Raw genomic sequence first — 119,434 nt, 5'->3', positions numbered from 1 at the left:
CAGAGGAGACCTTAGTAGTATGTCTGATCCATGCTGAAGTCTTGGACAGTTCATTCTCAGTTTTTTCTCAGAAATTCTCTCTAACTTTCAGACAGTTCCCAGAGTTCAATTCCTTATCTGATCCCCTTTTTAACTAAAAGTAGCCAGTATTACCAACTTGGAGCATTCAAATATCATGAGGCAGGCACAAAAGACATGAGATTGGATTAAAAATAATACATCTTGAGTTTTCACTGTTTACCTTCTGGCTTTTGAACCTTTTGGGGTGCACTTGGGGTGAAAAGTTGTCAAGCTTTTCTCTGCAACCATGAGAGCTAGAAACTTACTCTCTGCTTTTAGTTTAAAGTAGATTCTCATGTATTCACATGACTCCTGGAGCTAGAGCTTTAAGACATACATCAAACATGATGAAACTCATGATGAAATCATAAGAGTTGGCAATGCTGTATAGTTCTTAACTCCAGCATTTTCTCCTTTTGCCAACACATTCCCCACCAAGCAGCTCAGGCTCAGATCCCCAAAGGTCACTGCAATGATCAGCGTTGCCTTTTAGGTGCCTAGAAAATCACAGGAACAACATGGTGATCCACAACGCCTAAATTAGGTGCCTAGGCTCCCTAAATGAATGGGGAGATACAGGTTCCCTCTCATGCGATCCACAAAAAGTCAGTGTAAGCTAGCCAAGGGGAGATGCTGATGAGAGGAGTGTGCCCTACGCCCTGTCCCCTCAGAAACAGGCACGTAACTCCGGGCTGTAGGGACACAGGGCTCACGACCAGGAACTCATTTCCTGAGGTCAGGCAGCTTAGGCACCTAACTCATTTATTATGAGAATAAGTAAGGAGCCTGCCTCACGCCACAAAAAATGGTCATCAGAAGAGGTCAGAGCACTCAGCTGGGATTCAGGAGAGTCATTGGAACAGGAGACCTGGACCCTGGGTCTTCTAACCACCAGGTTACAGAGTCATTCTCTTTCTGGCACAATGATTCTTTAAGTATTTATACACAGCAGAAGAGCTTCAACAGGGGAGATTAAGGGAGCCCCACATCACAATATTCCATACCTCTGGTTAAAGCACTCTCCTGAGAGAGCGATCAAATCCTTCCTTCCACTCAGGCAGAGGGAGGAAGCGAACCTGGGCCTCCCAGATCGAGTTGTACCCACTAGGCTAAACGTTAAAAGATGGATGACCACCACCTATCTCCTCTATCCACATTTTGAATTGGGGCTGATCTGATAGGCAGCCCCTGAGCACACCCACTGGATCAGGCCCCCTAGGGCAAAAGAGTTGAATGAATAGCTATCTTCCCACTTCATTAATTGCTCTGGAGTTTAGGCAGAAGATAAACATCTGGATGCCTACAGTGAAGCAGTATTGCAAATACCCAGAGGCACATAGGGAAGTTTTATTCTGAAAATTTAGTCAGTGAGGGTATGTCTACACTGCAATTGAAACCCATGGCTGGCCTGTGCTAGCCTACTCAGGCTAAGGACTGTTTAACTGTGGGGTAGATGTTCAGGCTCTGTGTAGAATGCTCCCTTTTTATCTTAGTGGTAGGACACTGATCACGGGACTTCTGCACCACATTTGTTTGAAGTGCTGCACTTTGGTCATTGCTAACCAAGACCAGCAATTGCACATCTACAGTACATAGCTAAGATCAGTGCCTTGTTGACTTTGTAACTCTTGCTACAGGATGGCATTAGGGTGTGCCATAATGTTGACACTGCATAGCGCACTCATCCTTGTTTAGCTCAGCAGGAAATTGTAATCTGTTAACACAGCTTCCTGTCTTATTAAACATAAATGAAGGTATAATACTTTGCCTGCTCTCTTTCAACAACAGATTCAGCCCTTCAGAAAGCAAGCAAAAGTTCCATGACTTAATCAGAGTTGCACCTCCTGTCCCCCATGGCACATGCTTACATTGGGAAAGATGTACATGTAGAACTTGTCAATATTGCAATTTACTTTGAAAAATGAACACATCTGGATTATTAGCTAGCTACAATAGTGTACTTTTTCAAACCTGAGTCATTTTTCCTAGTGTGTAGAAAGAAGGGTGCATACCACTTTGATTTATCAATAGCAAGAGTTTTTAAAAAAGCATTATGTATGAAGCAAAAATTGTTATCTGTGTACATTTTTCAAGGAATCATACAACACATTTTCTGTTGTGAAAAACAACAGCTTTGGCCAGGGAGTTGTGGTCAAATCAATAGTGGTGGTGAAGGTACTGATATATTTTCAGCAATGCATCAGACTAAAAGGTGGCCTGCTGTATAGTGCATTTGACTGGGAGTCAGACCTAGGTTTTGTTCCCAGTTTTGCTAGTGGCCTTCTGTGTAGACACTTCATCTCTCTGTAACTTGGTGACTTGCCTTCCTTTGTAAATAGTTTGAGATGGAAAGTGTTGTGGAAGTAGTATTACTCAGCACTTCTATTATACTGTACAGAACTGCAATTGAAAGTACAATACTGGTTTAGAAATTCTATTTGTAGCATGTCTGCAGAAGGTGAATATAACCTCTGAGTCAAAACCACACTAGCATCACACAGAATAACAGAGATACAAACATGATAGTAACATGGGTCTTTTGTCTATATTTTCATGTTAGTGGTGTTTTAATATATTTATTAATATGATTGTAAATTCTCTAGACACTAAACAAACGTTTTTTCAATGATACAGGCATATACTGCTAATCATGTGTAACTCAAAGCCTAGGCTAGGGTCTACACTAGAATTTACAGATGTTGTTAGGATAGGTTAATGTGTTAAAACACAACAAAAAAAGACAAGCATAGACAAGCACAAGTTTTCAAAGTCATTATTCCCTATATATGACTCATTACTGAATACAAACTCTGCATCCATACAACTAGGTACTGTGTCCGTAACACAAACTTTAATTTCAGGTTCTCCAAAATTCAAAGTCAGGGCCTACCTGAGGCTGGTCAAATTGATGTGAATGGCAAAACTCCCACAATTTTCTACCAGACCAACATCAGACCATCAATCTTTGCACCCCTACCTCCATCTAGTGGCGTTCTCTATGTACTACAATAGATACCAACTGATTCTCAAATTTAGGGGGGGGGGGGAAATCTGCTAAACAAAAGGCAAAGCTCTGTGCTTTATTTTTATGAATAGAATACATTTCAAGATGCTTAATCTTATGCAGTTTGCAAACTTCATTATTATGAAAATCAGAAATTCTTCTTACACTATAAATCTACAACAGCCAACCAATTAAGCAGAATTTTTTTGTTTCCTGTGATTTTTTCTGTAGGTCCTCTCCTTTAAATAGCTATGCTTCTAACTCTGGCAACATGTAGAGATGGGGCAAAGAAAAGGTTAATTCATGCAGTGTGCATACTCTATGTCCAATATACTGACTTGCACAAACAAGTCCGATACAACAGTTAAAAATCCACACCAACTTTTAACTATATTTTATGCTTTGAGCCATGAAGTGGCCGCAGCCGGCTTATAAGGCAGCAAAGAATTATTAGTGTGCCATAAGCCACAGACACTGGATGTTCCTAGCCGTGAGCTAGCACCAAAAGAGAAGTGGTTTCTAGCAATAGGACAGATAACACCGTAGATAAAATGCAGTTTACCCAACTGCCCTTAGTGTGCTTCTCACCCTGCCGAGCACCTGGCTTTTAAAACGGGTGGAAGACCCCGAAAGTGGGACAGCAAAGGAGCACGGTGTGAGTGTATTTGATGAATTTCTTTTACCCAAAACTGTGACTTCTTTAGATTGTGATGGTGCCTCAAGCGGGACTTTCCGAAGGCAGAGGCAGACACCGGCCCTGCCCTGAGGAGTGCACAGGCGAAGGGGGAGGATGGAGCCGCAGTTTTCTATAGCTTCTGCTTCCTCCGGCACCAGTTCAGGTGCCGCGGGGTGGGTCGAGCAGGGACTGAGGAGCCCGGAGACGTGTCACATTGCTGGGCTAGGGGTCCCCACTGGGTGCCAGGGCCTCCCCGCTGCTCTCCCACCTCGGGCAGGGCCCGGGGCGGGGAGGCTCCTCGGACTTGCAGCGGGGCTTTGAGAGCCTGCGGGGCTGAGACGTGCGAGCTCAGTCAGGAGCAAAGGCCGCAGCCTTCGCCCCCGTCCCGCGGCCTGTCTCCTGAGGCCCCAGCTCCTGCCCCGGGCTGCTCGCCCGGCCTCCCCGCGCCTCGGCCCAGGGGCCCAGCGGGGCCCGAGCCCCCGCCGCCGCCAGGCCCTACCGCGCTGCTGCCCCCAGGGCCCGGGGCTGCCGCTCCTCCCTCCCCCGCCCCTGAGCTCCTATGGCAACCGGCCGGCGCGTCCCGCAGCCGGGCTCGGGGCGGCCGAGAGAGCCGGGCCAGAGGCGGCGGCGGCGGCGGCATGAGGGAGGCGGCCGGGGAGCAGCAGGAGCCGGCGGCCGGGGAAGTGGGGAAGAGCGTCTGTGCCGAGCCCCCGGCGGGGGCGGGGAGCGGCCCCTGCGGCCAGCCCTGTGAGTGATGGAGCAGGCCCGCCACCGCCTGCCCTGGGGTCCCCTGGGCCCGCCACCGCCTGCCCTGGGCTCCCGGCTCCCTCCCATCCCATCCCATCCCCCGGCGGGGGGCGCTGCCCTGCCCTGCCCCGGGGTCCCGGCTCCCTCCCATCCCCCGGTGGGGGGTGGGCTGCCCTGCCCTGGGGTCCTGTGGGCCCGCCACCGCCTGCCTTGGGGTCCGGCTCCCATCCATCCCCCAGCACGGCCACTTTTGCCTTGCCCTGCCTGGCCCCTATGGTCACATGTTCCATTCATTCCCCTGCAGGGGGCACAGCCTTGCCCTGGGGTCCCAGGCTGGCTTCCATCCATTCCCCTAAGAGGGCACCGTCCTGCCCTGGGATCCCATCTCCCCATCCATTCCCCAGTAGCGGGCACAGCCCTGGCCCTGGTAGTGTCACCTTAACTCTCCTTCCCCAACCATCCCTTACGAGGTTCTCACCCCATCTTCTCTGGCCCTCACTGTAGGTAGGGGGCACTGCCTCCCCAGAGGTCCCAAACACCTCATTACCCCCTAGGAATCACTATTATTTCCCTAGTGGTCTCACCCCTTCCCAACCCATCCATCCCTGCAGTGCTTTCCCTCCAGGGTGTCTCCCAAGATCTCCTTGTAAAAGGCTTTACACTGTTCCTTGGTAGTCTCTCCTGCCCCTTCACCCTTCCTCCTATCTTATCCTACCGCATCCCCACCCTGTAGTGAGTACTAGCCTCCACCAGGGAGTCTCAGACATCCCCGCCCTGCAGAGGACGCTATCTTTTCCTTGGTCAGGAGTGTGACCTGCCCCCTCACCCTATGATTAACCACACACCCCCGCCCCCATTGCCATTCCCCTGGGCTCTCCATGAGCTGGAACAGTTTTATGGGATCATATAGGCTGCCAATAGCAGCCTATGGCAACAAGTCTCAGAGCCCAGGTCTACAGACTCTGGCTCCTTGAGCTCACATACAGCACTAAAAATAGCTGTTTACACAGCAGCTCAGGTTGGAGGGCCTGGAAGAGTGGAGTGGGAGTGGGGCTTCAGAACCTGAGCTCCAGCTGTTTTTAGTGCTGTAGTGTGAGCTCCAGCTAAGTCTGTGGACCCAGGCTCCAAGTCTCACTGCTGCGGGCTGCTGTTTGCAGTGTAGATGTACCATTGTCTCAAAGTTTTAGTGCCATGTCATGATGGTTCAGTAAATCAAGCACAGTCTTGCACGTTCTGAACTCTTGACTTATGAGGAGAGGCTGAGGGAACTAGGCTTGTTTAGTCTGCAGAAGAGAAGAGTGAGGGGGAATTGACAGCAGCCTTCAACTACCTGAAGTGGAGTTCCAGGGAGGATGGAGCTAGGTTGTTTTTGGTGGTGGCAGATGACAGAACAAGGAGCAATGGTCTCAAGTTGCAGTGGGGGAGGTCTAGGCTGTATATTAGGACAAACATTTTCACTGGGAGCGTGGTGAAGCATTGGAATGAGTTACCTGGGGAGGTGGTGGAATCTCCATCCTTAGAGGCCCAGCTTGACAAAGCCCTGGCTAGGATAATTTAGTTGGGGTTGGTCCTGCTTTGAGCAGTGAGTTGGACTAGATGACCTCCTGAGGTCCTTCCCAACCCTAATCTGCTATGATTCTATGATTAACCCTGCAAAGGTTTACTAACAGTTCCCCTGTGTCATAGTATTGAGAGCCACTCACGCTTGGAATATCTGGGCCTGATTGCATATCATGGGATATCTGTAAATGATGATAAATAGGCAGGTGTATTAAAAACACCAATAGAGTAGGATAAAACAGGATGTATATTAACATTTTGGGGCTTTAAAATAACCAATCTTTTGCAATATGTTTTGCAAACAGGGAAGAAATTTGTATATGTTGAGCCACCTAAAAGAGTTAAGGAAGTACTTGAAGAAGAGCTTTATTTTCAGAGAGATGGATGCCAAATTAAACATCCAGCTGCAGGTAATCTCTATAGTCAGCAAATAAGAAGTGTTTGTCTGGTAAATGAAAACTAAAATGCTGATGAGAGAATATTCTGAAAACCACGTCAGTTAATTAAGGCAAAACCATGATGTTGATTATCATCATTATGGGAATATACAAAACTTGGAGAAATCCCTATGGTCCATTATTTGTTCCATCATTCTAAAACTGGGGGAATATACAGAACACAGAGAAGTCCATACAGTTCATCAGCTTGACATTTTAGCAATTTAGAACGTGGAAAAGACCATGTGGTCCAGGAATCTGATATTGATCAAATTTACTTATGACAAATATACTATGTTACCTTGTTGACACCATTGGACAGAGAAAGCAGCTCTTTCCCTTTATTTCTTAAATACTGGGTTCAGGCATCCAGTGGCATATTTCTAATTCCATATTTTATTAAATTAAATTGCAACTACTCAGACAATGGACTTAGGAACATGTCTGATTTGCTTGTGGCACTGCAGGAGGTTTACTCTAGTCTCGAATTCCCATTTGAAGTGTAATTGCAAGGGGCAAAAGTGTGTTTTTAAAATATAACACCTAGACTACGGGAGGAAAAGAGATCTCTGCTTCCTAGTCAGCTCTGCAACTTGCCACTTGGGATATGAATGTTATTTTTAATGTATTGGTTTCCAGGACATTTCAGTCTTTCCATTGAGTAAGTCAGACTGCTACAGAACCAGGATCTGCAGCAACATTTTAGAGCTTGCACAGCTCCAAGGGTACTTTCTGGATATGACCAACTGTATTTAAATAAATCCTATATTAGGTCCCAAAACATACCTTGAGTATCATTTTCTTCAATTAATTTGCTCCGGTCCATACCCACTTGAAATAATTTTAAGAACATATGATCTGTCTATGTTTAAATCACATATTTAAAAACATATCCTTGTGGCTCTTTTATTTTTTAAGATCTCTCCAGCCTGTTTGAATCTATTAACAGAATTTCCCAAATTCCATCATTTGAGACTAAAATTGTCCTGCACAAACAAGGATATGGTTTCCTCTTTAGTGTCCTATCTCAGCGCTGCTAATGATTGTATGTCACATATAGAGAGGGTGCTTCTGTAATTATCATTTTCCAGATAGGTTTCACTTATGCTATTGTTATACTGTACCTTTCCTTTCAATATATGACTAGGCTTTGAAGAATTAGATTTTTATCCATAAATATAGGTAAATGGTGATTCCACTGTACACACAGAAACCGATGAAAAAATATTTCCATTAATAATAATAAAAATTTACACATAGGCAAAGTAAGGTAAGTGCTGCTTGAGAACTTATTAGAGTTTGATTTAAGACTATTCACTTTGAATATTTTGATATGTGATGTTGACAATTTGTTTTAACAGCTATAAAGCTCTAGCTTTTTGAATCTATGTTTACTGTCATTAAATAATTATTTGACCCCAGCCACAGAATTTCCCGCAACTGTTGAAAATTCGTATAAATAAAAATGAAAAAATGCTTTAAAACATTGATATTCTCCGTCAAAATTATTTTTAAAAAATCAAATTCTGCCAAGCCTGTATACGACCAAAAGTTAAATTCAGAGGTAAATCTAAAATGTATTCTCGATCTTCTAATCCCCTTAATATGTTAATTACACCTCTCTAGATTCATTATAACTCAGTTTTATTCTTCACGGCAAAACAGTTGTGTTTTTTACATTGAGAAAGCTATCTTGATGTAAAATCCTAATGGAGTCAAGACATATTTACCCCAATATAGCTACTCAAGGTCAGTACTCCACCTTGGGAGCTAGCTATATTGAGTTAAAAACTACAGTGCCTTGTCTACACTGGGATTTTACACTCAGATGGCTTTCCTGGTGTAAAAAAACAACTTTTTTCAGTGAAGACATAGGGCCAAATTCACATGGGAGGCTGTGTGAATTTCCTAGCACACTGTTTGCTTGCTAAACGTTAATCTTCTGTGTTCTCAATATACCCTAAATTCCCTTTCTGTGAAGAACAAACATACCTCTTCCACCCTGAATGGAGACTTTGGGGCAAGAATTCCTGACTCCTACCAAATCCTTATTATGCAACATTGCAATGGTCTGTGAGCAGAGAGGGTGAGACCTCTAACTTGCAAACTGAAGACCCAATCTTGCATTACTTGCATACATACTCAACATTCCTATTGAAGTCAGTGTGAGTTTTGGGTGTGCTGGGAGGGCAAGATTTTGCCATCAAGCCATGGGACTTGATCACATTGCTGCTTAAGGAGATCCATAGTCATATACCAGATTGGGAATAAGGAAGGAGGATGTTTGGAAGATCTCTCTGAAACATTCTTTGAACATTTTGTTAGCCCATGTCACTGAGTGGTTTTTTCATTATTAAATTGCTTTTGAAATCTCCATTAAATTACACTGAAAGGCATCGTTTTTGTTTGCTTGTTTAATTATTGTTTAGCCTTTAAACAGTTGTTTGATGACTGTGTTTTCCTACAGCTAAGCCCAGCAGATCTGACTGGTAGCTGATGTGAAGAACTATTGGTAAATTAAGTTTAAACAGTGCCTTTTTGCTATCTGCTCTCTCAGGCTGTTTTTTTCTTGCCCAATAGGCAATTGCAGATTTGGCCAAACTCCCCACCTCATTTAACCTGCCTTTTATAGATCAGTAAGATTTTGAATGTTTTAAATTCAGCTGTGAGCACATACTGTCATCTAGCAGCATTGCTGCATAACTGTGAAATGTTGGGAAGCATAAAATCATTGACGTTAGAGATGGAAAAGGCTACGTCGGTCATTTACCCCAATTCCCGGCAGGTGCAAGATTGCCCTAACAGTACATTTTAATCAAACATTTGCACAATGATTAAAATAAATGTGTTATTTTTGGAGTGAACATTAGTTTTAATATTATTTACTGAATCTACCATACCTACTTAGTTCATCCAGGGAAATGTGTTTTTACAACATATCACCCAGGTCATCCATCCGTTTTGTAATAGAGTCCATATATAAAAGGTACGTGGCACATTTCCTTCCTTAGTGTAAATGGTCATTTGAAATGAACATATTAATGAGAAATCTGTCTGATTCTCCAACAGGCAGGGCCAAGTAAAATGCATTTAAATTCACACAAGACCATTAGAGGATCTGATCTAGAAAAGTACTGAGTACTCTCAACTACTATTGACTTCATCATGGGTTGAGGATGCACAGTATAACATGGGACTGGGTCCTTAGCTTTTAATAGGCTTATACAGTATAATTGTAATAGTGTCCAATTCCTTGTACATAGTATCACAAAAGATTTTTTTCTTTAATCATTACGATATGCTGTTTAATATCATCATGGTACTAGGTTAAAATCAGTTTGAATTCTTGTTAATAAAACACTTTCTACATGAGTTATTCACTTTTCAAGAATCTCTCCAAGCTTAAGGAGAGTTGAATTTGCTGTTATTTTAAAATATGCTTACACCTGAGTTGTCTGTCTAAAAACCTTATTCTCATCATATTTCTTGCAGAACCTGTTAATTTTTCAGGGGGCTGGATGGGCAGTCGTCTTGGATAAAAAGACTTTAGCCTTAGATGGGAGAAGCTATAGAAAGTCAGTGTTTTTATTATAAGTAGGGTGACCAGATAGCAAGTGTGAAAAATTGGGACAGAGTGTGGGAGGTAATAGGTGCCTATTTAAGACAAAGCCCCAACTATCAGGACTGTCCCTATAAAATTGGGATATCTGATCACCTTAATTGTAATATAAATCACCAGCACACTTAAGAACATAAGAATGACCATTCTGGGTCAGACCAATGGTCCATCTAGCCCAGTATCCTGTCTTCCAACAGTGGCCAATGCCAGGTGCTTCAGAGGGAATGAATAGCACTGGTAATGAGGTCTTCTTCAGGTCTGGGAAAGATGCTCCCAGTGTCAGCAAAATGTAAGATGGACAGAGTGTTTAGCATAAGTAGTTAGACCATTCAAGGTTGACTACATCTTTGTAGTCATAGGACAAAAAGAGAGGTTTAGTGGGTTACAGATTGCTGTAATAAGCTATAAATTCAGTGTCTCTGTTCAGTCCATGATTTTTGGTGTCTAGCAGAGTAATTAATTTAAGTTCCCAGCCTCATCTTTTGAAAGTGTTTTGCAAGTTTTGAGCATGAGGACTGATAGGTCAGATATAGAGTGATCCCACTGTGAAAAGCATTCACCCTCAGGTCATTTTTGTGTTTTAACAAAAGATGTGTTTTTGTCTTTTAACGTTTTCTTTTGTGAGTTCATTCAAGAGCACAGTGATTGTCCGGTTTCACCCACATAGTTACTATTGGGACATTTAGTGCACTAGATGAGGTACCCCACACATAGGTGCTGGAACTAGGGGTGCTGAGGGTACGGCCACACCCTCTGGCTTGAAGTGATTTCCATCGTATACATAGTTTACAGTTCGATTCAATGGCTGTCAGCATCCCCACTATACAAATTGTTCCAGCACTCCTGCTGCCACATGTTGTGGTGGGCATGTGTAGGACCCATGGATCTTGAAAGGTTTGTTGTGGGAAGTGTTGATCATTGTAGCAGTGGATATATGTCTTTAGGTTTTGCATCTGTTGTTCTGGCAGGTCTGGTGCTGCTTTGAGTTGGTGTGTCCTGATCTGTGGAGATCTTGCTTCTGATGAATAGCCTGGAGAGCTTGAGGGATTGTTTGAAGGCCAGAAGGGTGGGTTCAGGAAAGATTTCTTTCAGGATGGGGTCCCCATCGAGTATGGGTTTGTAGTTGTTTGATAATACCTAAGGCTATGAGTTGGTCATGGAGGTCACAGATTCCATGATTTTACAGGACCACCACAACTTCAGCCCCAACGGGGGGTCTTGGGCCGTTGGCCCCAGGTGGGGAGGAACGGGGTCTGAGACTTCTGTGATTTATTGTTTATTGCTCGTGTCTTGTCTGTGAGATTTACTAAAAATACCCATGACAAAATCTTAGCCTTGTGATACCCCATATGGATTCCAGTGTGGGGTGATAGATGACATCGAGGGTTGTTTATCACAGGGGGTTTTATTTCTGTATTGAAGCAGATTCTTTCAGGGTATTTGGGTGGCCCATTCCATGACGTGATCTACTTCTCTGGAGTGTCCTTGGTTGGTGAAGGCAGTTTTGAGTGTTTTAAGGAGTATATCCCGGACTTTCTCCTCAGAGCACATTGATGTGTTTGGGGTGGTTACTGGATCTATGAAGGTAGGTGTGGTGATCCAGGAGTTTCCTGTATATAGTTGTCTATAGGGTTCCATTGTTGAAGCTGATCATGGTGTCTAGGAAGCTGATACTGGTATGGGAGTGTTCTAGAGAGAGTTTAATGGACGGGTGGTGGTTGAAGTTGTGCTGGAAATCTATGAGGGAGTTCAAGGCCTTGTCTACACTACACAGTTTTGTCGACAAAAATCAGCTTTCGTCAACAAAACAGTGGAGGTGTACACACTGAAATGCTCCTCCCACCAATGTAACTCCACTGCTATGCCGACATAATAAAACCATCTCGACAAGAGGTATAAGGCTTTTTGCAATGTAGTTAGACTGAGATAACGTCAGTGCAGACACTGCACTTGGTTATGTCATCTTAATTGGCCTCCAAGAGGTGTCCCACAATGCCCATCTTGACCACTCTGGTCAGCAGTTTGAATTCCGCTGCCCTAAAGGCACACAGGTATGCACCCCTCCCCCATTTAAAGGCCTGAGAATTTTTTTAATTGCTCTTCCTGTTTGCTCAGTGTTCACAGTTCACACATCATCTTCCCAGCTGACCATGCTGGCTTTACACAGCAGACGCACTTCCACATGGGGAACACCAAAGCTGTTAGATCTCCTGGGCAAATGGGGAGAGGAGGCTGTGCAGCCACAGCTTCACTTTAGCTGTAGGAACTTTGATACCTACAGGCTGATTGCTAATGGCATGCAGGAGAAGGGGCATGAAAGGGACATGCTGCAGTGCCATGATAAGATGAAGGAGCTGAGGCAGGTGTACTAGAAGGCAAGGGAGGCCAACTGTTGCTCTAGTATGGTGCTGAAGATATGCTGTTTCTACAATGAGCTGCACGCCATCCTCAGTGGTGACCCCACTTCCACTGCCAAGAGCTCCGTGAATAATTCGGGGGGACTGAAGGCAGCGGCCAACGGACGCAATCCCGAGGATGAAGTGGTGGACAAGGAAGTGGAGCTGAAGGATGATGTGGAGCACACGACACGGTCATCCAATGGCATGGCCACTCTGACTCTGGCGCACAGGATGCAGAAGAGGGGAGTTCTGGTAAGTGCTCATTTTGCTTTGATACTGTACAGTGAGAGGAGATTGAGCTCTCATGTACTTCCTTATATGGTAGAGGAAGGATAAGGGACAGAAATTAACAACAGTGCCTGTGCATCTACGCAGTGGGGCCATGGCAGAAAAGTTCATTAATGTACACCGGGATGTCCCGGGAATCCTCCACCTAGATCTCTAGGAAACTTTCCTATAGGTAGTCTGCAATCCTCTGGCAAAGGTTCCTTGGTGGAGTTGCCTTGTTTCTCTCCCCGCTGTAGGAAACTTTGCTGCACTACCTGGCAATTATTTCTGCAGGGACCAGAGCAGCACACAGGCAAGCAGCATATGGAGCCAGTCTGAAGCCACATGCATGCAGGAAGATGCACCCTTGCATCCGGGTTACCCTTAGGAGTGAGATATTGGGTTCAAATTCCCTAGCCTTTGGAAAAGGGTACCAATATTCAGAATAATCTCCCTAGGTGTTTGTAGTAACCCCCTTTGCAAATCACCCAGATCATTTGTCCTTTGCCAATTCCTCCTTCCCATCTCCCCAGGGAACTCACCATATTTGGGACTCATGCTGAGCTGTGTGTTAGCCAAGGGACAGCGAGAAAGAGCTGTGTGTATCTTTTGTGATTCATGGCTGTGAACGCACTCAATACTGTCTCTGATCATTGTTTCTTTGACTTCTGCAGATGTGCCCATGAGGACCCACTCCTCCACGCCAGTGGAGCACCTCCATCAGATAAGGTGTTGAACCAGGAGGAGTAAGGAGGATATGTTTTGTGAAGTGCTGCAGTCAACAGATACAGCACATAGCGAAACAAGGGTGTGAAGGGAGACAATTAATGAAGGACTTGGGTTGGATAGCCTGGAAAGGAGAGAGAGGCAGGACTGGATGATAAAGCTCCTGGAAGTCCCTCATTATGCTGCAGTCTGAGCATATCCCTTCACAACTGCGGCCAGTACAGAGCTCCATTCCATGCCTTCCCCAAACTCCCCTACCGCATTCCTTGCAAGTTCCTGGTTCCTCACAGTATCCTATGCATGCCATGCCTAGAGACTGGTTTCACAATGAAAGCTTAAGTTACACACAGCTGTGAGAGCCCTAACTGAGAGACTGTTCCTCATTGCCATATCCTGTTATTAAATTTGAGTCTTTGATATGAAATGAGTCTTTATTTGTGTCATACACATGTCAGTCAGTGGGTATAGGCAGGAATATTTGCTCAGTACAATTAACGCTCAGGAAGCAAGCACTACAGGAGTCATTAAAGGCGGCAAGTAAACATTGCCTGGCTGACTGCATCACTAAAGACACATTACTGGGAATCATTGTCAAAATGCTCCTTCAAGGCCTCCCTGATTCAAATAGCCACCTGCTGTGCCCCTTGAATTGCCCTCGTATCTGGCTGCTCAAATTTAGCAGCCAGCCATCCAGTGACCCATCTGTGGAGAAACTTTTCCCCTTCACTTCACAAATATTATCCAAAGTACAGCAGGCCGCAATGACCATGACAATATTTTCCTCATTGAGGTCTAACTAGCAAAAAAGGCAGTGCCAGCTAACTTTTAATCGACCAAAAGCACATTCAATGGTCATTCGGCGCCTGTGGAGCCTGTTGTTGATGCTCCTTGCTGCATCTAGGTTCCCAGTGTAAGGCTTCATGAGCCACTGGAGCAAGTGGTAGTCTGGATCTCCAAGGATCACTATGGGCATTTCCACATCCCTCATTGGAATCTTCTGGTCTGGAAAGGAAGTCCCAGCAAGCAGCTTTCTATAGAGTTCAGTGTTCTAGAAGATGCATACATCATGCACCTTCCCTTACCATCTTGCAGTGATGTCAGTGAAACAGTCCCAGTGATCCACCAGTGCCTGCAAGACCATGGAGAAGTAGCGCTTTCAGTTAATGTACATCAGTCGCAAGATGAGCTGGGGCCAAAACTGGGATATGCATTCTATTTATCACCCCAACACAGTTAGGGGATCCCATTGCCTCAAAGCTATCAATTATTTCCTGCACATTACCGAGAGCCACAGTCCTTAAATGGCCCTGCACCCTTGTATCACGGCAACCCCCACAGTAGACTTTCCAACTCCAAACTGATTTGCAACTGACCGGTAGCAGTCTGGAGTTGCCACCTTCCATACAGCAATCACTGCTCACTTTTCCACAGTGAGGGCAGCTCTCATTCTGGTGTCTTTGCACCGCAGTGCTGGGGTGAATGCCACACAGAGTTCCAGGAAAACGGATTTGTGCATCTGAAAGTTCTGCAGCCACTGCTCGTCATCCCATACATGCATCACGATGCAACCCCACCACTCAGTGCTTGTTTCCTGAGCCCAGTACTGACTGTCCGTCATATGCAGTTGTTCCTTGAATGCCAGCAACAATCTTGAATTATTTGTTTCCTTGGGAGACAGCAGGGCAGGCATCACTGATTCACTGTCTGATTTACAGCTCATGAAATACTGCAGGACTGGTTGCATTGCATTCGTAACACTCATCACCAGACTGGTCAACAGTTCAGGATCCATCCTGTCAGACAGAGATGGCGGGTGCACAGTTTACAAGGGCTGTTAAAAAACAGCACAAAACGAAGTTGGAAGCTCATGAAATGATGGGACAGAAAGAACTGCATCATGGGATGGTGAGCATGCCCCCAAGATGCACTGCAATCCATTCCCAGAGCTCCCAGTGGCAGAGGGTGACAGAGGGTGGCGAGTTGCACAGTGGGATAGCTAGCCATGATGCAGTGCTCTCTGTTGATGCCAGAGCAATGAATGTGGGCGTGCTCCGCCAACACATGGAGCGTTGTGTGGATGTGGACAACTGATGTAATTAAAGCGGCTTACGATCATCGACATAACTTAAGTCGACTTAACTCTGTAGTGTAAACATGACTTCAGTCATCTCTTCAGAGGCTGAAAATATCATCAAGGTGTCTCAGGTATATTATGGGTTTGTGGAGCATTTGTCCAGAAATTTTTCTTCAAGGTGACCCATGAAGAGGTTGGTATAATGGGGAGCCATCCTCATACCCTTGGGTGTTACCATGGTTTGAACAAAGTGTTTATTGTTGAATGTAAAATTGTTAGCGGTGAGGATGAAATGGATGAGTCTAGTGATGTGTTTGGGGTGGATAGCTGAGAGTTGTCCATTGTCTTGTAAATATTTGAGGCAGGCAGCTATGATGTAATTGTGGGGGATGCTGGTGTATAGGGAAGTGACATCCATGGTGGCAAGGATGGTGTTCTGAGGGAGGTTGTTATTGTTGCAGAGTTTGTGGAGGAAGTTGGTTGAGTCCTGGAGGAAGCTGGGCCTTTGTGTAGTGAGTGGTTTGAAGATGGTTTTTATGAGTCCCGATATTCCTTCAGTAAGAGTGCCATGGCCAGATATGATGAGTCTGCCTGGGTTCCCTTGTTTGTGTATCTTGGCAAGCATGTAGAAGATCCCTGGGGTAGATTCTTGGGGGATGAGTTAGTAGATCTACTCTTGGTGTTGTTTGGTTGGAAGGATTTGATGATAACCTTAAATTCATGGGTAAATTGTGGTGTGGGGTCTTCTTTTAGTTCTTTATAGTAGGTGATGTTGGAGAGTTGTTGGTTGGCCTCATTAACAAAAACACCATATCACTTGTGGGTGAACACTTTGCACAAAGTGATCATTCTGTATCTGACTTGTCAGTCCCCATATTCAAAGGAAACCTGCACAACACTTTCAAAAGACAAGTCTGGGACTGGGAGCTTAAATTCATAACTTTACTAGTCACTAAAAATCATGGAGTGAATAGAGAGACTGGATTTATGGTTTATCACAACAATCTGTAACCCACTAACAAGCCACATCCCTCCCCTACACCAACTGCCTTCCCCTCCTCTCCCCATTTCCTCCCTATGACTGGAGGAGTTTTAACAGGCCACTTCACCTTGAATGGTCTCTTGAAATATGTTAATTACATATGCTAAACAATCTGGTCCACCTTGTATTTAACAGTGACATTGTAAGGCAGTGGTTCCCAATCTTTTTGGCTTGAGGGCCACAGATATCATTTTTATAACCCTGAAGAGCAACCAGTCTCTGCCAGCAGGTCCTTCCCCCCTCCACTACAGCCAGACAGAAGGAGTTCACCGAGGAGGCTCCTCGCTCATCTCCCGTCTCCCTGATCGCAGCAGGGAAACGGCACACATTCTGTAGCCCCATGCGCTCCACCTGGGTTCCTAGGCAGTAGCTCCCTTCTGCAGACAGGAAGATCAATGCACCCCCACCACGGCTCCAGCAGGGTCCCCAGCACCTAGGGACCCAGGCAGAGCACTTCGTCATGCTCCCTGCTACAGCCAGAGGGAGGAGAGCGTTGATCTCCCATCTCCTTGGCTGCAGCAAAGATCCCTGCAGAAACGCGTTCTACCTAGGTCCTTAGGCAGCAGCTCCCTTCTATAGCCTGCAGGAAGGGAGCCACGGGCCATTTTGAAAACCGCCACAGACCACTTTTGGCTCCCAGGCCACAGGTTGGGAACCACCGCTCTAAGGCCTTGTCTACACTACAAAGTTAGGTCGACGTAAGGCGGCTTATATTGACCTAACTCTGTAAGTGCCTGCACTACAACATTGCTCCTGCCGATGTAAGTCACCCACTACACTGATCTAATAACTCCACTCTGTGAGACATGTAGCGCTTAGGTCGATGTAGCTAGAGCGACGCAGTGTCTTTGTAGACACTGCGATAAACCTGTTGGCTGTCAGCCCTGCGTGGGGCCCACAGCTGGAGCCCCCATTCCACCCCAGGGCCGACAACCAGAGCTGTCAGGAAGCTCCAGGGCAGGGGAGGGCTTCCTCAGTGTCCCAGCGCACAGCTGACAGTTCAGGCTGTTGGCTCCCTGACGGGACCCCAGCTGTCAGTGCCTCCCAATGCCCCACACAGTTCATTTGGTGGAAGTGCCTGGTGAGGACATGCACCATGACACAGGGGAATAGTGTGGACATGTACCACCACAGCTGTACATTGACCTAATTTAGGCTGATTTAATTTTGTAATCTAGACTTGCCTTAAGACTGGTGCAGTTGAGCTGCTGGTTGGCTTTTTTTTTAAGTGTAAATAAGCCGTCAGTTTTTCTGCTGCTTCCATTTGTATCCAGTAGATAGTGATGATGTATAAAAACTTTCCTTAATCCTTTTCTATTGGAGGCTTTTTAGATTTGATTCATTTCAAGGATTGTATTTCATTATTTGCCCCTACTATCAGTTGGGATTCCCCCTTTTAAACAATTTCTATTAATTTTCCAAGATTATACCTGATTTATATCTTTCAACATGTCTCCTTCTTTGTGCCAGACAGTTCCTATTACTTTAAGAATGCAATAATTATTTATAATGATAACCAACATAATCTTTATAACCTTCTAAATTTGGAGGACGTACTCTGTACATTCATTGATTATACTGAGTATTTCACATTATTTTAGGACTTACAATAGAACAAGAGACATTTTCCACATATACAAGGATATAAAGATCAAACTCACAAGGCAAACAAATGTGCAGATTCTAATTTGGGGTGAAAGGCATATTATTCACAGATTCTTTGATTTACAAGGAAACAATGTATAGTTTATAATTTGGGGTGAAAAAATATGACTTTGATTTCTTGGGGAAACTGTGTGCCCAATTTGACCTTCAATTTTATAGCCACATTTCTAGTTTGTTTAATTTGCCCCTTCGCACCCATCTCTTCTTGAGCCACTCAACATGCACAGGAAAGCAGGGTGTGACTCTTGTTTGGCAACTGGGAATTTTTTAGCTAGCTTGGGAGGGAGAAAGAGATTTATACATTTGCAAATAACGAAAGATTCTTGCCTAGATAATTAGCTTACCCTCATTTAACCATTTTAGTTTCTATGATTAGGAGGGGAACACCTGATCTTGGCTGATCTATTCTGTGAGTTCTTAAATAAAGTGTCTGACCTGGTGTGAACCATTTTCTTATTGTCTTCACAGGTGGATCCTATTTTGGGATAAGCAGAGATGGGATAGCTTTTCTAATTGTTGAGGGCCAGAAGAAATCATTAGTTATTAAGCAGTGAAGGCATATCAGTCCTATATATCCCTTACAATAAGAGCACTCAACTGACTTCCTCCATATGGTTCATTATTTGATTTACTTCTGTCATGTTACTATTATTTATCTCAACCCTAAGTTAAATCTATATAACTCTTTTAATTTTTCCTTATATGGACATCTTTCCATGTCTGTGATCATTTTCATTGCCCTTCTCTGGACCTTTTCCATATATATTCTATAGATATAGAGATGGTGTGACCAAAACAGAGAAGAGTGTTCAAGGTGGGATGTATGAAAGGGAAGAACAACCCCCATATCTCAATAGGATAATTTTGGAAATTATTGGGAAAATTAACATTGATTGATGTGAATTGCATAGCATCTGTCAGGAAATAACTCCTTTCAATAACCGCTGTTCCAAAATGCTAGAAAAATAAAGTATATTAAGTTAGTTGTGTGCTATATCTTTTGTGTAGTACTTGTCTACTCCTGGTAAAGTATGTTCTTCCTATTTATTCGATTGACCAAAGATATTTGTTTTAAAAGTGGTTTATATTCATTCTTTTACATGAGCCTAGGTGAAAAGTAAAACAAACCAAGCTAGAACCATCAGTTATAATGGTGTTATTTTAATAAATTATTAACAGTGGCTCTGGAAGGAATTTGGAGCATGAAAAGAAACTTCTCCATGGGAGGCTTGAAGCCAGCATCACAGAACAGAAACAGTTTACTTTCACAGCCCAAGTACTATTCCAGGCATGGAGGAATAAAAAGTAAGAGTCAGTAATCAGTAGTTTTCAACTGTAACACCTCATTTTGCAGTATTAGGGTGACACTACTTTATAATACAAAGACAAACCTATGAAACATATAGCAGCTGTACCTTGTTTGGTTGTATTCTACTTACTCAGGTTCCTATATGACTCCCATTACCTTGGCATCTTGGTATTTTTAACAGATCTTTTTCTTCAACAAGTAGCTGGGCACTAGGCTGGAGACCCTACATAGGAAATCTGCTTAGGGCTGCTTTACTGAGTCACCTTAAGCTTATGTGCTAGAATCTTGCTTGAAGATGCAGAATCATTACTCTTGATACTCCTCCTGCCTGGGCAGGTGACTCTGTGACTAACCTATTAGCAACCCCCTATGAACTATACTTTTTGGCCCATAAATTGTTGGCTTACACCAGGGGTGGGGAACATTTTTGTTGCCAAGGGCCTGATGGTGAACCTTTTTGTTGCCAAGGGCCTGGTGGTGGCCCTGGCGGCGGGCGGGGATTCGGCGGCGGCACAGTTACGTGTGGGGCGGTGCCCGCCGCCGAAATGCCGCCGCCGTTTCCGCCTTTTCGGCGGCGCGGTTTTGCAGTGTCCGCAGGGTTCCGTGGGGCAGTAACCGCCTCTGGACTCCACCCGCCGCCGAAAATGGGCAGACGGCGGCAGGGTTTCGGCGGCAGGGTTTCGGCGGCGCGCACTTCCCGCCCGCCCGCGGGCCGGATCAAATTCTTTCGCGGGCCACATCCGGCCCGCGGGCCAGAGGTTCCCCACCCCTGGCTTACACACAGGTATATACAATATCTCTGCCCTGTTTCCTCCCCAATCTCTACTGTTACTCCCCTCTCCTTCACTCAAAGGTCCCATGTCGTGCTGTGTGTGCACTGTTCCACAGCAGATTTCGACACACTGTGCTGTCTCAGTCTTATCCTGCCACCTTCCAAATATAAAATGTGCTAGAATTCTGAGGCAAAGTCTGTGTTTAAACAAATCCCCTGCCAAGTAGGATATGTACTAATTTCTGTTGTTTCTATATATTTTTTCCTCTAGGATAGCCCCAATGAAAAGCAACGTCTCCCTTTCTGGAAGACGCAGGGCAAGGCAGGCGCCTCCCTTTGTTACCAAGCCTACAATTATTCTGTTCCAGCCAACTCAAAGTACCATAATATAGACTGTGTATTATATTTTGTGTAAAATAAAATAATAAAGCTATCTATATTGGCACCTGATCAGCTCTAGCTGCAGAGCGCTCCAACTAGAAGGTGTTGAATGCGCAAAGGCTTGATTGCCAAACCTGTCCATTTGCAGGCATTGGCAGGTACAGATCAGCTACTTAGGTTTATTGATGCTTTTTAACCTCAAATTAACATATTGGGCAAATAATCTTGTACTAAGGCCTTGTCTGTGTAGAAATATTGTAGCGGTATAGTTAAAGTGGTTCATCTCCCCTGGTGTGGATGCAGTTATAGCAATATAAAGTGCTTATCCCAGTAGAACTTTTTCCCATACAGGAAAGGGGTGTGGGGAATAAGCAATAGTGATATAAGACACCCTTATGAGGGTATAACTGTGTCCACATGGGATCCCCAGGAAAAAGAGGGCAGGGACAAAAGAATGGAAACCAGAGGTGTGAGGGAAGAGGCAAATATCTTGGGGGTAAAGAGAGACAGGGAGAATTTATGGTAAAGAATGGGGAGAGGGTAAAGAGAGAGAAGAGAACCATCCAGAGACCATGCAATATAGGGGAGAGGCAAGAGGGAACAGAGAGACAAGGGAGGCCAAAGTAGGAAAGAGAAGAAGAGGAGGAATAAGGGGAGAGAGGCAACCTAGGGAGAACAAGCAGGGTAGATAACAGAACAAGGGGCAAATAGAAGAGAGGCAAAGAAGGAGAGGGTGGGAGATGCTGCTTTTCAGAGGAAGGAAAGATTCAAATATGAAAGTTAATCAGAAATGAGGAAAAAGCAATAAAATGAGATAGAGGACAGAAAAGGAGGAGGTAAGAGGTGGAAGAGAGGGAAAATCAAGAAAAGAGAATGAATTTCCTATATTTATTTCTGATGCTATATTTTATTGTCTTTCCCTGACATTTGACCTATGGGATGAATTTTCAAAAGCAGCTAGTGGTTTTGGGTGCTCAACTTGAGACACCTTAGCGGGGGCCTAGTTTTCACAAAATGCTGAGCACCTGCCCTGTCAAAATCTGGGCCCTTTTTGATGTCTCCAGTTGGCCACTCCAAATAGCTAGTCACTTCTGAAAATATAGGCTTGTTCGTCTAAAGTGTTGAAGAAAGTTATGGGCTCACTGTTCTGCTCAGTTGTTACTTAATGTTGTATTTCTTAGTCACCTGATATTACTCTAACATCCATGTCTGAGCTAAAAGGAAATCTGCATGTATCTTAGCCAGCATTTCAATTTGGAACTCCACAATACAAGATGCACTTGCCATGTATGAACAGTAAAATGTATTTGAGGGTAAAGTGTAGTTAGTGCTGGTAGTTTTGGCCCTCTTTCTGGCAATTTTACTGTAAAGTGACACCAACCCTCACAGCAAGATAATAAAATAATTGACAATTGCTTTAACCTCCATAGTCTGGGCTAATTTACTGATGGCAGCAGCTTGTAGGCCTAATATTAAGAGACTGTGAATCAATATCTATCCTGATTTAATAAAGGCTGAACATAGATCCCCTCTGTAATGTCTAATATTTACACAGCAAAGTTATTCGGGTGTTAAAGAAGAATAGAAATGGGCACCATGGAACCCATAAATAATAAAATCAATTAACTGTAGCCCTTAGGCATTATTACAGTGAGGTAAAAAGAAATGGTTAATGAGAAATCCATTGTTTACTTATTGATAAGAACAATTAAAGTATATTCCCAATTATTTGTGTCACATTTTACTCCAGGTTGAACATTTAGCCCTTATCCTGGAGTCTTCATCTTCAGAGAACTTCACAAGTATCCTCACAACACACTTTTGAAGTAAGCAAGTATTATTTTCATTTTAGAGAGTGGGAAACTGAGGCACATAGGGGTTAAGTGATTTGCCCAAGGCCAATGAGGGAGCTGGAGCTCAGGAGTTCCTGGCTCCTCATACTATGTGCAAACTGCTAGTCTACACCTTTCATGAGGCCTGATCCTGAGAGGTGCTGGGCTCATGTGGCTGCCATGCTCTTTCTGAGGATACACCCTGAAAACCATCAGTTAACATAAGTCAAGACAAACCAAACATGAGAATTTGCCTCTTTTCTAAGAGCAGAATTGTTACTGTCTTCCTTTTTCCACTGACCAGTTATAAATTCCATGTGAAAGGTCTTTCTACCTTCACAGCCAAATTACTCAGCCACGTCCACATCACCTTAGGTTTTTTCTATAGTAACCTAGCCTACCCTTAATCCTGCCAAAATATTTCTTCCAGAATCATCTTGTATGCCTGTTACTTTGCTCCCTCCCCAACACCTGTCTTCATGGCTCCCCTTTGTGTTGCACATCAAATCTAGTTTCTGGTCCTTGTCTTCAAGACCTGCATCTGACAGTCCTCTGCTTCACCGAACTGATCTCCTTTCTCAGCATGATCCAGAAATATGATGTGGGTGTGTTACCCAGGGTTCCTCGACCCAGTAACTTTTAGTCTCTGCAAGTTGGTATCAGGAAATAAACCAAAGAAAATGCAGTATGTCTACCTGCTATATGGTTGGCAAAGACAAATCAAAACCAAGTGCTGTTAATGTAAAACTTTACTTTATTGGTCTCCAGCAATTCCCATTGGAATGCTTTTACTGGAAGTCTCCACTTATTAGTCTTAAGCACATACAAAGGAAATAGGTTGTTAGAGTACCCCAAAACTGATAGTTACCCCACAAGTCTGAAGTCATTGTCAGGTGAATCATCCACAGATTTCCAGATGGCTGATCCTTCCGTCTATGGCTGGAGATCTTTCAGTGTGTCCGCAAAGTGATCCGTCTGATTCAGACTCAGTACCTCCCTCTTATACCCCAAAAGTTACAGAGACATGTCAATCAAAAGCATGTTACATAGCTGAGCAAACAAATCAATCACTGGGCAGAAGCAGGAGTTACAAAGATATGTCACTACAAAAAATTGTTAAACAAGCAGTCTAGCAATAGCAGTCTAGAAGTCTAGCAATAATTTCCCCACAGCTGCAGTCCTCAAATATAGCCAGACTTCCTGGTTTTCAAAGACATGTACCCCAGCATATACAGAGAGAAAGAACGCACAGAGCCAGGGTCACTTCACGTGTTCACTGTCTACCTCTCTCCCAGTTTGCCTAGTTATGCTAAGTTCCTGCAGAGGCCTAAAAATGTCTAAAAGCAAGCAGAATAATTGGTAATTCATCCCAATAACTGCTAGTGGGTTGGACACCTGGCTGGTTGCTAAAATGCCCCTGTACAGTTGGAGCCTTATTGACTTCAAAGGGGAACCCTCACACACCTCACATTTCCGGATCAGGGCCTAACATTTCTTCTTCAAACTGTCACATAGCATCACAAATTTTAAGGTACATTAAAAAATGAAAATAACATCACCATTTTCCCATAACAATTTTAATTTATAAATCAAATCAATCACTGGGCTAAATTTTAATGCTAAAATTGTACTGGCAGGGATGGAAATATAAATGTTTCACTTACAGGTATGGTAGTCATTGCTATGGTACAGATGGGAAACAGATCAACCTAGGGTATCGTTTTCAAAAGCACCTAAAGGTGTAGCTACACTGCAATGTAAATTCAGGCTCAAGACCAAACCCCCCTTCCAGCTACCCTCAATTCTATCTCACTTGGTCCTGGGCCCCAGGACCTGCAGGGTGGACAGTTTGAGCCAGAATCACGCAGGGGCACAGGCCCAAACTTCATTATTTTGCAGTGTGAACACAGCTCAGGCCTGGGCCCCATCTCAGGTCCTGACAGTCCACCAATGCTATCCCTCAATCTCATGGGACAGTGTCCTTTCTATCCCAAGACTGGCCGATTGACTCCCCGGAATTGAAACAAACCTTGTGGTTCAAGTACAGCTGCTCAGCGTTTAACCCTTCCATTTTGTGCGGACTGCCGAGCTGCAGGCAGTGAACCTTCCCCTGCATCTGTAATGGCCACTGAGACAAAGAAAATCCTTTGCTAGGCACGCCGCTCGCTGGTCAGGGAAACACAGCCAGATTTTGGTTAATCTCTGGTGTGAGCTGAGTAAGCAGTTTGACTTAAGTAAGAGTTCGAGGAATGACCAGGCATACCAGCTAATAGTGAAGAAGCTGGCAGCGTTAGGTATTCACTGGACCAATGACCGATGCAGGCAGCAGATTAAGCGGCTCAAGACCGGTTTCCAGAAAGCTGGGAATGAGAACTGCACCTCTGGGAACTCACCATCATCCTCTCCTTTTCTGAGGAGTTTGGGTACTGCACCGGGCACTGAGCCAGCAGCGCTTCACAACAACCTGGTCAACTGGGACAATGACCTTCGCACCCCTGAATCCAACATAGACGAGAGAGGAGCCAGCAAGCATCAGATGAGGCTGCTAAAGTGACTCTTGTACTCAGACTGGTCCCCGAGGAGCAGGGACATGTGCAGGAATTTAAATTGAACCGCTTTGGGAGGAGACACATTCTGTGCCCCCATCACAGCCCTGGAGAGCTCTGTGACCCCACCACTGCCCCAGAGCTGGGGGAACACCCTCTCCCTGGCATAGCCTTGAGGCCAAAGGAGTTCTGTGTCCCCACCAATTATTGGGGGGCTCATGCCCCTGCTTGCCTCCCCTTGTGCACACCCCTGCCCAGAAGGCTTTGACACCAGAGCCGCTGCTGCACATTCTAGGTCCCTATTCAGAGGAGGTTTGTGGTTCCCCCCACCTGCCTCTGGAGGAGCTGCCCACTGCAGAACCAGCATCAGAAGCACAAGAGGCAGAAGTAGTCCTGGAGTCTGGTAAGTTTCTGACTCCATGTTTGTTGTTATTCATATAGGGACGGAAGGGATTTTTGGCTTATGACCCAATACAACATTTATTGCAAGCCATGGGCAGCAGCATGGATCCTCTAATTGTGGATTGCACACCAGCGCTGGGCATAGGATGACCAGATGTCCCAATTTTATAGGGACACTCCCAATATTCAGAGCTTTTTCTTATATAGGCGCCTATTGCCCCCCACCCGTCCCAATTTTTCACATTTGCTATCTGATCACCCTAGCCTGGCGTAACCCTCACCACCACCTCTGCCATCCCTCCGTAGACCTCAAAATGGAGACCGGGAAGCACAAACAACAGTGAAACAATCATGCAATGAATTATTTCCGAGAAACAGGCACATTCTTACAGAGATGTGCTAGGGTGTTTAAAAGTAAAGTAAGAACCTTGTTGCCTTTCTTTTCAGTACTCCAGGCTGTGCAAATCGGGCATGCCACAACAAAACAAGCTGCCTGTAAATAGAAAATGGTCTGGGGAGGAAGCAATGGTTAAATTTAGTTGATAATGGACTAAATCAATGTCCAAAGTACAGCTGGGAGTTGGGGGGATGGGTCTGTAGTTCTTTGAGAGAGACAAGCTTGTCTCTTTCGCCAACAGAAGTTGGTCCAAAGAAAGATATTTCCTCACCCACCTTGTCTCTCTAGTACTCTGGGACCAAGACAGCTACAACAACACTGCAAACAGCAATAGTTCTTTGAGAATCCATATTATTGTGTGTGTTTGCAGAGTCCCTGGGTAGATGTGTTCAGAACAGCCTACATCAGGTTCCGAATGGAGCCCACAGGGAGACAGTCATCCAGTTGGACACTAACACAGTATCTTGTTGATTCCCCTATGAATTTTGACCCAATCCCAAGTGCTGATAGCTGCAAACTCTTCCCATAGTAGGAACTCCAAATAAGCAGTCAACTTTCAGGGCAGGGCATATATTTCCTAGACCTCCTGTGTAGGTCACCAGCCCACTCCACTCACAGATGTGCTGCTCTGTCACCATACATTTGAAAACCTCTGTGGCAGACATGTATGACTTGCCACTGCCAGTTTGGAATAAAATCTCCCTTTGCCATTCTGGAACCTCTAGGACTGTGATATCCTGAAGAATGTGGAATGCCTGAAAGTACAGAGGAGGTGTATGTAGTAAGCTGTGGCTCTTCCCACCCCCAAAGGCCAAGGAGTTCTGCAATTTTTAAACAAACAAATAAAAATGTAAAATCTAATTTACCATTGTCTGTGCAATCTTTTCACTGTGATTAACTGAGTTTTGGCCAAGGAGCTTCTGGGAGCTGAGGTGTTCCTCTCAGAACACACTGAAGCTCAGTTTTACAAAGTATCATTTTTTGGCCTTGAGATGCTACAAGGCACTTTTGCCTGTGGATGCACTGAACCTCAGTGTGAAGCACTGAAACAACAGTACACTCTTTGATGTCTGCCTTGAGGCCCTTTGAGCTCTGCTGGTCCTTCCACCTGGGCAGCGTGGGCCCACTCCAGCAGGACCATGCGATACAGGTCCGCCACAGACTGGTTCAACTGGAATTGTTTCCATGATGAACTTATGGTGGACATTCTGGACAGGGCCAATGAGCAGGTGCAGTACCAGAGGGAGAAGGCTTCACGGCCATTGGAAAGGCACATAGGAAGGCACAGACAGGCTGCATAGTGAGAGGACAGAGTTTCAATGTGGGGAGAGACTGGTAATACAATTTCTAGAGCAGGAACGTTGGCTGAGGAAGATAGAGGCCAGCAAAAAATTTGAGAGGCTGCTTATGTTTATGGCCACCAGAGCACAGGCTGCATTCACACTGCATCCTGAGTCTCATCCATGGTTCCATGTACTGCAGCCCAGGAACACTCTGCACTATTCTATGGTTGGGTGGCCAATGCAAACAGGTCTTAACAGCAGCTGGACAGGGCAAATCTACCCCATGCAGTCCTCCATGCCTATGCAGGCCCCTTCCCTCCTGCATACCTCCACTCCCACGCTGACCCCCTCCCCCTGTAGGCCTCCACTCCCACACAGACTCCTGCCCCTGTGAACAGTTCCATCCCCCTGCAGTGGTGCCAAGTGTGCACTAAGTGTGGAAGGCAGGGAAAGAATAGGGGGTCAGAGGTCATGCATAGTAGAAGGCATAGTGTTTGGAATTGGTTGCACTGATTGCATTTTGGTTTTGTTAAAGGTTTTGGTGTTAGTTTATTATTCGTGTTCTGGTGTACTAATGGCAGCCGGCCTGCTTGGCAATGGTCTAATAGTGTGTTTTCTAATATATGTTCAAAAATAAAGATTTTTATTATGTTAAGAATTTTATTGCCATCACTGCATCACATCACATAATCTGTATTTCAAATAATGAAGGAAAACATGCAATAAGGAACAACTGTGAAGTTGTATGCAAACACTGTTTTTCAATACATTTTTCTCTACATCAAGCCATACTTTGTAAAATTGACTACAAGGAACACAACAATTTCCTTTTACACTCTGGCTGGGTTTTGTCCATCTAGTCTGATGTCCTATCTCTGAAAGTAGTCTGTACCAGGCATTTCAGAGGAGGATGAAAAGCCCCATAGTGCACCTGCACAACTGTACGACCATGAAACAAATTTATTCTTGATCCTATTGACTGAACATTTTTTCCCTAGAAGTTTGAGGATTGATTTCTCTTAAACTGTTATCTAGAATAATATAAATGCAGGGACTACTCTTATTCATGTGTCTAATCATTCATTTGAATCTTACTAAACTGTTTGCTTTAATAATATTCCACAACAGTAAGTTCAAAGTACTGGCGCACAAAAGTATTTCTTTTTATCTGCATTGATTGTGTTTCCCTTTTAATTTTATCAAATGTTGCTTTGTTCTTTGCTTCTGGGACAGGGTTAAAAGGACTGTGTAACTGGCCTTCTCGGTTATATAGCTCTCCTGTATCTCTTCCTCCATTTCCAAACTAAACAAGCCTACTATTAAAAAAACCCCCAAAGAACTCTTCTTATTGTTTGTAAGAATTGATGATAAGATTTACAAAAGCTGATATATTGACTTTTGTCTTTCAAAGTCGTGCAATATATTTGAGTTACTAGCACAAAAGAAGTCCAAAATCAACATATCAAGAAATCAAAGACAAAATAACAAGGGAAACACCTCTCTATGAAATGGTTGCTGCTGATTAAGAGTATTGGCTTACATAAATAAAGGCATAAAAGCCATCATCTTTTTTTTCTTCCAAGTATTTCCTCCTCCATCTTGTCATGAGTAGGAGTAGAATTAAGCCTCGTCTAGGTTTAGCAGTTGGGGTAGTCTATGAGTAAGTATAATATGCCACTTGGAGCTATAGCCCCATCATGCAGTTGTGTATGGGTGGGTCCCTGCACCTGAACGGAAACTCACTGACTTCAGTGGGGCTTGGTGCCGGTGCAAGTGTCCACTTAAGTGGAGCCAGTTGCAGAATCACAGGTCTTAGTCCTTTAAAACTTGTTCCTTAGTTAATAGCATCATCTTATATGGGACTTGAGGGTGGGGGAGAACTCTTGGTTGTGCACAATTATTCTTTGACTCTGGATTTATAAATCCAAGTCTCACCACTAAGTGTTCCAAGAATTGCTTTTAATCAAAGATTCAAGATGGGATACTGCAACATAAAAGAACTAACAGACATCCACAGAGCCCTGTTGTGGCTGCCTGGTACTACTATATGTGTCACAAAACCGTAGAGCAGTGTAGAATCTTGTGGTGAACATTTTTTGCTCAAATTTTGTTTCTGACCTTAACACATGGAGCAGCCATTGAGGGCATCTTCTGCAACAGAAAGCACAGAGACATTCTAAGACAGGGTTTGTGGATCGGGGTGTAGTTAACAACACATCTCTACATGTCAGCACCCTGACCTGCAATATCAACTTTACACAGCCCTCTGCGTAATTAATTCTATACTACACAGTTGTACATGGGGCTATTGACGGAGAGAATGCAGGTGCACATTGACTCCACCTTTGCGGCTTATGTAGTAGCATATGGTGAAGCACCAAATAGAGCATGGATTTAACCTTTTATCCACACTTGTTTTTCAGAATTTTAATCTTTCAACCAAATAGGTTATATTGTCCAAATAATACACTGTATCTAATCAAATTACATACATATTTAAACATTATACCAGAAAATAGTATATATTTCATATAGGACTGGATTTCACCCCCTTTTTCACACTGAATAGTGCCGTACTCTGCAAACACTCCCTTGATACCAATGGGGCTATTTGTGGAGAAAGGATTTTAAAATCATCTTCTTTTCCTTTATGCTGTTTTTCCTGGTGAAGGTCATGGCAGCAGCATGGAGAGTAGGGAAGACCAGCCTTCCTTTCTTCCGCAACTGATTCCAGTTCCTCCTGGGGGATTCCCAGGCGTTCCCAGGCCAGCTGGTAGATATAATACCTCCAGTGTGTCCTGGGTTGCCCTTGGGGCCTCCTCCTAGTGGGATGTGCCAAGTATAGTTCCAAAGGAAGCCTACCAGAGGCATTCTTATCAGCTGCCTCCTCTCAATCTGGAGGAGTAGGGGCTCTACTCCGAGGCTCTCCCGAATAGCTGAGCCCCTCACCCTGTCTCGGAGAATCAGCCCCAGCCACCCTCCAGAGAAACCTCATTTCTGCTGCTCCCGCTTCACCACCACAGATCGGTAGAGTGCCCTCATCACTGCCACTGCCATGTTAATCTGCCGGTCAATCTCATGGTCCCACCCACCATCCCTCATGAACAAGACCCTGGATCCTTAAACTCTTGCACTAAGGGCAGCTGATCCCCCTTCACCTGGAGAGAACACTCCACTTTCTTCCGGGAAAAAAACATGACTTCTGATTTGGAGGTGCTGATTCTCATCCCAGCCACTTCACACTCAGCAATGAAGCATTCGAGTGTGCATCAGAGATCACAGTCTGAAGAAGCAAGAGGGACATCATCATCTGCAAACAGCAGAGATGCCACCTCCAAGTCCCCATACTGGATACATTACTCACCACGGCTGTGCCTTGATATCCTGTCCATGAAGATCACGAACAGGAGTAGGGAGGGGATGCACCCTTGGCAGAGTCCAATGCCCACCTTGAATGAACTTGACTTAATGCCAAGAATGTGGACACAACTCTTACTCCAGGAATAGAGGGACCAGATAGCATGCAGCAGTGGAAGTGGCACCTCACACTCCCATAGCACTCCCACAAGACACCTCGGGGAACCCTGTCATAAGCCTTCTCCAGGTCTACAAAACAAAGGTAGACCAGGTTAGCAAATTCCCACAACCCCTCAAATATCTATAGGAGAGAGCAAAGAGCTGGTCTCCTGTTCCATGTCTGGGACAGAAACCACATTGTTCCTCCTGAATCCAAGATTCAGCTAATGGGCATAGTCTCTCCTGCAACACCCTAGCATAGGCTTTGCCAGGGAGGTTGAGGAGTGTGATTCCCCCTGTACTTGTACATACCCACTAGTCTTCTTTCTTAAAGATCGGGACCACCACTCTGGTTTGCCAATCCCAATGTACTGCACCCTTCTTCCATACAACATTGAAGAGATGCGTTAACCATAACACTCTGATTTTGTTCAGTGATTTCAACGTCTCTGGGCGAATCTCGTCCACCCCTGCTGCCTTATTGCTGCGAAGGCACTTTACTGCTGCAGAACCTCATCACCAGAAATAGATCCGATCCCATTGGGGTTTTCCAGCACTGCCTCCTGAAAGGAAGGTGCGTCCACTGGGCTGAGAAATTCCTTGAAGTGCTCCTTCCACCTCTCAATAAACTTCTCAGTCGGGGTCAGTGTTTCACCACCCTTGTTGAGAACACCTGGGCAACGTCCCGCCAAACCCTCCTAAGGTAACGAATGGTTTGCCAGAACATCTTTGAAGCCATCCAGTAGTCATTCTCCATGGTCTTTCCAAACTCCTCCAGGCACAGGCTTTTGCATCAATGACTGCCACAGCTGCAACCCTCAGGTTGTACCTCAGAGGTACAGCCCTCTGGTACCTCTCAGTCATATCAGGAGTACAGTTCACGAGCATTTCTCGGAAGGCCTCCTTCTTTGCCTTGACATCTTCCCTCACCACTGATGTTCACCAGCAGGACTGAGGGTTGCCACCATGACAGGCACCAACTGCCTTCAGGCCACAGCTTTTCGTGGATTTTCGTGGTTGCCTCAATGATTGAGGCCCTGAACATAGTCCACTCTGACTCAATGTCCACAACCTTGCCTGGAATGCAGGAGAAGTTCTTCCAGAAGTGGGAATTGAAGTCTTTCCTCACAGGGTCCTCCACCAGATGTTCCCAGGTGACCTGCTCTGATTGTTTGGGCATCCCATGTCTATCCAGCTGGCATCCCATGCATTGGATCCAACTCACCACCAAGTAGTGATCAGTTGACAGCTCTGCTCTGCTCTTCACCCGGGTGTCCAGAACATATGGTCTTAGGTCCGATGAAATGACTATAAAATCGATCATTGATTTTTGGCCTAATGTGCTCTGGTACCAGGTACATTTATGAGCAACTCTGTGTTCGAACATCGTGTTCATTATGGATAATCCATAACTAAAACAGAAGTCCAACAACAGCTCACCTTTCAGGTCCAGATCAGGGAGGCCGTTCCTCCCAATTACTCCACTCCAGATATCCCCTTGTTCCCCAAGTGGGTGCTGAAGTCTCTCAGTAGAATGACAGAGTCAGTAGGTGGCACTTTATCAAGTACCAATTCCATTGTCTCTAAAAAGGTTGAGTATTCTGAACTGCTGTTAGGCGCGTAAACACACACAGCGGTCAGGGTTTTCTCCTCTGACACTGAAGTTTCATTGAGCTGACCCTCTTGTCTATCAGGACAAACTCCAACTGCACAGCATCCAGCCAGGGATTTGTGAGTATCCCCACACCCAATTGGGGCCTCTCATGCAGGGCCATTCTAGAGCAGGAAAGAGACCATCCTTGGTCATTAAGTTTGTTTCCAGAGCCCCTGCTGTGTGCAGAGATGAGGCCAACTATATCTAGCTGATATCTTTCCACCTCTTTCCCCAGCTCTGGCTCTTTCCCCAACAATTAAGTGACTTTCCATGTCCCTAGAGCCAGTTTCCATTGCGGAGGGTCAGTCTGTCGTGGTACATCCCTCCTGCTGCCATTCTGGTGTCACACCCAACCTTCATCCTTTGTCTCATGGGTGGTGGGCCCACAAAGTGGGTCCATGTCACCTTTTCAGGCTGAATCCAGCCAGGTTACATGGATGGCCTGGCCACCAGACACTTACCTTACACTGCCCCCAGGTCTGGCTCCAGGGGTGGGTCATGATATCCCTAATCTGGGCAAGGTTCACATGCTCATTTTTGGGCCTTTATGAGGGACTCAGAGTGGATCTTTTTAGTCTGGAACCTTCCCACCAGTCCTATTTGCCTAGGGTTACCCTACCACTAAGCTCCAGATCACATAACCTTGGGGTTCATCAGAACACGTAAGACCCTCCACCACAACAAGAGAACGATCCTTGAAGGGGTTTGAAAATCTGACACATAAATATTAATATGCAGGAAAATGGTATCCTTCCGTACTGTGAAAATAATCATTTCAGTTTTCAAAACAAACTCTGCAGGGTCTCCCATTGCAGTATCTGACCCAATAGTTTAGGGCTAGAAATACATTCCCATCTTCTGGTGCCTTTTTAAACTGGGATTTTGAGACAACTGGTGAATTTAGAGAGAATCTAGGCCTAAATAATCAAGTGCTAAAAAAAGGCAGTGAGTCAGAGAGGGTGAGGATGCCAACTGGGCAGCTCTTGGGCAAAAACATTTGCTGCTATTAGAAACTGCAAACATCTGGAATACAAAACAAGCAAACATGGTTTGCTTTACAATGTCTTCATGGCTTATGGGCCCAATCCTGTATTATTACTCAGTTCTTATTAAGTCATATTTGCCATTGACATCAATGGGAGTTTTGCCCGAGTAAAGAGTGAGCAGGACTGCTAGATAAGACCCTATGTTTGTGTAGTAAAAGAACCATGGGCAAGGAAAGTGTTTTGCAGAGTTTCCAGTCTCCCCACCCAGAGAAACTGAAAGTATGTCTACACTGCAATTAGACACCCGTGGCTGGCCCATGCTTGCGGGGCTCAGGCTAAGGGGCTGTTTAATTGCACTGTAGACATTCACCATGGGCTGTAGTCTGAGCTCTGCCCCCACTCTTGCCCCCCATTCGCAGGATCCTAGAGCCTGTGCTGCAGCCTGAGCCTGATGTCTTCACTGCAAATAAGCAACCCCTTAGTCGGAGTCCTGCGAGCCCAAGTCAGCTGGCCTAGGCCTGCCATGTGTGTCTAACTGCAGTATAAATGTACCTGAGAGGCAGATTCTTCACCCTGTTTGAGCTCTTCTCAGTGCAGGAGAGGGGCTTGGCTATTTTGACCCCTGTAGCATAACATCCAGTTAGCAAAAATAAATAAAACTACTAAGTAATCTTGCAAATGTCTCAGTTTCTGCATACCACGGCACATAAAACAAAATACACAACATGTATGCTTGCAGCTGCACATATATAACAGTAATAGAAACAACAAATTATCCTTAAACGTCTAAAAGTACACTTTTTCACTGCCAAGAGGCATATTTTTACACTGCCACTCCTATCACCAAATGTTATTGTAATAATCCCAATTATTATAATAAAAATAAAATAATATATATAATAATAAACAAAACATAATTTATAAAAAATATTTAAAATTACCACTTAAACAAAAAAGCATGCTCCATAAATAATTAATATATATAAAATATAATAAATATATTATAGTTAATTTTAAGCTTTGTAATCAACTAATATTATCTATAAAAAACCCTATTAATCTGCAAATCAGGCGTACTGTGTCTCACTAGTATTCACATTAATCACTAAGCGTCCAGTATCAACAGTTGGGGTCTCTGGATGGGCTCAATCTGCTGTAAGGCTACGGTGCAAGGCTCACTGCATATCACCAGGGTAGCAACCTCTCTGGCACAGTTCTCCACGAAGCTGTATCTGTATCTGGCTTTAGAAAAAGGGTATTATGTCCTCTACAGGAATGTGTTGTAAGTCAGGTGGTCGAGGGGTTGCCACTCCCGCTCTCCTTTCGCTAAAACCAGTCTCAAACATGAAAGCTTTTGTGAATGACCTAAAAAAAAACCCCATGGTCTAAAAAGGCATTTAAAAGTAAAAGGGCATATGCAAACTTAATGCTCCAGTAAAAACAATTCATAAAAAACAAGTCTGATCGTAAAAAAAAAACCTCTTGGCTGCTTTACCTGGGCTCATTTTAATATCTAAAACCCTTAATAAAAAAATTAAAAAACTAGCCAAAAAAACCCCAAAAGCGCCATAAACAATTAATAACATGCTAAAATCAAATGCAAAAATGAAAACTAAAATACAAATCTTCAGCATCTCACTGTCTCACCCAAGGTACGCTGCTCTCCAACTCTCAGCACAATACAAATAAATACAAAAAAAATTAAACAAAAAAACCCAAAAGCAGCTCATATCTAAAAAACAAACTGTAAAAACATGTAAGCTACAATACACATTTTCCTAAAAAAACCCACAAAAATCCCAAAAAGCCAGTCCCCTGCAGTTTGTTGGTGGCAGTCGTCTCAGTGTACAAAGCAATTGGCTGCTGCTCAGGGAATTATTGCTGCCATGTAGGCAGACGGAGGTTGTAATGGTGCAAAGAGTGTTGGTATGCAGGACTTTGATCTGTCAGCCCTCTGTTGCAAAGGCTGCGTAGAATAAGAACCAGTCAGATCAGATCATAGGATGTTCTTCCCACTATGCTCCTCTCAGGCAGATAGTAAAACAGCTGGGCAAAAAAAAAAAAAAAATACACCACAGGCTACTGCATCCATGGTTGCTGTAATAGTAAAAACAAAACAAAAAACTAGTAAAAAAAGCCCACCACCCACACTACCACCAAAGTAAATAAGGTACTAAGACCTAAGCAAGTGCAGGCACTAAAAAAAGCTTTAGGAAATATCACCCCTGACAATGTGGTTGTCTAGTTTGCACAGCTTACCACAATGCCTCAGTCAAATTGTAGTAATTATGCCTTGCTCTCAAAAAAATGTCTCCCATTAGACATCTTTTTAAGACTTCCCATAAATATACAACCCCTCCCACCCCACAAAAAAGTACCCTTATAAAAGATGTCTTTAAGGTAGTAAATCCTGGGAAGCACATTAAGGTGCATTTTCATTTGGAGCGGCAAGCCCTAGGGGAACACCCTAATGCTTATTTACAATGTAAAAAAAATCCTATGGCAAGCTCTGGGGCATAATAAGAAAGGTCAAGACCTTATAAACACAGACTTTCCAACTCGTTTCATAAAAAGGCTACGTCCGCAAGTAAAAGTTGCTTTGGGTACTCTACATTTACCAGCTATAGAGTGGAAAGCACTGTTGCAAACGTTCAGCAAGCTCATTTACTAGGAAGCCAAGCCTTCCCTAATAAGCATAAAAAAAAAGCCGCTGCACAAACAAACAAACAAAAAAAGTGGCTGCTCAAATCACCTTTCAAAATAAAAAAATAGAAAAAGTAATTCAGTCCCTAAAAAAGTGAACAAAAGGCGTGGCCTAGGGCCAGGCCATGGGAGGATCGATTCCCTGCGCTGGGTCTGTGAAATCGAGCTCTCTACTATGCCCCTAAAGCTCTAATTAATGGCAAATCAAATAAGCAGCTGGCTAACCTAATTTATCAAAAAATAAATAAATAAAAATCTCACGCTCCAAAAAAATGTGCTGATGAGGGTCAATGGGAAAGCCCTCAGAGTCATAGGACGGCCAGGCGTCCCCAAGTCCCCTAATACACGTGGCATCTTTAACATCTAATAAATGGGAACGACCCACTATCTGGGTGAATTTTGAACAGGGGGCATTCGAACAGCATGTACTTGTAAATACTGGTGCCACTATATTATTAATTAATGACTGCTTAGTTCCTGCAACAGTCAAGTTAAAGGAAAATCACTGGCAGAGGTTAGAGGGGTTTAAAGATTCCAGTGTAAATATGCCCCTCTCTCATCCCCTTACATACACCATTATAAAAAAAGCATGGACAGGGATTTTTAGTTTGGCACATGCTGGAGAAGCATCTATTTTAGGCATGAATTGTATGCTTAAAATGCAGGCTGTTGTTAATTTAGCTAATTAAATGTTATAAATTAAATTGAAAATTCCTAAAGTTGTTGCAGCTGCACACAGGGTGGCAGCTCTTAAAGCACCAAAGTCACTCTCAGTTACAACAGAGCGGTATCCCCTGAATATTGCTAACATACTAAAGGCACACCCACAAGTATGGGCCAAGAATAAATTTAATTGTGGCCAGGTAAAAATGACTGTGTTCTTATTATAGGACCTAATCCACCACCCCAAAACCAGTACAAATTCTCCAAAAAAGGCTAAAAAATAATTGTTACCCACAATTACTGCTTTCTTACAGCGAAAAGTGTTAATAAAAACTAATAGCATAAACAACTCCCCCAAATGGCCAGTCCGTAAAATGGACAAAAAAAAAACCTTGGGAACCACGTCTTTTTTTAACATGTTCTAGTTACTAGCAAAATCTGGTTATCCACAACTGAAGGAAATAACTATCTAAAGCATCATACTTCAAAAATAATAATCCCCAGCCACTTCCACAGTAGTAACAAATTTAGCAAATTAAACATGATCTTCTTATATTTGTCTGGTGACATAACTGTTGTTTTTGCATGTTAGGAAAATACAGTATGAAATACGTTAATCTTTGCAAATAAGGATCCAGCACAGATAGAGTATTATAAATATGCAGTGCATATTAGGGCTAGTATTGCTTAGATTGTTGTAAATGCTGTGAACAGGGAAAATGGAAGTCTATGTATGCTTTTCGTTTATGAAGATATGCTAGCTAATCTTTGAACACCTCCACACACAAACTCTTTTTCCTTTTTCTGGATCAACATGATCTTGAAATAAATCCTTCTAAGCTCTTTGCGGCAGGGACTGTCATTTTCTGTATTTGCACAGTGCCTAGCATATATGGGGTCCTGATATGGCTGGCATCTAGATGCTACTGCTATCAAATAGTAAATAATAATAATAGTTATTATGATTTTATGTATTATTTCTTATTATAATAAATATCTAGCTTCTCATCTAAACTATGGATCAAATTCGTCCCTCATGTAACTCCACTGACTGCACTGGAGTTACGTGAGAGATTAACTTGGTCCAATATATCTACTGGATATGAAAATATAATATCAGATTTGGAAACGTCACCTTTCCATAAAATAGCTCTCAGATTTACAAAGCACCAAAGCTATACACAGCACTTTGTTAAAAAGGGAAATTTCCAGGGCTGCTGGAACAATTTGTATAGTGGGTGTGCCACTGCTGAGAGCCATTGAACCAAACTGTAAACCCTGTATATAATGGAAACCACTTCAAGTGGGTTTGAAGGAGTGATCTGAAGGAGGAGAGGGAAGATACTTGGAGCATGGAGGCTGTTCCAAATTCCTTTGAAGGAGAGAGCCTAGTCAGAAGCATAAGGAACAAGTGAAGGTGTATGAAGAAACGAAAGTCCTCCACCCTCACACTCAGTCTCTTTCCTGGGCCCTTTTCTTACTATGCTTATTGTGTCCTCTGTGCCCTCCCCATCCTGCCCAGTGTCTGCCCACTGTCCTCATAGTCAGTGTCCTCACACTCTGTTCCCTGCATGCTCTCCTCACTTCTAAGCTTGGAAACTTGACTTGGGCCTCTTTCCTGGCTCTCTTCCTGAATGTGCAACCACTTATGCCTTATGCAGACAGTAGAAAGGAAGGAACATAGAAGAAGAAAGTTGGTTTCCTTATACTCCGCAGGATTCTGAATGAACAAGGATGTTCATTGTCTTTATGCTGCCTTCAGCCACTCTGTGCCACATCAGTCAGATGCTGCTGATAAATCAACCCAGAAAGGATGAGCAGCCAAGTGTGGAACATACCTTGGGGAGGGATGGGGCTAAGGGAATAAAACGTTTTATTAGCAAATGTTTAAGCACAAAACAATAAAGCGATAGTCAAGGTTCAAAAAGCACAGCAATACAGCGTCCGGGGATGACACGCAGTGGGGGGGGGGGGATGGGGGCTGATCGAGGATGAGCTGGGGCCCGTGGGAGGGGCTGGGGGTGTGGGGCTTGAGGGTTGCAGGAGGGTGTGGGGGGGAACGCTATCCACCGTGGAGGGAACGTCTCTGGGAGGCATTGCCAGGGAAGGCGAGTGAGTCCATGCGTGGGGGTGGAGGTCTGGGGAGTACAGTGGCGTATGTACTACAAGGGAAGGAGAAATGGGGGTTGGGGGGAATAAATGCTTGAGGGAGTGTTACCTTTACAGGCCTAAGAAACAACCTTGAGGGAGGGGAGAGGTGAGGGAGGAGGGAAGACAGATACATGCAGGAGGGGAGTGGTACCTACACAGGGAGGGGTGTGTCCCTGACGGAGTGACTTGTGCCCTGGCCAGGGGTGAAAGTCCCTGAGGGTGGGGCTTGTGCCCTGCTAGGGGGTGGCTGATGCTTGGCCAGGGGTGAGGGATGGTAGGTAGGCACCTGGGAGAGCACCATAGTGTCCCATGGTGAGGCCGGATCCCTGTGCCCTGGCTGGGGCTGAGAGGGTCCCTGGGGAGGGCTGATGCCCTGGCAGGGATGGTGCCTGCGGGATAACTAAGGCGCTGAGCCGGATGGGGTCGATTGTCCGGCTGGGCTGATAGCGCCGGCCCGGCAGAGGAGGAGGCAGGGCAGCTGGCGGGGCGTGGTTCGGAGCCTCCCCCGGCGGCGGCGGGCGGATCCCAACTCCGGCGGGTCCGGGTCGGGAAGGGACCGGGCGAGAGAGGCGGCGGCTGCTGCTGCATGCTCGCTGCGTCCCCGCCGGCCCCGGCTGCCGGGAGCAGCTGCGCCGGGTAGAGCAGAGGCAAGGCGGGCGGCTGCCTGCGATGGAGCCGGGCCCGGGCCGCGCTGGGCTCCCCGGCCGGAGCCGGAGTCGGAGCCTGCGCTGCTGGCGGCGGCTGCTGGCCGGGCTGAGCTGCACCGTGCTGGCCCTGTACGCCTGCCAGCAGGAGCTGCCGCTGCCGGAGGCGGGGCCCGGCCGGTCGCGGCCCCAGCCCGAGGTGACGGTGCTGCTGTGGTGGGAGCCCTTCGGCCGCCGCCGCCGCATGGCCGACTGCCAGCGGCGCTTCAACATCAGCGGCTGCCGCCCGATCGCCGACCGCAGCCGCTACCGGGAGGCGCAGGCTGTGCTCTTCCACTACCGGGACCTCCTCCTCCACGGCCCGGGCCAGCTGCCCGCCGGACCCCCGCCCAGGCCCCCGACCCAGCGCTGGGTGTGGATGAACTTCGAGTCCCCCTCGCACTCGCCCGGGCTCAGGGACCTGGCTGGCATCTTCAACTGGACCATGTCCTACCGGGTGGACTCGGACATCTTCGTGCCCTACGGGTACCTTCGGGCCAGCCGGGCGTCCCCGCCCGTCAGCCTGCCCCGCAAGACTAAGCTGGTGGCCTGGGTCATCAGCAATTGGAACGAGGAGCATGCCCGGGTGCGCTACTATCGCCAGCTGAAGAAGTACATCCCCATCGATGTGTATGGGGCGCAAGGCCTGGAGCTGACGGAGGGCAGCGTGGTCAGGACCATCTCCCAATACAAGTTCTACCTGGCCTTCGAAAACTCCCAGCACACCGACTACATCACTGAGAAACTGTGGAGGAACGCCTTCAAATCCAGCGCCGTGCCCATCGTGCTAGGCCCTCCCAGGTCCAACTATGAGCTTTTTATCCCACCCAGTTCCTTCATCCACGTCGACGACTTCCCCAGCCCCAGGAAGTTAGCCATCTACCTGAAATTCCTCAACAAAAACAAACCCCACTACAGGCGGTACTTCGCCTGGAGGGAGAAATATGATGTTCATGTGACTTCGTTCTGGGATGAGCAATATTGCAGGGTTTGCGAGGTTGTCAGGACAGCTGGGGATCAACTCAAGACCATACAAAATCTGGCCAGCTGGTTTGAAAGCTGATAATGTTGGATGGGGAGTTTTCTTTGTTCACTTCTCCTGAGGATGCAGTACAATCAAACCAAAGCTTAAAAAGCACTGGATCTCATGGGGTCACACACCTGGGGGGAAAAAAAGAGATTTCAGAAGTGTGTCTGAGCTGTTGCATGACAGGAGAAATTAAAAATGTAGGTGGAATGGGCCATGAGCCCTATATTTTTGTTATGAACCTCTGCAGTTCCATCATTGGGCTATGACCGGCTGAGCCCTTTCTCTAGAACTTGATTATGTGGTCAAGAGCTGAAACCATAAATGCTGCACAGTTAGACACAAATAAATTATGCCAAATTCTGTCACTCAGCCAATTTGATCAGCTATGACGGTTTCCAGGATTGTGATATTTCTGCTGCACAAAGGCAAATGTATTAACAATGATCATTGGGAAGATGAAAACTCCTTTGCATATGAATTCTGAGCCTTGTGCATTTAATATAATAGTATAACAACACACAGGCAGTGTTTTAAATGGCTATAACCAAAAAAATGAAAATGGAAAAATCCTTTACTATGCATCTTAAAAAAACCCAGTGAGGAAGAAGTGTGTGGCTGTGAGTAGAACAAGCAGCTCTGATTGCCTCCACTGCCTACTGAAACTAAGTGCACTCTTGCCCTGTAGGAAGGTGAAGAAGAGATTTTAGGGAAAGAAGAAGGAATGCAGAAAAAAGTAGGAGCACTTCTATATTCACTTTTTCAGGAATCAGAATGTATTTAAAAGAGTCTGCATCTTTTTCTCTGCAACGGTACTGCCACACAGAAAATGGCAGGGGTGGGTTCAGAACAACGCAAATTTTATTACTACAGCTGAAACATTCATGAACATTTATGAAAAGGTTAATTTATTTTTATATTATTAGAAATTCTTATATAATGGTTAATCTGAGTTCGCAATATGAATTTTAAAGCAGTGTATCAGGTGATAATTCAGAATGCTGTTTTGTAATTTGTAAATGTAATTTCCTTTCTTATAGAAAAACATTATGGAAAACTATGTCTAAACTATATTTTTAAAATGTTTGATGATACTAAGAAATAATGCAAATGGAGGAGGACAGAGTTCTATTATTTATTGAGATTATTTTGCTAATGCCTTTATTCCCCCTTTTTTGTTTGTTTGTTTGTTTGTTTGTTTAGATGAAATTAGGTCCCTAGGCTATAAACTTTCTTAGACAGTTCCTATTAGTGCAATGGGTTCCAACCCTTTCAGGAAACTATGCCAGTTTGCCAAACTAAGATTTTGGCATACCAGTCAGTATTGTTGATACTGGACACTTAGTGATCAGTGTGAATAGCAGTGAGACAAGGTATGCCCGATTTGCAGATCAATAAGGTTTAATGTGCAAGGTTTTCTATAAATATACTAGTTAAATAAAAAGCCTAAAATTAACTACAATATATCATACTCACTAAGCTTAGAGAGCTAAGCAGTTACTCAGAAGGCTGTATACAGGAACATCTTTCTTCTGGGGCCCCGTCAGGGAGTCAGTGACCTCTGGTCTGACTGGCAGCACCTCCCGCAGAGTCAGGTGTTGATGGAGCGTGCCCCTTTGTCTAAGTGGTGACTTCTTATATATTTCCATAAACAGCTTTCACCTAATTACCTCTCTACTCATTATCATATATGCTAATTACCTACATTGGGTTTTCACCCTTAACTACGTTCCATTCTCACCATGATAATTGGAGTTGTCAAAACAACATCTGCTGATAGGAGGGGCAGTGAAAAGTATGCCCCTTGGCAATGAAACAGTGTACCCCCAGACGTTCAAGGATAACTTCTTGTTCTCATCACCATTATCTATGTGCAGCTGCAAGCATACATGCTGTGTATTTGTCTTGTTATGTGCCGTGGTGTGGAGAACGGAGACATCTATAAGGTTACAGAGTAGTCCTATTCACCTCTGCCAACTGGACGATGTCATGCTACAGGGGTCAGGATAGCCAAGCAAGGAACTAAAGCTATGCTAGGCCCGTAGGACAGTGGTCAAGCAACTCAAATTGTACTGGGCCGCCAACATTCCCCTCCTTGGTGGCCGCCATAGCTTAATAGGCCACTACGATGACTCCTTGATACACACCTCTGACTATGGCTCAAGATACCCCAGCCGGCGTCCGAACGATTAGTGTCTTCTCATCGGCAGGATATATCGCAGAGCACCGCCTCACTCATATACAGGGGTCTTTTAGTCCCTTGAGTTGCTTTAGGGATCTTCTAATCCACCAAAAGAGTCCCATTGCAGCCATCATAAAAACTATCTGCAACACACACATGAGCACAATGGGATGCAATGCTAGATTTAAAATCCCAGTGGCAGTGGGGGACCATCCCAATAGGGTTTCCCACCAACTGTGCTTTGTGGCAGCTTTTGCAGCATCTAGGACTTGGATTACTTTAGTCCCATCATGTTTGACTATCAAATTTACAGTCTTCAATTGTTCCTGAATGTGTGTAAGCAGGGTTATCATGTTTGAATGTGTTAGCATGCGTTATACCAGATCAGTATTGACTCCCAATATCACACATTGAACATATTCTACAACATTAATATCTACTACTACTAACTGAAATATATTATTTAATACTTCATAAACTACATCACACAATTCCAATATAGCAACATTGCAATAACATTTGTTTTGGGAAAAATTACTTTTTTTTTTTTTTATAAATTCCATTAATCACAACTTGGGTACATTGTGTGCGTACACAAACACACCTTGTCCAATGTATACAATGGTAGAATGAATGCTATTATTGGGTAACAAAGCATATTGACAATTCCATACATTGAATTCATCTTTCTTACAAGGGTATGTAAATTGTGTAAGTGGTTCTTCACAAATATATCCCAATTCTGATCTCAACATGGCTTCACGTGTGCAGCTTTGTAAACTAACCGGTCGAGTTTCATTTCCTTCTTTCAATCCCCATGTCAGGTGTTCAATAGGCCATAACACTCCAGTTTTTACACTGAGGCCTAGGGGGACTACTCTGTGTAAGTCTATGATGCGAGCAGCAGATATTGTTATTACATATGCTGTAATCACTTGAGCCTGGGCATCTACTGTGGAATTTAACAACTTCCATCAATTACTTAAGGCCCTTTCTTGGGTGATGGTATCATCCCAAATTAATTTATTTCATCAGGTAGAACCCCACTAAGTCTTTATCGAATGATACCTTGGCCTTTTCCTTGAGCCCAAAGCTGTGCTTCTATGCAACCTAAAGCTTTGGAGGTAGCATTTATCATAATTTTTGTGAGGTTTAATAGGCTTAGGCGTGCTTTTTCATTGTTCATTTCCCAGGGTACGAATATATCTCCAAGTAACTTCTCTCCATATCCCAAGGCTGAATGTGTGTGTACTATGGGATCTGATAGGGCTCCAAGGCTTCTGCCTAGGATACTTATTTGTCAAAACATCTTCATTAATTGCTTTCAGCACTCCTGCTGATGCTCCTATATCTACCAAAATATCTCCTCCAATGTCTCGCTTGGGACGTGCATGTGTGATAGCGTTGTATGTTACCCAGGTGTCCATCCAATGCAGCCATTCTCATACTAGGGGTGTTACAAATGGTGCACAATGGAGATGTAGGTAGGATATGTTCATATTTTGTAAGCCTACATGTAATTTCACAAGGTGTACCTTTGGGGTCTCCAGTACTTGGCTCTTATAATTTTCTTTTAACACCAAGTCTCCAACATTGTATTCTCTGGGCTTGGGAGCACAATGTACAACTACACTCAGATAGGTGTTTATATACTCACTACACTTGCAGAGGGATTCACTGAAACCCATTGTGGATAGTATACCTTCAGTTCAGTAACAGGTGTCTTTCCCTTTATTATGTGGAATATCCCCATGTAGTAATAGCTAAAATCAGCTTTGTTGTAAATTACTTCAGACCGATTTTGATACCATAACAGTGTGTTGCTCTGTTCCTCTCTGTGTAAATAAATCAAATCATCTGAGCCAGCTTCTTCTCAGGGGGTACTCATTTTGGTGACATTACTTGTGAGTTGCCCCTCAAAATTACAGAAAGCCATTATCTTAAACTCCAAAGCATCTTCCCCCAGCCACATGGTAGTGGGCAGGGGTACCATCCCACAACATCTCCAACAAGTATCTTCCGCCTCCTATTTACTTGCTACCTCCATTGTCTGCACGTTCTCTAACCCACAAGAACCTTGGGCGGCTCCACTCTGTGGTTTCAGGTGTCCAAGCTCTTTGCAGGTTAAAGTGCACACAACTGAATGGGAAGCAGACAGGGATTGCACACTGGAGTGCAGTACAGACAATTAGGGCCTCCTTCTGCAACCTATGGACTTCAATAGGAGTAGGATTGTGTCTAAAGGAAGGGAGGGAGAGACAACTGTACCAGTTCCAAAAGAATGAGGTACCAGTACAGGTAAGTTTACCAGTATTGGGGACCAGTGTTCAGAAGAGGATTGGACTTGATCTGAACAATAAATATGGTGAGTTGCTAGTTTTGAGATTCATTTGCTATCAGTAGACTATCATTTATTTTAAACCAGTGGTTCCCCATGGCTAGATAGGTGGTCAAGTGACAGTTTTGTACATTATAGAAAACGTGTTATAATAATAATTAATAAACTGTGGTCCATGAGCCACTTGCTGGTGGTCTAGAGAAAGCTGTCAGGTCACACTGTGTTGGTTCCCATCTGTATTACCGGTTGCTAAAGTTTCAGTAAAATGTAGCTAAAAGCACTTTAGATACTTTTCTGATTTTAATGTTGGCAACTGCCATAGTTGCTGCAGGGATATTATATGATTCTGAATGGCAGGGAAGATGCTCTGCATAATTGGGAGGATCTGTGAGACTCTACTTGTTAGGAGGGAAAAAAGTTAGAGAACCCCAATTTAAAGTGATAATCTAAAGTTCTGATTTATCATTTATTGTGTAAACTGTCTATCTCCCTAGTGGCCGCTGAACCAGCAAAGTGATGTTTTAAGAATTACTTTACTAAATTTTGTACAGAATTCTAAATATAATATTAACATTTAAGTAAAATGTGTCAGGGAAAATAGAATTAGTCTTCCTTGGTTAATTTTTTTCCCGCTTACTTCCTACTGGGTTTCCCTAAAAAAACAAAATTAGTCTATTCCTAAAGGTGGCTATATATCTTTTTTATTAACTTTTAAAATTTTGCAATGCTTTCAGGAAAAGATATTAACACTACTTTTTTTGGTCTGTTTTGTTTTCATTTTTATTTTTTAAGAAAAAAAGTTCCTCACAAGTTTCCACAGATGAAACTTTTATGAAAACATTAGGAATTCCACCTGCACAGGGCTGCAGGATCAACCACAATAATTACCAGGAAACATTTACAAACTCCAGCTGATTATTTTTCCTCACATTTATTTAATTTAATTAAGAAAAAAAACCTCTAAAAGTTAATGCTAATCATACAGTGGGTTAGATTTTCAAATATGAAAAACAACTGACTGAAGTTCTTTTGAGTTTCAGCAGATAATGGCAATAAACTGTCATTTTCTTTCTGAAAATGATTCTTTAAGTGATGCTGTATTTGTATATCATCTACTAAATACTTTCAAGATCTGCAAGATGAAAATTGTAGACATTTTGGAAATATTAACAATAGTTGTTTCAGAAGAAAAGTAGCCCTTTCCTGCTTCAGAGCTTCTGAGTGAGCACTACACCATCTTCCCCTAAGATTTATCTGGGGAAATTCAGACCTGGTATACAGAGGTGCAACTCTGTTGCAGTCAGTGGTATTGCATCGTTATGCACCAGGTTAAAATTTGGCCCATCCAGTCTAGTGACTGACAGGAAGACATCCAAATATTAAGTGTAGTAATGTTATAAGCAAAGGCCTCAATCCTGTAATCCAATCTGTTAGTGTGGACCTCTGCAGAGCCCCATAAATAAGTTGCAAATAGGGGTTTGCATTAGCAGGTCTTGCTATAGGATATGAGATCAAAGCTCCCACAAGATGCTATAGGAAATTTACATAATCCATACACAAAAGTAATACTAATTCATTTTCCATTCTGAATGAAAAATATATTTGTACAGGTGTAACATTTTGTTGGAAAAGTTATTTCACATGCTAAAATACTGGGAAAAGGTCTTGCCTTTTTATAATGAGCAGGATGAATATTACATCTTGATTATCTGGTTTAAATGGAATAGGAACGTATTTGCTCCTTTATTTTAAGGATAATGCTTATACTTGTATCTCAGGGAATTTTATATTATCAAATCTCTTACTCATATAAAATTGAGTAGTTTTATATTTGTAATGATTCAGATTAACTGATAGTAAAGTTATTAAAAGGAAGTAGTAAAGAATGAGCCCATTTGATCATTCGTTGTCCTTGTGTGATCTGAGGGACAGCTTTGGAAAACTGAGTTACTGAAGGTGGTTTCTTTTCATGTTTGCTTTTCTGCCTTTTAATCAACACAAGTGGCTGAATGTTCTCACAGTAACCAGACTGTCTGAGGTTAGAAATGATATCTTATTATTCCAGGAGAAAAATATTAGAAGGGATAATTTGTCCTAAATTATTTTCAATGTGAAAAGGAACATTTGTTGAGCTTAGGCTTCTGCTGTAAATTAATCAAGGAAAAATGTCATTTGAATAGAAGTACTCCCTCTCTTGACTTTCACATTCACATTCAAAATAGCTTTGCCCTTGGACTCATTTTTACCTCTAAATCACATTCTGAATTTCAAAATGGAACAAAGACATACACATTCAGCACACTATGCTATAATCAAGGAGGGACAACACCTTTTTAGCTGTGGCTTTTTTAATGCTTGTTCACAAAATATCTTTCTTGAATGAATACACAAGAACGGCTCAATCCTGCTGTCATTGAGGTTCTATTGACCTTAGTGAGAGCAGGATTGGGCCAAGCAGTTACTCACCTTTCTTTTTTTATCTTTTAAGCTAAATTGTGAACATCAGGCTAAATTTCTGCTTTTATTTCCAATCAAGGGATGTCTAGAGTTTTACAATTTCATTTTTATTCTCAAATGGTGCATGCTGTATCACTATTATACTCAACTTTTGTAAAGAGAACTTTTTGTTCTTGTTTTCCTTTCTCGGGAAGCAGGATTAGGCCTCTGATGTGTAACATGAGTAAAAAATTTCTTTCACTTGTTACACAGTAATACATCTGTTGAATAATTTGCATTTGTTCATATATAGGTTTTCTGATCTTGAGTCAATAATAGATTGCGCCTGATTATTTTAAAATTAATTTCCCCCTTACTCACTTCCACTTCCCGGGGCAAATCACACTGTGTGGCCCCCCTTAACGTGGATTGTTTTCGTGTGTTTTGGGTCCCGTCACTACCTCAATTTCCAGCTTCCCACGCCATGTGACTGGAGCTGGAAATACAAAACCCACTATCTTTGTTGCAGTAAAAAAAATTGGGCGGGTTTGGTCATGTTTTCGATGTACTTCCGCTCTTTCTTAGGGTGGGGCTTGGCAACTCTTGTGATGTTAAAGCACAGGGGCCCCCAAAAGTGCGGGGCCCGGGGCAGTTGCCTCAATTCGCCCTACCCTAGGGATGGCTCTGATTCTGTAATTATAACACCCACACTGACACGAAAATGTTGGCCTTAACCTCTCAGTATCTATTTTTTTCATCTCTGAAACAGAGATGATATTTATTTATTATTTGTATTATCATAGTAGCTAGGAGCCCTAGTCATGGACCCCTTTATGGCAGGCCTTGTGAGAACACAGAACTAAAAGACAGTCCCTGCCCCAAGGGATGTGAACTCTAAGAGAAAAGACCTGATGGACATAGAGAGACTATGTAAATGCACAGATTTGTGTCAAGGAAACTGTATGATAATTGGAGGTAGTTGCCTTGAGTTCAGGTATTAATTTAAAAAAACAAAAGATAAAGATGGCAGGGCCAATTTTCACATTCGGAGCCGGATCCTACAATCTCTTTTATGAGTAATGTTTATTTATGTGATTAATCCCATTGAAGCCAATCAGTCTATGTATGTAAGGATTTACTGATGGGATATGTAAATTATGGTGGCTAATTCTGCATTCACAGTCTGGAATATAAAACAGATTTTAGATGCTTTTCCTGTTTTAGATAAATGGAGGCTAATTTTCACATTTGAAGCTGGCAATTCCCACTGAAATCAGCACCTTGCAGGATATGGCTTGACGGGATTCTTTTAGCATCCAAATGCAAACCTGTGTGGCCATGCCTGGAACTTGGTCTTTCTGTTTTTAATCACACCATGTTGGATTCTATTTATTAAAAAATGTTGATAATCATATTATGGAATATATTTTGCAACATTGCCAGCCTTGCCAAATCTTTTCTAGTGTGAAAGATGAAAATCGTTTGTTTTGAAACAAGCCCATAGGATCAGGTCAGAAATGTGAAAAGTGTTCTAAATGCAAAATTACACTTAAAAATAAAAACAGACACAAAGCAAATTCAGAACAAACTGAAGCAAATTGATTGGAATTGCAGGAGAACAAGAACATGCATTTTACATATTTAAACAACCAGAACTATCTGGGAACCACTGAATCCATATGCTGTACTTGATTAAAGCCAGATAAGAGAAATATTTAAGCATGTGCCTAAAGTTATACATAGGCTCAAGTGCTTTCCTGAATTGGGGCCAAAACTCTGAAACTCTTTTCTATCTTCAATATACTCTCTTGACCCTCTTGATCTTCTTGCACTATTATCTACCACTGACACACAAGCATATCATTTTGCTACCCCTTCTATAATGTTACTATTGATATAATCCCATAGGTGTCCATAGTGCTTTACACACAAAACCCACAATTTTCAGACTTGTCTGCCCAAGGGTGCTGAGCAGAACTGGTGCTCAGGACCTTTGAAAATCATGTCAGTTCTCTAAAGTGTCTAAATATGGATCTAGGGGCCAAATTTTCAGCTGGTGCATCTTCATTTAAATTAATGGAGTTGTGCCATCAGATTATCTGTCTGTAGGAACCTATATTTAGGTAAGATTAGATCTCATGCCATTACAGTTTTTGTCCTCCATGTAGCCCTTGTAATGGCGCATGGGTCTGATTTCTATTTTCATGCATAGCCCCTGTCATTTTCAATGGGTGTCAGGCTTCTCAAATTTGTGGAAATTCACCACAGAAGCTTGGAGTTTATACACCTTGGGGCTGATTATCTTGTCACATGGGTATGCATTAGGGGTAATTCCACTGATGGCAATGAAGTTACTGCAGTATCAGTGGACTTGGCAGAATTAGATTTTTATTTTTTTATAATTTTGACAGATACTGTTTATATTAATCTATTTTTAGATTTTTATCTATTTAACTTTTCACAGTTGTGTGAAATTATGGGTTTCAAGCATTTTTTCCCTATTTTTATCTACACGTTTTGTGAAAAATTGGGTGGGTCAAACAAGTATTTTATGACAGTAGATGTTGAGATTCAAAAAGTTAACACAAATTGACAACATGTCAAAATATACAAAGTAAATATCCTAAAATCAACAAATCATACTTGTTTTTACTATTCATTTGCTAGTCTATTTGTAACAAGCCTAATTCAAATCTAAATCACTGGATTTTGACTCTAAATTCTCAAACAGCATTTTTTACTACGCTTATCTGTAAATTTTCATTATTATTGATGAAAATATATTTTGTCAGTAAGTGTGCGTATAGTGAAAATTATGTTTACCGCCATTTACCGATAAAAATCTAATCCTTCCAACCCTAAGTATCAGTGAGAGGAGAAGCAGGCCCCTTGAGTTCAGTTTATGCCAGAGGTTTTTTTTGGGATCCCAACATTCATTGTGAAAAGCTCCATCAGACCTGAATGCTAATGTTCCAAGTTATGGATAGATATGATTATTTTGTGGAGTATCCCTGAATGCTTTCAATCCCTATTGTTGCACACTGGATGCTAAGAAGGACTCCCAAATCAATCAGTATGCCTGTGCTCATGCAAAAGTAAGTTCAGTTAATCAGAGCTAGTTACATGCTAAGATGAAGTTCTAGTAAGTTGCCAGCAAGTGTGTCAATGGAAAAACAGATTCTTTTTCCATTACCATGAGACACGTCTTTTGACACAGAATCTTATTTAGGAAACTGAAACCTGGTTAATGCATAGAAACCACTTCCTTGTCTTGTAATCCAGAAGTATTTTGTTTTTCAGATGTAAACATTACTGCCATTATAACAAATCCAGATTTAATTATAATATAGCTACCTATAAAATTGATATATTCACTGTATAGCTATTGAATAATTTAAATTATAAATATATAGAATATATCTCTCTCATTTGACAAATTGCTTAAAAATATAATAAGCACAGTACTTTTATTCAATGTAATTGAGGAAGGAAAGATGGTCTTGAATTTTAAACACAGGGCTGTTGCTACATAGTTCCTGTGTGATTGTGGGAAATTTATTTAAGTTCTCTGAGTCTGATTTAAAGTGACGTCAATGGAGGAGCGACTACACAACAATTACCTGCTGGGATCTCACAAGGAGAGAGAGTCCCAAGCCCAAATGTCTACACTGAAATTTTTGTCCTGCAGCACAAGTGCCAGGAGCCCAAGTCAGCTGAGCCAGGCCAGCTGCAGCCATGCCACGGATCTTTTAATCTAGTGTAGACGTACCCTGGGAATCTTCATTTCATTAGGCTTTAGATTAAGAACCTGTGTACCTAAATTTTCTCCATCTGTAAAGTGGGGTTAATACTTACCTCACAGGAATCTTATGAGGCTTAATTAATATTTGCAAAAGTGCATAGTGATCGCTGAATAGAAAGTGCTATGGAAAAACAAAAACAAAAACAAAATTACTTTAGAATATGTGTCTATCTCATTTTCTAGGTGCATGTACGGAATTACTAAAACCACCTTTTGGATTTTCATGCTAAGAAAAACACCTGGCCTTTTATCATAGGTTATATTTCCCCCTTGGGTCTGAAAAGCTTGAGGCCATCAATCCTCTTTTCTTGACCCATTTGCACACCTTTTTTGTTCACCCACTTGAGTGTTGCCAGTATACCTAGTCCCTAGTGCTGCCCTCCTCCACATCAATGACTGGTTCATCTGCACTGAAATACTATTACTCCCATGGAATGTAAGTCTTTCAAAGAATGTTGCAGAACACTAGGGCCCACTCAGAAGTTGACTGCTCCTGGCTGCTTGCTTTAGGGAGTGGAAGGAAAAATGTTTTTCGGAGATAAGTAAAATCCTGGGTCTACGAGTCATTGTAGTTTTGTCATTGACTTCAATAGGGCCAGGATTTCACCCAATCTATTTATTTCTGCTCTCATCAATTTAACTCCCACCAAAGATATGTGAAAAGTGCCATACCCAGGAGCTAGTTTTATGTCTTATCTGAAAAACAGGCCATGCAAGAATGTGAAAGCCCTTTGTCCTTGTAAAGTTCTTGAGATGACATCATGCTTAACGTTCTGTTCACTTTGAACTCTTCTCCTTTCTCAGCCCAAGTGCGGAATATCTTGCTTTCAGTCTATCTTGTAAAGTGCTGTGAAGAGGCCAGGAATAAGAAAAAAATGAATGTGCTGGATAGCAGGTAGCAGGTTTGGGTGTGGGCTTTGAGCAAACTCTGCATGTCTATGAAAGAGTAAAATATGCAAGATTTAAGAAAGAAAGGAAAGAACTCACACTGACAAAAACCAGTAGAGTGAGCCTTGCCCAATGCACAGACAGCAACAAAAATGTTCACTCATGACCCTTTAATCTGAAAAAGCAGAGTGGTAGAATTATCTGTTTTTTCAATTTCCTGTCCTTTTTCAAATGAGGTTTATTTACACCACCTCGTTCAGGTTATTGAAAGTATTATTGGCCAAGAGATAGTAATGTATTAGACCAAGACAGACAAAACTTGCAAATTCAGGCATCTTGTTCTTTTCTTTTTGGCCTGATTTTCAAAGATGCTAAGAACCTGCAGCTCCCATTGACTTGAATGGGACCAGGGGTTGCTGTCTACCTTTAAAAATCACGCCATTAATGTACTGATTTTACTGTATAATACACTCCATTTTAGAATGTGGGCAAGTAGAAATTAGTCTAAAATACTTATTGAACTTTATCAAGGAGCCACAGGCCAATTGTCTGCAAATCAATCTGTCAAATTCTGCCACAGTTTGGGAGAGAGGTTAGGAATGGAATTTCCTGAAACGTTTATTGACATTTTCCTTGGTTCTAGCAATAGCTTTAAGGATCTCAGAGAGCAACCCCTCCTTTGAGAGGTCTCTTTCCACTTGAGTCTCCAAAATTACCTGAAATACAGATACATGTCCTCAGCTAGTGTAAATCAACATAATTGATTTCAATAACTGAGAATTTGGCCACTTTCTTTCTTGGAATATTATACACCAAGCTATCCCTTCATCCAGAATATTAAAGATGCTGGTAAAAATTAGATTTTCTTTAGAGTTAACACACCATTTCTTAGGTTCTGACATATACTTTTTCCAGAGATTCCTTGCCTCAAGTTGTAATTTGTTGCGACACTTTAATTACCTTCACAGCAGCTAATTAGAGTGATATTTAAATGAAAGATTATGATGTGATGTAAGGAATAATCAGCAGGCACTGATGAATTCTTAAATAAATATCTTATTTTTACACACTTATCTTTAACAAGAAGAGGCAGTATAGTCTCTTTATTAAAGCACATGGGGGCGGAGGGATGAAATTTATTTATCCCAAGAGGTGTTATGATGTGAGATTTAATTCATTCATGATTGTAAAGTGTATGTTGAGATCTTTGCATAGAAAAAACTACACTCGTGCAAAGGATAAGATTCATTCTTAGATTTTCAGCTTTTCCTCGCAGGGATTGTGTTTACCTGTGCGTTTGGACAGTGCCTAGAACAGTGAGGGTATTACCAAAATATGAATAAATAATTACTAATGGTGAAAGGATTATAATACAGAAACTATATGATATATCAACATAATGATCTCTTGAAATAATGATTGTCAAAGTTATGCCTGTGGTTGTAACTACCTCTGAAGACAGCATCAGATTGCACCATTGTAAGACTGTAGGCCATGTTCTGTTTGCCTTTCATGAAATAATCTCTTCGACTTCATTGGGACTACTTGCATAAACTGAGCAAGATTTGGCATAGTGTAATTTTAGTACAGTTGTCATCTTGCAATACATGCTAGAATAGCTCTGTTATGTTCTGAATTAATCAAGCTGAACACAAAATAAATCTTTCCCCCTTCTCTGCCTATGATACAAGATGGGCCATCTTGTGGTATCTTGTGGTCATTAAACATTCTTCCCTGTCCTCTAATACTGTAAATCCTACATACCTTAGTTAGTTCTTTCCTGGGCAACCAGATTCCACACTACTCTCTAATTCTATCTGTGCTATAGAACAAAGAAAGGCAGAGAGTGTTATCCCATCCAGGAGAAAGTGGGTTGCTCACATCAAGGTAACCTTGTTTGCTTTAATTCCAATGCATAACTCACAGAATAGGTACAGGCTGCCAAGGGTATATCTGGGCCCTCAGGCTATTTGTAAGCCATGTGAGGCTTAAACCTCAGTCAATATAGACACAAACGCCACTACGAATAGTTACCATACTGAATATATTCAGACTCCTATTTCCAGATGGGATTTTCAAAAGTGCTTACATGATTTAAGAGCACACTGAAAGTCAATTGGACTTGTACTCCTAGGTCACTTAGACATTTTTGAAAATGCCACGCTCTATGTATATAGTCTATACAAAAATATCTGTTGGCCAGCTAGAAAATACAAGCAAGACATTTTAAAGTATTCTGTGCTTCTGTGGCCTTATGCCCACCTACATCAAGGCTAAATTTGGCTGAATGTTTTAAAGTGTGCTGAGAGAATCTTTACTGGTGACATACTTCATTACTGAATTGGTGTGTGGTGCTGGAGGAAAATGCACCTTCTTTGTTAAACCTGTTGCATATTCTGTTCTAGCAGATGTAAGGTTGCCACTATATATATATATATATCTCACAAAGCCACCTACTGAAGGTGAAGGGGATAAGTTTAAACTGCTTATTAAAGTTATTAAGACATGAGGGTAGCTTAAGTACTGGGAGTTTCCTGTATTATATTCAAGTGCACCTGACAACAAACTGTAGCTGTGCAGCACGTAAGCAGATGCAAGTTATGTGTTTATGACTATTATATTCAGCCCAAGGTGCACTTTCAATACATTTAAGTATAATTTCAGTATCTCAGGACTGTATTCTCCTAAAACACCAGTTTTCACCTCTTACACTAAAAGAAAATCTTGCATGAATGGTACCAGTGTTTTAGAAGTAAAATACATCTGTACAGTATGCTACCCATAACATTATTTTTATGATTGAACCCCTCCACGTGTATAGTTTTCAGTTGGCATCCTTCAGTCTCGAGAGACCATGGGTACGCGCTCCTGAGAGGTAAAAAATGTGCTCAGTTGATTTTGTGGCAGCTGTGGCTGTGGTTAAAGAGACCTACCTGAGAGAGACAATCTCTGCTGCATTTGTCACATTGAAAGGTGGTTTTTTGACGCAAGCTCTTTTCTCCTCTGCTAAACTGGACTGCTTCCTCTTGTAGCTTTGGAGACCTTTATTGAGCTCTTGTTTCCAAAGGCTGCAGTTCTGAGTGTGATTTTCCCAGTTATCCATATCCATATCCATTTCTTTGATGTCTCATTTGTACACATCCTTGAAATGCAATTATGGGTGTCCCTTTAGGTCTTTTTCCATAGGCCAGTTCACCGTAGAGCCTGTTCTTTGGGATGCGCACATCATTCGGCACACACGCCCAAGCCATCAAAGACGTCTCTGCTTAAGGAGTGTTTGTATGCTGGGTATGCTGACTCGCTTGAGCACCTCAGTGTTGGCGACTGTCCCTCCAGGAGATTCCAAAAATTTGACGAAGACAACACATATGAAAGCTGTTGAGCCTTTTTTCCTGATAAGAGTATAAGGTCCATGTCTCGCTCCTGTACAAAAGTGTACTAGTAATACATGCATGATACTCACAGATCTTTGTGTGTTCTGTCAGTTTATTTTTTTTGCCATACTCTCTTGCTCATTCTAAATATTGTTGTGGCAGCTTTTCCAATGTGGATGTTGAGTTCCGTTTCAAGTGAAAGGTTGACTGCGAAAGTAGACCCCTGGTATGTGAACTCATTCACCACTTCAAGTTATGTTGATGGAGGGTGCTTCTTCAACTCCTTCACACATCGTGTTCATCTCTTTTAAGCTTATAGTAAGCCCGAAATCTTGACAGGCTTTGGAAAAACTGTCCATGAGATTTTGGTGATGGGCTTCTGTGTGGATAGTCACTGCTGTGTCATCAGCAAAGAAGAGGTGTTGGATAAGGACCTCCCGAGTCTTGGTTTTAGATGTGTCTTGCAAGATTGAACAGCTTTCCATCAGATCTTCTGTGCAAGTAGATTTCTTCAGGTGAGGAACCAAAAGCTTGTTTCAGTAGCAAGGAGAAGAAGATCCCGAACAGAGTTGGGGCAAGTATATAGGCTTGCTTGACCCCGCTCCAAATCTGGATAGCCTTGAAGACTGAGCCGTCGTATTGGACTGTGCTGTACATGATTTCATGGAAAGACCGAATCATGCTTAAGAGCTGAAGGGGACATCCAATCTTTTTTAGAAGCACAAATAGTCTGCTTCTACTGACCAGGTCAAAAGCCTTTGTGAGATCGATAAAAGCTATGTAAAGTGGCTTTTTTTGTTTTCTGCATTTCTCTTGTAGTTGTCTCAGCAAGAAGATCATATCGATAGTAGATCTTTCGGCTCTGAAGCCGCACTGTGATTCAGGATAAATTATTTCTGCCAGGATCTGAAGTCTATTTAAAACAACTCGGGCAAAGGCTTTTCCCATTATGTTAAGAAGGGAAATGCCAAGATAGTTGTTACAGTCAATCCTGTCACCCTTGTTTTTATAGAGAGTGATGATGTTGGTGTTAGAATGGAGAGAAAAACTCTCAGATAGGTTCGGTTTGGGATACGGGGGGTCGGCGAGGCAGTGATAATTCTCGAGTTTGGCTTAATCAATACACTTTTTATTCTATAATAAACAATGATAGCAAAAGGTAAGGGAACTCCATGCGCGAAAGGACAAAATGCGCCACCCAAGACTTCTGCGTTCATGATCTCTCTGGATCAACGCATGGCTGCCAGCTTGTGACACTAGGGTGCCTGGTTTTGGAGTTCCCCGAAGGAGTTTACAGCACAGACACAACAGAGAACAGTTACTTAATACTCACAAACACCACGTAAAAATATACCCCGTTGGCCAAATTCAGTTGCCGTTTGCTTTAAATCCTGCAGACGGGAGAGAGCCGCTCCAAGTGATCAGTTCGCAGCGAAGCGGGCCGGGGAAGATGCGTCAGCCCACTGAACCGACACGACCAGGAGATTCGCGGGGTGCCGGGTAAATCCAATTCCTCTCTGGCCTCTGTTACCTGACTTTAAACTTTTATAGTTTCCCGCGGCTAACAGAGGCTAAGCCCCATTGGCTGTTATTTGCTGCATGACCGTTTAAGGTCATAGAATCATAGAATCATAGAATATTAGAGTTGGAAGGGACCTCAGGAGGTCATCTAGTCCAACTCCCTGCTCAAAGCAGGACTAACCTCAGCTATATCATCCCAACCAGGGCTTTGTCAAGCCTCAGCTTAAAAACCTCTAAGGATGGAGATTCCACCACCTCCCTAGGTAACCCATTCCAGTGCTTCACCACCCTCCTAGTAAAAAACTTTTTCCTAATGTCCAACCTAGACCTCCCGCCCTGCAACTTGAGACCGTTGCTCCTTGTTCTGTCATCTGCCACCACCGAGAACAGCCTAGCCCCATCCTCCCTGGAACCCCCTTTCAGGTAGTTAAAGGCTGCTATCAAATCCCCCCTCATTCTTCTCTTTTGCAGACTAAACAAGCCCAGTTCCCTCAGCCTCTCCTCATAAGTCTTGTGCTCCAGCCCCCTAATCATTTTGGTTGCCCTCCGCTGCACTCTCTCTAACTTGTCCACAAGTTATGCCTTGGCTTTCAGCCAACCAGGTGCTTACATTTTTCCCGGGCAGTCGCTGACCACGCACCGGCAACGTGAGGTCGCTCCATCCCCTTATAAGGTGGTAGGTACGTGTGGGTCGCTGAGTCGACCCTCCCCAGGCTGCTTCTTTTATCCGCGTGGGGGGGGGGGTGCTCGTGGCGCTGCGGACGCCACTATGAAATTCTGTCTCCACAGTTGGCATCTCTAATTTCTTGTGGTGCTTTGCCTTCTTTCCAGCACAGACAGAGCAACTCATAAAGGTATTGCAGTAGGATAGGTTTTCCGCATGTTACGACCTTTCAAGGTACGCAATCTTTTCCGGGGGCCTTTCCATTGGGGAGGCCATCTATAGCAAGGTTAAGCTCTTTGACAGCTGGTTCATCATTGAGTTGGTTCATAACAGACAGGCTTTCTATAGGCATTGATGGCTGTGTCCATAACAATATTTTCACAAGAGTAAGGACTGATCTACACTATAGACATTTGTCGACCAAAGTCAGCTATTTGTGCCAAAACAGTGATGGTGTACACACTACAATACCCCCCACCCCGGCCGACCCAACTGTCCTGATTTTGCAACAAAATAAAACCACATTGACTAGAGGCATAGAGTTTTATGCGCCAAACTTTTAGCGACAAAGTGTCAGTGTAGACACCATGCTTGGTTATGTCACAGTACATGGCCTCCAGGAAGTGTCCCACAATTCCCATCCTGACTGCTCTGGCCATTAATTTGAACTCCACTGCCCTGCAGCCATCCACCTCTCCCCCTTTATAGTCCCAAGAATTTCTGAAATTCCACTTCCTGCTTGTCGGTGTGGAGAGCTCACATCTCATTTTCCCAGCTGACCATGGCGGCTCCACGCACCAAATGCTCTCCCACTTGGAGCATACCAGAGCTTCTGGATCTGATCAGCATTTGGGGAGAGGAGGATGTGCAGTCCCGGCTCTGCTCCAGCCGAAGGAACTTTGATACCTAAGGTCAGATTTCTCGTGGCATAGCAGAGAACAGCTATGAATGGGATATGCTGCTCTGCCGTACGAAAATCAAGGAGCTATGGCAGGGGAACCAAAAGGCCAGGGAGTCAAACCATTGCTCTGGTGTACAGCCAAAGACCTGCCGCTTCTATAAGGAGCTGGACGCCATCCTTGGTGGTGACCCCATCTTTACTGCCATGAGACCCGTGGATACCTCCATGGATCCGGAGACAGTGGACCCTTGACTCAACCCCGACAAAGAAGTCATGGACAAGGAGGTCAAGTTGAAGGATGATGCGGAGCAGGGCACTGGGTCATTTGGTGACATGGGGAGTCAGGACCTCATCTCAATCCCGGAGGGTTCGAACCAATCCCAGCACTCCAGTTCTGGCATGAAGGATGCAGGAGAGGGGAGCTCTGGTAAGTGTTGTTTTTGAGCTGATGCTGCTTGGTTACATGAGGTACAACTGTCCTTTGCTTTGTTGCATTATACAGCTGGTTGAAGGGATAGAAATACACAAGAGTAGCTGTGTTTTCATGTGCTTCCATTCCCCTGTGCAGCTAGGCAGTGCATGGAAAAGTGTGTTAATGCACACTGAGATTTCATGGGAATCCTCCAGAGAGATATCTAGGGAACTTTCCTAGAGGTATTCGCTGATGCTCTGCCGGAAATTCCTCAGCAGAGCTGCTTTGTTTCTTCCCCTGTTGTAAGAAACTTTCCCATGCCAATTGGCAATCACTTGTGCAGGGACCAAAGCCGCACACAGGCGAGCAGCATAGGGACCCATTTTGAAGCTTTTTGTATGGAGATGCAGCCTAGCCCCTGCTTACTCTCAGGAGTGAGATATTGGCTTCTATGGCCAACCGCTTGTGGCAAATGGTGGCACAATTTGAAATTTTGTCCCTATCTACTTGCATCAATACTCCAAACAACCACCCAAAATCTTTTCCCCAGCATGAGTACCCCCTTCCCCCGGGCACAACTAACCATGTCATGGGTGATTGTCGAGCTGTGCGTTTTCCAGGGGACAGTGAGAAAGAGGTGTATTTTACAGTAATGCATCAATGCTGTTAATGCACTGACAATCATGCTTCTGTTCATTGTTTATTGTGCTTCTATAATGTGCCCCTGAGGGGAATTCCTACATTTCTGATGAGTGCTTGCCGCTGATAAGAAAACGACCACTGAGAAGCGAAAAGGAGATGTTCCAAGAACTCTTCCAGTCCTCTGAGATGGAAAAAAAAGAAAAAAGGGCATGGAGACACAGTGTGACCAAAAATCAAAAAATTGATAGGCAGGAGGAGGGGAAAACCGGGAATGAGTGATAGTAGGTCACGAGCGCATGATAAAAACCATGGAAGAGCAAATGGAGCTGCTAAAGTCACTCATAACACTGCAGACTGAATTCAGGGGTACTCACTCCCCCACCCCTGCAGCCAATACAGAACTGCTTTACATGTTCTCCCCAAACTCCACCCACACATTTCTACCAAACTCCCGACTCATCTCGGTACCCATTCACTCCTCCCCTTCAGCTTCCAGAACGATAGCTGGACTTACACGCAGCTGTCATAGCTCACATTGCCACTCACTGCTTTCTCCTCTCCAGCCCAGGTTTTTGTGTGTGTTGTGAATAATTGTTATTTAATAAAGACATACTCTGTGAAGGATAAGCAATCTTTATTTGTCTCTTGCACACTGTTGTTCACCTTACATTGATACACCGTGCAAGCTGGCTAGCAGTCATAACATGGCACAGTGCTGTTTACCAAGACACCTTATTGGTGCTCATTGCCAAAGTGGTTCCTCAAGGCCTCCCTGATTCAAATGGCCCCCTGTTGTGCCCCTCTAATAGTCCTGACATCTGGTTGTTCATAGTCAGCTACAAGACAATCCATCCCTGTGCTCCATCCAGGGGAAAACTTTTCACCCTTAGCGTCACAAATATTATGGAGAACACAACAGGAGGCTATAACTATGGGAATATTTTCCTCATTTAGATCTAACTTGTCATGAAGACATTGACAGCGAGCTTTTAATCTGCCATACTCACATTCAACAGACATTCGGCATCTGCTCAACTTGTTATTGAAACGTTCCTTGCTGCTATCCCAGTTGCCCATATAAGGCTTCATGAGCCATGGCAGAAAGAGATAGGCTGGGCCTCCCAGGATCACTCTGGGCATTCCCATTGGAATCTTTTGGTCTGGAAAGGAAGTCCCTGCTTGCAGCTTTCTGTACATGCCAGCGTTCCTGAAGATGTGTGCATCATGCCCATTCCCTGACCAACCCGTGTTGATGTCAGTGAAATGCCCATGGTGATCCACAAGCACCTGCAGTACCATCAAGAAGTACCCCTTTCTACTGATGTAGTCCGTCGCAAGATGGACCCGGGCCAAAATTCAGATATGCGTGCCATCTATCGTCCCGCCACAGTTAGGGAATCCCATCGCTGCGAAGCCATCCACTATTTCACGCACGTTTCCAATACTCAAAGCCCTTCATAGCAGTATGAGATTAATAGCCTTGCACACTTGCAATAACACAGCGCAAACAGTGGACTTCCTGACTCCAAACAGATTAGTGACTGACAGGTAGTAGTCTGGAGTTGCCAGCTTCCACCTGGTGGCAATTGCCATGTGCTTCTCCAACAAGAGAGCAGCTCTCATTCTGCTGTCCTTGCATCGCAAGGCAGGGGCAAACTCCGTGTGCAGATACTTCGTGAATGTAAACAGTAATCCGGCATTGTTTGTTTGCATGGCACACAGCAGGGCAGGTGCCTTGGATTCCTGTTCCGATTGGGAGCTCATGATATACTGCATGAGCAGCCGTGATGTGTCCAGAACACTGACAATAGTGGAAAGCAGTGCAGGATCCATCCTTTCAGATAGAGAGGGTGAGTGTGCAGGAAACTGGGGCCATTGAAAAATGCTGCAAAACGCATTTGGAAACCCATGGAATGATGGGACGGAAATCACTGCATCATGGGACGTTGAGCCCGCACCCATGATGCACTGTGATCCTCTCTGCCTTTCCACAACTCCTAGCAGCACAATAACAATAGGCCAGCTAGAGATTGATGAGCCTGCTAAAGCCTTGGTTAAAAAACATTTGCCTTGTAACTCATGCAGTAGCAGCGCATGCGTTTCTCTCCAGAGATCCCAGGTTTGATCCACATTGCTGATGCCTGTGTATGGGTCAGCATTACATTACATTAGGAAATGTTTTCTAACTACGAGGCTAGTTAAGCACTGGACTAGATTACCAAGGAAGGTTGTGGAATGCCATTATTGGAAGTTTTTAAGAACAGGTTAGAGAAACACTTGTTAGGGATGATCTAGGTATACTTGGTCCTGCCTTGGCATGAGGTGATGGACTAGATGATCTCTCAAGGTCCCCTCCAGCTCTATGATTCTATGAGTAAACATGTGGTGTAGTGCTTAAAACAGGAGTTTGGGGATTACCATTGTTCTGCTGTGTGATCCTGAGTAAGGTACTAACTCTTTCTTTCCCTTAGTTTCTCCAGGCCTAACCATGGCCCAGGCTATGTGGCAGAGCAGGGGTGAGTACACTACCCACATCATGGATAGCAGCATGGGAGGGGACACAGGCTCCACAGAGCCATTACATCTTCTCCGTGTGCAGATGAGTGGGAGTGAGTGGAGTTTTGGCACTGGGCCCCACCCCCCACCTGCCTCCAGTGCATCTGGCAGTGCAGCTCTGTTGCTACCTTGGAGAGCATATACTGCAACAGCTATAGACCTAGTGCTGCATATTCCCTCTCTGGAGCAGTGTGGGGACTGGGAGGGAGATCATGGCTTTCTGAATCACAAACTCCCTCTTGGGCTGCTCCAGGGGCAATGCAGTGATGCACTGCTGCTAATGCAGGGCTCATGGTAAAGCCACAATTGAGCCTTCAGTTTGTAAAAGGAGCAATAAGCACCACAATATTATTCTACTTCCTAGAGGTTCCGTAAGAAATAATGGTTTAATTTCCATAAAGTATTCTGAGAGCTGCAGATAACAAACTCTACAGAAGCACTGAGAAGCCAACATTTAGGGACCACAGTAGTACATACAAATAAAAGAGGAGGGAAGGAGTACCCCTTTAAAATTGTCTAACTCTTGTGACCTCTGCCTGAATAAACTGTGACAACTGTATGGTACTAAAGCACTTGCTGGAGCTCTCACTTATCCTTCAGATAAGCCTGTGACAATATAGCTTCTGTGTTTTATAATCCCCTGGATTTTACCTCAGAGTGAAAATTCTCTTTGCTGTTATGCTTTAAATAAGCCTCTTTGTTGGGGACAGGAGCTTTTCCTTGCTGCCAACGTTGTAGAATTAAGCTTGATTCTGGTTCAGTTAAAAGCATTTCTGACTAACCAAAAAAAAACCATGGGGAAAATCACCAGCCAATTTCTTCATAGCATCATAATCACAGGTACTGTATTTGTCTCATCCAGCCACCCATAGTTGTGATCATAAATTATCCAGTCCATTAATATTTTTTTTAAAGAACTGCTACAATACTAAGTACAGTTAGCCAACTGACGTGTTTGGTTTGAAAGGCAACACTGAAATAAGGTCATATTGTTCTTTTTCACAGGCAGTCTCTGTGTAGAAGTTATTTACTCTCAGATTTATATACTTTGTGATGTGATAAAGTACAATTTAATTGCTTTGATCTTTGCAGACATGCAGATTACAGAATATGCAGTGCAGGAAACTGCAAGCAATAATATTGTGACTCGATAAGTATTCCTGTTTACTTCATGCAGAACCTCACACATTCTTCTTTACATGGATTTCACTTTTCAGTGGTCTCTGCGACAGCAAACTGTACTGCATCAAGAACCTGGTACTATGAGCAAGAACTAATGAGATCACTTCTGTATTTTAAATGAAATCCCTAATTTTGGGTGCAATGTCCCAAAATCTTATCCAACAAAGACATTTTAAGAAGGTTTTACTTAGATAAAAATAAGTTTTCAAGCTATAATAATCTGAATGTATGATTTTGTATTATGAAAAAAATATTATGGGGTTCTAGCCCTTAAAAATAAGGTTGAAGTGTAAATGGCCACCCTCACAGGAACTATAGGATTCTGTATGAAGTTTTTGCAGTATGTATAGGAACTTTTTCTCCAAATCTTTGGAACAAGGAAGTTCAAACTTTGCTACATTGGCTTTGGCAAGTTGCCAAGAGCGCAAGGGTCACATCTAAGTTGCCTTGAATAGATCAGACAGGAGTCTTCTGTTTCTTTACTACATAGGTGTGGCCTGTGCAGACAAATACCACCCCCTCATGCTCCATCTTTTGCCCAGTTCATTTTGGGACACATTTTTTTTCACACCTGAGTGCCATGTTAAAGACACTGTGAGCTGCATTTGGCTCCATGAGGCTACACTTTGGTGACCCCTGCTGTGGAGTCTGTGTGAGCATGTGCACATGTACTTAGCTGTGTCAGCAGCAGGGATGTTCAGAACCAAAAAGACAGGCCTCCATCACTTGAGCTAAAGGAAAACACAGTTAGGTGAAGCCAGCCAGGGAGACATAATCACACATTCTAGGCCAGATTCTTACAGGCCAGAGTCTTGCAAGTAAGCATAGATTAAGGGTCAGGTTACACTCAATATTTATTTAGCTATTTATTGAATTCTTCTAATTCATATAAACATAAGTTGGTGCCCACCCCTTGTTCTGGTTACCCTAATATAACTTCAATTCACAGTAAAATCTTAAAGCAGTGAACTTTCAGTGCAGTGAACTGCTCTTTCTAAGCTAAAATAAATATATGCCAGAAGATAACATAAACTACACAGTAAGCAGCAAATCTCTCAAACCCTCAATCTAGCCCTCAAATGCCTGAGGAAAAAGATGTACTGAAGAGTACCACATCTGGTATCTGGCATACCAAAGAGAATGTTTTGCCAGCAATCCCCTCCCTTTCATACTGAAGGGCTCTAGCTCAAGTGTTCCACTAATTTTAACTGGGGCTCAAGGAGAGTATTGCACAAGGAGAGTGGCAGACTCTCAGACTATATCAGCATGGCAAGAAAACACCCGCAGCTGGCCTGGGTCAGTGACTTGGGCTTGCGGTGCTCAGGCTGTGGGGCTATAAAATTATAGTGTAGATGTTCGGGCTCGGGCTGGATCCCAGGCACTGTGACCACTTGAGTTCTGGTGTAACATGCTCTCAGCATGAAACTTGGCTTTTTGTGCAGGTCATCACATTCTGTTTCTAAGAAGTATTAGTAAGAATGTAGAGTGCATTGCAGTATTCCAATCTCATGGTGAGAAAGCATAGTTAATTGTGGCAACGTCCACATAGAAAACGAAAGGACATACATTCACTACTAGACACAGATGGAGAAAACACTCTTATGCCATGTCTACACTACCACTTATGTTGGCAAAATTTATGTCACTCAGGGGTGTGCACTCATTGGGGGTGATTTAATTATGCTGATGGAAGAGCGCTATGTCCTGTCGGTATAGAGCAGCTACATGAGAGATCTTACAGCAGCATCAGTACAGCTGTGCTGCTGTAAGGGCTATAGTGTAGACATAGCCTGAGCCACAGCTGCTCCCTGGACCTCTAGAAGCAGTCCAGGATTTAATAATATACCTATGCTATGCACTTTTGTTACAAACTGCAATTGCCGTCCCTCAGTCAGGTACAACATCACCAACACTTCTGGCTACTTCCCGAAAACCACACATACAATCTCAGTCTTTTCCACATTCAGTCACAGACAGTTGGCCCTCATCCAAGTCCCAAGCTCATCTAGACACTGGGTTATTTATTCCAATGCACCACCCAGGCCAGGCATGAAGCAAACAACTAGATCCCTGTTCATTGACAACCTGTGTTCCCAAAAGTTATTAGAAAATACAGCTAAAGAGGCTGAAAACATCCTGAGTATTCTGATTTTTAGCCAAATCACAATCCAGCCTCCAGTATTTGTTGGGGCAATTAAGTAGGCAAGCTTCTAAATGGAGGCAACTATAGGTGCAATTAATTGCATTCGTATTTGTACATGAATACACATAAATGTTGATTTCCTCTACTTGGAAAAACATTTAATTTGCTTGTACATCAGCAGCAGAATTGACTAACTTTTTTTTCCACTGTCCCATCAGTGATGACGGACTGAAATGTGCATAGTTCTTAAACACTGTATAGTCACTATTGAAAGGCCAAAGAATGCTGTTCATTTTCTCTGTTGACCTCCATAAATACACTGTGTTTGCTAACTAACTCCCAGATGGTGATAGCAGGCATCTTACATTTTGCAATTGCTATGTTTTATTTATTTATTTATTTATATCTATAGAAGCATAAGAGTGCCTGTCCAGGGTTGTATGTGCTTTCACATATATTAAAATATAGTAAATGAACGCAGAAATAAAATAAACCCTGCAAATTTCTGGAAACTAGGAAGAAAAGAATAACGTCATACCAATGACAGTTGTTTATCCCCAATACGCCTGTCCCAGACCTCAGCTCACCACTCTCTCCCAAAAAGGTTAGGAATAAGAGATGAACTTTACAGCATGTCTTGAATGTCAACAGATTTGGGCTATTTTGGATGGGGATGGGAAAAAATGAATTTAAAAGTCTAGAGATCTTCACAAAAAATACTCTGCAAACTAAGGGGGCCCCAGTTTGGGTACCTCCTCTGACTGTAGATGTGGCAGGATGGCACAGGGAGAGAGGTGATCTCTCAAAAGAACAGGTGTTAGGTCATTTAGGACTCTACACAGGACAATACCTTAAACTCAACCCAGTAACCAACAGGCAAACAGTGTAAAGCCTGGAGCACTGGTACCTTGTGTTCATTGTGAGAAACTCAGCTTAACAAGTTAACCTCTGCATTAACACAATCTCCGAGTTGACTTAAGGTGCAGTCCCATGCCAAGATTGAATCAGGTTAGAGTTAGAAAATGCAGCCAAAGAAGCTAGTCTATTAAATTTCCAGAATTTGTTGTCTCTGGTGAAGGAAAACCTACAGGCATTAAAGTCATTGAAGTGCAAAGCTCGCAGGTGTTTTACCTGTCCCTCTCATGGTGTGCAGGGAATTCAAAGTGTACCACAAGTAGCTATTACAAGCCCTGAACAAAACAAGAATTGGCAAGTGCAGACATGTCTACGCTTGTTGATCTTCACTGCACATCAGAGGGAGAAATTCAGATAAATTTCATGTATGAGAAATATACAGATTTTATAAATATATAGAATATACTGATTTTATATAGAATATATAGATATTCTCTAACACAGATTATAAGAAATCTCTTCAAGATGGCCCTGACAGTTAACTACAGTGTGTCAGGCTGCATTTGGGGAGATTTCTGCATAGGATTCAACCTGCAACTTCACTTAGTAGCCTATTCTATATTCAGAGCCCAGGAAAGCCATCTCCTTCTTGACTGACTGAAAAGATCTGAGCAAAAGTGTCCAGAGGATGTGCCTTCCAATCTGAGTGAAACCCACTGTGACTGGGTGAACACCAAGAGGATACACATGCAGGTGTATGTATATATGTACACCTTATGTGTCAAACTGACAAGAGTCTGGGAAAATCTGCTGCATTGCACAGCATGGTGAATGTTTATAGAAATACACCATAGGTAGTGGGATCTATTTACTTTTTTTTTTCCTGACAGCATGAACTGTTTGGATCTGGGTGCCAGTGCCAGGGCATTACACTGCAGCACAAGGCGACGTTGTTGTGACCTTGAACCAAAACGTGAGGCGGCTTTGTGGTGGTATCACACCTCAGTCAAGAGGCAACTTCGTCATGTCATGACACTGCACGTCAGTTGAGAAGTGACTTCATGGTGACACCACACCCTGGGCTGGGGCTGTGGGAGGTCATGATCACGTGCCCTGGTACTGTCACCCCATGACCTCACTCTTAGGCCTGCCTGCAGTGGTTCCTACTTGCCCAGGGCTCTCCCCATCCCCGGGCCCCCCCGCCGGCGTCACATGGAGAAGGCCCCGCCCCCACCACTGCCCCGTCTGTCACGGGGAGGGAGGGGTCTGCTCTGCTCTACTCAACCACCCCAGCGCCCCACCCCTGCAGCGTCACGTGGCTCCAACACATTCCCTCGTGCCCCACCCCCACTCACCTCTGGCGCGCGCAGCTGCCGCGCTGAGGAGGGGGCGTGGCTTTCCGTCGTGCCTGCGCCACACGTGGGTGCACGGCCGGGGCGAGACGCGCGGGAGCCTCGTGGCCGTGGGCCGTTACGGGCGGGGTTGGTGAGCGCGCGCGAGGAGCGGGGCCCGGCTGGGGTCTCGTGTTCCCTTCCTCTGCCCGCCCCCAGCGCGAGGCCCGGGCGAGCAAGAGACCCTGCGGCGCCCCCAGCCAGGCGGACGCAGTGGCGCCCTGTGGCGGCCCTGCACTAGCCCTCGGCGCCGGTGGGGATCGGGCGGGTTGTGGCGGCCCCGAGGCAGCGGTGTTGACGCCCCCCCCGTGTCTGTGTTTTATTCTCTGCTCTCGCAGGGCGGCGCGCGGTGCCTGTGCGGGCAGAGGATGAGCGGCCGTGCGCGGGTTCGAGCGCGGGGACAAGCCCTCCCGGCCGCCGCCGGCAGCGGGGGGCAGCCTGGATCGCCACAGCCGGTGCGTAGCTCGTAGCCGTGGGCGGGCTCTGCCTTGTCCTCTTCCCTCGCTAGCTGTGACGGAGCTGCTCCCCTTTGCCCTTCGCCTGTTTCCTCCTCCTCCTCGTGGGGCTTGGCGTCGTGTGTTCAGAAAAAATCGTCCCAAGGGAGGGGGTTACACACCCATGACTTTCTAGTCTACCTTTCCTGTTTAGATGCATGCCTGTCCGGGGCCATCATCGTGGTGTCTGAACACCTCCTGGGAGGCTACCTGCCTTGCTCATCAGTGGCGGCTCTGTCATCCCATTCCTTTCCCCATGGGGGTGGTGGTCAAATAAAATACACCCCCACATCCCTAGGGGCCCCAATCAACCTTGTGTGGGGATACTCGTATCTGAGCCAGAGATTGGAAACTGGTTCTTGTGTCGGTTGACCCTGGGTGCGACTTCAGGGCCAGCACCATTTCATTCCTTCCTATCGCTTTATCTTTCTTTTGGGATTAATCACTGAAATTAAAAATAAAGTCTAATATAACTTCCTTTAATTGCAAGAAATACAAAATATTCACACTTCTGTGCAGCTTATCTGCTTTCCTTGGAAACCTTCTTGAAAGATACAAGCTACAAAATTGTACCATGAATACTGTCTGTTTTTTAATTGACACTGCAAAACAATGACCTGCATTGAAGGTGGAATTAATAGTCTTTCAGGACAATTTATCTGTGTGCCCCTTCTGTCCTGGCACTCTGCTTTTAGTTTTTATAATAGATGGTGGATGAAAAAGGCCTACCTTATCAGGAAGGGGTAACATCTGCCATTCAGAACTAAGCACCAAAATTGTTTTCTTTTGACTAGTAGAATATTATCCATCTTGTCTCAAAAATACTGAAAGAGAACTCTTATTATTAACATCCTTTGAAAAAGCTGCATAATGTGTTTTGTGTTTTTTCTAGAGTGAATTCTGCTAGTGTTCATGAATGGAAGATTTTTAAGTAGTGGACAGGTTGTGTTTGTTTTTAGTGTTTGGTACCTCTCTGTTCCTGTTGACTCAGGCTTTCTGTTGCTTTTGTTTGAGCAGGTGTCTGAACAAAATGATCTCAGTTCACTAAGGCTGTGATTCATCCGCTGTCTTGATCAGCAAAGCATTTAAACATGGGGGACTTGTGCACAGGCTTAAAGTTAAATATGTAATGGGGACAGAGTTATTTCTATTCTATAATAGCTGCCTCTGTTCTATGCAGCATTGAAATTTCTTTACCACCTGTGCTGTACTTTGTGACTTTCAGCAATGAAATTTCATCTCTTCCATCACATGTCATATGACTGTAGGCCATCTACAGAGTAACTATTTTGTAACTAAGCTAGTTTCTATCTTACAGACCTCTCTTATTCATATCTCACAGGGTTGTTCTAGAAGTGATGAGCCCGTAGCTGTTAGGACTTCGCAATCTGAGAAAGAACCCTCAACTGCCTGTGGTCACAGTGGAACAGCAAAACTTACTCAGAGATGTAAGAAAGCAACTACATTAAGTAATTACTTTATAAACTTCTTACGGCAGGGACTGTCTATTTTATTCTCTGTTTGTATGGGGCCTAGCACAATAGTCTTGGTCCATGACTGAGGGTCCTGGTGCTACTTTAATATAAATTAATAATAGGTAATGTATTTTATTATTAAACACTGTAAAGTAGCTTGTTTTCTAACTGAATGCATTAACATGTATTAGGAGGCTATAGACAGAATGAAGTATAAAGACAAGTGAGTTGCAAGTCTTGTGTAAAATTGTGAAAACATCTTGACATTGTCTTTAAAAAGGAATTTATTTTTTAAACCTCTTAAGAATAAGGTAACTGTTAATACTGCTATGACAATCGTGGTAGCTCAGGCTCTGGTTATTAAAACATGATTTTGCTTCTCATTATTACATATTTCATGTGCTGCTGTCCAAATAAAATCCAGTTAAACTTATTCCAGTTAAATATCCTAATTCTTGCTATTAGGATGGCAAAAATTGAACACCATAAGACTGAAGGCTATAAAACTACCTGTGTCGAAATTTATGAATTCTTAGGTTATTTCTCTGGATTCACAAGGATTGAATACATTTTACAGTTCTTTCCACATTTCTGTTCAAGATGGTCTTTCTGCTGGGGTGTCTGGATACACACTGCTGGAGAGAGGGGGAAAGACCCGATATAACTTTCAAGATTTGGGCGTAAATACTAGAGAGACTATGGCACATGTGAAAGACTCTAAAACAGGTAGAGTAACTCCATTTCCTTCAGGTTAGCCCTGTCTTTTAAGGGTTTGTTTTGGAGAGGTGCTGGGAACCAGTAGTACACATTGATTTCAGTGAGTTGCAAGAGCTCCATACCTTTCTGGGGCAAATCCATAGTATATGGCTAATACATAGGAACATGAAAATATGCTTGTTAGAAGTGCTGAGAGCCCTTAACTTGGAGCTTAGGTGCTCATTACCTCAGAATAAGTTCTCAACCCCTTATAGACTTCCTGGTTGTCAAGTGAATGTTCAGTTTGGAGGTGTCTAATTTTTGACATCTAAAGTCTCTGTGTTACTTGTATGATATATTTCAACTTTCTTGACTTCTGAAGTTGAGCTTCCTTGACATGACATAATACATTTTGCATTAGCTCTTCTGGCAGGTGCTCTTGATCCCTTTGATCCCAGGGATTAATATATCTAACCAGACAAAAATCTTTCTTAGTTTAAAAAACAAACAAACAAACAAACATGTCTTCTCTAATAAGCTGTGGAAAAATGTGTCTCTTGTATTTGTTAAAGGGAGTATTAGTATTTAGAAGCTGATTCAAAGATTGACTTTCAACATAGGTGACATTCTTGAATTTGAGCAATCAACAACTGGGGCATTTTGATTTGATTTTTTTCATAGAAAAACAGTCTCTGATTAAAAAGTTCTATTAAAGTGGAAATTTGATCTTGTGGCTGAAGCAAAGGACCGGGTGTCAAATCTGTGTTGTGTTAGTGGATCTGCCACATATTTTTTGTATGAATTTTTGCCTCTGTATAAATCCATGGTACGCCTACATCTTGAATGCTGTGTGCAGATCTGGTCGCCCCATCTCAAAAAAGATATACTGAAATTGGAAAAGGTACAGAAAAGGGCAACAAAATGATTAGGGATATGGAAAATCTTCCATATAAGGAGAGATGAATAAGACTGGGACTTTTCAGCTTGGAAAAGAGATGACTAGGGGGATATGATAGAGGTCTCTAAAGTCATGACTGGTGTGGAGAAAGTGAATAAGAAAGTATTCTTTACTCCTCATAACACAAGAACTGGGGGCCCACCAAATTAAATTAATAGACAGCTGGATTAAATGAACAAAAGGAAGTATTCCTTCACACAACACAATCAACCTGTGGAACTCCTTGCCAGAGGATGTTGCGAAGGCCGAGACTGGACCAAAAAGAACTAGATAAATTCTTGGAGGATAGGTCCATCAATGGCTATTAGCCAGGATAGGCAGGGATTGCTGTTTGGGGATGGGATGGTTCACTTGATGATTACTGTTCTGTTCATTCTTTCTGAAGCACCTGACATTGGCCACTGTCAGAAGACATGATACTGGGCTATGTGGACCATTGGTCTGACTCAGTACGGCTGATTTTTTTTATATAAACTACTTATATAGCTGCCTAGGCTTAAATCTCCCCATCTGTAAAATGGGAATAATGGCACTCTACTTCACAGGATTATTGTCTGTCTTAAAATCTATTATTAATTAAGTGCTTTGAGATCCTTAGATCGAACACGATACAGAAATACATAGTATTATTTTGTAGTCAGATGTTAGCATGCATTTGAAAGGGGTGCGTATACCTAAAATGAGTGGACATTTCAGAAAAAAAATCTACATCATGATGGTGTACAGTTTTATTACACTGCAAAGCAGTTTGGGTTTGCCTTTAGAAAGCAAACCTGCTCTACTTAAGTTCAGTGACCCCATTTATATGTGTCATGCTTTGTCTGGAATATAAAATATGGTAATAATAAGATGTGACGTTCCCCCCTGCAATCTGGACTGGTGTGCAGCTGTGTCACCACAATTCCTCACTCCTGGGCCCCAATTTACCCTGCTTTGCTGTGTGAACCACAAACTCCTGGGTCAGCCCACACCCAGTCTCTTGTGAATAATTGGTCCCTGACCTAGTGAAGGAGCGCTTCTGGCCAGCCACTCATGGGATTAGACCCCCAGCAAACAGCTCCAGTCCCAGATGCAACCCTGGGAACTGTCATCTTGCAGGGTTCAGTGTTGTATACTGCAAACTCATTTATATTTGTCCATCAATTTGTCAAAGAAATTATTATGCATAAACTCTGTTACTCTAAGTGAAGTTTCTGCACACACTCAGTCCCCATGCACTGTTTTAGATAAATAGGTTTATTGACTACAGCAAGATTTTAAGTGAATCTAAATCAGATTAATATAAATCAAAAGATTAATAATGAGTCAAGAAGTTATCACAATTAACTAAAAGATAACTCATATCCTATACTAAGATTAATATGTCAGTCTCTTTCAATCTATGAGGTTAGCTTACCACACAGGCTGGTTGCGATGCGTCTTGCAACCAGGCTTCCCCCTCCCCATGGGTAGTTGCTAGTCTTTGATGTTGCTTGGAAGATAGATTCTAGGGGAAAGCCCTGAGACAAAGGCACCTCAGCTTTTAACAAGTTTCCTCAACACCCCCTGTGGGTCAGGTGATTAGCCCTATCCAGGAATGGGCATGATTTCTTCCACTTGAGCCAAAGTGCTCACAGATGCTTAGGCCAGTCCATTGTACCTCTGTGCATACCTCTGTGGGCTGTGGAAACACAGCTTTGTGTTCGTCTGTATCTATTCAAGCCATGTGAGACACACATTTGGGGATATGACAAGGCAGAGTTTGATATCTGTACATATGTATGACATTGCAGGAAACATGTTACCATAACAATAATGTTCAGTATGTCATGAGCATTTCAAAAACACCTTACATGGCATACTTTGCATCAGACAATGCATAGTTACATTGTAAGGGTGAACATGAATGATACACAAATCACACCATAAGGGTGTACATGGGGTACAGCATGTCACATAAGCATTTTATGAAACTGCTTTTTTCTGAGAGAAAGCAGTCTGACCTAATCCTTACAAGCTGACATCAGCAGGGTTCCTTAGATGTGTCTCCAGAACAGTACACATTAGGGCATCTCTTTATGAGAAACCTGGTGATTGATCATAGGTCTGGTATTCATGATCCTTCAAAATAAGTAGAGCCCTGTGCAGATACAAATATGTGAATCCGCATCCACTGGAATGAATTTTTACCCAACCTGCAATCTATTTTCCCTCTTTTAGATTTAATGGCACCCGCCCATCAGCTATTTTGGAGCTAGTAGCCCCCCATCAGCTGTTGAGTCCCTGCCACCCCAAACAATTGATGAGTCCCACCCATCAGCCTAACAGCTGATCCACCCCGCCCTGCCCTCCTGCTTAACAGCTGATTAGCTGTTAGGTGGGCAAGAGGGGCTGTTCCTGCTGCGCTTCTGAGTGACAACTGCTCTGGCCCTGCCTCAGAAGTCATGGAGGTCCCGACCTCTGTGACCATCTGATTCATGATCTGCAAGAAATGGTCCCGGGATGCAGATATCTGTGGATTTGCAGGGCTCTAAAAATAAGAAACCAAAGGCTAGTTTTATATATATACCAAATGCCCATATTACCATATTTGTTTGGAGACATTATTATTATTATCCTACATTTCTTCAGTTATTTTGCCAGGTTTGGTATATTTGCTTATCACCATTAAATAGTTCATTGGGAGAAATAAACTAATCTTTAATGTATTTTTGTAAAATAATATATGTTGCTAGTGGGAAATTACTTTTTCCAGCCAGTTTGTATCATCTTACGTTTCATCAGATATTGTGTTCCATCTACTTGTATTGATGTTGGTAAGATATTCATTTTGATTGACTTGCATTTGTGTATTGATTGAGATCTTTTTGACAAGAAAGTCATCAGTGTTTCTTAAGGTTACTGGTTAGTAAAGTATTGCCTGTAATTATTTAATATGATTCAAAATATTATTGGTAGTAATATTTGTCTTAAAAGAAAGAAACTTAGTTTATTTTAAACTTATCTGTTTCAGGCACCAGTGGAATTCCGGTGAAAGTGGTCACAAATTTATATAGCTTAGGTTTGCCCAGGGAATGGCAGCTTTACCAGTACCATGTAACATTTAGCCCAGAGTTGGAATCAAGGCGCCTATGCCTTGCTTTGCTTTACAGCCATACCGAACTTCTTGGAAAAGCCAAAGCATTTGATGGAACTATCCTTTTTCTTTCTCAAAAGCTGGAAAACCAGGTGAAGATAAGCCTCTTATGCGTTGTTGCATAACTACAAAGCCACAGTCATCTTGATTATGACCTTTGCGTTGGCAGGCTGAAACAGCTGAGACTATCCCATTCCCAAAATGTTTGTTTTATTTGTTTAAAAGAGTTTAAATTATTTTGTTACCATGCCATCACCTATTATCTGAAGTTTATCTGGTTTAGGCAACATCTGCTGGAGGGGATGGTTTAATGATCTAAACACTAAGACAAATAACAGGATCAGTTCAGTTCATCAATAGATCTACTTTGGAAGGATGAATTCCATGCATTTTATTGTGTGTGGATCTTTAAAAAATGAGGCTTGTCTGCTTTGTGAGGACACTAAAGATGGCACTTCCTGTAAGATTAGAGTTTGTAATGGTGTCCTTGGCCAAAATTCCCCTGGCCACCATCTTCTGATGTGCAGAGATTTACATGCTAGTTGACTTGTCTGACTTTTGTCCTTCTTCCTGGAGGTGTCCACATTTCATTGGGGCTGCATGTCTGGGGAAATTTTGTCAATCTTTAATTGAGCATAGCTTCCATTTCAACTGTTTGTTATACCTGTTATGCTAATAGAGGGCTTTAATTTCCAGGGCTGTCAATCTAACGCTTTTCAAAACTTGAAAGTAACATGTTTTTAAAAAGTAGAAAAAGAAGTATGATGTACAGTTCTTCATTTTCTGGGGCTTCACTTCACTGAAGTGGCTTCACCGTACCATATTAAAATTACTGCTGCATGCTAGTTGTGTTTCTCAGTGTTTGGTGGCCTTACTGTTCTTCCAGTCTTGTTTAGTAATATTGCTAGTGTTCCAATAGTCTGCAGTTTGAAACATATTACTGGAACAAAAGGTGAATAAGGGGGTGAAAAAGACTTGCAAACCAAGGATCTGTTTAAATGGTTTATGGAAGAAAAAGCCCCGACCCTTTAGCTCCTAAACAAGAAACCAAAGGCTAATTTTATACTGGATTATACAGTATATAATACTGTATACTGTACATGTTGTAGCAGTAGTTTTCTGGCACATAAATGCTTTTTAAATCATCAGTGACCTTTGAATTATAAAAAAGCTCTGTCTTTGGAAGAGTAAAGATTGTGCCAATAAACACAGTTCTCTGGATATGTTGGTTGAAGGACTGCCTGCCCAGTTCATTTTTAACTTAGTTGCAATCCTTGTTGCGATTGACTTCCTGAGCCCAGAAAATATGTGAAAAGGCAGTTTGTCTGAAAGGTAATATAGGATACATTTTTGGGCAGTTAGACTTTTACAACTACGTTCAAGGTGAGATGTGGACTGGATACTGTATGTATGTGTTTACATATTTTTTCTTAGGTTACAGAATTATCAAGTGTAACGAAAAGAGGTGAGACTGTAAATATCACTGTTACACTAACAAATCAGCTATCATCAAGTTCCCCTGTGTGCATTCAGTTTTTCAATATCATCTTCAAGAAGTAAGTGGTTTTGGAAGGGTTTGTTTTAGATTAACTGTTAAAGTTGGAGTATAAAACCATGAATTTTTCAAAAACTTTATGAAAATTAAACTTCTAAAAAGTTGCACATCTAGTAACATCTGACTTTTTCAGTTTATCAAGTCGTAAAAATGTGGATTGAAAATCTCTTGGTATATGGTACACAGTAAAAAAAATTGTTATGAAAAATATCTATTTCCAGAAGTAGATATACAAAATAAATTTCACTCACAACACTATTGACTCCAGAGGAGCTGCTTCACTTAGACCAGTAGTGAATTTTGCCTGTTGACTATAAAATGTAATTTACAGACTTCCTGTACTGTCTTTTTTTTTCTTGTCTGAAAATCAGTGTCAATAGAGGTCAATAAGGGCAAATCTTCTTACATAATTCTATGTAAACTTTGGGTTAAAAGTTTCCATGTTGGTTTTAAAAAAACTTTATTGGTGGGTTATGACATAGAGGGCCACATTTTCAAACACAGATGAAGAAATTGTGCGTATGCATATTTGCACAAACAAATTAAGTAACTGTGTTTTATCCAGCATTCATGTGTAAATACATGAATGTGTATGCAAATATGAATTTTGTACAGTGCAGCGTTTGAACTATTTGGATGCTAATTTTGGGTTTGACATCTCCTGGAATAAAGGAACAGTTATATTATGAAATAAAGTACTTAGTTGCTTTTAAACCAAACCAGGACTCAGATGTATCCATAACCCAGCTTTTTGACCAGTTTTAAGTGTCATAGTGTCAAGTCACAAAAGAATAGCTTACCTATTTTAGAAAACTGATCATTGTCTTTGGGATAAAATTCACCCTTGTGAGTTGGCCTGCACAATTTTCTACTTACCATTAAGTGTCTGTAAATCTTTAATCCAAGTTTTAAGTGGTGTTTAAATGATGCCTATGGTCTTGTGCAGGTCCTTTTCAGAGCCATGAATTTAATCCGGGATCCAAGATTTGTCACCTTTCCAAATGCTAACTAGGGAACAAAATGTCTTCTGTGCTCTTATTTAAGTTCTTGACAACATTCTCATTAACTTAATTAGGAGCAGAAGTAGGCCCGTACTGTGTTCAGATGGGAAATATCTTTTAATCTAAATATTAAAGGGAACATTTGTAGGCGATGTGTGGTATCATTACTCTTCTAATACAGTATATGTACTTCATGTGCTTCCAGGCAGAATGTGAAAACCTTTCAGATGGATGCATCTTTGAGCTCTTAAGATAAGAAGCAGCGTTAAGGGTGTAAAATTATTGTGGTACAGATATGTTCTATCTTTCCTCAATTAGACCAATTTGTATTGTTTTTGATTGCACATAAGATACTTTTGACTGATTTATTTCTGTGGTTCTTGTATTTTTGTGGGATTCTGTTTTGTTATTCTCCTGATAAAACTTCCGTAGAAAAAGGGTTGTTGTTATGTTTGAAGTAGTTATTTTATGAAGCTCAAGGACTTTTTTTTGTCTCTGCAGTTATGACCTGAAGCAAAATATAGATGACAAAGCAGTTTATTTCTACATTATTAAAGAAATGCCTGATTAGTGTTACAAGGAAAGATGTCTAAGGCTGAATGATTTAATCTGATTCCATGAGTTTCATTATTGCCTTGAATATATTGTCCGGAATGTCTTATTCCTATTAAGTGAAATTTCTACTTAATAATAAAGAAATAAATCAGACCTGTACTTCTGTTGCATATTAAAGAGATTATGGGTATGATAGAGCTGTAGGAAGCTTTCTTCTCTTTGCAGCCTAATCTGTTGTGAAGTGTGGGTGTATTCTGTTAAACAGCTGGCATGTTCCACTTGTGGTAATAGTGGAGGGGGTGAGGTTCTGCATTTCAGTAATGGGTGAAGTGATTTCTGTGTATGTTGCACAGTTCACAAACTGCTTTGGAAGCCTTCCAATGAAAGTGTTACATAAATGTAAGATATTATCATCATTAAAGCTTTATTTAGTAGTATTACCTATTAAAGCTTTATTTATTTATGAGTTTTGTGCAGCAGTAGTGATTTCCACTTGAATTTTGAACTTGGTCAGGTTTTTGAGATTCTACACTTCCTCACAGGTCCTTAACATATGAGTAGCTCAGTAAATGGAATTAATGGAATTGTGTGCATTTTTAAAGGACATGTTTTTTCTTTGATAAGAACCATTGGAATGGATTCATTTCTTGCATTCCACGGTGCAGATATAACTCAACTATGTCTTAATCAAATCTCACAGCTGTATGGCCTCATTGCACCCATACCAAAAGCGTTTGTAAATATTCACAACACACAGACTACTTTTCGATTTCACTTATCAGTTGAGCATTAGAGCTTTCAATAGAATGGGGTAGTACTAGCTCCTGTTGTCCTGAACTCTTGCAATATTTCCAGTTCATACTGAGGTATTATAGCTGATACTGGTTTCTGAACTGTCCTTTCCCCTCCGCCCCTTTTGACTGTGTCACTGATCTGAATGTGGTCTATTTCCTTTTATTTTTTTTCCTACACAATAGATTGTGAGGTTTACTAGATATAGCTTCATTTTCAGGCTCAAATTGCTGTCTTGAAACCTGAGTAGTTTCTAGAAGATAGTTGAGACTTCTGTAATGAATTTGGCTAACTTAAAATTTAATGATCAAATAATGAGTTAAAATTGTCATTCTCTTTGATTGTTTATCTATTTTCAGTGTGTTCTAAGAATTATACTTATGTGATGTGCTGAAAAATATGTATTAATATATAGGGTTTTGAAAAAGCTGTCCATGTACCAAGTTGGACGGAATTTCTACAGTCCTTCAGATGCGGTGGAAATTCCCCAGCACAAGTAAGCTGTTTTATTTTTTTGTTGGTTCTCCTCCTCCTTCTCCCCCCGGTAATTCTAGAATTTGACTTCTGGTAACAGTTTATGGTAAGGTGTAAACCCTTTTCAGTATATCATACTGGAGAACAGGTTTAATATTTGAGCCTTGCGTTTGAACAGAATCCCTGCCATCACACAGAGTGTTCATTATTTGAATTCTTAGGATGTGCTGAACTATTAATACAAGTTGCAGCAGGAACTTGTGTACAGAATTTGTATTGTAAGCAGAGCAGCAGCAGGTAGGTAAACCAGTGGTGATACTTTGTATTACTAGTATGAGAAGAGAGATAGATGTTACACTTCTTACATGTTTATGTAGCAATAAATATACAAAACTTAACTTTAAACATATGGCAAACAAGTGGAAGTGGACCTACATTGTTAAACGTATGTTAATTCAAAACCAGTTATTTTAAATACTTTTCTTTGTATTCCATAAGACTGACTCTTTGGCCAGGATTTGCTGTTTCCATTGCACAGTTTGAGAACAGAGTGATGTTAAGTGCTGATGTGAGCCATAAAGTCCTTCGCAATGAGACTGTTCTGGAATTCATGACAAGTCTGTATACCAGGGTTGACAGAGCGTGCTTCATACAGACATGTGAAAAGGAGCTGGTAGGGCTCATTGTGCTTACGAGGTAAAGACATTACTATTTATTTTGCAGTTCCATTGACTTAAGTGTGTTGTCAACTAGAACTATTCATACATAGTGGCTTTTAGCACTTTTCTACTTAAAAAGTAGAAGTCCATGTTAAAAGTTGTAGTGGTTTCTTATGTCATTCATAAACTAAGTATTCATGGGCAGGAGATAGCCATCTATTAAGAATTATAGGTGTGTCTTGCAGTAGAAAGAACTGCAAGAGCAGGAGAGCATGAAAGAAGCCAGGTGTCCCATGGAGAGAACAAATAGGGACGTGGCCCACTTGAGGTGGATAATGTACATGGGGGAGAGCTGCTAGTTTGTGTGGATATTAACTTGTGTGTAAGACGATATCGGAGACACTTCCAGGTCATGAGGACATGTACCCCACAGGGGAGTGCATTGGGTGTCTCCACCAGCAAAAAAAAAAAAAAAAAAAAGCTCTTATGGGAAACGTTTTTAAGAGAGAGTGGGTCACCAGTAGCCTGCCTACCACGGTCCCTTGACAGACAATGGGCTATCAGTTTTCTCCCCTCATTGTGATCTTACTGTCTCTAGACGATTGAGCTGGCCATTATTGATCTTCCCCCTGCATGGTCCTCTTGTTTTGTGGGGATTGGAGCAGGAGAAGCTGAAAAAACCCAACAGAACCTGGATTTGTACAGGGCTTTGATTTCTTTTGCCTGCTACAGTGTACCACAGTGTGACTTTTATTTTCTTATTTTATTCTGATTTTTAAACAAAGCCTTCAGGTGTCTGATGTTGGGCCACTGTTCAACCCCTCTTGAGGTTGGAAAGCACACCATTTTAATCTGTTTTCTCTCTCTCTTTGGATTGCTCTTGCAGCAGCTTTTTCTTCTGGCCTGGAAGGAGAGATGGATATGTACTCCTTGAATTTGATGGCTTCAAAATTTACACATTAATCCTGGAAAGACATGTGCATGTATTTGTTTTTTACGTGCTGTAATTCCAGTGGTCTCAATGGGAATAATTGCAGTACATAAAATTAATATGTGCATATGTCTTTGGTGGTTTGGAACGTTAGATTTTTTTTAATGTAATTCAATGTCGTTAAAATTATCACCATAATTATTAGAGTAAATCCAGTAACTCCACTAATTTTTGTGGAGTTATTCCTGATTTATACTGGTATAACTGAGAACAGAATCTGGCCTTTCATTGTAATTATTGATGATATATAAAGCAGCTAGCCAGTCTACTGTTACATCTATGTTAAAACTGTCTGTTAATCTGTTAAATGTGTTACATTAATTTTGTAAATGAATCTAAGCCTGGTTTGCAGTAGTATTTGGTAAGATTTTTTAAAAAGCTTTTATTGTACTACTGAAAATTCAATAAAGATGCAAGTTTTATCCTCTGAGAAAATATAGAAGACAACATCACATAAAACTGTCAGGCAATAACATACTGATATTTGTTGTCATTCTGTGCCCCACCCCAACCCCCTGCATATCTCCAAGTGTACAAGTCTCTCTTCTGGAGAAGAATTATGATTTAGAGTAATTTATACCACACTTGAACAGGCACAAGCAATTTAATTCCCATACTTATTCTGCATTTTTTCAGATACAACAACAAAACCTATCGTATTGATGATATTGACTGGTGTGTGAAGCCAACCGACACATTTCCAAAACGTGATGGCACTGAAATATCTTATGTTGATTATTATAAGCAGGTAGGTTTAAAAACTAGGAAGTTGTTACAAAATAATACAAAAAAAATGTTGTTTGTATGGTAGTTTCTGAATGTATTGGCGCTGTAAGTATGGCAAGTATAAGGAATATTTTCTATATTAAGATTGATGTGCTTTATGGACTATTAAACACAAAAAAGGAATAATTTCTAGTACTGTGATGTACACTGGAAATACAGTACTATTACATTCAGATGTTTAAAATTACTTTTACAAATAGATGCTGGTAACTCTTTCTCATGTTCTAGTATAAGGAACTATATGTTTTGAAGATGAAATAGTTCTTTATAAGTGTGAAATATTAACAGCCTTTTATATATTCGATCATTTGCCTTAATCTCTTATGAAAAATAACAGAAATCTAACTCGTTCTATTGTCTTAAAATATGCTTAGGACAGAGTGCTCTTGGCAAGTAAGAGCAAACATAGCTCCGTCCTTAAACATACATGTGTAAAAATGAGTTGTAGTGAAATCCTAAGAATAATGATGTTTCACACTTACATAGTACAAAAATATTTGGAGCACTTTACAAACATTAATAAAATCATGAGTACACTTAGAATGCGGCAAAAAATATTTTCATACTATTATTGTTACTGTACTGCACAGTCTATTAGTAAACTTTTAAATGTCTAAATGTAATATAGAACTATATTGTCAATGAACAGTAAGGGTACGTCTTCACTTATGGCAGCAAATTTGGCAGCGCCGGATCGATTCTCCGGGATCGATTGAGTGGAAGTGGAGACCTACTCAGTTGATCCAGAAGTCAACTGAATAAATCCACCCCCGGGAAAAAAAACTAACACTGTGTCGACGGGAGGACATTTCCCGTCAGCGCTACGTAGTGGGGATGCCGCGCTTTTTAGAATTTAGGAATTCAACAGGAGTTACGCAAGCTACTCTATGTAGCTTTCATATCTCCCATTAACTGCTGCCAAATTTCATGGTAATTGTGGACCTGGCCTAAGATTCTAGAAATAGTCCCTTTTTGTGTTTACAATGCTTCAAAGCACATGAATGTGCTAATACGGAAAAAATCTGCTCATACTCTTAAGACGCTGTGTGTACAATACACATTAAAAGGTGTTATATTTCATTAGTTTCAATGCTGTAAACACAAATGTACAGTAGTTAGAATGTCATTGTTATCCGTCTTTTCCCTTGTCCATATGTTTAAGGGCGGGCTTATGTTTGCTCTTATTGCAGGCATTCTGTCCTAATCATATTTTGAAACAGTAGAGCGAGGTTAAATATTGCTTCTTTACATTTAAAGGTTTAATTAAGCCAAAAGATAAAATGTGACTGTTGCACTTGTTGAGTGCATTTGGCCTTATACCTTCAACCATGTTCTTCCTGAATGGCCTTTTTATTATTACCAGAGTAAATCCAGTAACTCCACTAATTTTTGTGGAGTTATTCCTGATTTATACTGGTATAACTGAGAACAGAATCTGGCCTTTCATTGTAATTACTGATGATATATAAAGCAGCTAGCCAGTCAGATACCTCCCTTTACGTCTACAGGTGTAAGGTCACTTTTATGCATTTTGGTTCCATTTTCTCCTTTGTTAGTGTCTGAGTTGTATTGAAAGTGAAGATGAATTAGAACCTTTGTCTTTGTAATATGAACTGGTTCTTTACAAATACATGGAAATACAGAAAGGTAGGGATTGGCATGTTGATATGCAGAGAGGACAAGACTTCATTCTTGTAACTTCGGGTTGGACAGGAATAACTTGCACTGGAAGCAAAAGATTATTCTAAATGTGGAAAGCAGAAAAGAATGGAGCAGGTGGTGGCGGCAGCATGAAAACAGTAGCAGAAAATGTCATACAAGAAAACTTTAGATTCTTTTCTGCCTTGTACCTTGAGTAGTTATTTTGACCTGTGTAAAATATTAGCATTCCTGCTTGGTAGCGATTAACCCTCACTGGAATCAGGCCCAATATCTTTCCAGAGAGTAGTTTGAGTGACATTAGAAGCACAGGATAATAATGTAGGGCTAGATTTTCAGTGTACTGGAACCTACTCTCTGCCCTTCCTGCTAATCCTGGGGGCTTTTTTGGCAGCTAATGCAATTTAGAAACGTCTCATAACTGTTCTGAATTATCTCCAATTGGCTATGGTTCCCAAGGATCCATCCCCTGAGCTGGGGATAGTTGAAGCGTTGCCTGCTTTGGCTCTTTCTCTGGAATACCCTATACATTGGGAGAGTCAGGAATAGCTGGTTTAGAGGTATCTATGCCAGTTTTACTACACAGGAATCCCCCTACACAAGAGGAATCCCATGTGGCTGGGAAAGTCTGCTTCCTTCCCCTTTGTACCACCAGAGGGTGGGAGTGTGTGTGTATATATATGGACAAGATGAATTTGGTATATATTGTATAGCCCAGAACACAACCACTGGAATAGCTTGCAGCTTGTGAACAGATATGACTAATTATCTGGAATGTGGTGCAGCGTCTCCTGATTTATTTTTTCCTCAATAATATTTCACCTTACAGCAGTATGATGTAGTCCTCACTGACCTAAATCAGCCTATGCTGGTTAGCCGATTGAAAAGTAAGCAGAACAGCACTGTTGAACCCCGTGTTGTCCACCTGATCCCTGAGCTGTGCTATCTAACAGGTAAACCACACTTAACTTATAAATTTTGTCTGATCCAGCAGCCAAGTAGTCTGACAGCAAGAGAGGATAAGGAGCACTTGGAATGATATAATTAGCAAAATGACAGCATAGTAAATTAACTTTGACCCAGTATGATATGGAAGAACCAGACCTGGCTGCTGAAAAGAACAGCTCCTTCACTTATGTGGCATATGGAAACGATACTAGGACCTCTGAGGGTATATCTACAAAGCATACAAGACTCAGGCTTGTGCTAGTTCTGTAAAAATAGTTGTTTGAAGTTGCAGAGTGGGCTAGAGCTCTGGTTTGGAAGCCTAGGAAGGAGGGCAGGCTGGGATACTTGCTGCTGTGGGCTTTGTAGACATATCCTTAGATTCAACTGGGGATGGGGTTGGAGAGAACCAAGCTCTCCTAATACCTCAAAGTCCTGGATTAATTAGGGAAAGGAATATGACAGACATCAGTACCACCCCACTGCCCCCAATGTAAGAGCCTTCTCCTTACCCCAACCTGGGTCACTATGTTACGGGGGCGGTGAGGACGTAAGGAGGTGATAGGGACAAGTAACCCTCCACATAATGCCTCAGTTGCTGTAGGGGAAGACTAGAGAGGCTGGGCCAGTTTCACTACCATTGGAAACCAATCACCTGGACTCTGATCTCCCTGGTGCCTGCAGACCATAGCCACCTTAGAATTTCTCTCTCCCTGAAGTACTGCAGATGCAGGAAAGGAAACAGAGTCTAATGCTGCTCAGTCTGCCCTTCCCTTCCCAGCCACCTTAGAGTGTAGGATTCCTTTCCCTACCTTGCAGCAGAAGAAATAGAGGTTAGGAAGAAGGGTAATGGAGGTGACCTCTTATTCTGCTCCCTTCCTGGCTATATTGGGCTGTGGATGGTACTGGTAACAGTCCTCTGCTTCATTAATCCAGGGTTTAGAGTTTTTGAGGGAGCATGATCCCATCCCGCCTTAGCTGTCTCTGGGTTGCCCTGATGTTCTCCTCACATCACAAGTGCACAAACCTCCCCTACCGCCCTGCCCCGTGCTACGATGTCTGTGAGGGAGTCCTTCCCCAATGACAGTAACAGGACTCCAGGAGATCCCTAAATCCTTTTCAAGCTTCTTTTAAGATACGTCCATTCTGGGTTATAATTTACTATGGTCTTCACTCTTTTACATGAGGAGGGTGACTGGAAAATTGACACTGTGAGAGAATAAGCTGGCTCTTACATTCATTGCCTTGAATGGAATTACTTCTGATTTACAGAAGAGTGACAAGAGAAACAAGTCCTAAACATTTAGCAGGCATGGCTCTATGAAACTTACTACGTGTCTTTCACATATTTTATGATGGTTTTGCTCTAGTGAATTAAAATACTGATGGAGAATAAAATGTGCAATTGTTTTAGAACTACAATGTGTTGTAAAATATTAATTAAAAATTAAGTTATTTAACTTAAACTAGAAACAGGAGCCCACATGAGCTGTGTCTAGGTGTGCGTGCGTGCGTGCGCTTGGGCAATTCACTTATTCTTACTTTTTGTTTCCTCACCTGTAAAATGAGGATAAATGATACTTATCATACAAGTGTGTTCAGAGGCTTAATTGGCTAGGTCTTATTTTGTTTTAATACAGTTGTAAATCAGGAGCAACTCAGTTGAAGTAGATAGGTTTAAATCAGTGTGAGATCAGAATCAGGACCCTGGTGATCATACAGTGCTTTGAAAATGTAAAATGCTACATACATTCTAATTATTATTTTGTTTACAGGAATTAGCTTCAGCCAACAGGATCAACAGTGATTCACATGATATAGACCCAGATTCATTTTCTTACATTTCAATATAGTGATAGTCTTTTCAGCACTTTACAGGCAACGTGGAGTTACATTATCTAAGGAAAGAGAAAAATTAGATTGGTACAGCATGTTCTCATATGGATCACTGGTGGTGTGTGTGACCTGTCTGTGCCTACGGTAGCCACCTGAAAATGCCAAGGTCAGGGCAGGCTGTAAAAGGAGAGCAGATTCTCCCAGCACTGGTGGGTGACACTGAAGTCAGACTTCCCAACCAGCCACAAACAGTGCTTCTGATTCCCCACACTGGTTATCAAGAAGCCAAAATAAAAATATATACACAGCCCCCTTTACTGCATTCCAGTCTTCGGCTCCCAATCAGCCACTACGTTCAATAAAGAAATCAGTTATTTAAAACTCTATGCTTTCTACCAAAAAGGTTTCTCCTGACCCTAAAGGATCAGCCACAATACCAGATCAATATAAGTTTAGATCTTACCCAAAATACCACACTGCCAGCCAATCCTTTAGTAAATAAAACTAAAGGTTTATTATAAAAAGAAAGAAACAAACTATAAGAGAAATGTTAAAGGATTAAAGCAATCAGATACATACAAATGATTTGAAAATCCATATATATCAGGTTTCTAGAAGAATTGTGGAGTTTGCAGGCTTGTATAGTCCCTCTGGTATACATCCAGTACCTGGATGGGTCTTAGTCCTTTGTTTCACAGCTTTAGTTCAGTTGTAGATAAGTTGATCCAGAGGTAGACAGTAGACTGAAGACAGAAGACAAACTAAAGACAAAATGGATGTGGGACAGCTGCCTTTTATGTCTTTGGGCTTTGCCATGCTGCTTGTGGAAATTTACAGGAATAAAATGGAGTCCAGAGTCACATGAATAAGTCCTGGTGACTCATCAGGTATATCCCTGGCTTCTCATCCTGGCCCATTGTACCTGTGAATTTCTTAATGGACCATTAAGCAGGCTATTGCTGCAGCCATTCTGTCTGGGGTGTTACCCAGACACAGCACAATTTGAAATACAGATATATTAACTATATCCATAACTTCCATTACACATATAACACATGAACATAAACATCATCATCTTATTTAGCACGTTATAGCCTTTCTAACAGTACCTGACATGGCATATCTCATATGAATTATTATGATTTTGACATATTGATGTTAAATAATATAATAAATGCCCCTCCCCCCCGCCAGTCCAGCCAGCGTGACAGTGTATTTACAAGAGTTTTGTGTATTTTCATTTGACCATTTTATTCTGCCAGAATTCAGCAGTTATCTTCCCTGTCACTAAACAGCTTCTTTAACTATTCATGAGTGAAGTGCTATGTACATGCTGCACTGGTGAGAAATAGGCTCATACTTTAGATATTTAGAAAGTGGGAGAATGTTCACGTTTGCCTTGCGGAAAATGGAGTTGTTACCTGCAGTCTACTTACAAACTACTATACACTTAAAACAACATTTTTGTAAATTGCATCTAGAACTGGTAACCAGAGCTGCTATGAAGATGATGGAATAAAGGGCATAAAAGCCTGTTTGTTAAAGAAATTCCTGTTTGTGTTGTATATGAGGCAGTGATCAGAAATAAACAACCTCTCACTTCTCTGTTGTTTCTTTTATGAGGTGTGCATCTCTCACTGGCTTAAGTCTGGGGTAACCTCACTAAACACATATTGAGCCTGGCTCCTTGTCAGTTTCAGACTAGATGGGAGCATATGTCTGGCATAACTTAAGGTTCAGAAATGGGCAGTAGTATGAAACATAGCAGCAAATTATATGCTTTTTGGATTGTTATTCACTTTGAAGCAAATCAAAAGCAGGCCACGTTTTGCATTCAATTACACCACCTTAAATCTGGAGGAACTCCATTGAAGGCAATATAAAATTGACCAGGAGCCATGCTAAGACACTGGCCAGGGTTGTGAAGACCAGGAATACTTCTGAAGTATTTTGAAGAGTATATTATATAAATTAAGGATGCCTCAGATAGATTACACTGTCTCAATGACAACTTGTTAAAACACTCAATGCTGCACAATACATGCACCAAAATGTTGATGTAAATCTAAAGGAAAAAGTTCAGCAGTGACCTGAGATTTAGTTTTTGGTGGAAGGGGTTACTGCCATTATCAGTTTGGACACTTCATCTACTGCTTTCTTCTTTTTTGTATAAATCACTTTTTGGTAATTTTTTTGGCAATAACTTTAACATCTTGCATTCCAAAAGAGTAACCTACATTCTTGCAAGATAGCAGATGTCACCTTTTAACTCATAAGGTAAGAGCTCCCTCCATAGACGACATCTGTCCACCCAGGAAATTCAAACCATTCAACGTTGTCTTGCTTTCAGTGCCCTACTAGTGGCCAGTTTGCACAGTGGCAAAATGGGGTGTCCGCTGAACCAAAGGATGATTTTTATGAGGAATTAACTTTCAGAAGGATTAATAGCCAGGGAAGTTGATTACTGCTCCCAACTAAGAATTGCACACATCCTATTTTTATCTCACATCCCCTTCCCTTATCCCAACCTTCTTGTTTGTCTCATCCTGTTATGTTTTGTCTTTTACATTGTAAGGTTTTTTTGAGCAGGGATTGTTAATTTTCTGTGTATTTATATAATGCCTAGAATAAAAAATCACAATCAGGTTGAAGCCACTAGATGCTACCACAATCTAGCTGTTAAATAATAATATAGCATCAGACACTGTGATGATAGTCCTGGTATGAACTAGGGATCTAAATATTGGTTATAAAAGGTAACCGTTTAAACTATTAAAATTATAGCAGTTAACCATTTAACTGATATAATTTTGTCCCTCCCACACCGTAACCCCCTCCCTTCAGCCCCCAGGTAGCATCTCCAGCCCAGTTCAGCGGGGGTGCCATGTTTCAGACCCATGGTCCCCCAGTGTTCTGCAGTGGCTTAATCCGCAGCGCTTGCACAAGGGCCTCGGCCTCCCCAGTCACAGAGCGGCTGCCTCCGCCATGGCCCAGTCGCCATCACCATGGAGAAGGAAAGCCCGTGCTGCCAGTTAACCCCCATGCTGCCGGTTAACAGATAAGTATTAGTCTTAATGGTAAGACTAACAATTATCAGTTAACCATTTAACCATTCAGTATTTTACATCCCCAGTATGAACACACATACTTTAGATCAGTGCTGATAATATCCTTTTTCTGGATTTCTTTTGGTGGGGAGAGGAGGAAGTGGGACGTAATACTTTTTGACATTGAATTCACTATCATTGTTAGGTTTGACCAGCCGGGCAACTGCTGACTTCCATCTGATGAAAGATCTGGCTCAAGAAACTCATCTGAATCCTGAGCAAAGACAACAAAGGCTGTCTCGGCTTGCTGACAACATTCAGAGGTAATTTAATATAACCAAACCTGCCTTTGGGACCAGAATTAGACTTCTGTCTGAGATCTTAAGTAAAATGAATTGTGTGATCTTTTGAGAGTCCATAGACACCTCTTCTGCTAACTGCCAAACATAATCTCATTCCATGTTTCATCATATAAGCACAGATGTAGAAGAGGAGGAATGGCTTACCAAAACACTTGCTGCTACTACTACAAACAAAAGATATGTACCTAAAATCATGTGACAGCCTGGTTTAAAGCTTGTAAGGGCTGTAGAAGGATTTTTGGGACAGAGTTAAAATATGATTTGCTCTTCTCAACACGATAATTTGGAGTACATTTTAACTGTGCCAGGGACAATTGTGTTGTAAGTGGGTCCCCCAGCATGGTTGATCACTAGTATAGCCTTCTTGGGAAGTAAGATTAATAGCTGAGTAACTATAATGACTATTAGTTATTTGGAGGATATTAGCTCAGTTTACATCACTGCTAGTTTCTTCATTTAGGGTTCAATCCTGCACCCATGAAAGTTGTTGGGAGCATTGCTATTGACTTCTATTGGTGCAGCATCGGACGTTTAAAATACTTTATGCGCATGAGCGCATAGATATGTTGGGGGGTGTGACTTAAGCACCTTTTTAAAAAATATTTGGTCTTTAAATTCAGATGTAAGTTATATATATGCACCTACAAGTACTCTATTCAGAAATAATGGAATGGGATTGAAGAATGAACATCCTACTTAAATCATTGAATACTTTTACTAGGTTTGTAATCACTGGGATGAACTGATTCTGGCAATATAGATGGGCTCTGATATTTTAATGCTATAATTATGGTGAGGTATACAGAAATGTATATAGCAGCTCTTATTTTACTAGCTCACTGTTCAACATTTTACCTTTTTTATGCAGTAGAAATTATTTTATTCAGTTTTATTGCTTTACCAGCTATTTCTTTAAAATAATGTCTTACTTTGTTTTGACTGCCTTTTAGCCAATCTCATCCTTTAAAAGATATTTGTTTAAATGGGCTCCACTGTATTTACATACATAAATTATATATTATCATTGTGATATATTGACTAGTGGGGACAATTGGGGGAGATGAAGGTGAGAGCAGCAGCAGAGGCCTAAGTGGTGGAGTGAGATACGTTGAAGAAAAGAGAAGGATGAGAGAGCTGTAATGGGACAAGAATAGGAGGGCTTGACAGTTGAGGGAGAGGGTTAAGGAGAGAAAAGTACAGGTCTTGCACTTGAAATAATACGTTACTATATTTAAAATGAACAACAAACTTTGAATTCAGTGTTAGTTCTAGCAACTACATACATTTACTCTTATGATTTATTATATGATTAGATACCCTAGATGGAGTTAAAGTACTATAATTCTTAGTTAGCTGTTGATGGTTTTATATTTACAGTGCACTAGGTTGGATAAAATCTAGACAACTTAGACTATTCTGTGTGCTTAAACATAATGTACTACTTGCGCTCACTACTTTAACTTGCTGACATTGATCACTGATTGTGTTTAGTTTATTCCTTTGTTCAGAAATTCAGAAATTTTTAGAAATTATCATGTATAGAGCACACACATTGTTAAATTTATTTTATTGTAATGGAATAGCTGGTATTTTTTCCTGTGTGATAGAAATTAAAATGGAAATAGAAACAGATTCTTTGAAAATTTAAGTTTGCTACTTTACTGACTGACTCTTCACTGGGATTTTAGGTGGCGCTGATGGGTTTTTTCCGTCCTTTTTTATTTTTTGTCCATAATATCAACAAAAATCTTCTTACAGAATCAAAGAGGCTCGTTTAGAGTTGGAGATGTGGGGGCTGCAGCTTGGGTGCCAAGTTTCCCTGACAGGCCGTGTTGTCCCCACTGAAAAGATCTTAATGCAGGGACAGACAGTAAGTACAGAAACTTCCATTTTAAATTCCATAATTGAGTGTCTCTCTAGGCATTCACAGTGTGCCCAGTAGCTGTTTGTTTAAAGGTGCTAATATATCTAAAGCTGGGAAACTTACTGAGGGAAAAGACTGCTGTTAGTAAACTCAAATTTATCCTTACCCAGTAGTTATTTGGGGCTGCAAGTTAGGTGTCTGTAGACCACCTTGAGCCCTCAGGCCATACTCTAAGCACCCCCACCTTTGGACTGCAGAAATTCATTCCAACAATCTTGGAAATTGGTACTTGCTACTTTACACTCCGTAGCTGAGAATTTATCACAAGCCCTTGTGTGCATAGTTTCCTTAAGCTATAGAAAAAAAAATTGTGCATAGGTCAGTTAGCCATCATTGACATGCTCAGTAACCACCAGCACCTTTAATATGAGGGTGCTGAGTCAGATATGGGACATCTGTTTTGTAAGAAGTGTAGATTTTAAAAACCAGCTTTGTGGCTTGATCCAGTGGGTGCAGAATGCCCTGAACTCCCTCTGAAATCAGTAGGAGTTAAAGATGCTCAGAACCTTGCATGATCAAACCCCAAAGCTATTTGAGAAAGGCTGCCAAGTCTACAGCCTTATGGGATCCTGGTAGATGGTGTTTGTTGCAAAAAGTACCCTATGCAAGTGTTACATTATCAGCTCGCTTGCAGAACCATCCCACATCCCCAACATATCTGGCAGTTGTTTTTAGGTATGATCTATGGAGTAGGATGAACGCACACTTCATTTAGTAAGATTTTCCCAATGCACAGAAATAAGCCTTGACATTTGCTCAAAATGCCAGATCAGACCCTCAAAAGAATTCTGTTCCCACTGTAAACTACTACAGCCTATCTTTGAGAAGGCCATTGAATTACCCATGAGCTAGGTTATAATAGTGTGAGGATGGTAAAAAAACTGACACTTAATATTTTTTTCTGCAAACTGTTCGTCTATAAAGAACCCTCTTCAGAATAAATATTTTTCTTTAATTGTTAATTCATTGATTTTTTTTTCCTTTGGCAGTGTCTGCCAATGAGTGCTGCTGACTGGTCAAAGGATATGCGTAATATGAAGATAATTGGAGTGCAGTCTCTGGACAACTGGCTAATGTTGTGCAGTAACAGAAATGGAGAACTAGCCGAGAACTTTCTGAATTGTCTGAAAAGAGTGGGAGGTCCCATGGGCTTTCACATTGAATATCCCAGAATGTGAGATTTCTCAGAAGACTAACCTAGATTTGCTTTTCATTTATCCGTCAGTCCTGTGCACTATTACTACCAATAATAGTAACTTTCAACCTGCAATAATCCAAAGCCCTTCACAAACTTAACAAACAAATGAAGGCAGCCTCAATCACCTGCTTACTGTCTTCTCTCTCAAGCACCACTGCTCTCTTATGCTGTCCTCCGTTGACATAAACATTCCCAATCAAAATCTGTAAATCCCCACCTTGTCCTCCAAATCCTTCCTCGAATTCACTTCTTCCATAATGCATACAATAAGCGGCAACCATACAATGGCTAGGCATGTAGTGAGTTGTGGTTACTGCCCCGATTGGCTAAGAATGACACACATCCTATTATTTTTGTTTCTCTCTCTCTCCCATCCAAGCATGCTTGTGTCTCATCCACTAGGTGTGTTTTGTTTTTTTAGCTTTTTACTTCTTTGGGGCAACATTGTCATTTTCTGTATGTTTATAAACTGTCTAGCACAATGGGCTCCTAATCTGATTGGCCTCTTGGCACTACCACAATATAAATGTTGCATAATAACCATAATAAACAAATAATATATATAAATAATTATGTATGCAAGTAGGCACAATGGAATGTAGACTAACAGGTGAAATAATAAAAACAGAGGGTGGAACATCTCAACCACTACTAGACACTGTCACTTCTGGGACATATAGTATACCAGCTATTTAACAACATGCAGCATCACTGTAATGGAGGTTTAGGGTAGAGGAATACCATATATCGATTTGAAACTACAGAAGTGATTTAGGGAAGTAGAATGTAAGTATTCAAGGTCAATAAGCTGCAAGACTTGCTTTAAGCCATGGAAGCTTTTCCTAGATATTTTAAGATATCTAATATAAACAGAGGCAAAGAGTAAACTTAGTTTTACAGAAAGCTGCATTTTAATGTAAGCAGCTTTCCACAGACTTATATCTTACACTATATACCAGATCATTGCTTAGTTTACTAAATCTGTATTGTGAAGGAAAAGTAACATTTTCGGACTCTCATTAAGCTACCATCTTGATAAATATTTATATTTTATACTCTAGTAACTTCGACTCAGATTTTCTCCTATGTCAAGATCTACTTGACTCATGAGAGTACGGGTCTGTCAAAGCCATGTACAACTCCCTGATCTACCCTTTGCAGCTGCCACCCACGTTAGGTTAAAGCAGTGTAAGAGCTATTTTAACCTAAACTAGCTGGCAACAGTCTCCTGGGGACCATTCAACTGCTGATAATGGCCTGAGGACACCCATGCCAAGGCTGTCCTCTCTCACTCCTTGGCATGGCCTCCTGGGCCAGGAAGGTAGCATAGAAGACAGCCATGTCAGTTTTTTTTCTAGTTATGAGGTCCATGCCACTGGAGAAATTCTTAGCTGGCCAACTATGGACTGATTCCAAAGTCTTTTAGTTGGATGGTGATGTGTAATGTGTTCCAAGTCTGTTTCCTCAGTGATTTTCTATTCATTTATCTTGTTCTCCTTTTGATAGATACATATTTAACTCCTATATATAGTGGGAGTTACACATGCAAGAACTGAGCATCTCTTGAGAGTGAAATTGAAGGGAGGTTAGACTTCATATGGCATTTGTAAGGATTATTCCTCCAGGAAGCTGGTTCTGTGATATGATGAGTGATTCTATAGATCCCTTATGTGTGTCACCCTGTTTTTTAAAAGAAATAGCTAATCCACATCTTTCCTTCACCTTGATTGCAGCATAGACTGCTGCTACTATGCTACTTCCATACATTCTCAGTGAGCTGGCTGTGATGCTAATCCTACGACCTGGGTTCTCCTATATCCCACAGATATGCTTGGCATCTCTTATTATTTTCTTCGCTTCCATGTCAGATTCTGTGGAGTAGGATAATGAACTGGAGTTGTAGTACTGACGGGTATTAGCTAACCATAAGTGTGTTGTAGCTTCAATTCCTGCTTGGACCAAATTCATTTGTTTGGGGGTTTTTGCATATGTTCTGATAAGTTATTTAATAAGCCTCAGCTGCCATGGCCAAGACAGTTGAGGTGACCTCCCCCCCAAGAGCAGACGTTGGGCTGAAGAGAAAGCTATGGCTCACAGCTCAGGCAGTTAGAGTTGGCAGTCAGATGTATACAGGCAGGCTCTAAGCCTATCAGCTGGCTGTGATATCACAGCATTACTGTCACAGCTGGTTCATGGGACATGTGCAGCAGTACCATAGGATCTGCTGTTAGTGCCGCAACTATGGAACTTATTATAGAAGCAGCTTGGGTTTTGTTTTTTTTTAAGGATATGTTACAAAGAAAGCTGTGGTCTTAACTAGAGCTAGGTGAATTTTTTTGGCAAATAGTTTATTCGCTCAGTTTTGGGTTGACCAAAATTACTTGTGATTTGAATGAATTTGTCTCCCCCTCCCCCCGAAATTTGGGACTAAATTAACAAAACAACTGGAGATGGTGAGGTAAATTCAAAAACAGAAAGCGGAGATGGTGACATCATCATTCTTGTACCCAATAGCCTGGTGTTTAGGGCACTCATTGGGGTATGGGAGACCCAAATTCACATCCCTGCTCTGGAGCAGAAGTGAACCGATTTCTCCTCTCTCCCAGCAAAGTGCCCTAACCACCAAGCTATTGGCAATTCTATTGTGGGTTGCTCTTAATATCTCCTGCTTAAGCTGTTCCATTTTGCATAAATAATATTTATTAGAGCAGGAACTTAGATGAGTGCCCTAACCACCAGACTGTTGGGTATAAGGATGATAGTACCACCACCTCCTCTTCCTATTTTGTGAATCTACCTCTTCGTTTTATTTGGGTTTTTTTTAAGAAAAGTTTAAAATGCTCAGAAACTAAATGTTTTGTTGACCTGAAACAAAATTTGCTGACTTTTTCAATTCACTGAAAATTCCAGTTTTGGTTTGAGTTGAAGCAAATTTTTAATTAATTTTTTTTGAACCGTCAGTGGCCCAAAAAAGTCAGTGGTTTGTCCAGTTCTAGTCTTAACACAGATGCAGCCTCTTTCAGGCAATGGATGGAACTGAGTTTTGGTTTTGGTACACACATCCTTTGTCATTGGTTACTGATTCATTCTAAACTAGTTGAATATGAATAACCTTTTAGTCTTTCTAGAAAATCTGTGCATAATGTTTCTAAAGATGTGCAGTGAACTGACATTTGCAAAGTTAGTCCATGTTTAAATGTCTTTGTATGTTTTTGTTCAGAGTACAAGTACAAGAAAGCCCAATGGCATTCCTGCGAGCAGTGCAACAGCATGTAAATCCTGAAGTACAGCTGGTGAGCACAGGTTTATGTTCATTAAGCATTGCTTTGTGATGCTTTTGATAGGGATAAGTCCGGTCTTCTGATATGCAAGGAAGGTGGAGAGAGAAAGCATAGGGAGCCTCTTCTCCCTGTGGAATCAGCAGAGCAGAATATCTCTGAGAACACTAGTCAGCAGCCTGGCTACAGCAGCAGATAATTCACCATAATGCCAAAGGATGGTTCTCCAGTTAGGAGGCATGTCTAGCTAAGGACATGGACTGCTTCTTTCCAGAATAACAACTGTCACAAGATACTTTTTCAGCTATCCAATGAGTAGTGCTTACTAGCCTGTTTTCATGGTATTTCAGTCACAAACACGATTGGTTACTTTTTCCACCTCATGTACCTTTAATCCTCTGGTTTCAAACAGGGCTGGATGCAGCACTGGTATACAGCAGGAAGAGCCTTCCAAACAGCTTTCTCCTCCAGCCAGCTCACCCTCTGAGATATTCCTCTCTCCTTACTTCCTTTTCCTCCCAATTATATATCCTCCCAGTACTAAGACAGTTACTTTGTTAGCCCAACAATTGTCACCAAGTGTCAATAATCCCCACCAGTAACAGATTGATTCCTGTTAGGCCTGCAACTTCCTCTGTGCTGCAGCAACCTCAGTGACCAGAATTCTGCAACTAGCACTCTGTCACAGGCACCCTCCCCCCACAGTAGAATTCCTAGAGAAGGGAACACCTCTGCCAATATCTCTGCTTCCTCAGTTTGCACTGGTCATGGCTGAATTTGGCCTATAGTTAATCAACCAGTGTGTGTCATATGGTCCATTTTAAAAAAACGTATACAAGCCTTTATTTACGGATGTCAGTTTTCCAATTGTGAACTCACAGGAGCAAGAGGCTTGCAGGAAAAACAAGTTGGTCTGGCTTTATAAATTCTTCATATTTGTGGAGGAAATTGTATGTATGTTAAGAGGGTGAAATGCATCAAAGTGTAAGGAGAGATCTGCAGAAGTAGAGCACTGACCACCGTCTTCCCCTTCTTCCATTTAGCTAATGTGTGTACTGCCTTCCAATCAGAAGGACTGTTATGATTCGATTAAAAAGTTCTTGAGCCTTGATCGACCTGTCCCAAGCCAATGTGTACAAGCACGCACTCTGAACAAGCAGGGCATGATGATGAGTGTTGCTACGAAAATTGCAATGCAGATTATCTGTAAACTCGGAGGGGAGCTATGGGCAGTAGAGATCCCTGTAAGTAATTTGTTTAAAATGTTTGTTTTTATCACAGCAAAACTTTTCAGTTATTTATGTTAACTAGTTTTTGGTATGTCTGAAATGCTGAGTTCTTGCTGAAATTGATTTAGCATGGTATAAATTGTGCTTCATTGACATTTTTCATCTGAGGATCTCAGAACACTTCAGAAGCAATAATTCACATGAGAAACCACTCCTCAGCATGAGGAAGGATTGTCCAGATTGGGCCTTAAATTAATGATGCAGGATCCTTAATCTTGATCTGATGACTTCACAAAATATTGGTGTGCTTAATCCCATCAAAATCATTTTCACATTATAGCATGTCTCTATGCATACTCAGAAATCTGAGCACTTCTTGTCTGCAATAGAAATTGTTACAAAGTACAGTATTGTGAAACATATCCATGTTTTATAAAGATATACAAACAAATATCTAACTTCAGCATTTCTTTGATCCACATTTCTGGACAAACATGGAAAAAAATCTCAAATTCTGTAAATAAGATTTATTTTCATGTGATCATATCAATAGAGCATTTAGTTTAAGGGTTGCAGTGGTGATAAGATTTAAAAGACTAGAATTAAATAAATGTAAAGCTTTCCAACAAAAAAGGATGTGTTCTGAGAAGACATATAGTCTGTTGGTTAGAACGGGACTGGGGATTGTGAATTCTAGTGTTAAAATGCCAGATATTTGAGTGTTACTTATGTCCTTCAACATCTTATGACTTCCTCAGGCTTAAAGGTCAAAAGAGAGTTTGTTTTTCTTTATAGTGTTGTCTGGAACCTGAGTGATCATTTCATTGAAACTTGGTAACAAATAAAATAAATGATTACACTATAGAATAACTTTTTCATTCATCAATAGGAGATTTAATAAGCAATTAATTCCATATCAAATTTTGTTGTCTGCCCCCATTTTTTAATTGGTCATTCAGGAGTGTCTCCTGCAAACTTTAAGAGTACAGTGGAACCCCATTTATCTGATCTAATGGGAACCGGGGCCAGATTAGATAATTAAAAATTTGGATAATCAGGAGAATGGGCCAAGGGTTTTCTAGTTGTTATTTTAAGATGCAGAGTTGCTTTTAAACTATTTGACTCCTCCTGGAAAAACATTAAAATATACCCCTGTACTTATCTACTTAACAGAACATACAAACCTCTAGTTCTTGCAAACAATGTTTTGTTCATTTATTAACAAGAAAACCAACGTGAGTTTTTAACAAGCTATACAGGTATTGATAATTTTTACACTCTTTATGCCTGAATATTATAGGGACTGTCTACAACAGTGTTTCTCAACTATGTACCAAAATTCTGCCCTGAATTACTCCCCTGCTGTTTTACTTTTTCAACCCCACTAAAAATCCATGGCTGTTGTGCTTTGTATGTGAATTTCGCCCTGTATCTCTACTTCTTTTGTTGTATGAGAGTCTTTGAGCCTTGTAATGAGGTCCTGCTGTAATTACAGTAGAACCTCAGTTACGAACTGACCAGTCAACCACACACCTTATTTGGATCTGGAAATATGCAATCAGGCACCACAGAGATTAAAAGGGAAAAAAAAAAAAAAAAAAAAAGCAAATACAGTACAGTACTGTGTTAAATGTAAACTACTAAAAAATAAAGGGAAAGCAGCATTTTTCTTCTGCATAGTAAAGTTTCTAAGCTGTATTAAGTCATTGTTCAGTTGTAAACTTTTGAAAGAAAAACCATAATGTTTTGTTGAGAGTTATGAACATTTCAGAGTTACGAACAACCTCCATTTCCGAGGTGCTCATAGCTCTGAGGTTCTACAGTATAAGTAGCAGTAAAAATAGGTACACTAACTCATGTATCTACAGTGCCTTTGCAGTCCTTGTACTTTATTCCTCTTGTAATTTAATTAGGGGAGATAGGCATAAGACTACTAACATTTTGTGGGGATGAGGATGGAATTTCCATTCCTCCTTAGAATAAAATGTTCTATCCACTTTCGTAGTTTGCATGGGTAGAAAAAAGTTAACGCAAGTTATTTTCATAACACACAGTTAAATTCTGCCAGTAGTAGTGTATGAAATATTTGCTCCCATCTATTACAGAGAGCCTGAGTCCCATCTTCAGATGTCCTAAATAGTGGTTATTTCTGACACTTTAATTTAATTCAAAAGATTTGGTTCAGTTATTCCAAGTTGATAGCTACTTTCAGCAGCCAGGTGCTTCTCAGAATCCCCTTAAGTCTTACCACTTTCTTTTCCAAGTGGAAAGCAAACTACTTTGACCTTGCCTTCAATAATAAATATGCATAGACTTATACATAAAGTATTTTTTTATGTTCTTTAACAATTTTTCCTTGGTGAGAGAGAGGGAGAAAGAAAGAAAAAAACACATTTTACTGATTCTAGTCACATTGATGCTCATTGGAAGATGCTCGGATACCATGGTGATGGCATGGTAAAATGACCTAAATAGAATAGAGTGTGGGTACAAGGTCAGGATCTTACAGAATTAGCAGATCAGGTCTGAAGTGATCCATTAGCATTGGTGTGAAAATGTGCTTCGTTTAAACAGAGTTTAAAAGGTCTTTGTTGAACCAGGGACAAATTCAGATCAATTCTCATGTGCCCCTAGCGGGGTACCCAGTGACCATGCCAGTGAAGACCAAAAAGTCAATATTTTCAATGCAGAGCTATTGTTTATTGAAAAGCAGGTATCACAGACAAATAGAAAGGACTATACAATGCATCTCCTTAGTAAGCCTCATTTTCCCAAGCGTAAACCCTCAGTTAACTATGCTAGCCCCACAGAGTGTCCTGATTGGTAAGCAAAGCTTGATAGCTACCACTCCTAGGTGACAACTGTCTCTTGTTCCTTCAGGTTCTTGGTCTGTTTTCTGAGTCCCTCGTTGTGTGGTCTTGGCTACCACAAGGCCCTTTGATCTATGATCCTTCGGAGCAGGATCTAGGTTACCCCAAGGCCTTCTGGTCTTAATCCTTCTTCTGTCCAACTGTATCACTGGCCCTCTTGGATATATGAGATATAGATAGAAAAGTTAGATACCATGTGATCTTCCCAGTACTTATACCCTCTTCCCAAAGGAGTCACATGTTCCCAAAATATGCTTTGCCAGTGAATTATGTGGCATACTCCAATTAATACATAATTTGGGAGGGGGCTGCAGGGATTGGCTGATATTCACTTATCATGGACTACTCCCCTCCAGACACCTAGTGTCACATCATTCTATAGGGTCAGTTGACCCGGATCAGATTCACCATTACACACCTCCACATGTACACATCAGGTGAACTGGCCATTGGCTGACCATAACCATTGGTCTTCCACATCAGCATAGCTGCTTATACAAGATCTGGACAAAGATTTGTGCAATATTGATGCCAAGTGCAAGTTTGGCCTTTTCAGTGATTTTCCACAGTCTAGTACTATGAGGCCTTGCTCCCAGAATCCTCTAGCACTCAGGCTTACCAAACTTGTCCATTGTGATACTATATAGTGATTCAACGCTGTTCCAACAGTTTTCATTTAACAAAATTAAACTTGAGGATTTGGGGGATTTATTGAAAAATAGTGTAGCCTCATGTGACAATACTTTAGCTTTATTCTGTTGTGTGGCTCTATACCATATGTATTTTAACTGTTTTAAAAAGTAATTTGGTAAAACTCTGAAAATCAGAATATTTGGACTACTGTATGTAATTGGTAATTCATTGTATCACCAAAATATTCTGAATTTAAATTTATTTCACAGCTAAAATCACTCATGGTGATAGGTATTGATGTCAATAAAGATGGCCTTAACAAGGGAAGCTCAGTAGTTGGATTTGTGGCCAGCACTAATTCAAGAATTACAAGGTAAGCTTTTATACTACTACTCCTAATGAGCCTGTAATAATGCCTACCTATCTCAGAAGGGTGTCTGGGGGCTTTATTTCTGTTTTGAATTCTTTGAACAAAAGGCACTATCACTGACATGGAAGAAAACATAAAATTCTTGTTTAATTAAAATTTGCAGGTGACAGATAGGAGTGGTAAATAATGAGGAGGACAAGTGATCTGGATCACTTGATAGCAGGGCACAATCGATGTGTGCCTTTAAATATGGTTAAATGTAAGGTCATATATCTAGTAACAAAGAATGTAGGCCATACTTATAAGATGTGAGATTCTGTATATTGGGAAGCAGTGACTTTGAAAAAGATTTTGGGGGTTATGGCGGGTAATCAGCTGAACGTGAGCTCTCCCAGTGTGATTCTGTGGCCAAAAGGGTTAATGCCATCCTCGAATGTATAAATGAGAATATCGACTAGTACGGAGGCTATATTATTGCTGTATTTGGCATTGGTGTGACTGCTACTGGAATCCTGTGTCCAGTTCTGGTGTCCACAGTTCAAGAAAGATATTGAAAAATTGAGAGGATTCAGAGAAGAACCACTAAAATGATTAATGGATTGCAAGACATGCCTTATAGTGAGATACTCTAACAGCCTATCTGTTTAGCTTTGTCATGGAAAAGAATTACACTGCTACATTTTAGAGTTGGATTGGGTGCAGCTTTAATTGTGACACACACAATCACATAACCATAGCTATGGGGAATACTATAGCCATAGGGAAAACCCAGGTGGCTATAGGGAAGTCAAGCAGCATGTCTGGATGCTGGGCAAATGTACTTCACCTGGCTACCAGATACAAAAGACTTATATAGGGGTTGCTTAGGTTCATTTACATGTTGATCGTATAGTGGAATTTGATTAACAATTTATACTTAACAGAAAAGACAATCACAATGCACAGTGGGGCACACCAGATGTCCTCACAGGACCGTCCAGTGAGTCACTTGAGTATACAATGTAGTTTTCAGGGACCCTGGTTAACTCCTGAAGATGGGTGGTGACACAATACCTGTTCAAATGCTAATTTGTATGGAGTGAGTTTCTATGGGGCCGGTAAGACACACGGGCAGGTACTGGTACTTATCAAAATAGGTGAAGTCTGTTCAGACTTCAGTAAGGCTTAAGGCTCATAACAGAGACTTGCCTCTCGGGTGTGGTTCAGAGACCTCTTGTGGGATTTTAACATCTTTATCCTAATTTCAGTTGAGGCATTCTGTTAATGGTTTAGCCTGGGGCTTCTATTTCAGTTTCAGGCTACAACTTCAGGCCAGGCCTTCTATGACCAGTTTCAGACCAGGCATTCTATTAATCAATTTTATGATTAATTCTTTGATTCCACAGCTTCTCAAAGAGAAAGTCAAGGGGTGACTTGATCATAGTCTGTATGTACTTATGGGGGGAACAGAAATTTCATCAGTGAGGGCTCTTCAATTTAGCAGACAAAGATATAAGATGATTTAATGGCTGGAAGCTGAAGCTAATTCAGAAAAGGTTCAGAATTTTAACAGTAAGGATAATTAACCATTGGAACAACTTACCAAGGGTTGTGGTAGATTCTCCATCACTGGAGATTTTAAAATCAAGATTGGATGCTTTTCTAAAACATATGCTTTAGTTCAATCACAATGATTGGACATGAAGTAGCAATTAATTCAGGGAAGTTCTATGGTCTGTGCTATGCAGAAGGGCAGATTAGATGATCACAGAGGTCTCTTGTGGCCTTAAAAATCTCTGAATCTAAGTGTAAAACTTTGGCTTCTGTACTTGAGTTGATGTGGTCTATCTCCAGAGCAGGGAGGGAAAGCCAGTATCTTGTGGACAATGTGCTGCTCAACAGTGGTGACTGATAAGAGCAATGATATTAGAAGTGCCTAGGAAGAGGTCTACAGTGGCCTACATGTTGACCAAAAAAACCGAACAGGTGCTCATTCGGTGAAACATAAAGTCATCTGTTGTCCTGATTTTCCACACGCTACACTGGTGTAGCTCCACTAAAGTCAGTGGAATTAAATAGTTGCAAAACTGAGGTAATAGGAGTGGGGGAGTCAGGCTCCCGGTAGTCAGGATACAATGAGGAATATAAGAATCTTTTAATTGTTTTACTGCATATTGCATCATCACTCACACCAACTCAGGTGTTCTTATTTAGAAGTAGATTTTTCTTACGTAGATAAGTAGAATTTCCATTTACAAACATTGGGAGGAGAGGAGGATGTTTTATTAACTGTTGGGATGCATTTTATTCTATACAAAACCATTCTAACTTTTCATCGACTATATTGGAAAAGAAAACCAGATAATTGACATAGTGAGATGCATAATTTTCATTACTACAAGGCTGTTCTCATTTTGTATATGCTAGAAATGCATCTACTAGCAGAACGGTGCCATTATCATTCATTCACTTCTCTACATATTGACATACTTAGTATGCCCCATCATACTGAGTGAGACTTAGTAAATCACCAGTACCATTTCAAGCCAGTATAGTTTAAATATAATTTATTTTAAAAGTCAATCATTTTTTAAAAACAACGAGACTTCTGTAGCACTTTAAAGACTAATAAATTTAATTTCAGCAGGTATAAGCTTTCGTGGGCTTCCTCAGATGCGGTTGGTATACAGATGCAGGTGCTGTATACAGACTAACACGGCTAGCCCTCTGGAAATCATTTTGTGTTTTTTGCAATCTCTTAAGTACACCAAAGAAAACAGTTTAAAATAAATGTGAAATAACATCAAATATTTCTTAAATCCATAAAGACTGGAAAACTCTTTAAAATGGCCATTAAGACATGAGCCTGTGCCTAGCAGCCTTAGATGTTTTGCTATCAACTTCAACAGCAACAAGTTTGTGCCGTTATTTCATTCATCACTCACACAGTTCCTGAGTATTGCAGAATATATGATACTTTGTAAGATCATCTGGTATGAGCCGTTTGAAGTGTCTTCCACGTTAAAGACAATATCACACCTTGGTCACTAGGCATAACTTCCACTTGACACTTATGGTAGATGTATATGTGGATTAAAGGCCAGGTGGTATTTTTGATGTTTTTATTCATAAATATTAAGGAAGGCAATGTTTAATGTTCTGAGCAAGGGGACTGGGAGTTGGGACTCAGATTCTACTCCCACATTGGATGTGCTGTCTTTTGGATAGGATATAAAACTGAGGTCTCTGCTGCATTGATTATTGAAAGACAAGGGCATTTTTTGGCAAAAGTATGGGTGTTAACCCTGGTGTCTTTGCTGAATTAGGTAATTACATCCTGCCTACTAAATTCTTACTACTAAATAGTATTGGATATAGTATTCTTTTCATTTCCTGGCTTAGTATTAAACAGCTGCCTTTTTTCACCCCAAAGATTGATCAAGTGACTCCTGTATATGGCTTGTATAGTAGTTTATGGAGTGCTTCAGGGTGAAAGGTGCTATATAGATATAAAATAATGCTTATTATTGGTGGGTTCAGAACTTTTTGGGGTTTGGACCTGGTATAAGGATAGTGGATTCATTGAAAATCCTTAATTCATAGTGTCAGGGCAAGTGTTTGTTAATACCATATTGGGTTTGTAGACTTTTTTGCAGATAGAATGGTGACATTTTATTCTTCTTCGTGTGCTTGCTCATGTCCATTCCACTATAGGTGTGTGCACACCTCTGTGCACGGTTCCTGGAACTTTTTTCCCCTTAGCAGATCCTGTAGGGTTGGCTCCGGCGCCCCTTGGAGTCCCACGCACATGCCGTGGTATATAAGGCGCTGCCGGCCCTATGCCCCCTCAGTTCCTTCTTTCCGCCCGTGATGGTTGCTGGTACTAGCCTTGCTCTCAGCAAGTACTATTCCCCTTGTTTGAACTTGTTTGTTATTCTAAGTTAGTTTTAGTTAGTTAAGTAGTTGTTAAGTGTGTTTAGAGTAGTTAGAGATAAAGCAAGTCCCTGCGGGGACTTAGAACGGCTGGGCTATGCCCCGATCGCCAGGATTCAAGCCGTGTGCCTCCTGCAGGAAGGCTTTCCCACTCAGTGACCCCCACAACCGCTGCCTTATATGCTTGGGGGAAGCGCACAGAAAAGAAAAATGTGAGATCTGCAGTGCTTTTAAACCGAGGACCCAAAAGGACTGAGAAATCCGGTTGAAAGCCCTGCTGATGGAGGCAGCGCTCCTCCCAGCGTCCGAGCCGGCCCGCTCCACCTCGGCACCGAGTGTGACCTTGGTGCAGAGTGCACTGCCAGCACCAGCCTCGACTTGGCACCGTGCAACATTGCCGGAACTGAAGAGGAAGAAGCAGCACGTAGAGCACGGACACTCCCCTGCGCCGTCGGTACGGGCAGGATCGAGTACAGAGATGCACCGAACCCAGCCCGTTAAGTCTTCTCCAGTGCCTGCATCTCCAATCAGGGAGCCTCCACCGACTCCTGGGAGTGGGAGAGTGCTCCTGCCGATGCCATTGACACCGGAGGCTTTTCAGGCGGCAAGAGCCTTTTTGGCCTTGCTACATCACCTCCGCCCTCCCCGCCCCCCCCAGTGAGGCAGAAGGGGCCGGTTCCAGGTCCCTGGCACCAAGGAGTTCGCCTGCACCGAGGCGGCGCAGAACCTGGTTGCCATCAGGACCCAGCATTGAGGAGTTCACCTGCACCGAGGTGGCGCAGAACCCGGTCACCGTCGAAGGAACCGGCACCAAGGAGTTCGCCGTCACCGAGGTGGCACAGAACTGGTTGACATCGGAGGACCCAACACTGCGCAGTTCATGACACACAACCTGGTCGCTGGAATCTGGCTCAGTACCGAGGAGTTCGGAGCGGCGCCAACCTCGGTCTCCAAAGAGGTCTCCAGGACCACAAGGCAAGCAGCACCGGAATTCTTCAGTACCAAGACGACGTTCAGGTACCTCTAGCTCTTCGGAGTGCCCCTCCATTTGTCGGCACCGCTCATGGCGACAGAGGCAGTCCTCGTCATCCTCCAGGTTGAGGTGTCGAGAGGGTGGTCCCCGGCATGGAAGGGTGCCCGGGACCGAGGACGTGCATGGCACCGCCAGTCCAGTGACTCGGAGTCTCCCAGGGAGGACAGTCGTTGGGAGAGCTGACGCCCCCAGAAAGCGTCACAGCCTGTGGCACAGTCAGCCCTGGGTTGGCCCCAGGGTCAATGGCCGCAACAATGGCCTTATTGGGCCCCATAGGGTATCCAGATGGAGCCGGGGCCCCAATCCATCCTGTCATCGTGGATTCAGTCTGTGCCTCGGGCACAGGAGAAGGCCCATAGACACCAATCCTCGGATGAGAAGTCAGACCCCATGGAGGGACCCTCAATGGGCGCAACCCTTCGCCATGAGCGCATCCGCAAGACGCGCCTCGGCAGTCCTCTTCCTCCTCACTGGACGAGGCAGTCTCCTGGGACCACACAGCACCACTGGAGGATTTCAGGGTGCACCAGAAGCTGCTCAAGAGGGTGGCCTCCAGTTTGGTGGCTGGAGGTGAAGGAGTTGGAAGAGGCCAAAGATAGCCTCTTTAATGTGCTGGCAGTGGCTGCCCCATCGAGAGTGGCCCTACCGGTCCACAAAAGGGTCCTTAAAATTGTAAAGACCCTGTGACAAACCCCTTCCTCGGTCGCCCCTACGTCAAAGGTGGCCAAGAAAAAGTATTATGTCCCGGCCGAAGGGTTTGAGTATTTGTTCACTCACCCCACCCCGGGAACCCTGGTGGTAGACGTAGCTAACCAGAGAGATAGGCAAGGTCAGCCAGGGTCCACTCCCAAGAACAAAGACAATAAAAAGCTGGATTTGTTTGGGAGAAAAGTTTATTCCATAGAAAGCCTGCAGTTCAGGATTGCCAACCTGGGTAGATATAATTTCAAACTGTGGGGACTCCCTCAGGCGGTTCGCTGAGGCCCTGCCGCAGGACCAGGCTGCAGACTTTACCACCATCGTGGAGGAAGGAACCACGGTGGCTAGGGCAGTGCTCCAGACCTCCTGTGATGCTGCTGACTCGGTGGGCAGGGCCATAGCCTTGGACATTTGCATGAGAAGGTGCTCGTGGCTGCAATCCTCGGACCTGTCCCAGGAGGTGCAGCAGTCTATTCAGGACCTCCCCTTTGATGTGTCGGCCCTATTCTCCGACCAGACCAGTGTGAAGCTGCATGGTCTGAAGGACTCCAGGACCACGCTTCGCTCCCTGGGCCTGTACACGCCCCAGTTTTCCAGGTGTCAGTCAAGGCCCCAGGTGCAGCAGCAGCAGCCAAGGCCCCTGCCCAGGCCTTTCCAACCCTTTAGGGAAAGGGATAAGAATAGGAGGTTTAGAAGGATAAATCAGCCCCCCAGCACATACTCAGCTCCCCAGCAAGGGCCCCCCAGGAGGTCGGGCAACTAGAGACAATTTTGAGGGTGCGCCTGAGGGTGGCGCCTCGACTGCTCTCTTGGATCCACCCTGCCCCTTCCTAAACAGTTAAGGCCCTTCTATCCCGAATGGGCAAAGATCATACCCTTTGGCCTATTTTTGGCTCCAAGGGTGTTCACCAAGTGCATGGCGATAGTGGCTGCCCACCTGAGATGAAAGGGTGTGCAAATTTTTCCTTACCTGGACAATTGACTGATCAGGGGCAAGTCCAGGTCCCAAGTGCAGGAGAGTGTGACCCTCACTTGCTCCACATGCAGCAGGCTAGGACTGCTCATAAACGAGCAGAAGTCTACACTAACCCAAGTGCAACGCATAGAATTAATTGGGGCCACCCTGGATGCTTCCCAGGCCAGAGCCTTCCTGCCTCAGCCACGTTTCGAGGCGATGATCTCTATCATCTCCCAGCTGCACCAATGCCCCACAACAACAGCCAGGCACTGCCTACAGCTGTTGGGCCACATGGCGGCCTGCATGTATGTAGTGAGATTAGCTTGCCTGAGGCTCAGATCACTTCAGGCATGGTTGGCCTCAGTATATGTGCCGAGCAGACACCCATTGGACCTGGTGATCACAGTTCCCCCGCCCATCTTAGCCTCCCTAAACTGGTGGCAGACTCCCAGGGCAGTGATGAAGGGCGTTCCGTTCAGGGAGCTGGTCACCCTAATTTCCGACACTTCAGATGTAGGATGGGGAGCTCACATCAGCCCCAACCTAGGCACTCAGGGGCTCTGGTCGGGGGAGGAGAGGCGCCTGCACATCAACGTGAAGGATCTGAGGGCCATTCGCCTAGCATGCAAGGTGTTCCTCTGATTCCTGACAGGTGGAGTGGTACAGGTGCTAACGGACAACATCGCAGCCATGTTTTACATAAACAGGCAGGGCGGAGCGTGCTCCTCGACCCTCTGTGAGGAAGCTATCTGTCTGTGGGACTTTGCCGTGAGGCATGATTTCCACTTGACTGCCTCTCACCTCCCGGGAGTGAGGAATGATGAGGTGGATTGCCTGAGCAGGTCGTTTCTACCCTGCCACAACTGGTCGTTGTGCCCAGAGGTGGTTGCTATGTTCTTCTAGAAGTGGGGCATTCTCCAACTAGACCTATTCGCGTCGACCTGGAACACGAAGTGCCCGGGGTTCTGCCTGCTCCAGGGTCGTGAGACTGGGTCGATTCCGATGCGTTCCTCATGGATTGGAAGGGGACCCTCATGTACGTGTTTCCACCCATTCTGCTCCTGCCTAAGGTCCTGCTGAAAATAAAGAGGGACAGGGTAGACGTTATACTCATCGCTCTGGCCGGGCTGAGACAGCACTGGTTCAGCATGCTGCTGGACCTTTCGATCGCCCTGCCTTTAGAGCTCCCGAGGCGACACGACCTTGGCAGCATGAAACCTTCTACACAGGTTGTGTATCGGGCTAAGTGGAAATGGTTTACCTCCTGGGCGGAGTCCTGGGGCATTCCATCCAGTCTCTCGCCTGTACAGGCGATCCTGGAGTACCTGCTCCAGCTAAAGCTCCACGGACTGGTGCTGGCCTTGCTGAAGGTTCACCTGGCGGCCATTTCAGCCTTCCATCAGCCGCTAGAGGGGAGATCACTGTTCTCCCATCCCATGTTGGTCAGGCTCCTTAAGGGGGTGGAGAGGCTGTATCTGCAGGTCCGTGACCCAGTGCCTCCCTGGGATCTCAACCTGGTCCTCTCGAGACTCACGGGGCCCCCCTTTGAACCCATGGCTTCATCCCTTTGCTCCTGCTTTCATGGAAGGTAGCCTTTCTGGTGGCCATTACCTCAGCTAGGAGGGTCTCCGAGATTAGGGCCTTGATCTCGGAGCCCCCTTATACAGTATTGTATAAGGATAAGGCACAGTTGAGGCCGCATCCAGCCTTCCCGCCCACGGTGGTTTCCCAGTTTCATTGTAATCAAGATATTTTTCTCCCTGTGTTTTTTCCCAAACCTCATGGTTCGGAGGAGGAGAGGAGATGGCATCTCCTTGTGGGTTACATCATGCATCAAGTTCTGCTACGAGCAGGCGAAGGTGCCGCTTCCGGGAACCATCACAGCGCACTCAACCAGAGCTCAAGCCTTGTCTACAGCCTTCCTGGAGAGAGTTCCTCTGCAGGACATCTGCAAAGCTGCCACCTGGTTGTCGGTGCATACCTTCATGTTCCACTACGCCATCGTCCAGCAGGTGAGAGAGGATGCGGGATTCGGCAGAGCGGTGCTTAGGGCAGCTCACTGGTAACTCCAACCCACCTCCAAGGTACTGCTTGTTAGTCACCTATAGTGGAGTGGACATGAGGAAGCACTCGAAGAAGAAAGCAAGGTTACTTACCAGTAACTGATGTTCTTCGAGATGTTGCTCATGTCCATTCCACAACCCACCCCCCGTCCCTGCTGCTGGAGTTGACAGAAGGAAGGGACTGAAGGGGCATAGGGTCGGCAATGCCTCATATACCGTGGCATGTGCGCGGGGCTCCAGGGGATGCTGGAGCCAGCCCTACGGGATTTGCTAAGGGGAAAAAAGTTCTGGGAACCATGCACGAAGGCGTGCACACACCTATAGTGGAATGGACATGAGCAACACATCTCGAAGAACATCAGTTACTGGTAAGTAACCTTGTTATTTCATTGTTGTGATATAGATTCAGTATTAGAAAAAGAAACTTCTGTACATTCACAGGTCTGTACAAAGTTAAATATTGTGGTGATTTACATGTGTGTGGGTGCATATTCAGAAACCTAACAAACTTAATTTTATTCAAAGTGAAGCTCTTTTACAGTAATACAGTAAGGGTGTATTGTTGAACCATTGAAACCACACAGTATTATTTATGGAGATCTGTAGAATTAAATAAATATTGTAACCAATGTCAGCTATATTTTTTAACACATGATAGTGTCTTCACAATCCTGAATCTGGAAATACTTGTTGGCAGCCCTGATGCACTGTATTATACGCTGTAGTGATGGGGTCAGTCAACTTCTCTGGGCTGAATGGATGTTAATGTTCCCTCCATACATGTTCAGTCCAGTTCTTTGGTGTATCTCACCTTCTGCATATAATAATAATTAATAAGCATTTACACAGAACTTTTCATCTGAGGATCTGAAAATGCCTCACAAATATAGTTTATTCATCTCACAACACCTCAGTGAGATATGTAAGCATTTTACTGAGAAAGAAAGAGGGACAAGAGATTGAAGCTCAAGTTTTCAAAGGTAGCCTCTAATTTCAGATTCCTTAGTGTTTCCTGGTGTTAAAGTAATGCTGAACTCAGAAGAACACAACAATAGTGGTTGCCTGGTAACTTACTACACTTATTTTTAGGTGGTTCTCTCGTTGCATCCTTCGGAATACAGGGACTGATATCGCAGATTGTTTGAAAGTCTGCATGAAAGGTATAATGTCATGTACATTTTAAACTTAGAACAATACAGTTTACAGGTTGACTATTGGCTATTTCTCAGTGCATTATTTGTATTACATCCTAATCTCCTGTGTAAATGATTTCACATTGCATCAGAAACTGTAGTATTATAGAAATGATTAGTTATTTTAGAAATGGGATACCTAGACTACATTATTACACCAATTATTCATTGATTCTTTTAATCATAGAATCATAGAAGATTAGGGTTGGAAGGGATCTCAAGAGGTCATCTAGTCCAACCCCCTTCTCAAATTAAGGCTTTAACTTGTATATCCTTAAGCACAGGAGTAGTCCTTATTCACTCTACGGAGTACAATCCCATGTCATCAAATTGTAAGCTCCTTGGGGCAGGAACCTTGACTTACTATGTATTTGTAATGTGTCAGGCTCACCAGGTATGCTATCTAAATATATAAGTAAAATTACAAGGTAACATATAGTAAGAGGTCTTGAAAATTTCACTCATCCAGTGTGAAGAGGACTCTTCTAGGCATGCTACTTCAATATCTGTAGAATCTAACCTCTTCAAAAATAAAATAAAATATATTTCTAGCTTTTGTGGTTATGAAGAAAACCTCCCAAACAAGAACCAAGAGTGATCGATTTGAGTGTGGTCTTTCTAAGGCTTATGTCTACACTACACACCACTTTTCCTGAAGCAGGGAAAGGCTCCTGCAGTGTGACACTACATGGCTACAAATAGCAAAGTAGATGGGAAGGCATAGCTTGGGAAAATAGAGCCATGTAAGGCAGTGGCTCTCAACCTTTCCAGACTACTGTACCCCTTTAGGAGTATGATTTGTCTTGCATATCCCCAAGTTTCACCTCACTTAAAAACTACTTGCTTACAAAATCAGACATAAAAATACAAATGTCACAGCAAACTATTACTGAAAAATTCCTTATTTTCTCATTTTATCATATAATTATAAAATAAATAAATTGGAATATAAATATTGTTCTTATGTTTGTACAGTATCTAGAGCAGTATAAACAAGTCGTATGAAATTTTAGTTTGTACTGACTTCGCTAGTGCTTTTTATGTAACCTATTGTAAAACTAGGCAAATATCTGAATGAGTTGATGTACCCCTTGGAAGAGCTCTGTGTACACACAGGGGTACACATACTCCTGTTTGAGAACCCCTAATGTAGAGTACATAATTGGCTACATAACCACATCCTTCAAGGGTATATTTACTCACCGAAGCAGTGTCTCACCATCGCGCTGCTGTTTATATCTGTGCTGGGGGGGGCTATCCAAATATGTACGCTACACACTGCCGAAAGAAATCTGCAGTGTAGATGTAACATAAGACTTCAGAGAGATGCTTCTAATGTTGCTGTCACTTGAAGTGGGGGAGGTGATGAGCCTGCCTGCCACCGACTGCCAGAGGCCAGCCATTACTGCTAGGAGCAGTGTGCCCTGGGGGGTTTCCACACCACTTCCTGTAAAAAGCAGAGGTCCATGCATGTGCTCAAGGGGCAGAAGAATCAGTAGCAGAATCTTTGTTCCTCACCTCCCATAGAAGAGTTCTCTGTGGCAGCACAGACAAATTCAGAGATGAGCCTAAACTGATGTAATTGACTGTTGTCGAATTCTTCATCATGTAAATTACACCAATTTATTTACATACACCCATTTCTAGTATGATTTTGGCCTCTGGAGACTTAGATCTTGATTCAAAGTTCATTGACTTCAGAGGGAATATTTCTGTTTACTTTGGTAGGCTTTTGCCCATAATTTGCATATTTCAGATATATTATAAATTGTGCCCAGCTTTAAATATATCTAAGACAGATGTGTGTTTATAGTATATGTTTGTTATATATACACATAAATACATAGTGTTCTACATTAGGTCGTTTGGATTTACTAATAGTTACTGCACGCTTGTATCTAAGATTTTGTACTTTTCTTCTGTACTTGGAATAGATAAAAACTGTGTTTAACTCTTGGTAAATCATGAACATTTGATGAAGTCAACTGTATATATAATACAGGTAATCACAGTAAAAAGATATAATCAATTTCTTTGAGTCATTAACACCAGGAGTGAATTTGTACTATAAGTTACATAACATAATATGTTGTATTAATGTATTAAAAGAATTCAGGTGGAAAAAAAATGCATCAGACAACTTGCTATTACTATTAATAGCACATATAGTAGAGTACACATTTTAGCAGACGGTGATTTATTATATCATCTAGCCCTGGCATTAGAGATGAGATTTTTATCTCTAGTACTATTTTTATGACACCATATTCTATGAAAACCAAAACAAAAGGGTTGCATATTGTATACAAAAGAAAACAATAACATTAATATTATATTAGGTAGTAAAGAAATAAACCCTGATCACTGTCATCTTACTCATGCGGTATGTACTGTAGGTGCTATCAGCAAATGGCACAAGTATAATTGTGAGTTGCCTGCGCGCATCATAGTATACCGTGATGGTGTTGCAGATGGCCAGCTGAAGATGGTGGTGGATTATGAAGTCCCACAACTACTTAGTGTCCTCACAGAATTTACTCCTAATTACAGGTAACTAGAATTTCTCATTCTTCCCCCTCCCCCTCCATATTGAAGAAATCTTAGTAAGTTCAATGCACTTGTATCTATTATGGCATTTCCTATAGAATAGATCTGTATCTGAAAACTTAAAATTCTGTCTGACATTGCTGATTTCCAAAGAGACTGAGGACTTAGACACTATCATATTATTTGATGTGTCCTTTCAGCTCTCAAGCATAGCCCATTGCTTAGATGCTTTATAAAAAGACAGCTACAACATTCTGAATGAGGTATCGCAGCATCATTTAAGTCATCTGCCTCTGTTTCTACTCTTAGTCCTTTTATAACTGGGAAGATGTAATATGAAATCATTTATTATAGCTCCTTTATTTTTGCCCATTGTTTTCAAGACCCAAAGTGTCAGTGATTGTAGTCAGGAAGAAATGCATTCCTCGGTTCTTTGCAGAGGCAAACAGAAGCCTGCAAAACCCACCTGTTGGCACTGTTGTTGACACAGAGGCTACTCGTCCTGAATGGCAAGTATTCTCGCATCAAACCAAAAGAACCTCCTGCTGTCTCCTTCATAGAGTACAATTTGAAGATCAGATTAGGGAGTGTAATGTTATTAAGCATGAATCTTGTAGAAGTTCAGGTTAGAAAGCAACCATGATATTTGTTCAACTCTCCTAATTCAACCACCATATGCAGTATAATTTGTTTGAAGGAGCAAGTATATCTGTTTTCAGAAATGCTCGTATAATTTCTTCAGCAAACACAATTTGTTTTACATTTAATCCCTGTACAAAAATTCTGATTTTGAAACTACAGATAACTGTTAAAAGTGAAATGTAGCGTGTTTTGCATGGAATGACATTAACCAAATTGACATTACATAAATCTGCATTAATTTATAAAAATGACAGTTACAGCATACAAAAATGTATATACCAATATAATCCATTATTCTTTACATTATATTTTAAAAGATAAGTCCTCAAAAAAAAATTCAGAAACAGAGAAAATATAACTTTAGGATTCTCATATGGGTCTGATTCGCCCATGCATTACTCCAGTTTTATGTTGGTGTAACTCCATTGATTTCAGTGGAGTTACACTGGCATGAAATTAGAGTAACGGACTGGTTATAGTTATTAATATTAATGTAATTGGCCTAAGAAGCTACATTAGTAGACATTGATGCAGAAATGACAGCCTCAGAAACCTAACAAGGAAAAAAGTGCATTTTGATGTCCTTTCAAACTCAATCCATAACATTTCAGCCAGATTTTAAAATAGACTTATCTAGATATAAACTCAGGGATCAGATTCTCATTTACACTAAGGCCTCTTTACACTGCTAGACTGGTGTAAAGGGGCCTTAGCGGCAATGTGAATCTAGCCCAGAGAGCCTTAATCTGATTGCACACCAGGTTTACAGCATAGAAGATCGATTGACTTCAATAAAATTATTCCTGATGTACACTGGGGAAAGTGAGATCTCAGTCAGGCCCATAAATGAGAAAGAATTACCTTTCATTTTAAACTAACAGGCAATATAAGTGAGGATAAACTGTCAAGTGTGCATAAGCTAATTCTATTTTTTTTTTCAAATTATTTAGGTATGACTTTTACCTAATCAGCCAACTAGCACGTCAGGGAACTGTCAATCCTACATACTATAATGTTGTGTATGATAACAGTGGATTAAAACCAGACCACATGCAGCGTCTCACATACAAGATGTGTCACCTGTACTATAATTGGGCAGTGAGTAAATAATCGCATACAATGTTCATTAAAAGTAGTGTAATTTTTCCAGCTGGTTTTAAATAAAATGGGGGGAAAATCACACAGTTTCACAGTTCATGACTCAATGCAGTTATCACAATACTGCTATTATAAAAAGTATAGGGCTGCAACTCCCAGTCATAGCCACACTGATGTTATGGTGGGAAGAGCAGCTCCTTCAGCTGAGAGTTGGTTGGAGATATTTACAAGGGCTAGAGGATTGTTTGTTAGTTGCCAAAAAGCTGTTTTGAAAGGCCTGTAATTGCTGAACCTCCCCCTGGCAAATGCTTTTGTGATCTTAATTCAGTTCCTAGTGGGCAGGTATCCATATCACAATTATTGGCACTGATTGGCACCCTTGTTGGCACTGATTGGCACCCTGGTTTAATAGGCAGTCTGCATTACACACACAGCTGTAGAAGTGGTCACTCTGTTTCAAGGTTGAGACAAAGCTAGCTTTGATTAACGTAGCTCACTAAAAATAGCGGTGTAGCCACAGCAGCCCGGGCTAGCCACTTGAGTATGTATGTGGGATCCTGGGTGGGATTGTACTTGTGTTGATGAGGGAGGGAGAAGAGGACAGTTGAAGGTGTGAATCCTTCCCTTCAGCAGGAATTTAAGAAGTTGAATGCAGGTGCAGTCTGGAAAGGGGGGGAAAGTGGCCTACTCCTACACTAGGTATAGACAACATAATCTTTGAATAAAAGGGACAGTGTTTTCATTGTGCAGGAGTGCCCTCTGGCTGAATTTCATCTGTACGAACTTGGGCAATTCCTGCCTGCTAGTGGCTGTGAGAGGAATTCTGGGATTACAATATGTCTGGGAATGGCACTTGGGGTCTTAAAAATAGTTTTCTTTTCTCAGAAGAAAGCAGCAATATAGGCTGGGGATGTCTGTCTTACTGTCTGTCTTTATCTGATGTTTGTTTCATAGGGTCTAATCAGAGTGCCAGCACCCTGTCAGTATGCCCACAAGATGACCTTCCTGGTGGGTCAGAGCATTCACAGAGAGCCAAGCCTGGAGCTAGCTGACAAGCTTTTCTATTTGTGAAGAGAAGAATAATAATATATCACGAAAACAACTTTAAGAAATATGTGCATGGCCAAATCTGGATATGGTTTCATGGATGCCAGCATAGTTTAGCTCAAACTCGGTCTTTGAAGGAAAACATCTAGTTTTAGACTTAAAGAGAAATATCTATTCTCTGAATGAAGAGAACGGAGCATTCTGGGCCCCTGTTTAGTGCAGAATAAGGAATTAAAGTACTTTACTTCAGTTAGCTCCAGTAGGAGACTTGGAGCATACTCCCTAGAAACATTTGAAAATGTAGGGGCATGTGATGTTTTTAATAGAAATTTTATGACATAGACAGATATGCTGTATGGCTGATAATTTTGTAAGCACATAACTGTCATTTAATTTCCAGATTGTTTTACAGGGTTACTTTTTCCTTCAAAGACTTTTAGAAAACTGTTTGGATAAGGTTGAAATTTTTTTAACAAATAAAGTTTTATTCCGTTGGCATTTTAAGATTGTTTTTGGTAATTACTTAGAATATATTATACCAAACTTTCTTTTAGGCTCACTCTGTTATTGATAGAGAATCCTTTTTAAAAAACAAAACAAAACCCAGGTTTCTCTCTTCGAGTGTTTGCTCATATGCATTCCAATATAGGTGAGTGCGCGCCCCGTGCACGAGCCTCCGGAAGCTTTTCTGCCCCTAGAACCCCCTGTGGGTCGGCTCCTGCGCCCCCTGGAGTGCCGCGCTCATGTCGCGGTATATAGGGACCCTGCCGACCCCGTGGCCCCCAGTTCCTTCTTTCCGCCCGTGATGGTCTTTTGGAACGCTGTCCCTTGCTTTACCGCAAGTAGCAATCTCCTAAACCCTTCTAGTTTTATAGTTGTTAGTTAGTTGTTGTTAAAGATCATAGTTTTAACCTTAATAGTTTAAAAAAAAAAAAAAAAAAATTTGAAATTGTTTTAGTAGTTTAAGTAGTTAGTTAGCCCTTACGGGCTCCCGGCGCCATGCCGGGCACTTCGGGGTTTAAAGCCTGCGCGGAATGCTCTAAGGCTTTCCCGATCAGCGACCCGCACGATCGCTGTCTTCGCTGCCTGGGCGAACTTCACAGGAAGGACAAGTGCCGTATCTGCAAGTCCTTCAAGCCCAGGACGCAGAAGGAGCGAGATGCCCGCCTTCGGACGATCCTGATGGAGTCGGCGCTTCGTCCGGCCTCCGAGCCCTCGGGGTCTCCATCGGCACCGAGCATCACATCGGCGCACAGCGCGCCCCCGGCAGCGGCACCGGCGCACAAGGTGCCGAAGAAAAAGAAGCGGCTGGAGCCTGTGTCTATGGACTCCCCCCTGCTACCGGTACAGCAGGGGGTACAACCAGAGCCGACACAGGCGTCGCCACGCAGGGAGCCTCCCCCGACCCCGGGGGGTGGGGGACCTCTCCTGCAAGGGCCGTCGACGCCGGAGGCGTTTGTAGCGGCACGGGCTCTCATGGCCATGCCGACGCCTCCATCCCCCCCTCGGCCGAGGGAGTCAAGGTTGGCGTCTCGGGGTAGATCCGCGCTGGGTTACCCCGGTGGGCAGCGGAGACAGGAACCATCGTCTCCCCCCAGACGGTCGAGGACGGGGGAAGTGGAGTCTCCCCCTCCTCGCTCCGACCTTAGGTCGTTGAGCACCTCGGTACCACAGCAACGGGAGCGGTCTAGAGGTTCCGAGAGCAGCCACTCTCCATCGGCCTCCAGATCCTCGGTGTCCCACCACCGTCGGGACAGCCAGCCGGCACCGAGAGAGACTGAAGACAGGAGGTCCCGGGGACACTCATCTAGCTCCAGCCGTTCCCCTCCTCGCCGGCATCGCAGATACCGCCGCAGCCGCTCCCGCTCCTCTAGGAGCAGATCACTGCCGGATCGTGGCAAGGACAAGGGGAAGCGCCCGAAATCGCGCAGCCCGGCACCTTGCGGGCCGGCAACGTCCGCGGCACCGGGACCGGTGCCGGCGTGGATGCAGGGGCCCTGGCAATGGCCCTATTGGGGGCCATGGCCTCAACAACCGACCCAGGGCACGGCGTCGGTCCCCTCAGTGGCGGTCCAGCCCCCGCCCCCACCTCCTAGTCAGGACAGACCGGACTCCTCGGACGACGGGTCCGACCCTATGGAGGGTCCTTCTACGGGTCCCCTTCACCAGTCCTCCTCCTCCTCTCCTCCGCACACCACCTCTAGGGACCAGAGAACACCCCTTCCTGATTACAAGACCCATCAGGAACTGCTCAGACGGTTAGCTGACAACCTACAGCTAGACCTCAAAGAACTTTCGGAGGAGGAGGATCCTCTCTTCGGGACCTCGAGCTCAGCAGGCCCCTCCCGCGTCGCACTCCCTGTCCACGACAGGGTGTTGAAGGTGGTCAAGCCCCTGTGGGAGACTCCAGCTTCAGTGTCTGCCACTTCCAAAACTGCGGAACGCAAATATTACGTTCCCGCCCAGGGGTTCGAATACCTCTACAACCACCCCCCCCCGGGTCGTTGGTTGTAGACGCTGTCAACCAGCGAGACAGACAGGGGGCCCAGTCCAGTACACCAAAAGATAAAGAGAACAAAAAACTGGACTTATTCGGGAGGAAAATTTATTCTACCGCGGCCCTACAGCTACGCATCGCAAATCATCAAGCGCTCCTGGGCAGGTACAATCTAAACCTGTGGGCCTCCCTCCAACGGTTCCTCCCCGCCTTACCATCAGACATGGCGGAGGATTTCAACACCATCCTGCAGGAGGGAGCGACAGTCGCAGGAGCGGCCCTTCAGTCCTCAAGCGACGCCACCGACGCGGCGGGAAGGGCCATGGCATCGGGCATAGTGATGCGCCGGTCGGCGTGGCTCCAGTCCTCTGGCCTGTCCTTGGAGGTGCAACAGGCCATCCAGGACCTGCCTTTTGACGGCGCGGGCCTGTTCTCAGACAGGACGGACAGCAAACTGCACGCCCTCAAGGATTCTCGGGCCACCCTTAAATCCTTAGGCCTCTACGTGCCACAGGCCACAAGGCGCCAGGGCAGACCACGACCCCAACGGCAGCAGCAGCGACAACAGCCTGCCTTTAGATTACCTCCTCGACCCACACCATCTAGGCGAGGCCGTGCCCCCTTTAGGCAGTCGAACCGTCGCGACCGCCAAGGCCCTGCAGGGGGTTCCCAGCAAGGCCAACAGCAGAAGAACAACAAGCGGTCCTTTTGATGGGACGCTCGAGGGCAGCTCCTTTACCATCGCCATCCCACCGGCTTCCACTCTCCCCTTTATGAACAGACTGCATCCCTTCCTCCGAGAGGGGCAGGGAATAACCTCGGACCGCTGGGTGCTCAGCGTAGTGACACGAAGCTATGCTCTCCAACTCTCGGCATTCCCACCGGACTCTCCCCCTACCCCGTCCCTCTTCAGGGACCCATCTCACGAGCTACTCCTCGTCCAGGAGGTTCACTCTCTTCTCCGCCTTGGGGCGG

General features: G+C 42.7%; 3 protein-coding genes across 3 annotated transcripts; all 3 read left to right on the top strand.

Annotated features, from left to right (window-relative positions):
- The first annotated feature begins 4,315 nt into the window (after positions 1–4,315).
- CUNH11orf97 (chromosome unknown C11orf97 homolog) lies at positions 4,316–22,011 on the top strand. Its single transcript, XM_067568166.1, has 4 exons — positions 4,316–4,487; positions 6,353–6,457; positions 19,456–19,581; positions 20,629–22,011. The coding sequence occupies exons 1-4, from the start codon at positions 4,379–4,381 to the stop codon at positions 20,631–20,633; spliced, it is 345 nt and encodes a 114-aa protein (XP_067424267.1). The 5' UTR covers positions 4,316–4,378; the 3' UTR covers positions 20,634–22,011.
- Positions 22,012–39,540: 17,529 nt separating this feature from the next.
- On the top strand, positions 39,541–40,617 carry FUT4 (fucosyltransferase 4). Its single transcript, XM_067567300.1, has one exon. It carries the CDS (start codon positions 39,541–39,543, stop codon positions 40,615–40,617), a length of 1,077 nt encoding a protein of 358 aa, XP_067423401.1.
- Positions 40,618–67,827: 27,210 nt separating this feature from the next.
- PIWIL4 (piwi like RNA-mediated gene silencing 4) lies at positions 67,828–116,454 on the top strand. The gene is made up of 21 exons (XM_067568098.1): positions 67,828–67,896; positions 68,207–68,323; positions 69,705–69,810; positions 70,438–70,563; positions 74,484–74,698; positions 76,041–76,162; positions 78,925–79,005; positions 79,482–79,679; positions 81,270–81,381; positions 83,908–84,031; positions 89,112–89,229; positions 91,027–91,138; positions 92,182–92,366; positions 95,611–95,683; positions 96,712–96,912; positions 100,670–100,773; positions 110,525–110,595; positions 113,025–113,178; positions 113,559–113,684; positions 114,768–114,915; positions 115,870–116,454. Exons 2-21 carry the CDS (start codon positions 68,237–68,239, stop codon positions 115,984–115,986), a joined length of 2,580 nt encoding a protein of 859 aa, XP_067424199.1. The 5' UTR covers positions 67,828–67,896; positions 68,207–68,236; the 3' UTR covers positions 115,987–116,454.
- The last annotated feature ends 2,980 nt before the right edge of the window (positions 116,455–119,434 follow it).

The sequence above is a fragment of the Emydura macquarii genome, unplaced genomic scaffold (assembly GCF_026122565.2).
Source record: "Emydura macquarii macquarii isolate MOO-44397 ecotype Brisbane River unplaced genomic scaffold, CSIRO-AGI_Emac_v2 contig_318, whole genome shotgun sequence".
NCBI lineage: Eukaryota > Metazoa > Chordata > Testudines > Chelidae > Emydura > Emydura macquarii.
Note: the sequence above shows the minus strand (reverse complement) of the source record. Positions and strands in the feature narration are given on the sequence as shown.

Coding starts and splice junctions, on each gene's coding strand:
- CUNH11orf97 (XM_067568166.1), top strand. CDS start 4,379: ATGAGGGAGGCGGCCGGGGAGCAGCAGGAGCCGGCGGCCGGGGAAGTG. Junction 4,488..6,352: donor CGGCCCCTGCGGCCAGCCCT/GTGAGTGATGGA, acceptor TTTTGCAAACAG/GGAAGAAATTTGTATATGTT. Junction 6,458..19,455: donor AATTAAACATCCAGCTGCAG/GTAATCTCTATA, acceptor AATTATTAACAG/TGGCTCTGGAAGGAATTTGG.
- PIWIL4 (XM_067568098.1), top strand. CDS start 68,237: ATGAGCGGCCGTGCGCGGGTTCGAGCGCGGGGACAAGCCCTCCCGGCC. Junction 76,163..78,924: donor TTCAATATCATCTTCAAGAA/GTAAGTGGTTTT, acceptor ATTAATATATAG/GGTTTTGAAAAAGCTGTCCA. Junction 96,913..100,669: donor TATGGGCAGTAGAGATCCCT/GTAAGTAATTTG, acceptor TTTATTTCACAG/CTAAAATCACTCATGGTGAT.
- FUT4 (XM_067567300.1), top strand. CDS start 39,541: ATGGAGCCGGGCCCGGGCCGCGCTGGGCTCCCCGGCCGGAGCCGGAGT.